Consider the following 141053-nt stretch of genomic DNA (forward strand, 5'->3'; position numbering starts at 1 on the left):
CAATCTATCCCACACACACCATTTGCACACACACACACTCATACAGTCATACCTATGGGAAATTTTAGAGTCTCCAATTAGCCTTCCTGAATGTCTTTGGGCAGAGTTAAGGGCAGCTCCTACAGTGAGGAGGTTTAACAATTTCAAGTTCAGCGTTACACTATTTTGCCCAAAAAAAAAAAAAAAAAGCCTAGTGCACTTATAATAGTTACATTAACTGTATCATAAAGAAAACTGATGGGAGGAGACAATAAAATGTATATTTTTTAATTGCTATATGTTTTTTTAAATAATAATTTTACTTAAGTTGAATCTTAAACTCATGGTAACTGCCTAAAGTCAAATGCATTTCTGTTCTGTGGCGAAAATGAAAAGGAAATACTCTTCACTAATCCATTACCATGAAGAAAAATATATTCAATTGACCTTTCGTGTGAGGTTACAATATCATCTTTCTGATCGTTTGCGGAAATTGATTTATGTGACAAATCTTGGTTCTGATTGCAGTACATTAGCTTGAGTGTCCGGACATGCATACAGGGGAATTTTCGGGTATAGATTTTCCATTGTACGTTTTTTGTAATGTTGCGCTCCTAAATGACAACAGCAGCGACCTCTTCCGTGCGTCTGAAATTCTGACATGCGCAGTACATTGACTGCAATATGTCCAGAGATTAGGACACCGAAAACTGTAGATGCCAAATGGGACTGCCGGCGTTTTTATCTAATTAATCTTAAATCAGTGACAAAATGGCTGCGGTTAACGGACAGATGTCACTGATAGTAACCTCGGTGATTTCTACACTGCAGTGAGTAAATGGGTGGGAAATCTCGGCAGGAGTTTACATTCATGCGACGCGCTTAACTTAGCAAAGTCAAGGAACTTCGGGTTGTGGCGAAGGAAATAACAGGAGAACAGGAACTGCACAGACAGGACGCTAGCCATGGAAGATTTCGGGACCGCGTTAGAGAAGAATGCCTCGGATTTGACGGTAATGGACGTGTACGACATCGCCGCGGTCGTGGGACAAGAGTTCGAGCGTATAATTGACCAGTATGGGTGCGAGGTGTTGTCACGTCTGATGCCTAAAGTGGTGCGGGTACTGGAAATCCTGGAGGTGCTGGTTAGCCGAAATAGCATCAGCCCTGAAACCGAGGAGCTGCGGCTGGAACTGGACAGACTGCGCCTGGAACGAATGGACCGACTGGAAAAAGAAAAGAAACACAAAAAGGTGCGGTATTGTCAGTAAAAGGGAAATTGCGCCGCTCTGTTTAGGCTGTACCATCATGCCAGACATCCCAGCCGTTCCATTCTCCCCCTCCCCTCTCCTAACTGGGCGTTCGATTTCATCCGCCAGACTGAGCCGCGGCGACAAAAGCGCATGAGTTGAGTCATACTATATTTTTAGGACCTACCAGCAGTGGATGCATAAGAAGATTTTGGCGAAATGTATTATTGTCCACGCCTGGCGCGAGCTCTGCAGAGTTCGCTGTTACAAACTACAAACGGATACACTGTAGTCACAGTGGTCATCTAAACTCTGTCTTAACAGAACTTGACACATGACAACAACGCAAAATGTGTGTTAGTTTATAGTTGTTAGTGTTTTGTATCATGTTTTACCGAATTAACCAAACTGTAACTGTTTTTACTGTAATCACAATACGTCGTTAAAACACTGCTATACTGTAGCTACTAAATGTAAAGCTAATTTAAAAAAAAACAAGTTGGTAAAGAAACCTATTCAGGCGCTTGTTCTTGAAACCAGATCCATTTTTGCATCGACATACTTAAAATTGTTTTTAAAGTTGGCCCACGTTATGTACCTGAGAAGGTACTATCGCTCCGGGATATCTTTTCTCATTTTAAATTTTGGAACTAATGTTGAGACTAATTTTGAAAGCCAGAATAAACCGTGGACCCGTTATAACCGCTATATATACGTAGGCCTAGGCTATATTATGTCGATATATAGTATGGTAGGCCTATATTATATTCATATTATATTAAAATGTATATTATATACTTTATATACCTCATTTTGTGAATTTTTACGACATACTCGTCATGTATTTTATTCAAATATATTTTCTAATTTCTTTACGAGTGCAGCCATTACAAAATTATATTTCAAATATATTTTAAAAAGACAGCATTAAAATATTGATGGTGAAATCTATTCGTAATTGAGAGAGCTGACAGGTTTAACTAAGTTTAGATAAACTGCTAACAGGTTTAGCTAAATTCAGATTTACTATCAGTTGCAAGGTGTATTATGGGCACTGTATGTTGATGAGTGTGAGTGTGTGTACACTGTGTGTGATATTGTGTACACTCTATTGTTTTGAACTTTATTCTATTCTGTTCTAGTGTCTCATATTATTTTTTTGCTGAGCTGGGCGTCCTAGTTAAATTAATTCAATGGGAATTAATTGATTTGGCATGCATGTGTCTGTTAGTGCATTGACCCCTTGGTTTGAGCTGCGGTCTATTGGGTCCAGGAGCTGGAGCTGGTGGAGGATGTGTGGAGAGGAGAGGCCCAGGACCTGCTGACGCAGATCGCCCAGCTGCAGGAGGAGAACAAGGCCCTGCTCAGCAACCTGTCCCTCAAAGACTCCCCCATGAGTGAGGAGGACCTGCAGAGACAGGAAGGTACTATGCAAACTCTGCCGCTGTATCAGAGGAGTTGCGAACTCTTCCAACGTGTAAAACTGGGTGGGGAGCGTCCAGGAGAAACTTGAAAACCTGCCTTCTCTCCTCCCCCCAGTTTGCGACACACGTTCCTGAAGGCACCCTGTGCTTGTCATTGTAGCAGCCGTGGCTTAACACCTCATACGCATTTTCTGTTTTCTTTTTGTTCTCCATCGCAAAACAACAAGGCCACGTTTGATAACTGGTGGCGGTGTGGCATAGTGGGTAAGGAGCTGGTCTTGTAACCTAAAGGTCACAGGTTCAGTTCCCAGGTAGGACGCTGCCATTGTACCCTTCAGCAAGGCACTTGCCTGCATTGCCTCAGTATATATCCAGCTAAGGGTGCAGAGAAAAATACAATGTAAAAGTTGTGAAAGTTGCTCTGGATAAGAGCGTCTGCTAAATGCCTGTAAGGTAATATAACGGCAGTGCAAACTGCAGGTTACGTTGGGACTTGGACTCGGACATCATCTTCGCTGTTCTCTCGCTGTCTGTTCCCTTGCTGTGTGTACACCAGACGAGGCGAGTCCTCGGCCTTCACTGTGGTTTTGTTTGCATGCCTCAAGCGAGGAATGCAAATCAGTGCAAAACAGGAGGCGACCGTCAGTCACTCCTGACCAGTGCCTACAGGACCCTGCCTGTTGTCGGCAGACTATTGAGTGTCTGTTGGCTTGATGTATTCCCAGCTTGCTTGTTGTCAGCCATTAATATAATGCATTACTGGATCCTGACACTTTATTACTGTTAACATCTAACACCGGCCCATGTCTGCTTTTAAAGAAGTGCATAATAGAATTAGTTTAGCTGGCCAATGTAAATATATGGACTGTAGATTTCCAGACTTTGTCTTTGGAAATTACACTGTGTGAAAATGATTAGGCCGAATACGTAATGCTAATACGCTCTCAATATTGTGTGTAGTATGACTGCTGTAGTTGGCACTGCGATGAATTACTGACAGAAATGTATGTTTCTATACCATCCAGTCCTGAAAAATGGGAGTGAGATATTCTGCTGGGGGGTGGGGGTTGGGGGTTGGGGGGTGGGGGGGTGGGACTGTCATGTGAATGAATTGAAGGGCTGTGCGCACATTCCTCTGATGTTCTCAGTGTGTACAAACATACCCTTCCTCTGTCTGGGCTGAGGCTAACATGCTGGAAGCTGAGGTCTTGTTTACTCCCTGTGGAATTCCCCTCTCTGTCACTCATCCGGGGGAGCCAATAAAAACGATTGTGGCCCAGGACAGAGTGCAGCTCCCTCCTCCTCCCATCAGCCCAAAGCAAAAAAAAAAAAAAAACAACAACAGCAGCCCACCAACATTCTGGTCATGTGATCTCTTAGTTTAGATCGTCCGGGCCGCAGACCAACTAAACTCACACAAAAGCCGCTTGGAAAGCAGGATAGTTCTGTGATAAAACAGAAATCCAGGGAATTTCTTTTTTTTTCTTTTTTTGTTTTTTTTTGTTTTGGACAGTACCAGAAACGTATAAATGTGTCTTATGAGGACCAATGAGTCGGTACGTGTTCTTTAGGTCCTACCAGGCGTGTTCTGTGGTGTTCATTTTCAGTTGTGTACTGGAAAGTGAAAAATGAATTTCAGTGTTCAGTTGGAAATGAACGTTCTAACTTGTCTGACTGAGCTCCGGACTGGGTCATGTCTGAGGCTGGCTAGCCCACATGGGCAAGCCTTCTCCTGGTTTTGGTCGGTGTGAAGCGGCTCGATGTGCCCGGGCCACCCTCGGGACGGCATGGTGGCCTAGCACGTGCCTGCTTAGCGCCCCTCTGCCTAGTGTGCGGCCACTTAGCCCCACTCCACCTAGCGTGTAGCCTCTGAGCCCCACTCTGCCTAGCATGTGGCCACTTAGCCCAACTCTGCCTAGCATGTGGCCACTTAGTCCAACTCTGCCTCCGCCCCCCCCCCCCCCTCAGAAGGCTGGCGCTGGTCGTTCTTCTTAGAAACAATAACTGTGAGTTGAACCCTGTTGAGAGGGGAAGGGGAGGGGGGAGTTTGGCTGAAATAGTGCTGCAGCAGTGCCTGTGTTTGTGATCACTGTGGGGAGACACACACACACGTGGGGGGTGGTGTTTGTGTGTGGGGGCAGGGCCTAGGGGATGAGACAGGCTGTATTGATCAGCGTTTGTCCTTTGTTTCGGTCCCCGCAGGGGAAGCAGGGATTTGTGGGTAATGTCATTGTCAGTTCATTGTCCTGAATAATAAGAGTGAAGAGAGAGGGCTACTTATGATGGCCGCCCATTCGCACAAACTGTCTCTCTCTCTCAGACATACACGTGCTCACACACACGCACGCAAACACATACACTTGCACGTGCATACACACAGACACATGCATACACACACAGACACACACACATACAGACACACTTACACAGATATACTTACACAGACACACACACATACGCACTCACACGCACACACACACACAGATACACACGCACACACATACACACTCACACTCACAAGCACACACATACACACAGATACACACGCACACACATACGCACTCACTTGCACGCACACACACACACAGATACACACGCACACACATACACACTCACACACACACACACACAGATACACACGCACACACATACGCACTCACTTGCACGCACACACACACACAGATACACACGCACACACACACACACACACACACACACATACACACTCACACACACACACACACACAGATACACACGCACACACATACACACTCTCACACACACACACATACACACTCACACTCACAAGCACACACACACACACAGATACACACACACTCACACTCACAAGCACACACACACACACACACACACACACACACACACATACACACACACACACACAGACACACACAGATACACACGCACACACACACACACACACACAAGCTGCCCTTCTCTGCGAGTGAGGCCTGGCTGGTAAGCGTTAGTGCTGGGGCGGCCGGTTGGCCCTGATAAAGAGCTCCTCTGTCACTCCGCCCCTCGTGCTGCAGCAGTGGGGGCTGAATGGCCTTATTTTCCGGCCCTTTGAACAGGCCCAGCTGCATCTACAAAGACCCCAAAGACCCAGGAATCCCTCACTCACAAATCTGCATCGTCAGGTGATGGGGATTGCGCAGTATCGCAGAGAATCAGGACGCGGCGTGTGAATCGATTCCCCCATGGATTCCCCCATTCCCACAAGGTTTTCAGTCTTGGCACATTTGATTATCTTGATTAACTTGGAACATTGATTTCCTGAGCATTGAGGAGAAAAGCACAGTAGACTGCTTTGTAAATGGAAACGATGCTGTGTGGAATATCAGAGATCTCATATGCAGCCCTGAGGTGCTAGGTGGGGCCAGGTGAGGGGTGGGGATTAAGTGTGTGTGTGTGTGTGTGAGAGAGATAGAGAGAGAGAGTGTGTATGTGTGTATTTCTAAGACAGAGTGTGTGTGTGTGTGTGTGTGAGAGAGAGAGAGAGAGAGAGAGAGAGTGTGTGTGTTTGTAAGTTTGTGTGTATGTGAGTGTGCGTATGTGTATGTTTGGGTAAGCATGTGTGTGTGCTTGTATGTGTGTGTGTGCTGCTCTTCATGGTGAGAGGTTAGGGGCTATTTTAAACCCGGCTGGGCTCCTCTCAGGATCTATATAAACACACAGAGGGCTGGGACTCTAAATCAGGATGTCATACAGCACCCAAATCTGGCTTCGCCATGAGAACATGCCCACTGCCCTGTCTGATTGGCAGAGGACATGTTTTTGACTGGCACTCATACATACCACAGTGCAGCCCAGTACGTTATTCCAAGCACAGTGTCACACAGCACAGTGTCCAGCTGTGCAATGCCATAACTGAAATAATGTAATTAACTGGTCTGTATTGCAGCAGTGTACTGTATGTTACAGTATGTTAGTTGCTGTGGGTAGGAGTGTCTGTAAAATGAATTTAATGGCGGGGAATTTGGCATGGTCATGTGACGCATCCGTCTGGTTGCTGTGGCCGCCAGGTATGTCGGAGAGGGAGAGACAGGTGATGAAGAAGCTGAAGGAGGTCGTGGACAAGCAGCGAGATGAGATCCGTGCGAAGGACCGGGAGCTGACGCTGAAGAACGAGGACGTTGAGGCAGTAAGGCCCCACCCACCAGCCTGTTGCTTTGAAACACATTCACATCAGATCAAATGCGTAAATTACATTATATAAATGTAATTATCATTATGTATCATTATTATTTTATACACTTCATTGCCAAAGGTGTGTGAACACCTGAACATCACACCTGTATGTGCTTTTTGAACGTCTCATTCCAAAACCATGGGCATTAATATGGAGTTGGACCCTTTGCTGCTGTAACGGTCTCCACTCTTCTGGGAAGGCTTTCCACTTGATTTTGGAACGTGGCTGTGGGGATTCATTTCCATTCAGCCGCAAGAGCATGAGTGAGTTTGGGCACTGATGTTGTGGGGCGATAAAGGCCTGGCTTGCAGTCGGCATTCCAATTGATCCCAAAGGTGTTCGATGGGGTTGAGGTCAGGGCTCTGTGCAGGCCAGTCAAGTTTTTTCACACCAAACTTGGCAAACCATATCTTTATGGACCTCACTTTGTGCCAGGGGGCATTATCATGCTGAAATAGGCAAGGCCTTCCCCAAACTGTTGCCATGAAGTTGGAAGCGCAAAATTCTTTAGACTGTCATTGTATGCCATAGCATTAAGGAGCCTAGCCCAAACCATGACAAACAGTCCCATTCCTCCTCCACCAAGCTTTACAGTTGGCACTATGCATTTTGGCAGGTTCTCTTGGCATTCGCTAAGACCCGGATTCATCCGTCAGACTGCCAGATAGTGAAGCATGATTCATCACTCCAGAGAACTCTCCAGAGTCCAGTGGTGGTGTGCTTTACATCACTCCAGCCGACGCTTGGCTTTGCGCATGGTGACCTTAGGCTTGTGTGTGGCAGTTCGGCCATGGAAACCCATTTCATGAAGCTCTTGACGAACAGTTCTTGTGCTTTCGTTGCTCCCAGAGGCAGTCTGGAACTCGGTAGTCAGCTTTTGATGAATTCACTTGCTGGAAAGGTGGCATCCTATGACAGCGCCACGTTGAAAGTCAGTGAGCTCTTCAGCCACACCCATTGCTAACAGGTGCGTAACATCAAACACAGCCGTGCAATCTCCATAGACAAACATTGGCAGTAGAATACGTCGTGCTGAACAGCTCAGTGACTTTCTACGTGGCATTGTCATAGGATGCCACCTTTACCACAAGTCACTTTGTCAGATTTTTGCCGTGCTGGCGCTGCCCCGGGTAATGGTAAGTGCTGTTATTGTGAAGTGGAAACGTCTAGGAGCAGCAGCAGCGCAGCCACGAAGCGGTAGGCCACACTGGCTCACAGAAGAGGACTTCCGAATGCTGAAGCGTGTTGCATGTAAAAATAATCTGTTCTTGGTCTGCCCTAACCTTTACCCCATCAAACACCTTTGGGATTAATTGGAATGCCGACTGTGAGCCAGGCCTTACGCCCAGCATCAGTGCCCAACCTCACTAAATGCTCTTGTGGTGGAATGGAAGCAAATCCCTGCAGCCATTTTCCAAAATCTATTGGAAAGCCTTCCCAGAAGAGTGGAGGCTGTTATAGCAGCAGAGGGGGGCTTCAACTCCATATTTGTTGTACGTCGCTCTGGATAAGAGCGTCTGCCAAATGCCTGTAATGTAATGTAATGTAATATTAATGCCCATAGTTTTGGAATGAGATGTTCAACCAGTACATATGGGTGTGATGTTCAGGTGTCCACATACTTTTGGAAATGTAGCGTATGAATGTGTATCATATATATTTGGCCACTCTGATTGGCCGTTGTGTTTGTGTGCTCTGATTGGGTACTCCGATTAGCCGCTCTGATTAGGTCCTCTGGTTGGCCACTGTGATTGGGTACTCTGATTGGTCACTCTGATTGGGTACTCTGGTTGGCCGCTCTGATTGGGTGCTCTGATTGGATACTCTGGCTCTGATTGGCCGCTCTGATTGGGTGCTCTAATTGGCTGTTCTGATTCGGTGCTTTGCCCCCTCCCCTTCCCCCACAGCTCCAGCAGCAGCAGAGCCGGCTGATGAAGATCAACCAGGACCTGCGGCACAGGATGACAGTGGTGGAGGCGCAGGGCAAGGCGCTGATCGAGCAGAAGGTGGAGCTGGAGGCCTCCGCCCAGGCACAGCAGCAGGAGCTGGCCAGCCTGCGGCAGGAGGTGGGCGAGCTGCGCCAGCACCAGCAGGGGGCGCCCAACTACAACGGCGAGGAGCCGCCCGCTCCAGCTAAGGTAGAGCGACACCAGCGTCTCTCTCTCTCTTTCACTCTTTCTTTTCCTTTCTATTTTTCTCCCTCTTTTTTTCTTTCTCTCTCTTTCTCCCCCCTCTCTGTTTTTCTTTCTCTCTCCCCATTTGATACAGGGATGATATTGTTCCTAATTTTTCTCCCGATTAATATCAGGAAATACCAACTATTCAGACCCTAACTGTCTCTATAGATGTGATGAGATGTTTATAGTACTCTAGGCTCTGACCCCCCCCCCCCCCATTCAGATTCTCTTGGGCAAGTGACTCACCCATCAGCTCATCGCCAGCATGTGGCACCCATCTGGGGGGTACACAGCACTCGCCTGGAAGGTCTATGGCATCCATTTTGTGCCGTAACACTCGTCACACGAGTGAGGAGTTAATTCAGCCGTTTGAAGTGGGAGATGATTGGAGAGACAGGGTGGGAAATGTGGCTGAGGTACTGAGGCTCCGCCCCTGTACTGAGGAGCCCCCTCCACACTGAGCCTCATAAACTATCTATTCACACTTTAAATAAAGGAGAGAAAAGGCAGGCCGGCTGCCACTTTCAGTGTTACCGGGTAGATCTCCGCATGCAAGTTAAAGAAGAGTGATTGGCTGTCAGGAATCTTGGCTTTACACCAGAAGCCAATGGAGGAAAATCTCACTTTGCTTCATTGGATGGGTTTTAGTGCAAGCTACCTGTCATAGAAATTTTTAAATTTGCTGCCACGGACCTCAAAAAAAAAAAAAACAGTCAGTAATTTTATGTAAAAACTTCCACACAATAATAATAGTAATAATAATGAAAATAATAATGATGATCACGACGATGGTGGTGATGATGGTGATGTCATCGTTATTAAAGTCAATAGACAGATGTGTTAAATGCCAGTGCCCGCAGGCTGGGAGAAACGCTTGGCTGTAGTCTGAGCCCAGCGATGAGGATTTTCACAGACAGACCAGTCCAGCGCGTGAGTCATCCAGCGTGTGAGTGGCCGTGTGACAGAACCCTCAGTGAACAGGCCCGACAGCTGGGCACGCGGCCCGTTCAGCGCCCAGCTCTGAGACGGGCCCGCCTTCACTGCAAACGTGTCTGCTGGCCGATAATGATATCAAAGCAGCATGACCCCTGCTTACGCCAATTCTGCCGATTTTGTGTTTGCGGTGCTGCGGTTATTTTGAAGACCAGTGTACCAAATGCACCTCTTCTATGTTTCTCGGTAGCATTTTGGTTTTTGTTTGGGAGGCAAAAATACAAAATGGAAAAAGAAAACTGTTGTCCAACTTTTTTTTCCTGCTTGTATGGGAAGACAGTATATGTGCCAAGCTGTTTCTGAAGGAACCTCATTTATCATTTTGACTTTAATATGTTATTTTGTCAATAATTAAAATGTAATCAAACCAGTCATTTCACATCCACGGTACGAGGGTTGACAAATTACACAAAGGGAATTAATGAATTCTTTTGTATAAAAGAGAGATGGTATAAAAACCCTAGCAGAAATGTTAAAAGTGAATATCATGGTGAAATATGCTAAATAAATCTTCTGTTGCTTTTCCTTTTTAGAAATGTACATTCCCAGCATGGAATATTATATTTAGAATTTCACTGAAGGAATACCGTGCAGCTAGTTTAAGACCTGAAATTCAGTCATCTTTTGTCTGTAACTTTGACTCATGATGAATGCACCTGTTCATAACTATGCGCGAACACGGTGTAGCGAGTTTGATGATGATCACCAAAATAAATTTTCTGAGACAAATTTGCAAAGGGAAAAAGCAACGATTCAAACAATATTGGCCGAGCACTGACCTTTTCTTTAATATGAGGGAGTGACTTTGCGTGACCTTTGTTTTTCAGTGCTATGACTGTTCCACCACATGTCCCTCATTTTTTTTGTTTTGTTTTGTTTGTTTGCCCAGCTCTCAAAAGTAGCAGCTACAGGAAGCCAGAGTCTGCTTATGTCAGACCACAGAGACCCACCCCAAACCCTGATGGAGCATTTTGAACCAGAGGGGCGCCTCTCCCCCTTTCCCCAATTTATGAACAGGGGCTCTGAGGAGCAGGAGGGAGGTGCTGGGGATGATGATGATGAGGAGGTGGAGGAGGAGGCGATGTTGCTATGGGTAAACCCCTCCCTAGCAACAGGTTGATGACAGAGTGGTGTGCTGTGATCCTAACCCTTTGTTGCTCGCTAGTTCATCTCACGTATGAGAAAGTGTTTTGGATCCTTATCGACGCTGTGCCACTCGGACCTTCTTGCTACAAAAGCCGCCATTGCGCTGGTTCGTGTGAAAGGATTTGGGCGAAAACTGGCGATGGGAGAGGGAGGTTTTAAAAAAGCCCTATTTTTTGGATCAGTCGCTGGCCTGTTTGAACCAATCAGAAGGTTTTGCTGTCCACTGCAAAACACAATGATTGGCTCAAATCAGCGAGTCAGTGATAGTACACAGTTGCCCCCACCCATGTATGATTTCATGAAAGCTCCGTCTCCCATGACAACTGACGACCTTATTTTAACCTGCGCTTTGCTTCAGTTGAAAGCATGCCAGTTGAGCCATGAAACAGGAAACTGCTGAAATAAAACAAACCAATGAGAGCGCTAGTTTATCAGCTGCCTGTGTTGTCTGCTTGAGTTACTGTTGCTGTGCCACGTGTAACCACATACAGTGAGCGCCCCCATGTGGAAGCACCAGGAACTGTCTTTGTTGCATCAGAGGATACATGTGTACCAACTTATCACTGTGCCACAGAAGAAATAGATTGCAGTGTCATTACAAAAAAACTTGATGTTATTATTGGAATTTTATTCAGATTAAGTATTGGTGGTGATTTGTATTAACAGCTAACCTGGGGTTTGAATGTGCTTCCCAAATGGTGTTTAGAGATCAGCATGCATGCAGATGCACGATGGGAGATGTAGTAACAGAGTGCGCTTCGGTGGACTCCAAAATGGGTGAAGAGACCATGAACTGTCAATCATAGACTTCTTTAAACCAATCAAAAGATTCAGCAAAAACAGTCATTAGTTAAAATTAGTAACTAATGAAGTGACTGATGGCTTATATAGCTCCGCCCACTTTGGTTTCATGAAACACCTCATTCTTCTTCTGCAAGTCGCAGCGCCATGCATCTCACCTGCAGTTCTGCGTCCTTTCCAACAGGAGGCGCTGTGTGAGGAAGACCAGGCAGGCGAGAGGGGCGCTCTTGACCCAAAAGACCACAACCGGCCCCGCTTCACACTCCAGGAGCTGCGGGACGTCCTGCATGAGAGGAACGAGCTGAAAGCCAAAGTGTTCATGCTGCAGGAGGAGCTTGCGTATTACCGAAGGTAAAGGGCAGGCGTTTCCCCTGCCCCACTGCAGAGCACCTGTCCCCTCACTGCAGTGTTTGTAGTGCCCGATGTCTTTATAGATCTCAAAAGCCATGGCGTTACAGCCCAGCATTGACCCCACAGATAGCATCTATAACTGTGTCACACTCATAAAGCCTCTATAACTGTGTCACACTCATAAAGCCTCTATAACTGTGTCACACTCATAAAGCATCTATAACTATGTCACACTCATAAAGCCTCTATAACTGCCACACTCATAAAGCATCTATAACTGTGTCACACTCATAAAGCCTCTATAACTGTGTCACACTCATAAAGCATCTATAACTGTGCCACACTCAGATAGCATCTATAACTGTGTCACACTCATAAAGCCTCTATAACTGCCACACTCATAAAGCATCTATAACTGTGTCACACTCATAAAGCCTCTATAACTGTGTCACACTCATAAAGCATCTATAACTGTGCCACACTCAGATAGCATCTATAACTGTGTCACACTCATAAAGCCTCTATAACTGCCACACTCATAAAGCATCTATAACTGTGTCACACTCATAAAGCCTCTATAACTGTGTCACACTCATAAAGCCTCTATAACTGTGTCACACTCATAAATCATCTATAACTGTGTCACACTCATAAAGCCTCTATAACTGTGTCACACTCATAAAGCCTCTGTAACTGTGTCACACTTATAAAGCCTCTATAAATGTGTCACACTCATAAAGCATCTATAACTGTGTCACACTCATAAAGCCTCTATAACTGTGTCACACTTATAAAGCCTCTATAACTGTGTCACACTCATAAAGCATCTATAACTGTGTCAAACTCATAAAGCCAACAGCTAGCACCTTCAGTTTGAATTTTATTTATTAAAGGGTAATCCTGATAGCTGGTTGGCCAGGATACGTAGCAGTCCTGTATTTACCATACATTGTGCATCTTCTGAAAACGGGTTCTTCTAACACAAGATTTTAAAGCACAGGTTCTCATAACACAGATCCCTCATCCATAGTCCTTTAAAATACCACAGAGCAGTTAAAACACAGACTGATGTTTCACTGGTCGGGCTGTCATCAGAACAGTTTATCTTTCTCATCAGTGAGGATCCAGAGGAAGAGACCGGACCCTCCACGCCAAATCCCTCCCTCGTGCCACGGGCCCGCCCCCTCCCCAACGCCCAACCAGAGTCAGGGATCAAACGCCTGTGAGTAGAAAAGACTCCTCTGCTGCAGCTTCACCTCACATACTTTGACCTTTGACCTTGCCCAGCCTTGAGTTCTGATTGGCCAACCAACCAAAAACATGGGGTGTTTCCATTGGTAGGTCAGTCTCCAGTGGCGTTACATGTGCACATCAATCTGATTCACTGGCATTTACTGACTGTCATTCTGAGATGATTGTTTGCTGTTTTGTCTGCCTGCTTGCAATCGGTCAAAGATTTTCCTTTGAGGTGAGAAACTCCTCAGCAGTATCTGTGTAAAAGCTTTTAAAATCTAGCAGTGCACGCTTCCTAGAATCCCTTTCCTTTAGTACTCTTTAGTGCAGTTTCCATTAACAGTTGTTTATACTTTTTTATTGACTGTAGTTTATTCAGGGTGGTCCTGATACCAGGTTTCTGTTTCAGAGCAGCCCTGCTTACAAAATATAATTCCAAAGTTTTTTTTTTTTTAATAGAGAAAAATATGTTGTATGTGGGGTACAACAACAGTTGTATGTGGGGTACAATTACAAAATCAATTAAAATAAGCACATGTAAACTCCTCAGTAGTCTTTTCTCTTATTACTGCTTGCAGCAGTGACCCATAGATACCTTCTTAGATTCACTCGCTTTGTGCTGTTTAGAATGCATTCAATCTCCCACTCGCCCTGTCCTGTTGCCTGAATTTGAATACTAGAGTATTAGATTAGAGTTCATGTTATGTAATTGCTTTTGGTATTAAAGTTAAAAACTCAATTATAAGCTGGCCAGAAGTTTTTTAATAGCCATGTGCGATGTACAATTACGACAGTCCCCTGCGATAGATTGGCGGCCTGTCCAGGGTGTATTCCTGCCTCTCACCCAATGCACATTGGGATAGGACCCAGAACCCCCTGCGACCTGCTCAGGATAAGTGGGTATAGACCATGGATGGATGGAGGGAATTACGGCAGTGAAAATTCCAGAGAAATTTTGTTCACCTGTACAGTTCCCTTAATGAGGCCAAGTTAAAGCCTTCCTCCTCCTCTTCCTCCTGCTTTCCAGGTTTAGTTTCTTCTCGCGAGACAAGAGGCGGAGCTCCCAGAGGAACGCCCGATTGGACGACAGTTTGAGCTCGTGGGCGGGGAAGGATGACGTGTACACAGAGCAGGCCCAGGAGGCCTTGCAACACCTGTAGCCACGGAAACCAACAGGACGTGTGGTTCGCTGTGACCTCTGACCCTGCCCCACATTCACATTATTAGGGTCCCCTTCTATACAACCCCCCGCCCCCATCCATATCCTACCCCTCCCCCGCCGTAAACAATAGGAGCCACCACAAGGGGGCAGGGCGTGGAGTGGTGAGTCATCGGGCAGCTTTAATAGCACTATTAGAATTTTAAAAAAACAAAAAATGATCAGCTCTGGTTGGTCTAAAGGTGTGTGAAGATGAGGGTGAACGTGTCCATATGACGCTGGGGCATATGGACCCCTGAAACGTGGCATCAGTGTGCAGCATCGCAGGTGCATTGTGGGTAATATGAGAGCGAGAGAGACACGAGCCGGCGAGCTTCTGTCTGTGAATGAATGCGAGCCCTACAGGAGTCTGGTCGTAAGGCAGTAGCCAGGCCGCAGGTCCAAGGTGCTCCAGAGGGTGGCTCCGCTGCGCGGTGCAGACGGACGGGAAGTGTGAAAAAGCTGCGGCGCTCTGTGTCCTTTAGAAAAGTAGGATGGAATTTGGGAGCGCCACTGGGAAAGAAATGTATTAAGAAAAGTTCTGTCACAAGTTTTATTAAAGGCTTGGGCAAGATTGAGGGAGAGGAGGGTGTGGAGATGAACCAGGAGAGTGCGTAGCGTGAGGAGAGAGACAAAACAGGGCCTGAAGGAGAGCTACTTAACCAAGAAATAAAAGCATAGTCTTGACCTCATCCAAACAAGCTGTGAACAAGGCAATACGCAACAGTCGCCTCACCCTGTACTCATTAATTCTACACCAGGGAGCCCCACAGCCATGGCGTGGGGTTGTATCTTCACTATAACTTCACCCTGATGGGCTTTTCCTTGAAAGGAACTGGACTGATGTGACTTTTATCCAGTGGTGTTTTACATGGTGTATTTAAATGATGTGTACAACAAAGCACACCGTGTCCCATGCATTATCCACACCTCAGAATGAGTGTGAACATGAAATGCTAACTCTGTGAGTGAGTGGGGGTGGTGTGTGTGACAAACACATACCGATTTCATGCATTTTCAGGCAACTTCCGAGGTTTGGAGTAAATATATGTTTGTACCTTACAAAATGGAATGTGATGGCAAAACTATTTTTGAACAACTATATATCCTTTTTTAAAACTTGTGTGCTGATTTCATGAATGGCCGGGCTCGCGTGTACATCCTCTGAAGGCTGTTCTCTTGTCTCCGAGGTTTGAATTGTGGAGGCATTGTGCTGGGGACTACACTTCTGCCATGGCAGGCCTCAGTTCATTTTTCTGTTGAGTCGGTCCAGGAAATTGATTTTGATTCAGTTCATGAATGTAAAATTATATCCATGACAGCAATTTTCTCATGAATTATCCTCAATTTTCATCAGTTATCATCCTCAGTTATCATCGCTGCTGATCTTAAGGTGGAAGAGCCACAGAACCTGCTGGTGTTTGTTTCCACCTTGAGATCAGCAACCGATTCAGACCCAAGACGCCATGTGACCTGAGTCAGCTGTGTAATCATCTGCTTTAACTGATCAATTGCTGTGCTACTCAAGTGCTGAGTTACAACAAAAACAAGCAGACCCCATGGCTGTCCAGGACCAGGACTGAGGACCACTGTTCTATGAGGATTTTTCCAGTTCATGTCATGAATTGACTGAACTTTAATGGAACTGACCCCAGCTCTGTGTCCCGGAGCTGAACCCAGCTCTGTGTCCTGGAGCTGAATCCAGCTCTGTGTCCTGGAGCTGAATCCAGCTCTGTGTCCCGGAGCTGAATCCAGCTGTGTCCTGGGGCTGAATCCAGCTGTGTCCTGGGGCTGAATCCAGCTCTGTCTCCCGGAGCTGAATCCAGCTCTGTCTCCTGGAGCTGAACCCAGCTCTGTGTCCTGGAGCTGAATCCAGCTCTGTGTCCTGGAGCTGAATCCAGCTCTGTGTCCTGGAGCTGAATCCAGCTCTGTGTCCTGGAGCTGAATCCAGCTCTGTCTCCCGGAGCTGAATCCAGCTCTGTCTCCTGGAGCTGAACCCAGCTCTGTGTCCTGGAGCTGAACCCAGCTCTGTGTCCTGGAGCTGAATCCAGCTCTGTGTCCTGGAGCTAAATCCAGCGCTGTGTCCTGGAGCTGAACCCAACTCTGCCTCCTGCTGCTGGGGCAGGCCGGTGGTAGGCACCAGGGTGACCAGTTGTCTCTAATTCAGGGGTGCACAACTTGCAGTCTGCTTCTATAGCTGGTGCTTCTACAAATGTCAGATCAAGATGTGATTGATCTGATTAAATAATTAAGAGCAGAGAAGTTGGCAAAAAAAATTCTGAAACGGATCAGCCCTGGTTGTGCACCCCTGCTGGACTAATGAGGTGGGGGGTTACCTGCTCACGGAACCCCTCCCTCCTTGGCCAGTTATGCATCGCCCCCAAAAAACCGCAGCCCCAAAATGGCACTGGCTGGGACTCGGGTCCGCATCGTGTGCCACACCAAGGACTAGTACTGTAGCAGGAATCTCTCGAAGAATATATGAGTGGAAAAAATGTCCCTTATACAACCAAAGAAGCTCAAAAACTGTTCCCTCTGTTTCTGGCTGTCCGTAAAGACGTATGGACATGTGTTGAGGCCTGAGGTCCTGTCTTATATGCCTGGAATTGACAGACAGATCCTGTGCTGTCTTCATGCATATAACCCTAGCCTGTCCTCTTCTGAGGCTTCTCAGCTCCTGAGCAAAATTACATTTACATTTCAGCATTTAGCTATTTTACTGAAGTCGTTCCTGTTAAGTATCTCCCTGAAGAGTACAATGGCAGTGCCCCCACCTGGGAATTGAACTTGCAACCTTGTAGCTGCAATCCCTGTTTCTAAAACATGCTGTCATGCCACCCAAGCTAATACATGTGCATTGTGTAAAGGGGTGACATTTTTAAAGTGGCTGGTTCCCAAACATATTTTAGCATAGAGAATGACAAGGCAGCCCATTACTGTGAACAGACATGTGAAGGTGAGAGACAGGTTATTGCTTTAAACTTCTGTTACACGCAAATAAGGCAGCATTTTTTTGTGGGAAAGGGATTTTAATGATGGATGACACTGATACTGGAATTCCTATTTAAAGGGAACGCTACTCTCTGATTGCTTGGAATTAAGCTTGCACTTGGCCTGCTTTGATCTCATTTAAGAAAACACTGACGTGTTGTTCCTCTTGCTTTCTATTTTGCTGTGTTTTAAGAAAAAAATAGCTGAGTTTTATTTATGCAATACAGCAGTCTGTGATTTCAGTGCCACTTAAAAATGCTTTGCTTTGACTCTGCGTCACTGTTTTTGTATTCAGGACATTGGTTGATATTTAAGACTGCTGTTCATGAGCCCGCCCCCAGTGCAGTGCAGTATTTGTGTCAGTCATGCCTGCTCAATAAAGCACTTACTGCGTTTACCCCAAATGACTTTTTGTGTGTCATAACCACACTTGTGAAACACAGAGGGGAAAATTCAACCCAACCGATTTACCAGGAGTTTTGCCCTCAGGTTTAAACATCAGGACGAGAAATGGCCACGGAGGGTCCTGCAGACACGATGAGTCCCCAGGGCCACAGAACTGCACGCGACCTGGAACAGCTACTTCTAATGTGTGAGATAAACAGCAGCTGTTCTAGATGTAATTGGTTCTGTGGTCTGGGGGGGGGGGGGGGGGTTAAATTCCTACTATATTAGTTGCAATCACTCCTTGATGTCTACAAGAATGTATGTATGGATCTGTTCAATCATTCAGTGATCCTCATTCATTCTGAATTTCCTCAGGGGATAGTAATGTTATTAGTATAGCTATGTAGTGGTATTTATGTTTACAGTACTAATAGTTGGTTTGATCAGCTGGCTTTATCTTTTTAAAAATGGGCTTTCTGTGCCTTCTCTGTGATGTCACTACTATTCATGACACTAACTGACTCACTTTTGTAAGTCAATCTGCATTAGAGTGTCTGCCAAGGAATCATAATGTAATGGACTGGATCTTTCAATTGTCATCCTTTGGCAGCGTTTCTTACAAAAAGGCTCAAACGTTGGGAATTCACACAATGTTGCTTTATGCCATGCTGACATGGACACTTTTTAAGATGTTTGGTTAGGAAAAGATAAAACTTGGATAGTCCAGTAGACTGGACTACTGTGTTACCCAGGGAAGTTTCAAATGGCTGCCTTGCTGTACAAATTCCATGCAAAGACATCAACAAAAAAACATTTATTGCAAACAATCTTTATTGCTGGGTTTAATTTCCTACTCAACTATTCGTTAAAAACGATTTTACCCAAGTCCTGGTTGAGCACTTGACATCCATTTAAAAGAGGGTGTTAAGTAGTAAATAAGTTAGATACCAAGTCTATTGTCCAATAGCTCACATGCAGGAAATGACATCACAAAGCTCATCTCTTGTCTCTGTGTCTGTCCTTATCTCTGTGCCTACTTTCATCCTTTTCTCTCTTCATATCCCTCTCATTACTTCTGTCTCTTTCTCTTCTTTCTCTGTGTCGGTCTCTGTCGTCCCGTTCTCGCCCTCTATGGCGTTCTTCTCGTCTCTCTCTCACCCGCTCATGGTCTCTTTCCCTGACTGGCGACCTGTCCCGGTCTCTATTTCTGTCCCCCTTTTCTCCACTTCTCTCCCATCGTCGGTCTCCGGACCAATCCTGAGGCTGCCCCCAGTCACCGGACATGGGTGCCAGATTGATAGGCTTCCGGAAAGGTCTGTCTCTCCCGCCGAACCTTAGCTGACCCGACTCCTTCTTCCCTCCCAGCCCCCCGCCCTGACGGCGAGGTATCCACCCCTTCAGGGTCCGCTCCAGCTCGTAATCCACAAACAGTTCGTGCTGGTCCACCACCAATTTATTGGCGTCCCGGCGCGCCTTTGTGACCGCGCGCTCCTCCTTATACTCGACGAAGGCGTACCCTTTGGAGAAGCCGGTAACTATGTCCCTCACCAAGCGCAGCCGGCGAATGTCCCCGTACTTTGAGAAAACCTCGCGAACCTTCTCTTCGGTGGTTTGCGGGTTGAGGCGCGCCACGAACAGCGTAAGTTCGGGGTCTCCGACCACGCCCTTGTTTGGAACGTAGCGGGCGTGCATGGCCCTCCACACTGCGCGGTCGTGCGGCTCCACGTCTGTGCCATCGATGCTCCCCGCTTTCAAAGGGTCGTACACCTTCGCCACGGGATTCCACTCAGTCATGTTCTTCACACAAGACAGAAAGAAAGATGCCGTGAGGAGAATTTAAAAGGCTGTTCACCATCAGCAAAGGTAGTAACGAAACTAACTTCAGAACACTTTCTTGTCACTACTTGGTGGGAAAACAAAATGATGAGCACTTCAACTACTCTACTTCTGCACGACTAGGTTATTGCTTAGATATATGCGACACGGCTAAGAAAATGCACCACGACGAGTGTTTAACTGTAATAGTCTGTTTACTGGTTCATGTGTGAACCCCGTCGAATCTGCTTTGCTTGCGTGCTAGATACAGTCTCCGATACAGGCATTACATTGGCTACCGTAAACGACTTGGCTAAATGATGTGTAATAATGTGTCGATAAGACGTCTGTTGGAACGTAAATACGTACACACAACTTGAATTAATCAAAGCAAAACACTTACAAAGTACTCCAATTACTGAATAAATTCTTGACCAAGGAGCAACCGTTTATTTTGATCCGTGGTTGTAACGAGGGTGCATCTGCTAAATCTTCCGTGTAGAAACGATTTCCACTTTACTTTGCTCCTATGTTGTGATGGTATAGACATGAACAGATTATCTCACTTTATATTAGAATTTTAACAGAAACAAATATAGCACATTTAGATCTAAACAACAACCTCGGGCTCTCAAATGTACTTTTCATTGTATACTGGCTGATTTCAAAATCTCAAACAATAGGATAAAGAATATGCCTACGAAAGAGGCCAAAAACCATGACATTATACGGCTAAAATAAAGTTGCTAAATTCTGTGTTGGTGTATGAAGACACCACAGGCATTGAACTCAGGTTATGTTAGAGTCTAGAGGCCACAACACTTTAATTAGCCCTGGCTTCATGAAACCAAAATGTATGAAGCTACCATTTGCCGTCAGTGACACACTGATTATAGCCAGTCTGTTCTGCTGCATGTTGATTGGTCCAAATAAGTGATTTGCAGCTGACTTTCACTCGTTGCATTTTTGTGTTCCTGAAACCTCATTTATGAAACTACCCCATTCACCACAACCTTCAACAATGCTTGTATTGGAAAAGGCCAGAAAACAGACTCAGTTTTTTTTTCCTGAAATTATATTACGGGCACTTGGCAGAAATTATTTTCCAGAACAACTTGCACTCAAAAAAAAAAAAAGTGAAAAACATCAGTGTCACCAATAATGCTGCAGTGCTGCTTATCATAGCAATGATAAGCATTTTTACCTTTAAAAAGTACATATTACACTATTATTGTAACATAGAAACGCTCCTTTAGGCTTACTTCTTTCTGTAACAGCCTCTGCATTCTCTTCACTGGCCCCAAAACTCCCACTAGAATAGATGGTACAAAAATATTTCTTTGTAATTATGCATTTTCAGTATTTTTATCAGACATCTCCCAGATGAATTTGCACAATCTGAACTGTAAACTTTGCAGATATAACCTTCACCAGTGTCTTCCGATTCCTCCATTCCCAACTGCTGATCCGTTCCTGAGTTTATCACTTTCTCCTCTTTTTCTTCTTTTAGAAACCTGTAATGAATTTGCCTCAGTTCTGTCTTCTGTGGATGTCCTGTTAACAACATCCTCAGCAAATAGGGGATTGTGCTGGTCAGAATGTCCTCTTTGGTCCTCAGTTCTCAGTCTTCATTTTAGGCTGTCTTCTCCCATCTTGGGTTTTTTTTTTTCTTCTGACTGTCCGAACTTGGAAAAGGTTTGCAAACCAACTCGTTTTGCTGCCACCCCAGTTCCCTTTTCCACTGAAGTGATTCCCCTTGGTGGAGAAGGCTTCTCAGAAGACCGCCATGGCCTCAGACTGTGGAAAGGAAATCCACATGAAACAAAATAAAAAATAAAATAAATAAATAATCAGAACCTCTCTGCGGTTACACTGCAGGACAACCCAGGAACGTTTTCTGCTTGGGTCTGCTTTTGACACGTCTGCATTTATTTGTGCTGACTAGGCGTTCTCTAGACTTTGGCAGCTGCGAGTCGGGAGGTCCTTTAAGGGCTGTCTGAGCGATGCTCTGGGTTTGTGCTGACGCCGTCATCCCTTCAGGCAGCATCAGAAAGCCATCCCGACTGATCTACAGGCTAACTGGACCTGCTCTTCCCACCGCAGACTGTCACACACGGCTCCTTCCTTTTTAGCGCATGTAGCGATTTCACTTCCGGCTGAGTGGTTCTGCCTGATCAGAGCAAGGAGGAGATCATTATGTACTGTCCAGGAAAAGCACTTCTTCCCATTTATCTGATAAATGCAACAATCATGGCTAACCGTAATATAAACAGAATATACTGCAATACATTTAAATACAAGTACATACAGGTCAGAATAGTCATTGCAACACTTTAGTTTGGGCAAATATACAATCTACTGCCATTCCAAGATTAAATACATTGCTGTGAAATATTTTCTGACAGTTCTAGATACAATATATTGCAGTATATTTATTACATTTTGGAGCGTACATGTACACAATTGACCATTTATGTATTCCAGTATAAAATAATTGATGTCGACTGTCACAATTAATCTTACTCCAACACTAATGAAAGGATTTCATTTTACAGCCCAAATGAAAGGATATTTAAATATTGAGTTGTCCAACGTAAAAATGTATGAAGCCTGAATAAAACTTGCATAAAACTGTTTTATTCAACAATGCCCCTAACCCAGCATACAGATTTATTTAAATACTTTCACATAAAGCATTTGGTTGTGGACATTTAACAGCGTTGTGTGTTAGAGGTACATATTTGTTCAAGTTCATGAAATAACTACACCCAACATGGCAAAAGGTTACATTAAAAATAAAGTGTAAGTTATTGACAGGAATCACATTCCAGTTTTCAGAACCATTTAAATATAACTCTCCTACAGCATGTCTTAGGGTTCTGCATGGCCCACAAACATTCCGGTACCATAAATAATTATTGCTAAGCATATTTCAACTACCAGACAATAGATTAAGAAAACCAGTATAAAAATGCAGAACTTCTGAACTATACCTGCATGCTCTGGAAGCACTGGTCTATGGGTGTACAAAATATACAAAAAATGCATTTGAAAACTCGCATTAATATATAGATAGGAATTTAAAAAGTATTCTTCTAGGACATTTTAAAGATTGCCTTTATCTGTTAATACAACTCACTGTAGTCTGTCGCCCAACTTCAAACTACCCCAGAACAAAAAAAAAAAAAAAAAAAAATCATTTACACATTCTGTTGCTAAGGCAATTTTCAGTATTTTAAAATGGTCTCTCAACAAAGCTGCATTGCTTGCATTTTGTCCCTTCTTAGAACACGCCAAACTAGGAAAAAACAAAAACAAAACTCAAAACAAAAGAACCCCACACAGGAAGAGTGCAGTACATCAGTGTTTGAGCCAGGGATGCGCCGCTATGGAAGCTTTGCTGCGGTCGCCGTAGTCATACAGAAGCTCCTCCCCTTCCTCGATGTCCCTGGAGGCCACCAGGATCAGGTGAGGCTTTCCCTTGACGTCGTGCAGTTTGGTCTGACAGTTGCCGTTCTTGCTGTGGTTGATCAGCCTCCCCAGGCGTTCGGATTCTCTAGTGGCGTCCACACTGGAAACGGAAGCGAGGGATTTTAAAGGAGGAGGAGCAGCAAGACCCCCAAACCCCCCCCCCCCCCCCCCCCCCCCCAAACATTCACTTTAAACATTTATATGTACCTTTTAGTGCTGGCGAAAATATTCTACATTTATTTGGTTTGAGGATGGTCGATGCCATTTAACAGAATGTGTCCTCCATATATTCCTTAAGCCACGTTAATTAGTAGGTTAATTAGTAGCAGTTTGTTACATCTGAGTAAGACTCGATCGTGTTTGTGCGTAGGCCACTTCACACGTTGTAGCACTAGCTTAGCGCCACATTTTTCTGAGTGACAGGGGGTGCACAACACCATGCAGGTACCACTTTCATATATAATTTAACAAAGAATTACAACCGGTTGTTGTTTAAATGCTCTAAATCAAACCTATAACAGCCTGAGCGCTTTCTCTTTAAGGGAGAGTGTGAACCATAGACTGTAGAAAAATATGGACAAAGTCACTGTGACGTCACCCTTTGACTCTCCATGGGCTTGGTAAAAAGGGTTTTGAAGCACGGGAAGTGTAGTTTGTGGATGCCACCCTGTTGTACAAATTGGAGCGACTGCGTAGTAGGGATCTGAAGTCTGGTCGTCCACTAACCGCGTGTGATACAGTGACTCGGTAGTGATGAAAACTGTCCCTGATTCGTACACAAAATATTGCAGTCCTATCCAAATAGCAGAATAACTTAACAAAGCAGCGACATTAAACAACAACAAAAAAAAAACACACCTATTGCGACTACATTTTCTTGTGGGAAAAAAATTATTGACTTTGTATTTTGACTGTATTGTTACCATTGACTTACATTAAAACGGGTGGCTAAAACACCTATACTGGAGCCAACCGCACTGGTGCTAGTGAGCAACGTCCCTCAACAAGACAAGACAAGTGAGCTTCAGAAACACAGCCTGGTTTTGGCCGTTTGGTGCGAACATGGCGCAGGAGAGCCGGTAAAGGCTGTGTGAGGGTCAGTACGTCTGCACCAGGGTGTCCTCTACAGAGGACAAAAAGGGGCCAGGGTGAAGACTCACCAGTACGTTTTGCTCTGATACTGGAAGTAGTACATATAGCAGCCCGTAGAAGGGTCTTGTGCGTATTTAGCTTCTCTCTTCTTGGCATCTGTGATCTGCAGTAGGTCCCCATGGTATTCCACGACAAACTGCCCTTTCCGGAAACTTCTGGTGGCGAAAACCCCCCTTCCTTTCCCCTCGATGTGCTGCACCTGTTGGGGGTTTCGCGCAGGTGATCATTCGGCCCGTAGACATTCAGCTGGTGTGGCGGCGCAAATTTAAAGACACAATCATTGGTGTTAATCGCCAACATCATACACCCCTAACACAGGCCACCCAGCCAGGGATGGTCAAGTCCAGGTCTTGTGTCCAAGCGGCATGAGACCACAGATCATACACTTCTGATCCACAGTCATACGCCAAACTCCCACTATAACGCTACGAAGAGAATTTACCTTCATTCCTTCTTCAGTCCCACTACTGAGCAGCTCATCGATGTGTCTCTTTTCTTCACACTGTTGACACAAACGGAGTGCGAGTTACGCGTCATCTGGTTTTGAGCTGATGCACTGCTCTTCCATTACACTCTTTATGGCACACACTGCAGCCCAGACTGAATTATAAGCAGTAATTCTAGAGTAAATGAGTCGTATTTGGGTGCTTTTTTCCCCATGTTGACAGTAGTGTGGGTACGATTTCCACACTTAATGTTTATGAATAAAATCTGCATGTAAGTGCTTGTGCTGGATGGTATAATGGTAGAAGACAGTTCAATATTTAGTAGTCTTGGTGCAAAACATCCATCAGTTTATTTTCCCCTCCTTAAGACTTTTTCTAAAATGAGAAGATATTTGGATGAAAGGGATGCTGTCATGGCTCTGTATTCTGTGTGAATTTTACTTTTCAGTGAAATCGCAATGGACTTAAGAGACTGTGGGTTTGTGCTCTGTTAATTGCAGATGGATATCGACTGACGTAGAATAGACAGAATCAGAGCAATCTGATGACCCAGAGAGGCCTTAGTTTGAGTCTTGCGATTAAAATGGCTCCCATTTCATGGTGACAAAAGCACAAACTGGCAGGAGAGTGAGTTCAGTTTACTGGGCATAATGACTAATTTCACTGACAGTGCTTTAAGCCACTGAATCACCTTTCAGCTTTCAGCATATCACCTTATTGCAGCCCAAGACCATCTCTAAACTTGGGCTGTTCTTTGTTTGTTTTTCACTTAATAGACGAGCCCTTGGCAAAACATGCTTTGAGGAAGAAATGAGCAATTGTCTCACTAACAGTCCTGTAAGTGCTCAGAAAGCTAGCCATAACCAGAAGGAATACCTGTTGTTTTTAAGAAGCAAGTTGCCATGTCATAAACAGCCATGTCAAGTTGCCATGTGAACATACAGCTTCACACATGGTTACGGTTTAATGAGGTGAGATTTACAGTATTAATGCATCTGCGATTTATGGACACTGTAAACGTTTTCTGCATCCATGCTGCTGACCTTGAGCTCTGCATTGCACTTCCTGGAGCTCCTCCTTATGGGGTAGAACTCTGTGAGCTTCCTGTTTTGGGAGTTCCTGTATTCTGCTCTGTGAAAACAAAAAAAATGCATTTAAAAATTGTTTTCTGTGGTCAGGCAGCAATGGTCAATTTCCATATTAGAACACTCTTAAAATCTCAGAGAGTGAAGTGTGCTTGAGACATCAAATCACTTTTGGAATTAACTTTTTTAATTTTGCGATCTTGTCATCTTTTGAAGCAGAGCGCAAGTTCTTCAAATGTTTGTAACCATGGACTATATATATACAAATCATATATACACGGTTAATTGCAAAAGTACTGGGACGTTGACACAATCTTTGTATTTTTGGCTCTGTACTCCAGCACATTAGATTTGAAATAAAACAATGAATATGAGGTTGAAGTACAGACTGTCAGTTTTAAGGGTAGTTACATCCATATCCAGCAATCCTTGTGAGAATTACAGCCCTTTTGATACACAGCCCCCCCATTTTTAGGGACTAAAAGTAATCAGACAAAATTAATCTTAAATGAAGTAGTCATATTTAACACTATCTTCCCTGGTGATGCTCTGCCAGGCCTGTACTGCAGCCACCTTCAGTTCCTGTTTCTTTCAGGAGTTTGAAATAAAATAATGGAACCATCCAACACAAGCTGCCCCGCCCACGCTAGACTTGCCGAGGCTCTTACGTTCTCAGGGTGGATTTCGTCACTTTGGCCTTGCGACAGCAGGTCTGCCGTTTGTGGCCACGGACGCGGGAGGTGCCGTTGCTGTCCGCGGTGGGGTCCGCCGGGCCGCGTAAATACGCCTCGGTGCAGCGAGGCTGTCGACCCTGCTCCCCGGTCACGCAGGAGGGGCCCAGTCTACCCTCGGCCCCTCTGGGAAGCCCGCTGTCCGAATTCATGATGTTCAGCCTGACTGCTGTACCACAGAAGAAGAGGAGGACCAATCAGGTGGGTTCACACCCAGCTCACACCCCTGATTCTTTGCAGGCAGGAGGTGGTTGCACACAACTCTGGGTGATTGCTTTTCACTGCGGGGTAGGTGAGTTAGATCTAGGAATACAGTTTTCTTCATATTTATACATTTGAACATTGTCTTTCTCATTTTATTCATGACACCTGCAGAAATGGGTTAAGTTGCTAAAAGTAAGGCAACAGTATTCCGCAGATTGTTCAATGAAAAATGATAGAAGGCATTGTCTCCTTGTGTATCATACACTAGGTGGAAGTTACCAGGTTTTCAAAATCCTACAATATGTGCAGAACTTATGTTAATTACTGACGGCACTCCATATGATGCAATCTTAAAATGATTAGAATTAAAACGAAAATGAATTAAGCTTTTTATAATTTTATAAAAATTAAAAACCTATTTGTTTTGATTTGTGAATGAGTTTGCAATAAAAATCAAAACAAAACAAAAAAGGGCTTGTTTACATTGTTAATCCAGAGCTGGTTTATTATACAAACGGCCTATATGACAGTGGGGGTTAACTTGGTAGCATCAGATGGGGGATCAAGACAGCACGAGAGGCTTAAAGCATACTGTACCTTTTCCGTACATCTTCTTGTCCCCGTGGGCCGTGCGCTTTCCGTGGTTCTCGTCATGGTGAGGGGAGTGCTGCTTGTCGAGGCTCTTAAAATTGGGACTCGCAGGCTGACGACTACATGCGACGTCCTTCAACGCGGAGACATTAAGCGTTAAATATTTGCACTTAAACAACAGAAAGGTGTCGAGCAGCAACCACGGACGACAGAGGGGCGTGATCAGGCATGGTTTCCAAACGATGAATCCGCCCGCTGCTTACTTTCTAGTTGTTTTAACTTCATATAGGGCAAGCTAGGCACAGCATTAAATACAACTGATTTGACCTGTACGTGAAATAAATGTTTAATAGGCACATGTTTTATTTATTTTTTACTATATGGTCAGTGTTGGTCAACATCATCTCCCACCCAACTGGCACAGGTCAAAATGAATCGGCGAAGTGACAAAAATGTATTAAAAACACGAATGATCACAGTGTAGCGTTAAATCAGAAAGTTGGAACCAAGCTAGGCCTATATGACCACACACCGATTTCGTGACGCAACCCGCAAACGCAAAGCGTCAATGCCACAATGAAGAAAACCCACTGTAATGCAGCCGTCCAAGAATGCGGGCTAAATGGGCCTCCTGTCAGCTGGCTATTCGGACAAGTGGCTGCAACACGTCGGAAAAATAATTTGGCGCAGTATTTAAGAATACTTTTTAAACACTTCGCAGGGTAATATCACTGACTGTTCATGAAACACTTTATATTTCTACTTGCAACAAACCAAATGAGACAATAAATTAACCTTCCAACTAGGTCTTCAAACACTAGGTGGCTAAGCTAACTAGCTAACTTTATATTGAAACAATAGCCACCTGGCCGGCTAGATACTATAACGTTAGCTTTGCACAATAATCATACGTAAAATGTTAGCCAGCAAATTTGAATAAAACTTGGCGTGTCTTCTTCTTTGCCTTTTCCCGTTCTCCAAATGCCTGTTCATTTTTCCATATTAATCATGTAGCTAGCAGCCACACCATTAAAGTGGACAGCTATCGACATACCCCGTTCATTTCTGGCTTGTGTTCTTTTATCCCTTTCTCTTCTGTGCAAGTGGCGTCTTCAGGCTTACTTTTAGTTGCGGTCGGCACTGCGTTTTTTCCTTGAGGCATGAAATTTAAGACATTTTATTCAGTAGTTGCGATTTTATTACTTCCACAAGGTTTCCGAGACTGCCACTATTGTTTTGCTTTCATTCTTAAACCAAAGCAGTTTTTACAGTTCCTCCCCTCCGCCATGTCTTTAGCTGAACTCAGAGCAGAAAAGGACCACGTGAACATTTAAAGGGACTGTGCAGCGTGAGCTGTGCATCCTCCGGCAGGGGGCACTCCGAAGTCTTTTATTAACAAACGTAATGAGCTACAGTCTAAATATCATTTTTTGACGGTGAAAAATATGCAACTTGATAGCTTGTGGCAAAGTGATTGGGAAATAGTCTCACACTAGAATTGTCTCAGAATTTCAAAAGCAATTTTTATGTCGTCATTATTGCTTATTTTACCCAGCTTTTGGTATCCACGGTCAGGGGTGCGCAAGTCAATATTTTCATGATCAACAGTTGTTTATCAAAATTTTTCACTTTTCTTTTTCCTCTTTATTTTATATATGCATATATGCAAGTGTACAGTTTCTGTGGAGTGCATTGGATTTCCATGTGTATAGAATGTGCTTTATAAATAAACTTGATATGAGAAAAATATGTGAATCACTTGCCATGGCTTCTGAGTAATTAAATATACCATAACACTTTCTGAAAAATATACATATTTGCTGAATATTAACACATTGGTCATACTCATAATGATTGATACCTGTATGCAACAAATATATTTTAGCTTTTATTGACAATGTGCTGTAATTGATTGAATAATACATTTGAATATATAGAGGCTCTCCAAAAATATTTTCCAACGCATGACATTATATTATCATTTTTGCTTTAAAAAAGCCATCTGTTGGTTATATTCAGTATCTGTGTCTATGCAGCAATATGCAAAAAAATACAAAATATTCGAGTTAATAGTTCATGGGCAATAAAGTGTTATGCTTGTTATGAGGCTATTGATTTCCTATGTTACAGAATTCATAGCAAGATATTCCAAAAGACTATTTAAAACATGATCAAAAAATAAGCATGCATACACACACACACACACACACACATCAATGTTTGATATTTACCCTTAGCATATTCAATTCATGATTCAGTTAAAAGAGATTGGTCTTATTATTGAGACTGACCAATACAAACAGGTATGGCCCACCCAAGTTTCCAAAAAAGCTTTTGTAGGTTTGGGTAAAATGGCAGATTCCAAAAAGATTAAGCCAGTGGAATGCATTCCACTTATGACTGTTGCAGTTATGACCGTTGTCCTTGTACTGGTGCTCCCCCTGTATTGCATTTCTCTTTCCGGAAGCATGTATTGCATGGCAACCAGTGAGACTTATGTGCAATGCCATGGAAACGGCTGACTCATTATTATCCTGTTCAACTGAGTGTGGTCAGACAGGACTGGGCCCATGTATGTTTGACAATGTAGTGATGTCAGAGGTTATCAGAAAGCACAGCATAATCCACAGCATAATATCTGTGCATTGTGCAGTAGTTTCTGTGTAGGCTGTGCTTGTGTGTCTTTATGAAAGAGAGTTTTACCACCATCTATAAAATAACTAACAGTAATAGATAGGTTAGGGATACATAGCTCATATAATTCCCATGTCATATTGAAATCTAAATACAACAAACACTGGTCCACAGAAACCCTTACCAAATAAGATAATACAGTTTTTTGTTTGAATGGGGTTAACTACTGCTGGAAAGCAAAGTTCCTGCACACATACAGAGCCTTCTCTTTACATTTAGGATTTTTAGATCGTTTAAAACAATGTAATGAAGAAGACCTTCTCAAAATGGCACCTCGACCTACTTTGCAGTGGGGTCATATTCGCGGTAAAGGAAATACGTTATCCTACGTCACTTCCTAAATAGAACATCACTTCCTGTGAAAAGACCGTTGGTCACGTGATCCCAGCTTACTTGTCTGCTTCTCCGATCGGTCTAAAATATGAAATATATCATTGAAATGGGCGCTTTTAATGGATCACCGCGTGTAGCTTGTCTGCATCTCCATAAAGATCTGTTTGGAAGCCGTTCATTCGGCTGTAACGGTAGAAATTCGCTACTGGAAATTTCTCCTCTCGGGGGTGGATGTCACGTGACCAGCACGCGGGTCTGGTCGTTGGGTAAAGATGGCGGCGGGTGTGTAGAAAGCAGCGGAGCGAAGCAGCAGCGAGCCCGAGTCGACCGCAGTGCTTGGAAGCGTCGAAAGCCCACAAGTAAGTGCTTCAGCAACACAGGAAAATCCGTAAACAGTCGCCAGATTTCCCAGGACTCCCCTCGTGTGTACATAAATTCTTAAGATAATGTCAATTGATCACAAATGTATTGTTTTATTTTCGTTTTGCCGGAGCATTGTACGGTGACTGAGCATATTAGCTAGCTTGCTCGCTAACAAACAACAAGACGAACTGGCAGTTTACACTGCTACCCAAACTGGCACATGCCGGTGTGTGAATTCTGTCAATCGCGTAGCTTATTCTGTGTTCCTCAGGCAGCTATACATCCCACTCTAGTGTGTCGAAATCAAGAAAACCTCGGGACTGGTAGCTAGCTAGCTTACGTAGCTAACTATTGTGGCAATATGTAATATTTAGCAAATAGATCGAATGCTAGCTGGTAGCCCGATTGTCTTGTTAATGTTTACAGGATTTGAACAGCTACTCACTAACAATATAGTTTTTTTCTTAAGTTGACTACAGTTGTCCAGAATTCATGTATTTAGGAAGCAAAGTAACGCCAAAGCCAGTTTGTTCGCTGCATGATGCATGCTGCAGTTAACGCTGGTGTACTTGTCACATTGAACTGAAGTTGGTGGAGACCTTGCATTGATCGTGTAAAAAAATTGGTTGGCTTATTTCTAGCTTGGTAAGATACCTAGTATCACTTTTACTTGTTTACTTGCTAACAAGCCAGCAGGATGGCTAACCAGCGTATCTAAATAATTATAATGGCAACCTTAGCCGCATAGCAGCTAGTTTATAACTAGTGTCTGTATTAACCAGGTTGCTAACGTTAGCTAGCTAGCGTTACTGGAGACATTAAATTGTATTTCGCTAGCGACCTGTATGTAACTAAGTTACGTCAGACCCGGAAGTGTAGCTTACTATGTTGTGTGAACACGTGTGTGAATCGATAAGGCGATGTGGCTGGTTAGCGAGGTAAATGTGTGATTTCGTACCCATAAATTGAAGATACGTGCTGTGTTTTGAATTCATCAGCTCTTCCTGTTTCTAGATCTGACGGAACAAGACATTTACCTCGGACGAGAATGTAAACCATCTTCATTTAGCTAAAGTCTAGCTAGACGCCTGATTGAGAACTTAATGGTCTTCGTATACTTGATGCTGGTTTCTGTCATGCTTGCTGTGCGTATGAACGATAAGGTGTTTGTTCTACGTATTTTAAATGGGTACAGCTGGTATTTTACGCTGCCCAGTTTCCAGTTGATGAGGGCACGTTGGGTGCAGATTGCACACGTTGTCCTCATACCCAGGGTTATGGCCAGTGGAACTTCTGTCGTTACATAGTAACGTTATTCATCTTCACGTTGTAACTAATTACTGTTTTGTCAAAATGATAGCCAGATAAGTATAGCAGTGCTCAAAATGCTTGCGACCAGGACTCAACGAACTGGCTGGCTTTAGCCAACTTTCTTGCTTAATGTGTCACATTCGGTTTTTTCCTCTGGCCGCGTGCTTTACACCTAAACAGTCGCTATGGCATTGCTATTGTCTGATGCCTGGTGACGTTTACCTTGTTTAGTTCTACTTTAGTTAAAAAGTCAGTGCTATAATTTCCGTTTGCTGTAAAACTAGAGGGCAACTGTCCCCTTCTCAGAAATCACGCAGCGGCCCCACGGGTTAATTCATGCATGGAAAACGAAACCTGTGTTCTGGTAGCTCCTGGCTAGCGTGCTTAAAAGAAAGGGACACTTCGCATAAGGTTTCCGTGCAGCAACAAATGCTCTCGTCAGATGTCCTCGTGTGTGTAAGCAGCTGTAGGTCACATGGAGGTTGAAACTGGAGTAGAGTTTTTCAAGCTAGCATTCTGGGGGAGGCTGTTTACCGCCGTTTCTCTAGGTTATTTTTTAAGGGTAATTGGCCTCTTGACTATTTATGCAAAATGCATTTTAAATACATTTCTCAACATTCTGAAAGCAGTCATTACCTAAAAGTGATTAATATCTGTGTATGCCTTTGTATGTATACATTAAGAATTTGGACTGTAGTCACTGTTAAAGTTTGCAAGTAATATCTAATGGCTATAAGTTATTTGTAATTATTAATATGCAACGTAACGTTTTTAGCTTCATGAAAATTTTGTGCACTGTGGCATTAAGTGATAATGTGCATCACCTTTCCTTTATAACCCCTGCAGTGTGAGAGAGAAACGGGAAAATAAACCTGCATTGTGGCTGAGCGTGCTCCACTCTTCCTCAGGCTAATGTGCTCACGCAGTGGCTCTGCTGATCAATACTAAGAGTGGAGTCACGGGCCGTTAGCAGGCCGGGATGGCGGACTACGCCGCCATTTCCGCCTTTAGCGCAGGTTAACAGTGGAAACGCACTAGCGCTGCCCTCGAGTTGCTAACCTGTACGCCTGCCTGCCTGTCTCTGTTTCGCTATCTGCGCAGATGATGGATCCCGGACAGGATTTGCTTTTGGCTGCGCTGAGTGAGAGCGGGATCAGCGCGAACGACCTTTTCGACACGGAGCCTCCCGACGCAGGGCCGCCGCTACCTGCACAACAGGTAGGGCCGCGGATACGCTCCGCTTAAGGGCTTGAATAAGAGCCTGCCCTATAGCGAGCCATTGACCGTCATATCAGCGTGCTTGAATGAGTTCCATTGTTAGCACCAGACGCTCACCTGCGCTTTGTGATTTGCCCTTTCAGTCAGTTCCCATAAGCACCTTGGATATCGGCCCGGCAACCGATGCAGTCACTGTGAGGCACGAGCAGGTTGCTCCACCTACTCCTACAGTCACCATCAGGGTAAGAGCTACTATTAACCTTTACACTCACCCTCAGTGCAAGAGCTACTATTCACCATTACTCACCCTCAGTGTAAGAGTTCCCAGTCACCATTACACTCACCCTCAGGGTAAGACGTCCTATTCACCATTACACAGTCTCAGTGTAAGAGTTACTATTCACCTATACACTCATCCTCAGTATAAGAGCTACTATTCATCATTACACTCACCCCGAGGGTAAGAGCTACTATTCACCATTAGACTCACCCTCAGTAATCAGTAATTTATCATTTAATCAGGAAAATGAAAAAAGGAAAATTACATTCTGATGTGCAAAGGAAGGCCGCTGGTGGCCTTGTCTGGTGGAAGTGACCAGTAATGAGCTGGGTGTGTTGAACATTGCATTAGAAACTCAAATTAGCTACAGTTTTACTCCCAACAATGTAGAGCCTCCCCCTTGTGTGTGTGTTTGTGTGTGTGTGCGTGCGTGCGTGTGTGTGTGTGTGTGCGTGTCCGTGCGTCCCTCCCTCCCTCATTCCCCGCACCATGTGGATGGGTTGAACCAATGCTTTGCTTATTGGCCATCCACTCATGACATGTTTAGGTGCCGTGAATCGGATCATTTTGGTTACGTCGGGTGGTTTTGTTCATGTGTGTGTCTGCCTGTTTAGAGCTCTTATTGTGTATGCAGAGCGATGCTGTATAGTAAACAGACATGCTTGTTTTACTGCATGTCTGTTATCATTTATACCTTTGTGCCTTTTTCGCAAAGTAACCCTCAGATCCACCATTCTGATTGTACTTAACATCAGCAGATATGGTGAATCAGCAATGCAAGTCCTTTTCACACCAGTGCCAGTGTGGCCCTACCTTGTATAATCTTGACTGATCTTATTTACCACATGTCATTGTCTGCCTTGGAATAGTAATTAAAGTCAGGCAGGTCATGATTGAGCTTCCTGGCTGACTGAAAATGGCTGCTCTAGCAGGTGAAATTATTTAGAATGCTCAGCACAGCATTGCAGGGATTTGACCCCCACCCCCCGATCAATGATAAAATACAGAGCCGGGGGCAAATAAGCGAAGCTATTAAGCGCCTTCCTAGGCTTGGGGGAGGGGAAGCAAAGCACAGGTGGCCCAGAGATGTGAGGTGTCCAAAAGTATTTTGGATGTATTTCTCCATTGATGAGGAGTGGTGGCCTCGTGCTCCTCCAGCTGTGTTCATCTGAGCTGTGGGACGACTCACTGCTCCTCTTCCTCTGTCCTCCCTCTAAAGCAGAAGCCTCAGCCCTCCACCACCACGTTCGTGCTGAACCAGCTCAACCAGCTGCCTTCCCTGGGGACGATCGTGGTGACCAAGCCGTCCGCGGGTGGCACCACCTCCCGGCAGACCATAACCGTGGCCAAGGTGGTGCACTCGGCCCGGGGGCCCGGCACGGCAACCGTGCGGGCGGTGGCCCCCCCCGGCCGCGAGCAGATCCAGCTCAAGGACCTGCTCAAGACCAGCAACATCAAGACCAGCAGCCTGGGCGAACTCATGAAGCTGAAGCCGCCGCCCAACATCGCCCAGCCCGTCGCCACGGCCACCAGTAAGCCCCACCCCCACCCCCACCCCCCGGTCCCGTTGGCTTTTCACGGCTGTTTAGCTCACAGTTGCGGCGGTGAGTTTGGCCTCTGCCTAGGCTCAGCTGCTGGCTCGGTGGCCAATCAAGACGCAGTCACCGGGCCACGATTGGCTCCTGTTGCTGGTCGTCAGTATTTGTGTGTGCTGCCTGCTTTTGTCGTTTTCTATAAGTAAACCTTGTGCTGTCTCAATCTTTCTTTTTTTGGTACATAGTGGATTGTAAACCTGATTCCCCAACCAGTCGTTGCTTGAAGTGTGCCAGTTACTGTGATTGGATGGTGCTGATTAATATGATTGGATGGCGTTTGTAGGGGTTTGTACAATCCCCGCATGTTCAGGTTTACTTGCTGTGAACTGGGACCGTTCTTCCTCTTGCAGAAATAATTCTGGTGTCTACAAAGATGGTGAATAAATCAGGTAGGGAAGATGCGAGTGTTGTAGGGGCTGGTTCCACACTTCACCGGGTGCACTGGGGTGCAGGCGTGTGGGCGTCTGCAGGGTCCTGGGGCACACTACCCTCACGTGCACCTTACAGGGTGATTCCATTCGGCCTCTCTGCCTGCTTCTCTTGTTTTGGGAACTTGCGTCCATAAGCGATTTCTCTCCCCCCTGATTTTTTCTCTCTCCTCCAGCCGAGCTGAACAACGGCGTGAAGAAGGACGTGACCGGCAAGGACGTCGCCAGGTTCTGGGTGAATGACGACCTCAAAATGCGCAGCTTCTCGCCCACGCATGTGAGTCTGAGCACTGCGCAGCCATGCAACCATGCAGCTGCGCAGCCAGCCTGCAGCCCGTGCAGCGCATCTAGCCAGGCCACGCCGCATGCAGTCAGCCCATGTTGCACAGCTGCACAGTTAGCAGGTGCTGCGCAGTTCATGCTGCATCCAAGTAGCTGCATGCTTTATATAAAAACTTTTATATAACAAAGTTTGTAGCCTGTGTGAGATTAGGTTGAATACGTTAGCCTGTGCAGCGCACCCGTGCAGTCAGCCTGCGCAGCGCACCTGTGCAGTTAGGCTGTGCTGCACAGTTCATGCTGCGTTCGAGCAGCTGCATGCCTTATATAAAAACTTTCACGTAGCCAGGATTGTAGCCCTGCGTGAGAATAGGTTGAATACGTTAGCCTGCCTCTTAATTGTTCACCTCACCAGCAGAAGGGCAGCTTTCTTGCTTTAAAAAATGCTTGCTGTTCAGATTCTTGTAAATTCTTTTATTTTATGTTTGGTCTGTAAACATTTGCTTTTAGAAAATACCTGGAATTAAAGAAGAGGAAGAGCCAGAGGAAGAGGAGGAGGAAGAGTTGGGTCACGCCGAAACGTACGCTGAATACATGCCCATGAAATGTAAGAGTTGCGGAAGGGATTGTCTTCCTGACCAGGCCCTGGCTTTTCGCCTGTGTGATCGCTGTGTTACGTTCTTGCTTCTACCCCCTGAGGCTGATCGCCAATTACGGTGTGTCATCTGTTCTGGCCAGCAGCGTATCAGAGATATGTGAGATTTTAAAGTCATTTAAAATCATCCAGTAGCATATGTTAGTGTGAAACATATTTATAGTGCACACTTGCATAGAGTATTCTATTACCTGTGTTCACCTCTGTGAACCAGTGGTCAGTGAAAGTGCCAGATTGTGCTTCCTGTTAGAGGTGCATCAGAGGGAGTCGGCACAGACGTATTAACCCTGAGGGTGCTGAAGGCATTGCTCATTATTGGGGCATAATTACAGATGGGGCTGCCAGTAGAGTGTAGCTACCCCTGGGTTCCTATGCAGATGTAGAGGTTCTTACTACATTGTATTTATTTATTTATTTTCCCTTGATTGTTTTTTTTGGAGGGTTTAAGCTCTGTCTTTCCAATTTAAAGCAAATATATAGCGATTTAAATTCCGGGCGACATAGCTCAGGAGGTAAGACCAATTGTCGGCCAGTCGGAGGGTTGCCGGTTCAAACCCCGCCCTGGGCGTGTCGAAGTGTCCTTGAGCAAGACACCTAACCCCTAACTGCTCTGGCGAATGAGAGGCATCAACTGTAAAGCGCTTTGGATAAAAGTGCTATATAAATGCAGTCCATTTCCAATATATATATTTTTAATACAAATTTCCTGTAAAGTATATTCATGATAGTGTTTGTAATCAGATTATGCATGCAAATTTAATAGAATTGTCCCCCCCCCCCCCTCCCCACAGTGAAAATTGGGCTGCGCCACCCTGACCCCGTGGTGGAGACCAGCTCACTGTCCAGCGTGAACCCCCCCAACGTCTGGTACCGGCTGTGCATCCCGGAGGAGACGATCGACCGGGGCTGGCTGTCTGCCCTGCAGCTGGAGGCCATTACCTACGCTGCTCAGGTATTACAATAACAATGATAATTATAGCAATAATAATAATAACACTTTTGGCAGCTTTCTGTAACACTTTACAAAGAGCAGAAGAAAAAATAAAAATGGGGAAAATGTTTGCGCTCCGTCTGCAGATTTCCAGTGCTTTTTTCCTCATAAGGTTTTCCATTTGTGCAGAAAATCATTTCTGTGTTTGTCATTAGCTTAAGAGTGTTTGACGTTTTGTTTTACGAGGTAAATTACACCCGTTAACTTCGAAATTCACGGTTGAGATATTATGTGCTTCAAAAAAGTTCCTTGTCATGTGCAGGCAGGGTATTGTGAAACTTGACTGGTGGTGATGTGAACATTGGCGGAATGCGACCATTGTTGTAGTTTCGATGCAGCACCTTGTTGGCAACCTATTTTTTTAAAGCATGTAATTTATGCTGTAGAACAAAAAAAGTAACCCTTTTAAGCTTATGTTTAGTCACAGACTAACTGAAATATGAAACCTTATGCGGAGGTGGGGGGCGGGGGCATTGGAAATTTGGCGGGGGGACCCGTAGCTCAACAATGCTAACTCTCTTCCGGGTTCCACTCTATACCTATTGGATAAAGCGGGCCTAACTGTGCCATTTATCTGTTTAATCTCCTGTGAAGCAGCTTCTTTCTGGCACAGGCAGGCCCAAACACGCGGTAATGCTCCTCGTTTATTTTCCTCTTAAAGCAACACGAGACATTCCTCCCCAACGGGGACAGGGCGTCCTACCTGATAGGCGACGGGGCCGGTGTTGGGAAGGGCAGGACCATCGCCGGGATCATTTACGAAAACTATCTCCTGGGCCGGAAACGCTCCCTCTGGTAAGCACCCCCCAGGAATCTGAACTCCTGTTCATGCAGCGTCTGAGCAGGAGGGCTGGCGTAGGATCAGTTTTCCCCGTTTGTCTGCCCTATCTCTAGCCATTGTGGGGGTAAAGAGGTTGGCTGATCCAAGATCTGGGCCCAGTATGAATATAGACCTAGATCTACAATGAGGAGCGGCTGGTGTAGGATCAGTTTTCCCTGTCTGTATTTGTAACGTTTAAGCTCTTGTTATTGTATTGGATTGTATGTTGACACCTTGTACTAAGGCAAATTCCTTGTACATCGTACTTGGCGAATAAATAATTCTGATTCTGTTAACCTTATCCATTATGGGGTGAATGGAAAAACTGACCCTAGATCCGCACTCGTATTGTGAGGCACCTTAAGGACATGGGTGCTGTTTTTAGGTGTTGGAGAAGTAGGCAGACCAAGGTGGCCTCCATTAAAAATGTGACTTTTCTTTCTTCTATCCAGGTTCAGTGTGTCGAATGACTTGAAATACGATGCAGAGAGAGATTTGAGAGACATCGGGGCAAAAAACATTCAGGTCCATTCCTTGAATAAGGTAACGAACGAGGCTGCAGACTTTCAGTTTGTGTGGGTGTTTACCAGAGCAAAGCATCTAAACATCACGGCTGTTCTTTCTGTGTTCAATAGCTGTTGTATTTTGTTTCCCCCCTCCTCAGTTTAAATATGGCAAAATCTCTTCTAAACACAACGGAAGTGTGAAGAAGGGTGTGATTTTCGCCACATACTCCTCGCTGATTGGAGAAAGCCAGTCCGGCGGGAAATACAAGACGAGGTTCAAACAGTTGCTGCACTGGTGCGGGGAAGATTTCGACGGAGTGGTATCCTTCAGACATCAATAAAAACTGTCAAAAAGGACGTTCTAAGAGGCGTAGAAGCCCGAGATGGATTCCTGACCACCACCACCACCTTTACCTAAAATGCTTATTTATTTCTCATGCTGTTGTATTTTCAAAATTGTTGAGGATAACTTGTGATATTGGTCTTCCGTAACGGCCGTAAGATTTGTCTTTGACCAAACCTCCCCCCCTCAGATTGTGTTTGACGAATGTCACAAAGCGAAGAACGTCTGCCCCATCGGCTCGTCCAAGCCCACCAAGACCGGTCTGGCAGTGCTGGAGCTGCAGAACAAGCTGCCCAAAGCCAGGGTGGTCTACGCCAGTGCCACAGGTGGGTCTCTTCAACCGCCAGTCCGACCAATTAGACCAATCCGATGGCTCCTACACTTCCTCTGCCTCCCCCGAGTCCTGCTTCCAGTCCAATGGGGGGGCCTTATGTGTTCTACTGGTGTATATGAATATTTATTAAGAGGCGCGTCCTTACGCAGAAAAATCCACTGCCATGGTGGTGTGATTGGTCATGCTTGGAGTGATTCAGCTGAAGGTAAGGAGGAAGAACTTTGGATGTTGGGAACGGGGAGCGCTCTGTTGGTCTGAAGAAGCTGTGCTTTCATGTCCTGGCTGCTGTTCTGCATTAGTGTGGGTGAAGAGGAGGGTCTGATGAAGGTGCATTCGCTCTTGCTGTTCGCAGGTGCCTCTGAGCCAAGGAACATGGCCTACATGAACCGCCTTGGAATCTGGGGGGAGGGGACCCCCTTTAAGGAGTTCAGCAACTTCATCCAAGCTGTGGAGCGCAGGTCAGTGGGGAAACCTCTAAATCTTCTCTTCCCCAATTCGAAGCTCCATTGAAACCGTCCAGCCTATCAAATAGCTTGGATGGTTTCCATGGTCACAGTTTTGGTCCTTTTCCTCTTGGAAGTTACTGTAATGGAAGGCTTTCTTTCCAAACTGTTTTGTCCATGATGGAAGTACCCCATTATTTTAAGAGTTTATTTGCATAATTCATATTTTAGTGTTTTCCTGCTGATGATTATTTTCACAGCTTATCAGCACAAAGTTAGGATATCCATTTTTTTTGGCATTTTCCGGTTCTCTTGAAGTAGTGGGTGTTTTCATATGCAAGATATCAGTGTGGGGGTGGTGGGGGGGGGGGGGGGGGCAGGAGAAGCTCACATAAATAATTTCACGATGTGTTTAAATTACTTCAGAGGTGTGGGTGCCATGGAGATCGTTGCCATGGATATGAAGCTGAGAGGGATGTACATCGCTCGGCAGTTGAGTTTCACCGGGGTAACTTTCAAGATCGAAGAGGTCCCTCTGACACAGAGCTACATCAAGATGTACAACAAAGCAGTCCGCCTGGTGAGGGATCACTCGCTCCTCACCCACACTGGCAACCGTATCATTTCCCAAACACACGGATTATGAGCAGACTAAGGCCTTGTAACTCATAGAGATGAATCCGCGGTTATGAGCCATAAACATTTTTCTGTTTGTTTAAAAAAAACCTGCCTGAAGCAAACCTGGCAGTGGATACGCTTCCTGCTGCCACAAAATCTGTGAACTGTTGGGGCTTCAAAACATGCTGTTAAAGCTAGGAATAGAACAAAATGATACTCTGTGTAATGATTTCATGCTTAATGTTTCGGTAGATTGGAGCCTAAACATTTGTCACAATGTGGGTTTTTTAGTTTTATTTTTTTTTCATTGTAGTATATAGTTATTTTTCTCACTTTATGCAGCAGGAAAACTTAATCTCTATACAGTTTGTTGCTCAGTGTAGATTGTCAAGATTCTTAAATTGGGCAGATTGTAAAAGCCCAAATTGCCATGGCAACTCTCTTCCTTACATGATGTCTGTGTGGACCACAGCCAGTCCTCAGATCAGAGTAGGGCTAGGCGATATACCGTAACAATAATTATCCAATATAATAACAATCGTCACCTTTGTGTGGTGTATTACCCTTCTTTTTGTCTTCTCTTTAATTGTGATTTGGTAGTGAACAACCACGCTTCAGAGCCTGTGTGAAATGCTTCCAGACAAAAGCGTCACCTTGGTTATCTATTGGGTGACCATAAAACAACCAATCGGCAGCAAGGCCTTGCAGCTTCTTTGTAATTGGTAAAAACATATCACATGATCTCATGGACGCTCGCAGTGATGTTCCTGACAGAGGTAGCTTGGTTTACGTGGCGGGTGATGCTCCTGAGAGAGGTTCCTTGGTTCACATGGCGGGTGATGCTCCTGAGAGAGGTTCTTTGGTTTACATGGCGGGTGATGCTCCTGAGAGAGGTTCCTTGGTTTACATGGTGGGTGATGCTCCTATGGTGGGTTGATGCTCCTGAGAGAGGTAGCTTGGTTTACATGGCGGGTGATGCTCCTGAGAGAGGTTCCTTGGTTTACATGGCGGGTGATGCTCCTGAGAGAGGTTCCTTGGTTTACATGGCGGGTGATGCTCCTGAGAGAGGTTCCTTGGTTTACATGGCGGGTGATGCTCCTGAGAGAGGTTCCTTGGTTTACATGGCGGGTGATGCTCCTGAGAGAGGTTCCTTGGTTTACATGGCGGGTGATGCTCCTGAGAGAGGTTCCTTGGTTTACATGGCGAGTGATGCTCCTGAGAGAGGTTCCTTGGTTTACATGGTGGGTGATGCTCCTATGGTGGGTTGATGCTCCTGAGAGAGGTTCCTTGGTTTACATGGTGGGTGATGCTCCTATGGTGGGTTGATGCTCCTGAGAGAGGTAGCTTGGTTTACATGGCGGGTGATGCTCTTGAGAGGTAGCTTGGTTTACATGGCGGGTGATGCTCCTGAGAGAGGTTCCTTGGTTTACATGGCGGGTGATGCTCCTGAGAGAGGTTCCTTGGTTTACATGGCGGGTGATGCTCTTGAGAGAGGTTCCTTGGTTTACATGGTGGGTGATGCTCTTGAGAGAGGTTCCTTGGTTTACATGGTGGGTGATGCTCCTATGGTGGGTTGATGCTCCTGAGAGAGGTTCCTTGGTTTACATGGCGGGTGATGCTCCTGAGAGAGGTAGCTTGGTTTACATGGTGGGTGATGCTCCTATGGTGGGTTGATGCTCCTGAGAGAGGTTCCTTGGTTTACATGGCGGGTGATGCTCCTGAGAGAGGTAGCTTGGTTTACATGGTGGGTGATGCTCCTATGGTGGGTTGATGCTCCTGAGAGAGGTTCCTTGGTTTACATGGTGGGTGATGCTCCTGAGAGAGGTTCCTTGGTTTACATGGTGGGTGATGCTCTTGAGAGAGGTTCCTTGGTTTACATGGTGGGTGATGCTCCTATGGTGGGTTGATGCTCCTGAGAGAGGTTCCTTGGTTTACATGGCGGGTGATGCTCCTGAGAGAGGTAGCTTGGTTTACATGGTGGGTGATGCTCCTATGGTGGGTTGATGCTCCTGAGAGAGGTTCCTTGGTTTACATGGCGGGTGATGCTCTTCAGAGGTTCCTTGGTTTACATGGCGGGTGATGCTCCTGAGAGAGGTAGCTTGGTTTACGTGGCGGGTGATGCTCCTGAGAGAGGTTCCTTGGTTCACACGCCGGTTCTGTTGCAGTGGGTCAGCGCGCGGGAGAAGTTCCAGCAGGCCGCCAATCTCATGGAGGCCGAGCAGCGCATGAAGAAGTCCATGTGGGGCCAGTTCTGGTCGGCCCACCAGAGGTTTTTCAAGTACCTGTGCATCGCCTCCAAGGTGCGGAGAGTGGTGGAGCTCGCTCGAGAAGAGGTCAAAAACGGAAAGGTTTGTCCTGGTCTTTCTACACCGCCTCCTCCTCTGCCAAACAAAAAAACAAATGGAAAAACAGATATTTTCATGGGAAATTTTCATTTGTTTTTGTTTCTTTATTAATGTTTTTTTATGCATTGTCATTTTTTGTTTTAATTTCACACATACAGGGTTGTGTTTATTTATTTTTGGGAGCAGCTGTAATTAGCTCCAGGCTGCATGCTGTTTTTGGATGTGGGTAATCTAAAGACTCTTGGCTCTGCGCTGAAATGCAGCTGATGAAAGGGCGATTGTGTGGAGTCCCACCTGTGGCCACAAATGATCACACGTGCACACGCGTCGCCTTAATGCGTGAATGGAAGACCTGTGTGTAAACTGAGACTGATGTGGCTCTCTCCTTACGGCTGATTGGCTGGCTGCTCTCCCGCAGTGTGTGGTGATTGGCCTCCAGTCCACAGGAGAAGCCCGAACACTGGAAGCCCTAGAAGAGGGCGGAGGAGAGCTGAACGACTTTGTGTCCACAGCAAAGTAGGTTTCAAATTGCGAACGCACCGTACAGCCAGCACAGAAAGGCTTGGGATTCATTCAGTAACGTAAAACATGCACGAGTTTGCAGTTCTCCTGCACTGTATAGCAATACCACTGTCCACTCCGACTAGCTCAAGTATAGAAACACGATGGTGTTTCTGTTCAGTGTAGTTAAGATTTGTCTGTTTACTTTGTAGCAGTGATAGTGTTCATGTTGAGTGCAGTTTGTATTTGTGTACTGTAGTGTCTGAGTGCAGTTTGTATTTGTGTACTGTAGTGTCTGAGTGCAGTTTGTATTTGTGTACTGTAGTGTCTGAGTGCAGTTTGTATTTGTGTACTGTAGTGTCTGAGTGCAGTTTGTTTTATGCAGTGTAGTGTATGGGTGTAGTTTGTTTTTGTGAGTGCTAGTTTGTTGTGACTGGAACTAGGGTTTAAGTGTGTTGTAGCGTCTGTGCTGAGGGTGCGTGCCCTCGTCTCCAGGGGTGTGCTGCAGTCGCTGGTGGAGAAGCACTTCCCCGCTCCAGACAGACAGAAGCTTTTCAGCTTGCTGGGCATTGACCTGTCAGCGAAGAAAACGCCATCCCCTAACGACAGTGCCTCCACAGACCAGAAGGGCAAGAAGAGGAAAGGTACCCATCCGCCTCTGCTGCTGTGCTGCTACATCCAGCCAACAGGGTTCCCATTCAGAACCCATGGAAATGGTTGGAAAATCAAGATAAATTTAAAAAAATGCAGTTTTCTTTTAAAAATAAAGGAACAAAAAAACAAGTGAAAACACATTGCTCTTTCTCTTAAGCCGGTAGTGCTAATGGATTGTTTAGCTCACTGGTTTATCTTTTGGTCACTGGAAGTGTCAAGTGTCTGTCTATTGTAGACACTGAATATTTTAAAATAATTTATGCTCCAAAATGTCCCAAGACTACAGTAGCCCCCTGACTATTCCAGCGCAAAAATTCTTTTTTATTATATGTCTGTAAAATAATAAAACTGGCAGTCTGTGAAAAAGTTATAAATCGGACTTGAGAGAGAGAATGCTGGGTTGTTGCCATGCCGACCGTTGCGCGCCTCGCCCCCCCCCCCCCGTCCCCAGGTCAGGATATGAAGAAGGAGGCGAAGAAGCCGCGGCGGCGCGGGGGCACCTCGGGCAGCAGCTCGGACGACAGCGGCAGCGACTCGCAGGCCTCGGAGAAGGAGGCGGAGAGCGACGACAGCTTCAAGTCCGTCAGCTCCGGGGAGGAGGACGACTTCAACCCCTTCAGGGAGGAGTCGAGCGCGGACGAAGAGGACGGTGAGCACCGTGGAGATTCAGTTTCGCCCTACTGTGCGCTAACTGAGGGTTTCGCTGTTCCGCGCTACTGTACGCTAACTGAGGGTTTCGATGTTCCGCACTACTGTACGCTAACTGAGGGTTTTGCTGTTCCGCGCTACTGTATGCTAACTAAGGGTTTCGCTGTAACACACTACTATACACTAACTGAGAGTTTCACTGTTCCACATTACTGTGGACTAACTAAGGGTTTCTCTGTTCAATACTGCTGGCAAGGTACTGATAAATACATAAACAATTTGGCTTATTCTGTCCAAAATATTATTTTACACCTGAATGTGTGAAATAACATTTTGGTTTATGTATTGTATTTTGTTTTAAAGAAGGAAGAATACTTGAAACTAGTACTTCAAAACTGTGCTTTGGGGATTGATTACCTTGACCACCCTGCCCCCTGCTCTTGGAATTCGGTGTCAGGCATCCATCTTGTTTTCCAGATCCTTGGCTGTTCAGGAAAGAGCACAAGAAAGGCAAAGAGAAGAAGAGTAAGAAAAAGAAGAAAAGCATCGATCCGGACTCCATTCAGAGTGCCTTACTGGCTTCAGGACTAGGCTCAACGAGGCCTGCCTTCTCAGCCCCTGCCGCCAAAACCCCTCTGAGCACCACTGCACCCACCATAGGTGAGCCTCAAAACCCCTCTGAACCCCAAAACCCCTCTGAGCACCACTGCACCCACCATAGGTGAGCCTCAAAACCCCTCTGAACCCCAAAACCCCTCTGAGCATTGCACCTGCTGTAGGTGAGCCCCAAAACCCCTCTGAGCACCACTGCACCCGCCATAGGTGAGCCTCAAAACCCCTCTGAGCACCACTGCACCCACCATAGGTGAGCCTCAAAACCCCTCTGAGCACTGCACCCACCATAGGTGAGCCCCAAAACTCCTCTGAGCACTGCACCCACCATAGGTGAGCCCCAAAACTCCTCTGAGCACTGCACCCACCATAGGTGAGCCTCAAAACCCCTCTGAGCCCCCAAAACCCCTCTGAGCACTGCACCTGCTGTAGGTGAGCCCCAAAACCCCTCTGAGCACCACTGCACCTGCCATAGGTGAGCCTCAAAACCCCTCTGAACCCCAAAACCCCTCTGGGCACTGCACCTACCATAGGTGAGCCCCAAAACCCCTCTGAGCCTCAAAACCCCTCTGAGCACTGCACCCACCATAGGTGAGCCCCAAAACCCCTCTGAGCACTGCACCTACCATAGGTGAGCCCCAAAACACCTCTGAGCCTCAAAACCCCTCTGAGCACTGCACCCACCATAGGTGAGCCCCAAAACCCCTCTGAGCACTGCACCTACCATAGGTGAGCCCCAAAACACCTCTGAGCCTCAAAACCCCTCTGAGCACTGCACCCACCATAGGTGAGCCCCAAAACCCCTCTGAGCACTGCACACTACAGTGAGCTATTCCTCTTTTTCAGCTGGGTTGCCTGATGGCACTTGATTGGTTGTTAATCAGTACCGATAGAGCTGCCTGATTGGACAGTTGGGCAGCTCACTGCAGCCCTGCATAGCTCTCTTCCTCTGTGGTGGGTGCAGCAGCGGCCGGTTCTGTCACAGAGCTGTGCAGCAGCAGCCCTGCTGGACAGTGTGAGCTGGTTTTGCATGCTACTACCCCCGGGTTTGCTTGGCCTGCGTTCTGCTGAATCTAAAGCAGCGCGGGGCTAACTGAGGTGAAGAGCGTATTAAAGCTGTACTGCTGCACAAGTCGGTTTGCACGAGACATCCCACAGTTAGGTCTTTTGCATACTCTACACAGACTCTTTGCTTGCTTTCCATTAGTGCATTTATTGGCTGCTTTTAGCTCTGTCCTGACGTCATAAACTACTCATCCACACAGTGGCAGCCTAGGCTAACCTAGTAAGAGCGAATAACCTTTAAGAGGGCAATTTAAATACGGCTACTGTCAAGGAATAATTGCTTCTGCACTTGTAGGTGTTGTTCGAACGCCCCTTACCAGAAACCAGGACTTGTTGCTCAAGTAGAGTATGTAGAAGGCTTTACCCAACATGGCTGCTGATGGTGTGGTCCTGCCGTGCGTTTGTTTTTTAATTTCACACCATTTACCTGTTAACCATTAGTCAACCCCTTTCCCTTTACCCTCTACTTTGCCCTCTATCTTCTACTATACCCTTTACCCTCTACTTTACCCTTTACCCTGTACTTTACCTTTTAGGCACCAGTCAGTTTCCTACATGTTTCTGACAAATTTGCAAACTGACAAACCTCAGTTTTCACCTATGATCAGAATGTTTGTGTCACGCGAGTGCGTTTTGGTTTGTGCCGTGTTTGATGGAAGGTTCTCTGGGTCTGTGTGTAAGACATGGGCGGACAGCGGCGGTGGCGGTCTAACGGGGGGGGCCTTCTCTTTCAGCCAAAAAGGAGAGCGAGGACGGGGGGTGCGTGACCAGCCAGGACGCGGTGGAGGACGCCCAGCAGATGAAGAGGCAGCTGCTGGAGGAGCTGGAGAAGCTGGCCGAGGAGCTGCCGCCCAACACGCTGGACGAGCTCATCGACGAACTGGGAGGGCCCGACAGCGTGGCCGAGGTGGGGCCCCTCCCAAAACCTGCACGGGTCCCGGGACGGACATGAGCACAGATATAAAGCATTACTGTTTACCCCCTGTACATTTCAAAATGGCTGTCAGTGTAGAACGCAGTGTGGGTGTAGTGCAGGTGAAATTTCCCTGTCCTGAGCGACGCCTTAGCTATGTGGGGGTGGGGGGGTCTCTGTATTTGTGCTTAAACTTAATCCAGTTCTTTGGTCCTTAATCCTTTCAAGAAAAAAAAATTGTGAACCTTAAAAATTGTTCTTACATTGATCACCCCTAGTAACAATACTTCAAGGGTTTTACTGTGGATTGTGATTGGCTGTCACACCCAAGATATTGATGAAACTATACAGAACAATGCAAGCAGGCCATTCAGCGCATCTAGGCTCTCCATTTCCCTACAGACTGGATTATCCAGCACTGCATCTGTAAATGACTGAACTTTAATAGATCTTTCAGTCCAGTCAATGTGCTAAAGACTGTTAACCCCTCTATTAAATCGGTTTTGAATTATGAATGACTATTGGTTGTAACGGTTGACTATTTGGTTGTAAAGTTTGTAAATTGCCTGCAATAGTTGATGACTATTGTTTGCCCCCCCCCCCCCAGATGACGGGACGCAAAGGGAGGGTGGTGAGCAATGAGGACGGCAGCATTTCGTACGAGTCCCGCTCCGAGCTGGACGTCCCTGTGGAGATCCTCAACCTCACTGAGAAGCAGAGGTTCATGGAGGGGGAGAAGGTTGGTCAGACACTCTGCTCTCACAGTCACATCCACATCCTCTCTGAACTGTCGAACGTACCTTTCTGCTTTTTCCAGGGCAATGTGTGGTTCTATGTATTTCTTGTATGTTTTTTACTGAAACTGTTCAAGTTAAGTACATTGCTCGAGGCTATGCCCTATTTAAATTTTCCATGTTTTCTAGTGTAACTGTGTGTTTGTTTTTATTGCGCTCTGGGAAAAAGTGCTATATAAAGAAAATACTATTGAATTGATTTGCATGTCATTTTTTAACGTTTGTTTTTGCTTTTTTGTCTCCACACATAGAACATTGCCATCATTTCGGAAGCTGCCAGCTCGGGCATTTCGCTGCAGGCGGACCGCCGGGTGAAGAACCAGCGCAGAAGGGTGCACATGACTCTGGAGTTGCCATGGAGCGCTGACAGAGCCATCCAGCAGTTCGGTAGGTGGTATTCTCCCTGATTTATCCCAACTTCCTCCTCCTCCGGCCATTTTGGCTCCAAAGAGCAAGGCCTGTTCTGGAGGCAGGGTTTTCCCCCTGCCTATTTATTTGCTTTAAGCTGATAGTTGCTGCACACAAGCCCTGCTGGCTGAATAGCACTTACTGCAGATGTTGGATCTGAGAGAACGCGTTCTGCTGTTATGTCAGGCCGCGGTGCAGTATAATGGGTAAGGAGCTGGTCTTGTAACCTGAAGGACGCAGGTTCGATTCCCAGGTAGGACACTGCCATTGTACCCTTCAATGCTTACTTAACCTGCATTGCTTCAGTACATATCCAGCTGTATAAATGGATGCAATGTAAGTGCTATGTAAAAGCTGTGTAAGTCGCTCTGGATAAGAGAGTCTGCTAAATGCCTGCAATGTGATATAATGTCACAGAGCCTGTGGTTGGGATTCTGAGTGGCTGATCGGCTCCACTTGCAGTGTAATAGTTTTTTTTGTGTCGCGGTTTGCCCTCATGGAGCCCGTCTGTCTGTCTTACCCCGTTCAGGAAGAACGCACCGGTCCAATCAGGTCACAGCTCCGGAGTACGTGTTCCTCATCTCAGAACTTGCAGGAGAGCAGCGATTCGCCTCCATCGTGGCCAAACGACTTGAAAGCCTGGTGAGTAGCAGCTTCACAGGTTTCTGATTATGACCGTCCCCGTGTGTGTGTCTGACTGTCCCTCTGTGTGTGTTTGTGTGTGTGTGCGTGCCTGCGTGATGGTGTCTGCGTGTGTCTGTCTTGTCCGTCTGTCTGGGTTAATCATGCACTCTCTCTGCCAGGGTGCGCTCACACATGGAGACAGAAGAGCCACAGAGACCAGGGACCTGAGCAGGTTCAACTTCGACAACAAGGTAACCTCGCTCTCGCCACCAGACTCAGCTGTGTCCCATCGAGCCCCTGAGGACTCAGACGTGTCCCACTGAAGCCCTGGGGCTGTTAGAGTTTCACCTGAATGCATTTTGAGAGTTTCACCTAAACGCATTCTGAGAGTTTCACCTAAACGCATTCTGAGAGTTTCACCTGAACGCATTCTGAGAGTTTCACCTAAACGCATTCTGAGAGTTTCACCTAAACGCATTCTGAGAGTTTCACCTAAACGCATTCTGAGAGTTTCACCTAAACGCATTCTGCCTGTTCCTCAGTACGGACGGAACGCCCTGGAAATCGTCATGAAGTCCATCGTCAACCTGGACTCTCCCCTCGTCTCTCCGCCTTCCAACTTTGACGGCGATTTCTTCAAAGGTATTGGGGATTTCTTCAAAGGTATTGGGGTTAAACTTAAACATTTGGAAAAGGTGTTTGGATGGAATTCAAAAACGCTGCTGTGAAAAAAAAGGCTGAAGGACATTTGGATAAATCAGACATTTCTGGTGACCCAAGGCCATATATTATTGAAAAAGCCTTTTGCGCTTAGGGTATGATCTGTGGAATATTAAGTTTGAATGTTCTTCCACGCCCTACCTCAGTTATATGATATTCTTTTTGTTCTGTTATATGGTCTCAGATCGGGTTGTGGAACGACATTTTGGCCCAGGGTCTTTTCTGTAAAGTTGTCATGGTCTTACGACGAGCACCAAGTACTGAGATCCAAGTGTTCTTATGTGCTGTAGTGTTAGGTGTGATGGGGGAAAATTAATCATTTCAAAGTAGAATATTGTTAGGGGAACCTTTTATTTAGCTAGCATAAACCGAGCAATCCTATTTACTAGGATTCAAAATTGAATAAGGTTCTCAGGCAATGCCTGTCTGACGAGCAGAACACAGACTTCTATTGACTTACTTAAATGTGCTTAGTTAAGCAGATATTAACTTTTAGAAAATAACGTCACCCAAGGACAAATGCTGCCGTGTCCCGTGTGCTAATCGCGTTATTTTCTCCCCACAGAAATTCGGCATGGATTGATCGGTGTGGGTCTAATCAATGTGGAAGATCGCTCGGGCATCCTTACTCTGGACAAAGGTCAGACATGTTGTTTTGTGTTATTTTAAGGATATTTGCAGGTGCTTTGACTTGCCTGGGTATGGTGTCTGTGTGCTTTTTATTTGTCAATCTGATCGGTACTGGAGGACGGGAAGTGGCGCAATGGCATTGTGCACCAGCCTGAAGGTTATTCTTGAAGCAGGCCCAATTTTACTGCCGTTTTTAATTTTTTTATTTATTTACGTATACGAGTTCCAGATGCTGCTTGGTGTGGTTTGTATTTTAGGCTCACAGGAAGTACTCATCAGATTTCTAAGATCACAGGAAGTACTCTCTCACCAGAGAGACCAAGAGACCATCTAAATGCCTCGTCATGCTCAAGTTTGGTTGTGATGGAACAGGTCTACAGATCAAATGCAGATTGAGGTTTCTAAATGAGGGGGAAAAAAAATGAGAAATGAAAACATTAGTTTGCAAGCTTCTCTTTTGGCTCCTGGGCAGATTACAACAACATGGGGAAGTTCCTGAACCGGATTCTGGGGATGGAGGTGCAGCAGCAGAACGCCCTGTTCCAGTACTTCTCTGACACGCTGAACGCCGTCATACAGAACGCCAAGAAGAACGGCCGATACGACATGGGAATCCTGGGTAAGAACTGAACCGTTCGCCTTTTATTCCAGCGCCGGGTCAAGAAGAGCTGTCACACACTATACAGGAAACATGGAGAGCAATGCTGTGCTACAACGTACAGTGTATCACGGTTAGCCGTGCTACATAGGGGAGCATATCACTGTTAGCCAGGCTACATAGGGGGGCATATCAAGGTTAGCTATATCAGTTAGCCGTTCTGCATGGAAGGGATGCTGCTTGGCCTGTAAATTAGCATGTTGCCATGGCAGGTTTAATTTCATTGGGCAGAAAGTTTCAGGTGCTGTTTTTCCTCTCTGCAGACCTGGGCTCTGGGGATGAGAAGGTGAAAAAGGTGGAGGTGAAGAAGTTTCTGACCCCAGGCTACTCCACTTCCGGACACGTGGAGCTGTACACGGTAAGTGTGCACCATCAGGGCTACGATTCTTAATATTACTGTGCGAGTGCATGTCCCTGAGGCTGTTGGGTATTCACAAAGAGTTTTTGCAACAAACTGCTCCTGTCTTAACGTACTGTTGAACAATTTCAGATAGATAGCTTGGCCTTGAGGGCTGTAATTAAGGGCTGTAATTTAATCACAAAAAACTTCATTAACTCTTTGAGCCCTTTGACATTTTTTTTTGGCCCTCACTTTAAACAAGCTTCTCTAATGGATAACCCCTCATGCACCCCACATTTTCTTCACAAGACTTGTCCCTATCAGGAAATGTCAAGCTTTTGCCTGTTTATGATATGTATTAGTTGTTAGGCCCTATTATTTGAGGTTGAAAAAAGTGTTCACTTGAGTGAATTTACATAAGTCCCAATGTAACAAACGCAGTTTGAGAATAACTGTAGGTTTTGTAATGTCTGTAAGATGATGGTTATATTTCAATAGTTATAATAGTCAATGTAGTAGTAGAAAATATAAATAGTAACATTCGTATGTTACTACACAAACAGGAGGAACAACACGTAACCTATTAGAGTGGCGCTATTCACGTCAGTTTTGGTTTCACTTCGTCCTCAGCTGCACCTTCTGCATGGAAATCCCAAGTGCACTTTCAGTTTCACCTCCTGAACCTTCACCGCTGCCATTTGAATGAAGTATGACTTGAAGTGGCAGTTATGCTCTTGCATTGTGGGTAATGTAGGCTTGCTCTGCTTCCTGTAGATGAGCGTAGAGAGGGGGATGTCCTGGGAAGATGCCACTTACATTTGGGCCGAGCAGAGCGGACCAGACGATGGATTCTACATTCAGGTGAGGGCGCGTACAGTCGTGCGAGCTGTTTTCTCCAGATAGTTTCTGCACTTTGTTTCCCAGTTCCTCCCGCATTTGGGATGCCCAAAGGTTCACTCCCGAAACCCATGCTTCTGCCCCCCTGCTGGTGGAGGGGAGTGTAGACAGGCACTCGCTCTCCTCTGAAGCATGTGGTATGACCAGCTGCTTCTTTTCACACCGTGGCCCACAACCCAAGCTTTGCACAGACGTGAGTCAGAGGCAGACGCTTCATGTGCAGCTTTTGCAAGCAGACCGTGGGCGCCTGAATGATCAGCACGGGGCGCTCTGATCCCTGCCCACTGAAATGTCCCTATCACCAACCCTGCCGTCAGTTACATTATTATAATCACGTGTGTTGCCCTGCCTACCGTCAGCATTTGACACGGGATTCAGTCCACGCACTAGACTAGACCAACCCGTGGTCGGGATTCAGCCTGTCCACTAGAACCCAACATGAGCCCTAAAGAATCTGTGTTTTACTTGTGTGATACGTCTCCAGGTGAGGAACAATAAGAAGACTGCCATCCTGGTGAAGGAGATCAACACCAAAAAGAGGCTCTTCCTGGTTTACAGACCCAACACAGGGAAGCAGCTCAAGCTGGAGACCTATGCAGACGTCCGCAAGAAGTGCAAAAAGGTAGCGGCAGCCCTGCAGCCTGTTCACACGCAGTCTGATGCTTCCACACCGGCAAGTCGCACAATTCAAACGACCACACGCTCCTGCGCACCGGTCCCGAAAACCCTTGAGCCTTGTGTCTGTCACTGTTGGGTTGTAAGCTAACCTTTCCTGCCGTTTAAAGCGCACCGGACACGCACACACGGGACACGCGTGTGCCTTCTAACATGTGAACCACTGCTGTTTTCTCAGGTGCTTTCGGAGGATGCCAAACAGTGCTGGATAGAGCAGTACCTGTCCTCAGCGGATACCTGCTCTCACGCCTACTGGTGGGTAACCGCACGCGTGTCCGAGGCCCCTAACGCTGTGTAGCACTTGTGCCTGCTAAAGTCTTTATGATCAGTGTATGAGACCTGAATCAGTGTCTGAAACTTGAATCAGTGTCTGAAACCTGAATCAGTGTCTGAAACCTGAATCTGTCTGAAACCTGAATCAGTGTCTGAAATCTGAATCAGTGTATGAGACCTGAATCAGTGTATGAGACCTGAATCAGTGCCTGAAATCTGAATCAGTGTATGAGACCTGAATCAGTGTATGAGACCTGAATCAGTGCATGAGACCTGAATCAGTGTCTGAAATCTGAATCAGTGTCTGAACCCTGAATTAGTGTCTGAAATCTATGTTTCTAGTGTGGCTCATCCAGTAGAACAGGGCTATTCAAACATGGTTCCTGAAGGGTACGGTCTGCCGCCTTTCCCAGCTCTCTGGGACCTCCGGAAATCCTCAGAGCAGTGCAGGTGGACCGAGCGGCTTCAGCTGAGGCGGAAAGGGGATTAGGAGGGAAACGGGTGGTGCAGTGCCTGATGGGAAAAGAACCCTACAGACAGAGTTAAAAATGTTCCTGATTAAATTGCGCACTCGTGTCCCTGGTGGCCTGCTAAATGTGAACACAGTTTAAACTCATTCAGACACAGACGGCCCCCTGCATGGTCCCCGGGAGACGGTGGAGCCCGGAATGTGTGTGTTTGACGGAGTGCAGAATGCGTCTAAAACTGTTGGTGTTGGTGCGTGAACGTGAGGAGTGTCATGGCTGTCCGTGAACGCCGCCGCGGCCGCCGCCGTTAACCTGGCGCTTCTCTCCCTGGCGCCGCCCTGCAGGCGGGGGAACTGTAAGAAGGCGTCGCTGGGGCTGCAGTGCGAGATCGGGCTGCGCTGCCGGACCTACTACGTCCTGTGCGGCTCGGTGCTCAGCGTCTGGACCAAGGTGGAGGGCGTCCTGGCCTCCGTCAGCGGCACCAACGTCAAAATGCAGATCGTCCGTTTGAGGACGGAGGACGGGCAGAGGATCGTGGGTAAGCCAGCGCGCCCGTCCGGTCGAGCACAGCCCAGTCTATTTTATTTACCTTTAATTTACCAGGCAAACCCTGCAATGTAACAATAACAAAGACGTTGGTCAGAATTGTGTGAACAATTTACAGCGGAAATGAAAAACGGCAGTGTACTTCTGTCGCTGTCAACAATGTTTAAAATGATCTGTTGGAAGTAGCGTGCCGGATCAAAGGTCATTTTGTAGATCATTCCAGCTGTATGGTGCAAAGTGGCAAAGGCTGTCTTTCCAAATTCAGCAGCGGGTTGAGGAACTGTGACTGTAGAGGGGAAATAATCCTGATATCGGAGCAGAATTTAGCCCATCCGAGTCTCCACCCATCCCCCCTTCTGCTGACCTGCCCCCCTGAACATTATTTAATACTACCCCGTTTTAATCCCTGTGCCAAAACCCCAGAATTTGTGTTGGCCATTTATCGTGAAATTGTGTATAAGTGGACACAGCAGGTAAATGAAAGAGTTTCTTAATAGTTTTTTTTTTCTTCTCCCTCCTCTCCCAGTAAATCCAGTCTGGGCCTGTAGTTGTAAAGTGGCTCAGCCAGAGTTCTGATCTCAGATCAGTTTGGTCGTTTAGCTTGTTATGGGAAAAGTTAGGGTGTGTTAGACCTGTACTCCTGCTATGTGCGCTTTATGAGTATGGGCTGTGTCATATTAACTGTAAAAGATCTTGTGTTGGATGGATTCTGCTCTGAAAACACTGTCCCTGGATCAGTTTCCTCCCCCTCCTCCCCACATAGGTTAAGGTCAGGATTGTACTCAGATAAGCTGATCCTGGATCATCTGTTGCTAAGGGAGGGCCATGTCTGACCTGCTGTGTGTCTGCATGTCTCTCTCCCTGTCCAGGCCTGATAATTCCAGCCAATTGCGTGGCCCCGCTGACCAACATCCTGTCGTCCTCGGACCAGTCCCAGCAGCTGGCTGTGCAGCAGCAGCAGATGTGGCAGCAGCTGCACCCGCAGAGCATCACCCACTACGCCAACGCGTAGTGCCCTGCGCTGGCCCGCCCTGCGGCCCTGCCACCGACAGGCCCCACCCTGACAGAACCCCGCCCCCCACCCTGACAGGCTGTGCCCATGCCCACTCTGGGCTCTTGTCCAAAGAGGCTCTTAGCAAAGTTGACTTGGAAGGCTTAACGCCACACGACACACTGCACTCCAGGCCTATGCCCCTCCCTGCTTCCCCCCCCCGCCTTTTTTTTTTTTTTTTTTTTTAAACCCCCCCCCTCCCCCTTTGTGTGACCTTTGATTAGCTGTCCTTTGGGCCTCTGTTCATGGCTATGGGTATTTCCTCCCGGGCTAAAGTGCTTGGACTTTGGATTCTTCACACGACACGATTTAACAGCGCTCAGGGGTTCGCTCGACAAAGCAATCGCACTTTCTCAGACCGACGTGCTTGGAGCACGGCCTTCACAAGCACCCCCCCCCCCCCCCCGTCAGCTAGCGCGTACGGAACCCGTCTCCAGCGTGACTGCTGGTGTACCGTTACCCCCGGTAACCCCGGCGTCTCTAGCGTCGGACCCGCGCCGGACCACTCTGGGCGAGCTCGCCTGCTGCAGCGTGCCTGACTGCCTCTGCATGGTCTGAACTCCTTTCTCCCCCTCCTCTGTCTCTCTCTCTCTCTCCTCCCGCTGAAGAGCTCAGCCTCGCTGAAAGGCTGGACTCTGGGGTGCTCACCTTCCGCGTTCGGTATCACAGGAGGGCGTGGAGCGTGGCTTTGAGTTGAGACGTTCGCTCGCGAACTGGAAGCGTCCGCTTGCGGCGGGTCGGCTGATGCGTGGCACGGCTCTCTCGGGTCCTGTGGGCGTGTCTCCTCCCCTCTCACCTGTGCTTTAATACCGGGCGCCCCCCCCCCCCCCCCCACGGCCCCAGCGGGGGCACTTCCAGCCCGTGCTCTACTTTCTAAAGTTCTTTCTTTTTTTCTGGATTAATTTCTGTAAATGTGGCAACAGGATGGATTTACTGCTGGGATTATATTTTGCTGTACAAAATGTGTATAGTCGCATATCTTAAGTATTGGAAATGTTTTTGCTTAAAAGTGAAATCGGTGTTTATAACATTTGAAGGACAGTTTCATTTCATGCTTGCACGAGTTGCACTACTGATTGATTTGTTGTACAAAGAATCTGTTAAGGCAGGATTTCCACATCTTGCTTATGACCAATAAATCTGAAGAACAAAAATTTGTAATTTGAAGTCACTGTGTGTTGTGTAATTGTTGACGGGATCCTGGGTGACTTGGTGTTAGTGGGTAATGTTCAGCCTGGTTGTAATTTTCACCAGAACGCAACCCAAAAACTGATTTCTCTTTTCGGTCGCATTCTGGCCTCTGCACACTGCACGGGACTGCACGAGGACAGCTGGAATGGGGAAGCGGTCGGATCTGCAGTGTAAATCACACGTTGGCACAACATTCCCTTTATTCCTCTATCAAGAACTGAGCCCCCGAAGTGCAGCACTTCCTGTCTTTTGTGAATCTTGGTGCAGCTGCTTGTTCGTGATGCAGTCTATTGACTGCATGACCGAAAATTAATCCACATGATCTGTAAAGCGTGAAAAATACCACGCGCCTTCTTTGCTTTGTCCATCTTGTCAAAAATGCCGTTAGATTTATATTGGGTGCTGTGGGGTTTGAATCTGGGAAGGAGGCTTAAAACGTGCACATTTCATTGCACTCCTCTCCCCCGCGTGCTGATGAAACAAAGCCGTGCGGAACGCGCTCTGCGTATGGTAGCAACAGTAGAGGCCATTCAGTGACTGAGGGGTACACGTCATTGCCGTGAACGGAAGAAAAATGTAGCATTGACGCTGCCCGTCTAATCGGGGCTTTGGGGTGGGGGAGGGGAGAACGTTGGTAGGGCTTTAGAATGGCACGCGTCCCCGGTTTTGTGCAAAGCAAAAGTTCTCCGCGCGGGTGCTACCTCGTGCTCCTCCTGAAGCTTTCTACAACCACAAAATGAGTTTTGCTAATAAAATTACGGATGTGTCCCCCCAGATAAAGTCAGGTACATGTAAATGAATTTAACATTTTTTTTCATTTTGGAATTTTGGTTATGTTGCCTCCTGAACGAACCGCAGCAGAGCAACTGCACAGACACGAGGCTTTTAAAAAATGTTTAATTTTTGTCTAATGCTGCGATGTAATTGCCAACACTGCAACAGTAATTGCGATGGTCTTATTGAAGGCTGTCTAGGTACACGTGCACATTTCTCACGGTTAAGATGCGAAGAGAAAAGTAAACGTTGCAAGTGTACAATATGCATTGTCTGTATTTCATTTCAAGATATAGGAATTGTTTGGTTTACGAACCGGTTACAACGGGGTAGGAGAATTTATGAATTTTATTTTTATTTTTTGCGGAATATCTTGCCTTGGATCTGAACAGAAGTTGCTACAAGTAACACTAGGAGAGTTCCCGCAAAGTTTTCCGTGGGTGATGACTTGTTAAACTGTTGGTTGAAAAGCGTTCTGGATGCTTTTATAAATATATAAAGTAACTATGCGTTGCAACAATGAAATAAAAACAAACAAAACCGACCAAGTCGTGTTTGTGCGCTTACATTACGGAGGCAATTGTGGGGTGAAATTGCCCAAATTTGCCATTGTGATGATAGATTGCATTGTGGGTGTCAATAGAGAGTGACGGCCATATTTGCCGGTGCTGCTCTGCTGTAAACAAAAAGTGTCTGAGGGAGACAGAGACGCTTCGGTGAATTTCAGGACATTTTTATTTCTTTAATTTATAATGTCTCTGGGAATGTCTTACAAACCCAGCCACCACCAGCACATTCCGGGAACTTCCGTGAACCAGGGTAAGGCAAAAATATCGGTTTATCGCCAAAAAAATTTCCGTTTAATCGGATGCAAAATTCGACGTTATTATGAATACCTGGGGAAAGACCGTGTCTGTAGTTTTTGTCCAGTTATATATATAGGGTCAGATCCTGCGAGCTGATTCATATCCGCCATTATTACTAATCAAAAAAAGCTTTATCCTCACCTACATCGAGAGTGCAAATAAACGAAGGCTGGATTCCGGTAAGGTATCGAGTCCCCGCTACCCGATGGTCAGATTCGTTCGGGGGGTAGCGTAACACGGTAATAAAAAAATGTATCACTTCTTAACTCCGCTCGTTCGGTTTCCTCCATGACGGTCTCCCCAGGGCTGATGATTGATCCGGATCAGGAATATTCGTTTTTTGACTCTCTGAGGACACCTAGCGTTGACCAGGACGTGGTGCTCGTGTAATCTCAGTCGTGTACAAGCACAGCGCACAAAGGCTGTACAAATGTAATTAAGAAACATAATGAGCGGCTTCACTGCATGTTTAAATTAAATCTTCTTTGGACAGCGTTTGCGAACAAGCATAGGTTACTGAAAAAAACGTGCACGTTTCAAAATTAAGGTCACTTCACATGCAACAGAGGAATAGCCTAGCTCTCGCATTTCAATATTTTTTATATACTCATGGCATATTGTCCTTTTCGTTCCTTACAGTTGGAAACGTCCATTCTCCCTCAACTAGTTTTGCAACGTTACAGTCTTACAGACCCATTGTAAACGACTACGGACCACCTTCCCTGGGCTTTTCACAGGTAATTTGACAATACTATCTCTGGGTGAACATCTAACCGTGGTAACAAAGCATAATCCCTCTCCACCAAAATAGTTTTGAGATTGTACCGATGGTGTGATGACACGTTAAGTATTGTTAACGTCTTGTATTTCTAGGGGACAAGTGGAACCCAAGTGCCTCAGAGTAAATACGCTGAACTTCTAGCCATCATCGAAGAACTGGGCAAGGAGATCAGACCGACGTACGCCGGGAGCAAAACTGCCATGGAGAGGCTTAAGCGAGGTATTGCAGGGTGTACCAACAGTTCTTACAGGGGGACCATTACAGCATGGGCTAACAAGGTGGCCACGCTTTTATAGAAATATACTAACAGGCCGGGATTAACATATTTGGGCGGCAGTGTAGTATAGTGTAGTAAGGAGCTGGTCTTGTAACCTGAAGGATACGGGTTCCATTCCCAGGTAGGACATTGCCGTTGTACCCTTGAGCAAGGTACTTAACCTGCATTGCTTCAGTGTATATCCTACTGTATAAATGCAATGTAAAAAGTTGTGTAAATTGCTCTGTATAAGAGCGTCTGCTAAATGCATGTAATGTAATGTTTCATTCTCTGAATGAAAGACGTGTGTGTATATGTGACATTTCCAATCATTCCAAGAATATTTTACTACTTTCCATTACATTTTCCCTTAATTTTCCAGAGTAAAAAAAAGAATTCAGTGACCATGGAAGCCCTGTACATATTATAACCATACAGAGAGAAGGAAATGCGTAGTTCTGTGTCTGTGTTTTTAAAGGGATCATTCATGCCAGAGGACTGGTGAGAGAATGCTTAGCAGAAACAGAGAGGAACGCCAGGTCCTAACCACCCAGGAAGCACCTCTCCCAACGGAAGACCCAACAGCTTCAGAAATCTTTCCGTCTCGCCGTTCTTTCACGGGAACGCCAAGCGGCTTTCAGAAAAATCATTACGAAGAAAAACACTTGACAAAAAAAAGAAAATGTTGACATTTGGCTTGGGGAGCGCAAAAAAAAAATGGCAAAGACCAGTCCAGTATATGAAATGTACTTGAGACAAACCTTCAGGGTTCTATTTGTGTTCCCATTTGGGAATTTCTGGATTTCTTGACTGCTTCTATATAGATTACAAAATGGGAATGGGAAAAAATAACTTTGCATGCAAGTTAGTAAATGCTCCCAGTTTACTGTAGAAACTGCATGACTTGTACAGGGTTAGACCGTAGTAAAAAGGGCATTTAGTAATGAACATGACTCTTTAACTTAGACATTTTTTAACAAACTAATATGTAGGTGACTGGAGAAAAGTGTAGTGCCAAATACTGTACTGCATAGCAGGTTTGGATAAACTGTTGTAATAAAGCCATTATTTGCATCTTTGTACGTATTTATTACTCAGTGTAATAAAGCCCTATTTTCATTAAAACACTTGTTGTGATTATGAGTTCCCAAAACAAATTCATGCTGCCTAAATTAATTCCTTTCCGATTATGCTTCAGTGTAAATTTGGTTTGGCATTTCCTCATCCGGGGTTAATGAAACTTCACCTATCAGCAGTTAAAATCTCAGGTTTGAATTGACAGTCTATGTATCAGCATGGCCAGTGGAAAAGCTTCCCCTTATTTTATAGGATTAGCAGGTCCAGCGGGTTTGCAGTTCAGTGGTTTTTGTTCTTTACTGTCCAGTGCCATTTAAATATAAATGACATAATTCAAGGCAGTCTTAGCTGAGAGGTAGCAGCATAATCTTTTGGTTTCGTTGTGAGGTTTAAAGTCCCCCAAGATGCATTGCAGTTTACTGGTTTGTGTCCTGCCCTTGTGTGAGGAAGCTGTTTCTGTGCTCTCAAATGGCTTCTTATCTGCCTCCCTGCCATTGCATTTCCTGCCTAATTCTCCTTTCCTGTGTTCCACAACAAAGCTATCTTTTGTCCGTATTGCTGTGATTTGCAGGGTTTTTCTTTAGCTCAGCACTTTATTTATTTTGCTGCATTGTTAAAGAGAAGCATGCTAATCTTTCTTTTGTCATTCAAGATTTTTTTTACAGCAATCCCGATAAATGCAACTTCTAATTTTTATAGATTTTTAACCTGTAGCATGTCATAAGACTGTTGATTCAAAACCATTCTTTGGTTTGCCTAATTCAAACAGAGTAGAATGGAGGGTAAAATCCTGCCCGATTATCTCAGTTTTGAATATCACAGGCAACACTTCATATTTGTCAGTAAAGTATGCTGACGGTAGGGGAAATACGGATACACACTTCATTGACATCCATCCATTCCATCTGGTTTTGATTACAAGATATTTTGGTGACGCCGTACATCCCTGCGTTAGCGTCATCAATTATCACGTGACAACCGCCAGAGTTGTCCCTGTACTAGTCCCAGAACTGTACACAGTTTTGAATCTGTGACTAGTCCACAGTACTGTAGCCTATTCATAGAGCCTAGCCTAGCCCGCGGAAATTAATGCTGTTTTTGCAGTCGCTCCCGCCCACTGTGGTTTCGTTCACTTCCTTCCTCTCCTGGTGGAAAACAGCCAATCAGAACCAGTGTGATATCTTTACTCGGACAGTTTAAGCACGGCGAGCCAATCCGAAAGCGCAAAAGGAAGACTAAGCGGGTTTGTCGTTGAAGGGTAGTGTCTTTCAGGGTTCAACAACAGGCGTCTCGCGGGCTTACAGGATAAATACAAATATGGGACTTGTACAACTTTGTAGGTAAGTGGAGAGCAAAATCCGTATGACCTTCCTACAGCGAAGGGGGCAGTTTGCATGCTGCCTCGCCACACATACTTTAAAATATAAAGACTGTTGTTTTGATCTTGTTATAGAAAGGCGAATGTTGCTCGGGTGCTGTTATGCGTTAGCTGGTTACGTGTAGATCTAGGTGTTGAAAGTATGCATTGCAGTATTAGCTTGCTAGGCAGCATTTTCCAGCCCGCCTTACCACTAATACATTTGCTGCCCATCCAGCAACTTCAGACTAGCAACACGTTGTGTCTTGCTGGCTAGCTATCTGACAATCTTAAGTTAGCCATTCGCTAGGTTATCGAGCTTCAGCGCAAAGTGCCAGCCATCCATCCAGAGGAAGTGTCAAAAACTTAACATGTCGATTTAGTTTCGAAACTATTGCCGCAGGAGTTCGCTAACTATTATGGCTGACGGCTTCCACTATTCATTAAACTATTACTTTTACATGATGGGTAATCAAGTGGTTTTTTCATTTCTTCAATTAATCTTGACGCATTTTTTAGCAATATTAATACATGGACACTTGTGGCACACTGTTTATCAATAAATGCTGCGCTGCCTCTTCTTTTTTGTGCACTTTTGTTGAGGAAAAATACGCTTTTCCTGTGCAGATATCAAATGCATTTATTCAACGAGGCCACATAAGGATGGCCACAGATGACAGTATCTCTGAGGATGTGTCCGGCTCCGTGGCCCTAAGCCAGGATCATGCGGAAAACAGCGTCGGGAAGGACAGCGAGGGCTCCGTCGACTCCGAGGACGCGCTGTCGGGGCCGACCGCCTCCGAGGAGGGGCGTATCTCTGCGCAGTCGGCGCAGACCCTGGAGGGAATCCTCACCGCCGCCGCCGGGACGGTGACAAACAAAGGCCCAATCACACCCGCGTCTAACAGTGCCCAGAAGAACAGGTGTGTGGGGTGCCCTGGCTCTCCCGTACACGTAATATTCTTTGGTCCCCCTTGCATTACCAGGTTAAAAGGGGAAGCCTGATCAAAAGTGGAGGTCCCAGCATTAAGGAATTGTTGTTTCTTTTTAAAATTCCTTTGACCTATGTTGTAGGAATCTCCATCTGGATGTGAAGGGGTCAGGGAGAAGTCTGACCACCATCATCCCCAGTCCACTGGAGACCCTTACAGCCCTGGTGCAAGAGATCCAGAACAGTGGGGGCACTGACCCTGAGATCTGGAGAGATTGCGAGGTAGGACGGGGTGGGGTGTGGGGGTTCTGTGTTCTTTGGGGTCATGGTGGGATTGTGAGGTAGGACAGGATGGGGGTGTGGGGTTCTGTGTTCTTTGGGGTCATGGTGGGATTGTGAGGTAGGACAGGGTGGGGGTGTGGGGTTCTGTGTTCTGTGTTCTGTGGGACGGCCTGCAGCCTGCTCTTCTATTAGCTAGGTTACGCTGTGGATTACAGCTGACCGCGTGTCGCCACAGAAAAGAGAGATGTATCGCTGAATACTGAGCGTGCTCCGTGTGTGCCATTGGCTGTTTGCTTAAGCTCAGGGTGGGATTACTGTGCCTTAATGTGAAAGCTCGGCCAGTCAGAAGCCCTTGGATTCAAGCCCTTTTCTGGTGTGAAGGAAAAGCATTGAACTCCGCAGGGTGGGTGCAGAGTCTCATGTGAGGTGCACCAACAAAAAAAAAAAAACTTTCGATCAATCAAATTTTTATTTGTATTACACATTTTACAAAGAATTATTTACAAGCAATATGCTACACCAGGGGTGCCCAACCCTGTTCCTGGAGATCTACCATCCTGTAGGTTTTCACTCCAGCCCTAACAAAGCACACCTCATTCAACAGCTAGAAATCTTGTTGAGCTGCTGAATTGGAAGAATCAGGTGTGCCAAATTAGGGTTGAAATGAAAACCTACCGGAGGGTAGATCTGTAGGAACAGGGTTAAGCCAGGGTTAAGCCTCCTCTTGGCCAGAACAGGGCATGGGTTCACAGGAAGAGTTTTAATCTTGACCGTGTATTTTATGTCAATATATTGGCGGTACATTGAGTGGCATATTGCCGCGATGAAAGCCAACTACTTCAAGTCGAGGCGGCACATTGGTAGCACTTTTCTAGAGTGAAACCGCACTCGTTTTTAACGCTTAAGAAGTTGTCGGGCTCGAGTTCGGATGCCGTGTGTGAGGGGGACTTTGACAGAGCGCTGTTTCTCACACCCTGCTGGACCGAAGCAAGGCTCGGTTCAGTAATCACGCGGCTGCTTCTGTCTGTATTGATTACGGTCGCTATGCTCAGATTCTGCCCCATTGTAATGAAGTTGGCTCCGGTGTCATTTAATTAGCGCTCGGCTACAGTTCAGCAATCAGGCATCAGTTTGAAATGGAATTGAATGCGCCCGTTTGAGGAAGTCGATGGGGTGCGCTTTGGCGATTCATTACCTGCTTTGGGCTAATGCTCAGTTCGCTGGCCATGCGAGCGGGTACACTGTGTCTGCTCAGAATTAAGCCAAACTGCCAGACAAACGAGATGCCAAAGAAGGTCTTCTTTTATCGGCACGTGCGTGGGGCAGTTATCCAGGATCGCTTTGCATTCTCAAACAGCCGATGAAACATCGTTCATTACAGTTTGATTTGACCAAACACGGCAATTATATCCAATGCTTTCTTTATTCATTCCCTTTAAAATGGAATTTATCAAGGAAAAGGGGTATAGAATGAATGTAGCTTATTTTATGTGCATTTATAGGAATGATTGTACACGCAGAATTTTTCAGATTTACGGACAGGTGTGCTGAATATTCCTGCTTTCTCATTCTACAGCGTGGTGCATGCTGCTGTAAAGTATATTTGTTACTGTATTTACAAAAATTGCCCAGAAGTTTACAGTATATTGCAGTGTAAAGGGACTATACTGAAGAAACTGCTATCTTCCGTGGGAAGGTTTTCAGGGTGGGGTTTGCAGGATTTGGTGACCGTTAACAGGCTCGGGGCAAGCGTTAGCCATCCGGGGGTTGGGGGGGGGGTGGTGCGGGGGTGTTGGGTTTTGGTTAGGGTAGGGCTTTAGCTGTTGGGTAGGGGCTGTTAGGGTAGGGTCTAACCGGTGGGCGGGTGGGGCTGGTGGGGCAAGGAGGTGTTGTAACTCTGAGGTTCAGTTTAATTCAGTTTGATTTGTGTCACGGTTGGGCAGGGACAGCTGTTGCCATGGCGATTGTAAACAGCCAAATGCTGACTGGTTGCTTATGCAAGCCTGTGCCACTAAACCTGGGCGAGGGGGCGAGGGAGTGGGGGGGCATTGCAGCCTCAGCTGTACCTGGCCCCCCCGGCCCACCCGCAGGAGTCCTTCAGCAGAACCTCTGTGTGTGTGTGACAGCGTAAAATCGCACGCTCCGCTCCTCTGTGTGTCACCGCAGGGCCGATGGCTGCAGCTGTTTGAGCTGGTGGAGAAGCAGTACCGGGACCAGATCCTGGCCCAGCACGAGCAGTACCAGCGCCAGGTCCAGGTCAGCCCTCTCTCACACCCTGCGGCTCTTCCTTTCACTGCACCTGTTTTCTGTTTGGTCCCTGTGTTCTCTGTGTTGGACACAAATGTGTACTTGGAGCTGTTTCGAGATGAAATGAGGCTGGGGGGGGGGTTTCACGTACCTGAGTCGCACACTCTTACAGTACCTCTCTCTGCCTCTCTTTGGGGGGGGGGCATTTGCTGCACTCTGCTTGCCCTCTCTTACAGTACCTCTCTCTGTCTCTGCTCAGCTCATTCAGGATGAGATCAAGGCCCTGGTGCGGCTGCAGAACCGGTCCCGCGCCACGCAGAACCCGGACGGCCCACTGGGCCGCGGCGCCGGGGACTCCCCGCTCGTTCGGCTCCTCGGCGGCGGCCTCGCGGGGCCCCCCCTGGTGCCCCGCCCTCCGAGCGCCACGTCCCCCGTCCGCCCCGTGGCAGGCCAGCCGCGCCCCAAGGCCCGGGACAGCCGGGAGGAAGGCGCCATGACGGTGAACAGCAGCGGCTACGGGACGCTGTCCACCTGGGGGGGGCCCAGCCCGCACTGGGGGGGCGAGGGAGGGGGGCAGAGTTCGGTGCTCGGCCTGCGGCCTGCGGCCACGCCAGACTCTGACCTGATGAGTCGGGAATCTCAGAGAAAGCTGCCCAATCACACGTCTCTGTCTGCTTCGCCGGCCAATCACAGCCCCTCTGCTGCTCAGCACAAAGCCACCAGGCAAGTTACACAAACCTCATTGGCTGCTGTCCAGTACTAATAATCAGCAGATATGTTAAGCTGCGCTTGTAAAACAAGTTGGGTCAGAATTTTTGTTGTATTGTCATAGTGATGACACAAGGGTGAGATGTAGTTATAGCTCTGAAGTGCACACAGGGTGGCAGTGTAGCATTGTGGGTAGGGAACTGGCTGCTGTCCTCCCAGATCAGGGTCAGATTGGGCCGCTGTTTTATTTGGCTCCTTATGATGAACTTAAAGAAACTCAAAATGGCGTCCGATGTCATCTCATGGTGTTCATCGCTCTCGTTTTGACTGGCGGGGCACTTCCTTTTCTCTCTCTCTCTCCCAGTCAGCTGACCTCCTGGGCGCAGAAACGCAGGGTACCCAGGAGCAGGTCGGCACAGTCCCAGCGCCCACGGGCGGAGGAGGAGGAGGGGGAAGAGGAAGAGGAGGAGAGCCGTGGGGGGTCCCTGAGCGCTGATGGTGACCGCCCAGATGAAGTAAGATGGGAGATTCACACACGCTTTACTGATCATTTGCCCTAATAGCTTCAGTTTAAAGAGCTCTCATCCTGGCTAAAGCTAAATCTGTCTGTTCGTCTGTCTGTCTTATCTGTCTATATATTTGTCTGTCTGTCTGTCAGTCTATCTATCTATCTCCCCCTTTCTTGCTTTTTGCTAATACCTTTTAAATGTAATGGTTTTATTGGCATATTGGAATGACATTTTAAAATGCAAAGGCTAATACCTACTTTACATACCAATTATATTGACCGGTTATCTCTCTCTCGCTCTTTCTTTCTCCCCCCCCCCCCCTTTATTCTCTATTGGGTTTTAGTATCGAACAACTTGCTTGAAGCGAACTGACAGCTTGATGTCTGAAGCCTCAGGTGAATGACTCTCTCCGCAGTGAAACCCATATTCACCGGTCCGTGCGTATAGAGGTGGCCACGGGCCTAATGGTGGAAATGCTCTTTACCCCTGTGGTAACTCCACTACCACGGCCAACTTCCTGAGTATCTACTGTGCAGGGCTGGAATGAGTTACGAGCAGAACCAGGGACTGCATTCGAAAGGAAATTGCTCTTTGGAGCCATGTTGTTTAAGTCTTCGGTTAACAAACTGTTAAGCTAAAAATGTACTCGACTATAAACTGAATCGGCTGTAAACCAAATCGATAAGCTGATTTGGCTATGAACATGATTGGCTGCAACCTGAATTGGCTGTGAACTGAATCGCATATAAACTGAATCATTCCCCCGGGTTTAGAGTCAGCAGTAGTTTGATGCTTGTGCTTCTGCTGTCCAGCCCAGTCCTCCAATTTGCTTGTGAGCCAGTGGCTCTGCAGGAGTTGCTCATTGGAGGAGAGGTCAAAGGTGAAACTTTCTACTGAGGAAGATTGGAAACCTGTAGGCACTTGAGGAGTAGCATGTGGTAACCTAGGTAACAGTGAACAGCCCTACTATAGTAGGTGGAAACCATTTGTACTGCCCCACTGTGGATTCTCAGTCAGCACTGTCTAAGGACAAAAATTTCAGTGTCCAGACTTATCTAGCTTAATATAGCGTATCTTAAGCCACATAGTCTAGCTCAATTTGACTTAGTTCAGCTTGGTTTGGCTTCGCTTGACTTCGCTCTCAAACAGCAGTATATTATGTTTTTTAATTGAAGTGGCATTAGCATTAGCGTGTCAGGTCTTAGCCAATGGCTGTGGTCGTGTGGAGGTGGTTGCCTCACGCTGTGATGTTGTGTTTGAACTGGAACCCAGGTCTGACGTACTGGAGGCTGGACGAGGGCGAGCTCTATCGCCCCCTACCGGACAGCTTCGACAGCGGGGCCTACCTCCTCCTGCAGGACATGTCCCTGAACCAGGTATCTGGCCCTAATTCACCCCTCCACTCCCTTCCCTGCCCCCATGTTCCCACGGTAACCAAATGGCCGTCGGCCCAGCGACAGTGTTGCAGGGTGACGATGGAGCTCCACATTCGCCTGTCTGATGAGCCTTGTCCCTCTCACTGTGCCGCTACACTTCTCAGGATGATCCCAAACTGCCGGGGTCCCTCAGGGAGATCTACCAGCGCAGGCAGGGGGGGCGAGCCAAGCAGCAGGAATGGGACTCCTCCCTCACCTCCAACGCCTCTACTCCTCAGGTACGGCCTGGCTGCTGCTACTGTGATCACAGAACAGCTGCGTGAGAGGATCGTTCTCAGGCATACCACGCCCTTTGCGTGAGGTTCTGTTAGTCCATGGGCGTTTAGTTGTATCTCTTTTGGTGGGTGGCAGGGCAGACTAGGGGTTAGGGAACTGGGTTCACAGCTTCAGAGGTTGCAGGTGTGATTCCTAGGTGGGGTCCTGCCATTGTACCTGTGAGCAAGGTCCTTCAGCTTCAGTAAATTTGAAGGTTTCAAATTTTGGCGGTTGTTTTTTTTTTAGCAAATTGCTTGGTGTTGAGTGAATGTTCTTCCCCATTCTGCGGCAGGTGTTGACCCTTGACCCCACGCTGCACATGAAGCAGTCCGACCGGACGTCCGGGTTTACCTCCCCCTCCCACTTCAGCAGCCCGTCCTCCCCCCAGCAGCCCCCGCCCGGCCACGCCCCGGGGGCCCCCGCCCTCAGCCCGGACTCCATGAGCGAGGGGCCCCCAGCCCGGGGCTCCCCCAGACTGTCCCCGGCTGGCACGCCCACAGAGGGGGGGCCCAACGGGACGGCCGCTGCGCCCGCACCCCCCCACGCCCTTTACAACCGCGTCCCCTACGGCGACGACGAGAGCAGCCGCCGAACCGTGCTCACGCCCCACGCCCACACCCGTCCCGACCAATCAGGAGGCAGCCTGGAGAGGACCGCCTCCTCCTCCTCCCTGGAAGACCCGGTGGTCATGTCTCTGTGAGGGCTCCGCCTCTTTCTGTGACATCATTATTTATTCAGTCCAATGAAACTGGTCAGTTATGCTCATCTTGTACCTCCAGTTCTTGGACTTGTAGATTCATACACATGGTCTCTAGTGCTTAATTTAATCTCACTGCTAAGCTCCTGGGATTCATTCTTACATTTACAGTTTTTTAATTATGCTGCTATCAGAATGTGTTCTATTATGAATGCTTTTATGTGAATCCTTTTTCTCTTTTATTACCTTATCCTTATCGCATGATGTTATCTTCTATTATCCCTATTTAATTGCAATGCAGTATCTTTTCTGTTTTATTAATACATGAAGTCTTTTACATATTTATAATGGGAAAGACCACATGGGCTTGAGAAATGTCCTGAACCCCTGCTCTTAGCCCTGAGAACACTGGGGGGGGGAGGGGGAGGGGGAGGAGGAGGAGGAGGTGCTTTATACTGCCCTCATAGCTTCCATGTCTGAACATTTTTCTTCATTTTCTCACTCACTGGCTTTCCTCTTTAGATCTCGGCCAATCACAGCCACTGGCTGTCTCTGATAGATCTCAGCCAATTGTTGCTACGGGCCATCTTTTTAGATCCCAGCCAATCACAGGCTTTTCTTTCCCAGGGTGAGGCAGAGCCTGAAGGAGAAGCACTCTCGGCACGTAGCGGATCTCCGAGCGTACTACGAGTCGGAGATCTCCTCCCTGAAGGAGCAGCTCTCCGCGGAGCTGCGGCGCTCTGACGCTGACCTGCAGACGAGCAACCGGGCCCTCCTCGAGAGGTACCAGAACCGTACGCTCAGAACCGTGCGCTCAGAACCGCGCTCAGAACCGCGCTCAGAACCGTGCGCTCAGAACCACGCTCAGAACCACGTACTCAGAACCGCGCGCTGTCTGAGGAGCTGAGCGTTACGGTGATCCTGCAGAGCTGAACTGGCCTCTCTGTAAAGATGGCCTGCTTCATCCTTTCATTTTTATCACATTTCAGCACTGCTTTAACGACTGAGCATTTCTCCGTTTGCCGTCTGAAGCGCACAAGCGTTGTTTTTTAAAATGTTTTTAACGACATGTTTTGAAGTGTGCTCTGGAGATTGTGAGTGTAACGGTTCAACTCTTCTCACGGCAGGTGTGAACATCTGGACAGAGCGCTAACCGAAGCCAGCGCCTGCATCCGAGACCTGGAGAACAAGAACCGCCGACTGGAGAGCCAGCTGGTAAACCACACTCTCTAAGTAAAAACCAGGGATTAATGTCAGAAATGGCGCAGTGGCGGATTCTGCCCGGTACGCATTCGTTACTGGTTACTCGTTTCCCTGGCAACAGCTGTGCCACGTGCCAGAGCCAGACCGGTTGAGGCAGACCTGGCTCAAGTATATATTTTACATACATTAGGTCTTTAAATAAGAGGAAATTAGCATTAAAACACTCCTGCAGATTCTACACATGTCCCTGTCCCAAAACATAGATTTAGCGTCACCTCAGACCTGGACTGACTGCTCAACTAAATGGGTATGTAGTTGTGTTCTGGAAATCGCTGCGTAGTTCTGTTGACATTCCCCGCAATGTGCAGGAATATAGAATATTTCTTTTGTGTGAAGGGTATTTCGATAGCTGGGTAATCTGGAGCAGGTTTGGATGGGTTTGTGATTGGGGTGGTGGGGGGTGGTCTGGTGTTGCCGGCAGGCAGAGTGTGTGGGGCGTCACACGGCGGCTGGGCCTTACCGCTGGGCTAACACGGCTCTCTTGTCGCCGCAGGCTGAGTGGCCGGGGCGGTACGCGGCGGCTGACGCGGCGGTGCAGGCCCTGCGGGCGCGGCTGGAGGACAGCGACCGCGGCGGGCGGGAGAAGGACGGCGCTCTGGCCCGGCTGCGGTCCCGGCTGCAGGAGCTGCAGAGGGAGCTGGACGGGGCCTCCCGGCTCTCCCACGACCAGGGCGCCCAGATGAGGCAGGAGCACCGCGCGCTACAGGAAGTGAGCGTCCCCCCGCCGCCCCCCGGGCTGTCGCGTGACTGTGTAGCGCAACGCTCAGGGAACCAGGCTTGTAACTAGGGGGTCACAGGTTCAAATCCTAGATGGGGCATTTCTGTCTTGCATTCCTGCATAATGCACACGCTTTAGTAATATCCAGCTGTAGGGAGGGACTGCTTTAGTAATATCCAGCTGTAGAGAGGAACTGCTTTAGTAATATCCAGCTGTAGAGAGGGACTGCTTTAGTAATATCCAGCTGTAGGGAGGGACTGCTTTAGTAATATCCAGCTGTAGGGAGGGACTGCTTTAGTAATATCCAGCTGTAGGGAGGGACTGCTTTAGTAATATCCAGCTGTAGGGAGGGACTGCTTTAGTAATATCCAGCTGTAGGGAGGGACTGCTTTAGTAATATCCAGCTGTAGGGAGGGACTGCTTTAGTAATATCCAGCTGTAGGGAGGGACTGCTTTAGTAATATCCAGCTGTAGGGAGGGACTGCTTTAGTAATATCCAGCTGTAGAGAGGGACTGCTTTAGTAATATCCAGCTGTAGAGAGGGACTGCTTTAGTAATATCCAGCTGTAGAGAGGGACTGCTTTAGTAATATCCAGCTGTAGAGAGGGACTGCTTTAGTAATATCCAGCTGTAGAGAGGGACTGCTTTAGTAATATCCAGCTGTAGGGAGGGACTGCTTTAGTAATATCCAGCTGTAGGGAGGGACTGCTTTAGTAATATCCAGCTGTAGAGAGGGACTGCTTTAGTAATATCCAGCTGTAGAGAGGGACTGCTTTAGTAATATCCAGCTGTAGGGAGGGACTGCTTTAGTAATATCCAGCTGTAGAGAGGGACTGCTTTAGTAGTATCCAGCTGTAGAGAGGGACTGCTTTAGTAATATCCAGCTGTAGAGAGGGACTGCTTTAGTGATATCCAGCTGTAGGGAGGGACTGCTTTAGTGATATCCAGCTGTAGAGAGGGACTGCTTTAGTGATATCCAGCTGTAGGGAGGGACTGCTTTAGTAATATCCAGCTGTAGAGAGGGACTGCTTTAGTGATATCCAGCTGTAGGGAGGGACTGCTTTAGTAATATCCAGCTGTAGGGAGGGACTGCCTGTAAGCAGTAAAGCTGTTAACTAGATCTGGATAGAGCATCTGCTAAATGAGTTCATTATGCATGTGAAAAATTGTCCCTGTTCTCTGCAGCAGGTCAAAGCCTACTGCTGCTTTAACAATAAGGGCTGCGTTCAGGCTGAGTACAACACGATTTTTCGATAGGACTTTCATCACGTGGTAAATGTCAAGAGACGAGCTCAGATGAAGGAAGGCTTCAGCCATTATGGCTTGAGAGAATCTCTTCTTGCTGGGCCTTAAAAATCTTGGTCTGAGGCCTGCAGTTTGTGAGCCAAACTTTCTGAACATCTGAAGCTTGTAAAATTTTGAAGCTAGCCTAGAAAATCACACATTCTCCTTAAAGTACCATAAGTCTGAGCCGAGTGGGAAGACTGAACAATGTGCGGCCTATTTAATGCATGTTTATGTATGCAAACATGTAACAGTAGTTGTTGCTAGGCAGCAACTGTGGCCATGACTACTCTGGGGTTGGCACCACATGGGGTGGCTTCATTTACATTAATCATACCCCCACCCCCCTACAGGGCCGATATAAATCTTTCATATAAAACCAAAGACCGATCCACATCTGCAAGGCTCAGAAACTGGGCCTGTTTTGGTTGCTCGCTCATTTTGAGGCCAGAACTCAGAAGTTGATATCGAGCTCTTCTGAACCGAAACCTCTGTGGGCTCCATGTGTTGGAGAGGGTATCCAGGGGTTTGGTTTGCCCTTAAATATTTCCTGTCAGGCACCTCGTTGAGTATATACACCGTTTATTTTCGATTATATTTAGCATTATATTTAATTTGATTATATTTATATTTATGTCAGAAAATTTGGTATTAAAATTAATAATAATGTTAATCTTAAACATAATAATGTTAACTTTAGTGCACCTTTTACACAAAAACCAATCAGCTTAAAGTGCTTCACAGTGGAATGAAAAGTACATTAAAAGAGTAAAATACATATAAAATCAAATAAGTGAATATAAATAATAAGAATGGGAAGGGAGTGGGAGAATGACTTCCTGTGCCTGCTTTTCTGTATGCGGTGGATGTGTGTCCGCGCACTGCAGCAGGGCGCCACTCCAGGTGGCGCTGTGGAGTTCTTTCTGACTTTGTGCCTTCTGGTGGTGCAGGGGGCGGCGTCTTGGGAACTCGTGCTCGGCTTGTTGTTCCCCTTTCTCACCTGTCTTTTAGTGCCATGCATGCCATTATTCAAATTCAAACAAATTCATACACACAGGTGCACAGTGCTGCCAAAGGAAAAAAACAGTACAACAATAACCGACTACTCATATTTATGTTTCATAATGATTGTTTCAATAAAAAATAATAATTAGCACCAACAACTTTTAACTGTTTAAATCTGGGTGGGCTGCTGATTGCTGTCAGGTTGTGGCAACCCGTAATTTCATCTGGAACATATTTCGTTTTTTTATTATTTAATTGGACATGTAATGTTATGTAATTATTTAGTGCTGATATTTAAAGGTTTATTACTGATGTGGCATGTGTTGGAGTTGTTATTCCCTGTTGTATTTATCTTTTACCTGTTTATTTTGCAGCTCCTAGTGGAGTATGATTCCCTGAGAAAAGACCATGACAGAGTGAAGGTAATGCTCCTCTCCCATCTCCTTCCTCAGAAATTCAGCTTATTTGCATGCGATTTGCATTTAATATTTTATTACCCTTTTTATCAGGATGATCTGGCTTCGGCTGAGAACAAGCTCTTTGATGCCAATTCACAGATATCTGAACTGAAGAGGTAGCGTTTGGACCTTCTAAAACATTTATTTTTTTAAATGTAATTATTAAAGTTCAAAATGACCCATGAATTCTTGATAAATCTCTAGCATCTCACACTCCATTAGGGATCATTTGTACAGTTAATGTGATTATACCTGATGTGTTGTAGTGATGTTTATTCAGAAGTTGATTATCTCTTATGTGTTTTGTAGTGATGTTTATTCAGGGTTAAGGTGGTTATCTCTGTATTGTAGTGTGGGGTTTATTCAGGGTTAATGTGATTATACCTGATGTGTTGTAGTGATGATTATTCGGGGTTAAAGTGGTTATCTCTGTGTTGTGATGTTTATTCAGGGTTGAGATGGTTATCTCTGTGTTGTGATGTTTATTCAGGGTTAAGGTGGTTATCTCTGTGTTGTGATGTTTATTCAGGGTTAAGGTGGTTATCCCTGATGTGTTGTAGTGATATTTATTCAGGGTTAAGGTCTTTATCTCTGTGTTGTGATGTTTATTCGGGGTTAAAGTGGTTATCTCTGTGTTGTGATGTTTATTCAGGGTTAAGGTGGTTATCTCTGTGTTGTGATGTTTATTCAGGGTTAAGGTGGTTATCCCTGATGTGTTGTAGTGATATTTATTCAGGGTTAAGGTCTTTATCTTTGTGTTGTGATGTTTATTCAGGGTTAATGTGGTTGTCTCTTTGTTGTGATGTTTATTCAGGGTTAAGGTGGTTATCCCTGATGTGTTGTAGTGATGTTTATTCAGGGTTGAGGTGGTTATCTCTGTGTTGTGATGTTTATTCAGGGTTGAGGTGGTTATCTCTGTGTTGTGATGTTTATTCAGGGTTAAGGTGGTTATCTCTGTGTTGTGATGTTTATTCAGGGTTAATGTGGTTGTCTCTTTGTTGTAGTGATGTTTATTCAGGGTTAAGGTGGTTATCCCTGATGTGTTGTAGTGATGTTTTTTCAGGGTTGAGGTGGTTATCTCTGTGTTGTGATGTTTATTCAGGGTTCATGTGGTTATCTCTGTGTTGTGATGTTTATTCAGGGTTAAGGTGGTTATCTCTGTGTTGTGATGTTTATTCAGGGTTGAGGTGGTTATCTCTGTGTTGTGATGTTTATTCAGTGTTAAGGTGGTTATCTCTGTGTTGTGATGTTTATTCAGTGTTAAGGTGGTTATCTTTGTGTTGTGATGTTTATTCAGGGTTAATGTGGTTATCTCTGTGTTGTGATGTTTATTCAGGGTTAATGTGGTTATCTCTGTGTAGTGATGTGTATTCGGGGTTAAGCTGTGAATCTGAGCTCCTAGCAGTTTTGTTCTTTGTCTCTCAGGTTCGTATCCAAACTGGAGTCTCAGGTCAAACAGCTGGAGCACGAGAACCTGGCGAAGACGCGTCACATGATCCAGGCCCGGTCACAGGCTGGGTACGAGCCGTCAGACTTCCCACATTCCCAAATTTAAAACGGATATGTCCCACAGACATCCCTTCAGCATGGTGTTTAACTCCAGCAGAATGGTCCGTCTGTCGGAGTAAAAGCAGACTTCGGATAATTCCCAAGAGTCAGTGGAGGCAACCACAACAGACTCAATGTGTGCATTGATATTATTGATTTATTTTATATTTTTAACATGTCAGCTTGATATTTATCTGTTCGAACTAGTTGTGAGTGGTTATGGATGAACAACATCATGTGAAGCACAATAGCTATTTAATTTTAAGTTAAATTACTTTTTTTTAAAATAGCGGATATGCATCCTTTCCAAGACATTAATTCATTCCTTTTATGGAGCTAACTCCAGTCTTCCTCTTCCTCTCCCTCTCTCCAGACTCTCCCAGCAGCCAGACCTGCTCCTCTCTCCTTGTAAGAGCCGGGCTCTCCTGAACAGTGACAGGAAGTGGCCGAGCCCTGAACCCGACCCCTCTGCCCACTCAGGGCCGGCCTCTGATAGAACAGCCACGCACACCAGCAGGTACCTGACCAATCAGATTTTTGAATGCATTGATGTGAACTTCCTGGTTTCCTCAGGAGTAACAATGTGGGGCCAGGATTTGAGCACTAAAACCACCAGTTGTGTCAGTCGCTCTGGATAAGAGCGTCTGCTAAATGCCTGTGATGTAGTGTAATGGAATTAAAGAGCATTTATGAAGCCAGATGAACTGAGTTCTGCCCCCATACTACAGCTCGATAGCGGGTGGGTAAGATTGGAGCACTGCTCCTATACTACAGCCCGATAGCGGGTGGGTAAGATTGTAGCACTGCTCCTATACTACAGCCCTGGATTAAACCTTTGGCTGGAAGTGATAAGTAATTACAGCAATATGTGCACAAGTTCACTCAGTGGAGCAGACTGAAAATAATAATGGCGTGTTTAGTTACAAAACAGACAGTACAGTTCAGCATTTGTCCATCGGGGGGAAAAAAAGATCATTAATGATGCATTTCCCTATGAGCACGTCATAGCTTTGACTTTGTCAAACGCATGCTCGGCTTTTCCGGAGAGTTCCCCATGACCAGCTGCTGTTCCTCCTCCCCCAGGTGCTACTCCCCCCCTCCGGAGACCCCCACCCCGCTGATGAAGGCGCTGCTCCGCATGGAGGAGGCCCGAGGCAGCCGTGGCCACGCCCCCCCCGGGGCCGGTGTGTACCTTAGTGAATTCGGGGTGCCTTTGAAGGCGTGGCTGTCTGGATATGTGCAGAGTGTGCCAGTTACGCTGGGGGCTCAGAGATGAATACAAGAGCCCAGCTCCCCCTGGACAAACTCACAATATCTGTAATTGTGTTTCTTTGCATGTTTGTGTGTGTGTGTCTGTGCGTATGTATTTTGTGCATGTGTGTTTTGTGCTTGTGTGTGTGCTTGGGCGTGCGTGTGCGTGCATGCTTTTGTGTGTGTGCATCAATGCGTGTGCATGTGTATGTGTGTCTGTGTGCATGTTGCATGTGTGGTTATATGTACATGGCAGGTTCGGGAAGCCCCAGGCCCACAGTGAGTTTTGTGGAGGGCAGCAGGGGGGCCTCTCTCCAGAGGAGCCTCTCTCCAGAGGGGCCCAGATCCTCCTCCCTCCCCCCCGGCACCCGGAGGAGCGCCCCGACCTCCACGCCCAGTACGAGTCCTGACCACGCCTGTTCCCCTCGCTGAGCGTGCCCACAAATGGCCCTTCTGCCAGAGCCTGATGCAGCGCAACACTGATAGAGCTCCCATAAGCTCCTGTTGCTTTGTAAAGGGAGCCATCGTTTGAGCATTACTAATCTTGGCTTAAAAAGTGTTTTATTATCACTGAGCCAGCAGGCTTATATAGGGCCATCACCCCTGTTTTAGGCTTGTGCGGGACTGGGAGTTCAGCCAAAATGTGTTATTATGTAGCTTACGTTAAGGTGAATTTAGGGGTGGATGTTATGGCCGGAATATTAAAAGTTAGATTCAATAAAGTCTTTATGTTCAATTTAAGTTCCGTCAGCTCTCATTGTCCTGCTTTAGTTTTCCCAGTGTTGTAATATTGCATTGAAAAACCTTATAGTTTGCAAGTAAGATCCGAGAAATGTCTATGGTCGCTTGGGAGTTTTAGTCCTTTAACCATCTTGGAATGTAGTCCACGTGCATACCCACATCCTGGGTAGGTAAGTGCCATCAAACAGGCAGCCTATGATGGCAGAAACACTCATAAATATAGTGAATCTGTATTTCTTTCTGTTTATTTATTTTTCGATGTTTGTGTTTCACACAGCGAAGAGGGAGACGCTCATCACCCCGCTGCCAGCCAAGTCCAGCCCCAAACGCTGTCCCACGGAGAACTACTCCACCGCGTTCGGACGCTCGCCCGTCCAGCAGCTGTACAGCAACGGCCGGTAAGCGCAGCTTCACCCCCCCGGCTGCCGCCAGTCCTCCCCAAAACTCCAAAGACATCCTCCACTGCAGTGTAGTAATGGGGAACAACAGGCCTGTTTGTTCATCATATTGTCGTCTCTCCCGGGAATTTTTTTATGAATATATCAGCTATTGTATCAATCACTCATTTAATCAGTAAGTCATTACGGCTTTATTTACCACAGTGGACTTTATGGCAGTAATATTAGAAAGTACAAAGAAATTACATTTATAAACAAATACGTTGTTCTTTTTCATATTCCTCTACAGTGTAGTAATGGGGTACAGGCCTGTTTATTCATCATTTTGTCATTTATATTCTGTTATTTAGTCACCCCTGGGATTTCATTTATCAATCATTTAATCAGCAAGTCATTATGGCTTTACTATATGGGCTTCACAGTGGGAAAATTACAATGAAAATGCATATATAGACAAACACATAATTCCTTTGTATTTGTGCATCTAATGTAATGGTAATCGTGCCTTCAGGTCATGAAACATTATTACACTCAGGCGGTAATGTACACTCCCTGGCTGTGTGTGTATGAGGATCACCAGGCTGTTTATAGTGTTTATAGTGTACGCTGTAGATCACCCCTGTGTGGGGAGATGCGCAGTCTCCGTTTGTTTAGCTCCCGCCCCCGAGCCGGTGTGCGGTCACGACTGTGTCACATAGCGGGATGAGAGAGTGCCTCTGTGCCACCCGTCAAATTTACCGCCGTCGCTCATCCCCCCCCCCCCCCCCCCACCCCCAGGGTGATGAGAATTTGGCAGCTGGCTGCTCCTGAAGCTCATCCCATAACCTGGCATATGCCTGACGTGCCTTTCTTCCGTGTCAGAACTGTCGCCTGTGGCTTTTTCCTTTTGTTCCAATTTTCCAATGGAAAAGTTGAGAAATTTTCAATTGTTTTTTATTTTTCCTCCATTCTCAAAGGGTCTGAAAGGTCTAGAGGGAAGGTTGGTGGAGTCTCAGGAGGACTGTGAAAGAGGCTTCTGAAGGAGCTCTGAAATATTCCTGACTTTAGAAGAGACAGCAAAATGCACCAGTTTTAATTAAAGACATTCAGTCTGTTATTGACTGAAATCGCTACTTGCATTCCAGGAGCCTTATTTGTTTAATTGCAGTATGCAATGTCCTTACTAAGCTACTAATGGGTCCTTGAGTTACTAACGTGCTTTGCTTCACGTCTGTTCTAGGCTTCATGTGAACTCTGATCAAACGGACCCGTCCTCAACCTCGCTGTCTCGCACCTCCAGTCTCAGAAAGAGGCTCCAGTTCTCGTCAGAAGGACCGGAAGGTTCTTCAGTCGTCCCCTGCCAGCCCAGCAGCGGGGGGCCTGTGCTCTCAAACGGGGCGGGGCCAGGGGAACAGACCGCGGGGTTGGGCCGGGAGGAGCAGGGGGCGGAGCTGCCTGACGCCTCCGACAGCGACGTGCCCTCGTCCTACCAGCCCCAGGTGCAGTCACTGGCCGACACGGAGCGGCTGTTCGACGAGCTCACGCAGGAGAAGCAGCAGGTGAGGAAGCTGGCCCCGCCCCCTCTCACCCTGCCCCTGTGTGACCCCACCCCCATGTGACCCTGCCCTGTGTGACCCCACCCCCATGTGACCCTGCCCCGTGTGACCCCACCCCCATGTGACCCTGCCCTGTGTGACCCCACCCCATGTGACCCCGCCCTGTGTGGCCCCACCCCCATGTGACCCTGCCCTGTGTGACCCCACCCCATGTGACCCTGCCCTGTGTGACCCCACCCCCATGTGACCCCGCCCTGTGTGACCCCACCCCCATGTGACCCTGCCCTGTGTGACCCCACCCCCATGTGACCCCGCCCTGTGTGACCCCGCCCTGTGTGACCCCACCTCTGTGTAGCCCCGCCCCTGTGTGGTTCCTTCCCATGTGTGGCCCTGCCCTGTGTGACCCCACGCCTGTGTGGCCCCGCCCTCTTTTGGCCCCACCCAGCTTCACACCCTGACCTTATTTCCCCAGTTTAAGACCTGACTGCATTGTCTGCCTCCATTTAAATTCAATCGATTCGGGAAATTAATGGAAATTCAGTCCATGAATCTGCTAATTCCGCATAAGAACATTCCGGGCCATGTTTCCAGTTAATGAATTGAATTTCTCTTCGCTTCGTGCTGATTGAATTGGAGGGGAATTGACTCCAGTCCTGCCTGCAGTCAGAGAGACATTTCAACTCCAAACTTTCCCTTCCGCTCGTGATGGAAGAGCAAGGTTTCATTAACCCCACAATGAGCTGTCAATCACTGTCCAGGGTGAACCAATCAAAAGAGTTTGCTCTGTGCTGAAAACGCAACGATTGTTTCAAATCTAAGTCGCTGATGTCATATAGGAGCTCCAGTCCCTTTTTAGTTTTCACAAATGCTCATTCTTCTATCCCAAATAAGTGCCTTTTGCGTTTAAATATAAACGTACGGGCGCTCCGCTGAGATTGTTTGCATCTTTTTCTCTCCGTGGTTTGTGGGTAGAAAAAGCTGATCTGAAAAAGCTTGTACCTCCTGATGGAGAACAAACATTTCCCACAAATCATCATGGAAAAGCTTTTTTTTCCCCTTCTCCTTACATTGCCATGAAATTGTCTTGCGTCTCATGAATATAAACATTTTTCTTGTGGGAGGGCAGTTTGTGAAAATATGATGGGAGTCATTTTGTTCACAATATTGAAATGGCGAGCTTTTATGGACATAAGCTTAATCTTGAAAGAAGCAATGAACGGGGTGGATTAAAGTGGATCCCTCAGTGAAGCTCTTAAAATGAGAAACTGTTCGGCACAGCATGAATCCCATGACGTAGCTGTTTATGACTAATCTTCTTATGACAAAATATTACAGTAATGATGAAAAAACATTTTTTATGAAAACGTATTATAAAGTCACTTAAGGACATTAATTGTATGATATGTGTTATTGCAAGATGAGCTATCGAAATGAAAAAATAGAAAATTTAATGAGAAAGTGCTCCCCCCCCCACCCCCACCCCCACCCAGTGCACATCATGTCTCTAGCAACAGTGTGTCCTGATACCTAACACTGGTTTTGTGCTTTTCATCACAGTGCAGTACTGCTGTGTATGTTTATTGGTGGCTGTGCCCCCCCCCCCCCCCCATTCCGTCCCGTCCTGTTGGAAAGCAGGCGTGTAGAGTGTGCTCCCCCTCCCATCCTGTCCCGTTGGGCTGTGTTTTTCGGGCGGTCCTGTGGCTGCTGTGAAACGGTCTGTTTGGTTCTGATTGACAGATCGAGGCGGAGCTCAGCCGGATCCCTGGGGGTGGAGCCAGAGTCACCATGCAGAGCAGACTGGACGAGGTACGGCTACACACACATGCGTCATACATACACACCTATACACGCACACACGCACACACGCACACGCATGCACGCATACATACACACACACACACACACATTCTTCATACATACACACATATACCCACATGCATACGCACGCATACACACATACATGCCGGCACACACACAGGCATACATACACGCACACTCATCATACACACACACGCTGTACTTAAACACATATACACACACACACACACACACACATGCGCACACACGCATCATACATATACGCACACACATACACGCACATGCATCATACATACACTCATACATGCACACACTGACACACACACACTCACCCAAGGACAAACACACGCACGCACACATACACACATACCCACACAGAAGTGCATGCACGCGCAGATCTCTCAGTTTTTTAGTTGAGACCACAGTAACAGAGGGCCCCAGATATTTAAATCTCAGAGATATCTTAGACCAGGGGTCCCCAGCCATGTTCCTGGAGATTTACCGTCCTGTAGGTTTTCACTTCAACCTTGATTTGTGTGTGTGTGTGTGTGTGTGTGTGTGTGTGTGTGTGTATGTATGTGTGTTTGCGTTTGTATATATTTATAAAAATAAATATATTTCCCCAGGTGGCCCTTGAAAGGCGACTAGAAAAGGTCAACCGTGACTTGGGGTCCATCCGTATGACGCTGAAGAGATTTCATGTACTAAGGTCTTCTGCCAATATATAAAATATATAAAAAGGTTTATGAAACCCAACCTTTGTGGATTGGTGGTCATAAAGAGCACCGTTGTTTATGGAATTATTTTAAAATCTTTTTTGTTTTTTGCTTAACGTATTTCCTGTATAGAACATTTTGTGTACATGTCCAAAGGATATTTTATATTTTCTATTTTGTTACTGTGATATCTATTTGGTATGTTTTATTACACAAAGAAGCTGAAGGATATTGCAAAACCTTTTAAAGAGTATATTTTATTAATGGTGAGATTTTATAAAATCTTTAATTTTCTAGAGATGAAGATTCATATTCATTGTGTTTCTTATCCTGTATCTTTGGCCATATTCAGGTAGATTGTGTGTTTTTATCTGCTTATCAATGTAAATGAGGCCAAAATTGAGAATGTTCCAGCAGTCATTTTTTGTTATAATGCCCAGTTTTTGCAGAAATATCATAGATTTTTGTATTTCATATGAAAGTCTAAATTTAATAGCCTTCCAAATGTTTCAAGTAATTTAACGCAACTTATTTGTTTGTTAAATTGTGTACAGTATAGTTTATTTTTGGGTTTTTAAAAAAGTGTTCATTAAAAATGCCTTGTGTTTGTTAGAAAATCATAAAAGAAGATTGCATGGAAGATCAGGATTTTAATTGAAAGCTGGTCTGAATAGTTGGCATCTCTGAATAGTTTTGTTCTTAAGGTTGTCTGTGAAAGAAATGTGTAGCTGGATGGGCATATGCTAGCAAAGTGAAAAATGGTATTGTAAAAATACTGAAGGGTTGTCCTCAGTCCATTTTATTATTATATATTAGTGTCACTATAAATTTGTGACAGTTTAGCTTAATGAAATTGTATAGCATATACTAACAAGGTGTCCAAGATTAATAATTTATTTTTAGCAGCACAAACGCTTCTTCCAGTAAAAATATTTTTGACAAAAGACTCGAAACGACTGTCCAGAGATGTTAAACTCAGATTAGTATTAGAACACAGATTAGTGTTGTTTGACCTTCCAAGTTGAACAGAAATGATTAAGGTCAGATGGAATGAATGCCAGCAGACACAAGTAGATGACTGAATGATTGACAGGCAGATTGTTTGTCATTGGTTTTGGATCATAAAAGTTTGTAAACACATCATTGAAAATCGTAGTTTTTTTTAAATAATTGAATTGTCAAGAAATTGAATGCTGATCATTTTTGCCATTTCACATTTTTTGTTTATCGTTTTGTTTAGGGCATGATGCTTATATATATATATAGCATCATGCCCTAGAAATATACAGTTTTAAAACATTCCATTTATTTTAAATCTGTCCAGTCCTTGTTAAGGTGAATTAACAAAATGACACTTGTGATTCTACCCCTGTGTTAATTTCTACATGATTTTGTGCAAAAACCAAACCAGCACATACCGTTTACACGTGTGATCTCCTGTGGGTGGGAGAGAAACATCACCATGCAGGGACAGCCTTAGTGTAATGTATGGGGAAAATGTCACTTACCTTTTATTTATTTTATATTTTTTTAGTAAAGTTGGCGATTGCACTGAATCAGACCTGGTTATGTTTGATGTGTTACTTTTAAGTACTTTTTCACATTAAATTTGCCAACTGAAAATAAAAGCCTTGCACATTTTTCCATTTATGTCTTCCGGATTAATCCCGGCATTATAAACTGCTGTAAACGTTCTTAACTTATTCGACTTTATTTAGCAAATTGCTATGTTGTTCACATCTTTCAATAAAACTACCTATCAGGTTTGACAAGTTGTAACATTAACTACTCGGAGGTTCTTCATTATGCCAATAATTTGCATTATTTTAGATTCTACCTGCGTGGAAAGATAGCTTCATTTGTCCTGCTAGTACTTTGGCCAACTGGAAAGAGACTTATTGTTGACTTTTTTCCACTTTGGCGATTTAGACTTGCAAGATATCTGTATTAAATAAATTGTAATTGGTATATAATTATGTTTGTTTGTGAAAAGCGATTAGCTGGGTCATAACATTACTTAATAACAGCTGTTTTATTCAATATAAAAATCGTTAGGCTACACGTCAACGTTCTCCAATTTTCCAACATAAGGCTACTCTTACAAATAGGTATGACTAAAGAGGTCTGTTTTTATAGCGTGTGGTTGTGTCTGGTAATAGCAAATGCACCTCTAATTTTAAAAGCTATTGTGACATTTCACTGGACGAAGGACGTCTATTTTATTTGCCATTTTGCGATTTTAGACATTTCTGTGCGAGCCAAGGGCGACCGCAAATAGGAAACCCTCGCATGAAAACATCCGTGACGTACAATGCTGTTCAGGATTAAGGAATGCTTCCGCACAGTGCCCGGAGCGGAAATCATACGGCGCGGGTCTGGTTTTTTTAGTACCAGGTTTGAGCGATAGACGGCGTGTTCCGTCCGGCCCTGAGCTCCTGGGAGGGGGGAATGAGCCGGGGCGAAAGACCTTGTCAGGGAAGAGTCCTGAATTCACGGCGGCTGGGGAGACATCTGTAATACCGCCAAGACGCTCACTCGTGTCTTAGAACAGAAACAACCCCGCTTTTAGCCGTGCACTTTCCAGACGGAGGAAATAACCACACCGAGACTGGGACAAAGCGACTGTCTCTCTCCCGGAAAATTCGGTTGTTTTTGTTTTATTTATATCTGTTCTATTTTCAAGAGGAGCTGTAGACCGACAAATCCGAACCTGACAGGTCGAAGATATTCTCTAATCCGAGGACGTAACCACCAGTTAGCTTGCTAACTAGCTCAGCGTTTTTTCACCTAAATGGGAAGCTAAAGGCAGACCATTTATCTTCGCAGCGTGACATCCAGCTGGTCGTTCTCTGATGCTCTGTCTGAAGCCGAGGCATCTCTCTTTCCCCGGTGCATATTTCGGCGGAAGGGGAACCCGCACTGGACGGGGTCTGCGTGGCGCGCTACAGTAAGGTTAGCTATGCTTTTTCCGCGCTAGACATTGTGATATTTGCACACCACGGTGCGCCAGGATTATAGACGGCTGGGCAAGACACCAACATCATAGGCTGAGGACAACTTCAACTTTCGGTGAGTGCCTTCAAAAGCTCAGTCTTGCTCGCTCCTTAGCCGAAGCTGGTAATGATGATGATGTCCTGAATATGAACATGCCTCGGATGTTGCTAGGGAACGGGCTTGCATGGTGCAGAGGCGGTGGGAAAGATACTGTAGTCTTGGGTTATTGCACATTTTCCTAGCCAGTAAACGTGTCTCAGTTTTTAAGGCAGTTAAACTGGTAGGCTGTAGACACAGTTTTTCTCACCCATCGCTGTTTTCATCCAGCATCACTAGTGGCGGTTCACGACTCGGATAGCGGAGATAGCTACGGTTACTAATATTAGCCGGCTAATCTGACGTTTGATTAAATTGTTGATGTGTCAAACGTATGCATCACGGCATTTCCTCCATTCTCTGGAGACAGCTGCTTGTTTCGGCGATATCCTGCCAGCCTAATGCACTAACATGTTATGGTACGCAGCTCTGGTTTTATAACGTGTGGCATAGACTACGGTTAGGAAGATGTCTGTGTTTAGGTTGCTGTTATAACCACATTAGTCTAGCTAAATTTTGTGGGAACAAATTGTCTTCCTCTCTAGCTTATGAAACTGCCGTTAGCGCAGTAAAATCTGAGGTGGCTAGGTGCATGCCAATATGGTTGCATTTTGCAAGGCTGAATTAATATTTGACGTAGTAAAATATTAAACATAGCTAGCAACAAGTACGAAGGTAGTCTTTGAACTCATTTACGTTGATGATGCGTTTTTCAGTGCTGTAAGCAGCTATCGTTGGCTACATAACTGCAATGCCAACACTGATGATGGTTAATGCATAATAGACTTTACTCAAGCGAGTAACGTTAACGCTTCCCGGTTTGGCTCTAGAGTCCAAGTACTAAATCTCTGTACTCTGTGTAGACTAGCCTACTTTATTTTGCAGTACATTATTACACTATCTAAAATAAATATTGTCCCAGAACAAACGTTGTTTTATTGTTATAACCAATGTTTTTAATTATGAATCAAAGCAAGAACATTGTGTTTCTTTCAAGTTGGGTGCACTGGAAGTATCTGGCTGCGATCTATTGTCCTCCCTTGTGTTAAACAAGACAAACATAATCAATATTTCATTGCTTTATTGTCATTCATATGTGGACCTGAAGCTTCCTGTTTCTCTGCTACAGTGTTTTTCGAGGGGAACCACGCCTGCGTCTTACAAAGACGTATCTGTGCACCAGCAAAACAGATTACCCAGAACACTAGTACATCACTGATTCTGTGGAGGGTAGGCTTACGTTTTGATGGTCTGCAACATAATACATCTCTTGCTCCTCGTTTTCCACAAGCAATTAGTTCCTCGCACACACACACACACTCACTCACACACATACACACACACACACACGCACCCATCTTTGTGAGAATTTTCATGTCGGAAGGTCTGTGATTTTGCTGCCACTGCCATCTGTTGTGGTTCTGCAGAGAGCAGTCGCCCTTTGCAGTTTGAACCGAATGAGGGCTAGGCTTCTGCTTCTGCTACATGGCGTTCTCCTCTCCCCCCGTGGGGACCAAAAACGTTTGCAGAGGTAGCCGTGCTGTCCGATCACGCCTGGACCGGCTCCTTTGGCCTACTTGGCCACCAAGTAAGGCAGTGCCCCCCCATCTGGAAGAGACAACAAAATAACTGCTGGGCATGACTTCTGAGGCTCATAATCGTACCTCTGAACCCGGACAGGTTCACACTGATGTGAGATGAGACGGTCCCACGTCCGGAGATGAGCCTCTGCTGGTAACCACTGGCCAGTTGCCTCTTCTGACCTAGCGGGATATTATGCTAGTGGGGCTCCATTTGGCAGCTGGCCATTCAAGCCACCTCACTCATTGGGCCATAGCAGGGCTGCCCAGGGCCCTGTTCCTGGAGATCTGCCATCCTGTGGCCTTCATTTCAACCCTAATTTGGCACGCCTGACTCTACTAATTAGCAGCTCAACGAGAACTCTAGCTGCTGAACGAGGTGTGCTTTGTTAGGATTGGTGTGAAAACCTGCAAGTCGATAGAGCTGGGTACCAGCCCAGGGTTATAACATCATGCTGACCAAAACTGGGTGGAGCCAATCAGATTGTTTGGAAACCTGGCATACCCCGCAGTCGAAACTTCCTTTCCCTGCGGTTCTGGGGTGTCAGCAGGGCTGTCAGCGCGGGTCAGGGGGTCAGCTTCCCGGGTAACAGGGATAACGTAGAGGCCCTTCACACACAGTCCCTGTATCAGAGCTTATGATGGTGATATCAGCAGGACTGACATTGTGACTGTTACTGGTGTATGCAAACCCATGTATCACCCGGAGAGCTTAATTCAGGTAGTTTAAGCCCAGTCAGGTGAACCAACACACAGCCAATGTTGTGTGATTGAGGCCTGCAGTAGTAAAATAGGTGTAAGACCTGGTATAATGCAGAGAGAAGCTCCACCAATCATGGAGTATGTTCAGAACAGTGCTGAAGGAGATTGGCGGATACTGCTTCCTGCTCATATTCATAGTATTAGTATCTGACGGACACTATTCGTGTTGTTCTCTTGGTTATTAATAGTGTGCCCTGTGATTGGTGGAGCTCCTGTCTTGTTTTCTGCCAGTTACTTGATGTCACAGGCGCAGGTGTGTTGCTGCTATTTTAAAAATCCCTGACGGAGGTGGATTTTGGGTGTGGAGGGGGAGGGGCTGCAGGTTAGCCTGGGTGGAAAAGTCGGTGCAGAGAAATATTTGTCTACCTCTGCCTCATCGAGTCAGAGTGCTCTTTCCGCCTGTGTGCCCTGGCCTAAGAAACCGGTAAATGTGCCTGAAGCACTGAACCCGTGTCAGGCTGCGTGTGGGGCTTGTTCCTGCGTGTGGGGCTTGCTCCTGTCCCAGAAGGGGTTAAGCTGGAGGTGCGGCGTGGCGTTTGAACGCTCTTTCTTTGCAGAGATGCGTATCGATCCGCGTCATGCGAGCGCACCGCGCTGTTCGATCCTAATCTCGTCTGCGGATGTACTGGGATAGGAGCGCGGCCCGCCCCGGCGGTATCGGGTGCCTCCCCCTCCCCGACCCACACCCCCACCCCCACCCCCACCCCCAGGCTGACTGGCGCCACATCCATCGCTCCGGTCGGGCGCAGTGAACGGGTGCGTCCGGCGCTCCGTGTGCTCATCGCGGATGGTGGACTCGCCCCACGGGCGTGGCCTGCGCTGGGGTTCAGAGGTCACCGGGGCCTGTAGTCATACAGAATGGAGCGCTCATCTAGGGTCAGGGGTTTCTGCGTTTTAAACCCAAGACACTCTGAGAGTCCTGACCCTGATCCAGGGTCTGTTTTGCCTTTGGCTCAGAATGCGCGATGCTAGCAGGGGGACCGGGGGACACACTGATCCTGGATCAGTGCTCTGACTCTGCGGCGCTTTTTGAACACGGGGCTCAGATTCCTCCTCGCCACGCTATCTTCCCGCTGAGAAGATAAGTTTTGGTAAACGATCCTGGCGACGGTCCCGCCCTTCCCCACACCGGCTCCATCATCCATCAGGTAGGATGCCCCATCCCCACTGGGGGGGGTGTCTCCTGTTCCCTTACACTGGGACATTAACGCATGTTCGATCTTTCATTATATTCAGAGTTCACTTATTCAATAAGGGCTCTGGTCTAGGATCAGTTCTGCCTTTTTGCCCATTATGGAAAAGATTTGGCTACAGACAGGAGAACCCTGGTCCTATGTGGATACGATGCTGAAAGAAGAGATTGTGTGTGTGTGTGTGTGTGTATGTGTGTGTGCGCGCTGTATTGATTGTGTTCGTGTGTGTGCGCACTGTATTTGTGTGTGTGTGTATGTGCTGTATTGAGTGTGTGTTTCTTGTGTGCACGCGTGCTGCCTGTGTGTGTGTAAGAGGAACAGAATGTGAAATGTTTCCTGGGACTCTCACACTGTGCAGAGGAGCTCAGGTGTGTGACTCCGCCCCTCGGCTCGTCAGCCCGTCGGCGGCCCGCGGGGATGCTCACCTGTGGATGGTGGCGGTGTGTGGGGAGAGCTGGCGCACCTGTTCCCTTCTCCTGCGCAGACGCTCCTGCTGTTGTCGAAGAAGAACCCTGTGCAGCTCTGCTCACTTGTGCTCTAGTCACCTGCTCACCTGTGCAGCTCTGCTCACCTGTGCTCTATTCACCTGCTCACCTGTGCAGCTCACCTGCACAGCTCTGCTTACCTGTGCTCTGCTCACCTGATAGTTTCTCCCGCTCCTTTAACTGCTCCTCTGACTGTAACCTGCCCAGCTCTGTTTATCCTTTGCTCTGATAGGTCAATCCCTCATTTCTCAGTTTTGGTAACAGGTGCATTTCCTCAGAGTGCCTACTAGCTGGATGCTCCTCCCCTCTGTGGCCAGGTTCCTCCTGGGTTTTCCTCCCGTCGGCATCTCGTAAGCCTGGTCTGGCCCCGCCTCCTGCGTTTTGGCCTCCTCTGTCCGCCGGGGCTGCCTGCTGTGGTGCCTGAGGAAAAATGCCAGGACCGCGGCTTCTAGTGCGTGCGTGCTTTCATCAGGATGTCGTGTACGTCTGTGGCTTCTGCCCTCCCGCCCCCACCGCACAGAATAAACGCCCCGCCCTCCCCGCACCAAATTACCATCCTAAAATGATCCTGTGTGTAATTAGTTTCACTATGAAGCAGCGATGGCAGAAGGTATGAGTCATAATATTGATTGACTCACCACCCCCCCCTCTCCGTTCACCTAATGCATGGCGGCCCCACGCCTGTGACATCAGCGGGGGGGGGGCAGGGAGGGGCAGGTTTATTTTTATTGTGTAGTAAACACCGCCGTTCCTGTGATTCTGTCCACGACGGCTCAGCGTAGAGGGAGCACGTCAGTGGCCCGCCCTTCCGCAGTCAAACGGAAGTTTCCGGAAGGATTATCTGTGTCCTTAAGCAAACGCAGAAGTGAGCACCTGCCCGGCCTGCTTACGTTATGCCAGACGGGCTTCCTCCTCCTCCTCCTCCTCCTCCTCCTCCGCGCGTCCTGGTTAACAGGAGGAAAATGTCCCGCTTTGGGCGCGATCGCGTCTCACGCCGCGCCTGCCAGATGCCCCCGGGGCAGAACGAGCGCCTGCCAGATGCCCCCGGGGCAGAACTGCCAGATACCCCCAGGGCAGAACGAGCGCCTGCCAGATGCCCCCGGGGCAGAACGAGCGCTGGGCATCTTACGGAGGGTAAGTTCCGCTTCAGATCCACCCCCCATGGAGTCACATGCCCCATGAACGCGGAGCATTTCGCAGGGTTGTGACCCCCGACCCCCCCGTCGCTAACCCTGGAGGACTGAGGCGAGGAGGCTCGGCGCGTGCGCAGACTTGCGCTGGTGCGCGTTTCCCGCCAAAAACTCAAGGCCCGCCTGTGTGGGGCTGCCCTGCCGGAAAACCCCAGGGGAGATTTCAGTTCCGTGGGGAAACTGTTTTTTTTTAATCAAAATAGTTAAGTGTTTCCTTCGTGTTTCAGCAAATGTGCAGAACGCAGGCTGTTAAGGGCGTGGTTCTGGAGTTTATGATAATACTGGGTCTAGGGGTGTAGTGGAGTTCAGGGCCCTGTGCATATGGAGTCTCTGTGGACCCCCTTACAAATGGTAGACTAAAGCAAACTTTTTAGTCCAAACTTCCCCCCCCCCTCCTGCCTTGGGGCCCTGGGTATAGTCAGTCCCCCCGCCCCGCCCCAGGACGCCCCTGACCGGGTGCACAGCGCAGCGTAAACCAGCTGCTCGGGCCTGGAGCTGGAAGCACTCGTGCGCGCTGGAAGAGTGCGCTGATGACACTTGAGGAGGACTCTGACTGAACGATCAGGGGCGTCCAGATCTGCGCCAGCGGCAGCTGACCCCCGGAAAGCCCACTCGTGTGGTGATTAGCTAATAACAGCAGCCCGCTTCAGGAGCACCGCGGAGACGGCCCCTGTGATGGACACTCCGGGCCTGCTAATGGGCGATTACCAGCCTGTGTGTGTGTGCGTGTGTGTGTGTGTGTGTGTGTGTGTGTGTGTGTGTGTGTGTGTGTGTGTGTGTGTGTGTGTGTGTGTGTGTGTGTGTGTGTGTGTGTGTGTGCGCATGTGTGTGCGTGTGTGCGTGTGTGTGTGTGCGTGTGTGTGTGCGTGTGTGTGTGCGTGTGTGTGTGTGCGTGCGTGTGTGTGTGTGTGTGTGTGTGTGTGCGCATGTGTGTGCGTGTGTGCGTGTGTGTGTGTGTGTGTGTGTGTGTGTGTGTGTGTGTGTGTGTGCGTGTGTGTGTGTGTGTGTGTGTGTGTGTGTGTGCGTGTGTGTGTGTGTGTGTGTGTGTGTGTGTGTGTGTGTGTGCGTGTGTGTGTGTGTGTGTGTGTGTGTGCGTGTGTGTGTGTGTGTGTGTGTGTGCGCATGTGTGTGCGTGTGTGCGTGTGTGTGTGTGCGTGTGTGTGTGCGTGTGTGTGTGCGTGTGTGTGTGTGCGTGCGTGTGTGTGTGTGTGTGTGTGTGTGTGCGCATGTGTGTGTGTGTGTGTGCGCATGTGTGTGTGCGTTCGTGCGTTCATGCGTGTGCATGTGTGCGTTTCCATGTGTGTGTTTGTGTGCGTGTCTGAGTTTGTGTGCGTGTGTGTGCGCGCGTGTGTTTGAGGTACAGATGTGCCTGTATCACAGCATTAGATAGTATTACAGGGCTTGTTTCACTCAGACTCAACACTCAAATTCAATGTTCAGACTGGACACTCCTTTCACATTTAAACACCTGAGCAGTCAGCCCCAGCCTTCTGCACAAACCCCCCACCGTCCCCACCTTCCCCCCACCCCAGATTTAAATATTCCTGGCAGCTTTTAAATGCTCTGCTGGGGGCGTTATGTCTGTTATGCTTGGGAGGGGGGGGGGGGGTCCCAGGTTGCTCTGGTTAACAGATAAGAGAGCCTGGATTAAATCAGGGTTTGTTCTTTGGTGTTGACATAATCAGCCGAACCGGTTTCCGTGAGGGAGGCGGCCGATGGCTGCATGTGACCACGCGGGCGCGCTTAGGGACGGGATCCTGATCGAGTCCGGGCCCTTTGTCCCGGCGGCCCGGGGCGCGCCTCGGCTCCGCGGCGTCTCCGCGTCGTCACGGCGACTCGCGCGGCGGAGGCCGTTCGGCGCTGTCGGAGCCGGCAGAGAGGTTGCGCAACGCTGTCCGTCACGGTGTGTGTGCTGTGTTGACAGACGGCACCTGTACAGAAGACCCTTCAGGGACAGATAACGATCTAAGCCTGGGGGGGGAGGGAAGGGGGGGGCGGTTCTGACCTGCTGCAATCTGAATACCTCAGATTCTCCCACCATAATGTGACTGGAATGTGCAGCTGACAAAAAGAAAACATGATAATACAAGTGTTTTTGTTTTTGTAAAATGTATTGGTGGAGCGTTAGACGTTCCAGCAGGCTGTGGGCGGGGCCTTATCTCTTTCGACTTATCATGCCGACATTATTTAATTTTTCATTTTATCAATGAAATCACGTTCATGACCTGACATGTTATGGGCCTTCTCAGGAAGTACAGCTAAGACCTGCTCTTTTGTCCTTGTGTGAAGTGTGGTTCATGGGTCTACTCCTTGTGTGAAGTGTGGTTCATGGGTCTACTCCTTGTGTGAAGTGTGATGCCACAACCACCAACCCATGCACTGACCGCCCCACAGCACCCACCAACACCGCCACCGCCACCATCACCTCAGAGACTCCGCCCCCCACAACGAGGCTCCTCCCTCTGTTCACTCCCGGTTAAGGCGCTGGACTGTTAGGACGCAGCCTCTGTCTTGTGTTTTTGCTTCGGCTCGGGGAACCCGCTAACCGTTCGGCTGCGATGTTGCTAGCGGTCACGCGCAGCTGGACGGTCGGCCTGATCGGCAGCGTCCGCGCAGGTTAGGGACGGTTCTGTGGGCGAGCAGCGAGCGGCGGAACATTAGACGAGCGCTCCTCTCCACGCTCGAGAAGCGCTCAGCAAACGGGCCTGAGAACCGATGGTTTGATTTGTCTGAACGATGCGTCAGGTTAAACGAACGCTCGCGCTTCAGGAAACAAGACGGAGCAGCGCAGGTGACCTTGTTCACAGCTAAAATTCATTATTATTTATTTATTTATTTATTTGTTTGTTTATTTATTTATTACCAGTAATGAATTTATTCATGAATGTAAAGTGGGCAGGTTTGGCACTTTTGAAAGGTCTGGGGTGTGAAACCATGGCAACCCTGGTTTCATTCACCGTTTTGTGAGCGCTGAATCTGCTGTGAGGAGTTCAGAGTGACGCTGTGGCAGGAACAGCATTTACAATGCAAAGCTGGCAGGAAACCAGCGGCTGGGTGTTTCACCACGCACACACACACACACACACACACGCACATACACATATACACACGCACATGCACACACACACACACACTCTCACAGGCACCCACACACACTTACACGCACTTACACACGTATACACACACACATATACACACGCACGCACATGTACACACACACACTCACACACACACACACACACACTTACATGCACTTACACACACACACACACACACATGCATGCACACACACACACACTAACGTGCACACACACACACACACACACACACACACACACTCAGAAAAATACAGGGCAGCAGTGCACAGTGCATGCAGGCTGTTCTCCAGCCTGGGCACATACCCATGAGGCCTGTAGGAAACTCACAAAGCTCATCGCCCCAAATCTTTGCCTGTGCAGAATCCCCTGCGGGCTTCACCACCTCCTCACTCCTGCCTGCACATCTTCTGTTCTACGTACTGACACTGCATTTTATCTGAGCCTGTAAATTACGTAGAGCTGACCATCCAGGCCAAGGGCACACAATTTAGTATTGACATTTATATGTGTCCTCCTATCTGTGGTTTAAAATAAATAAGTAAAGATGAAGAAACAGACCTGTTCTAAAAAGCTTGAGAAAGCCGTCAAGGAATTCTCATTTTAAACCCCTTCACCTGGCTGTCTGGGATTTCTGTAGGCCGTACCTGTGCACCTGCTTTAATTATATCAGTCATGTGATGCAATAAAGCACTGTGTTAAGATGACTTTACTGTACTTTGGTTAAGTCAAGTCCTTTCATGCGGAACTTTCTAGTGGAGGAAGTCACAGTGCACCATGGGCAAATGTGGGTCAGAGTTCAGCTGATGGTGGAAAGTTAAAGTTCTTCAGTGAGTTTTTATAGCGCGCCGCTGTTCTCCTTTTAAAGCCTTTTAGCTGCTCCGAGGCGCATCTCTGCCGAGGGGGGGAGAGGGAACTCGGACTGCGCGGGCACTTCTGGGGAATTTCCAGTGTCTCTTACCACCGGGGCCAAACGTTTGGCAAGCCTTGCTCTACCCCCCTGTGCTGTACAGCCGGGGGGGGGGGGGGGGGCCCTCCTGACAAAATGGCAGCCTAGCTTTTGTACTCCGTTCCTCTGATTCCTGAAATTAGTGCTTTCACACTCACAAACGGGTGCTGCGTGTAATGTCACCTTTCCGTGCTGTGAGCTCACTAGTGCCCCCCTGCTGTGGGCGTTGGAGTTGCTTGTGTTGGTTATGTGTGATTGGCTGTGAACTGGCGACTCAGAATTCTTCTTGCTAGCATGTGGCTTTGCTTGTAGACATAAGGATACTTTCGTACGAGCTGGCATTAGTAGGCCTATTTGACACATCTCACACGCAACTTCCCCACAGCACAAATTCCTACCACACCCCTGTCCCATAATCCATCACTTTAACAAAAGCAGATTTGCGTGACAAACTGGGTTGTGCCGCTCAAAGCCTGTAAAATAAGATACCGCATTCATTTTTTTCCATTCATTTCCATTTTTTGTGCCTGAAGACTTGCAGCTAAATGCGGTTTCTTTCAGTGAATACGACTTCATTCGTCAGGACAGGGGAATTCTAATAAACAGCAGCCAATGTGTTTTTAAAAGGAAACCGGTTTAGGATGCTGTCTGCGCACCCCTGCCGCCACCCATTCCTCCTCAGTCCCTCTTCATGGCTGTCAGGCGAAGCTCAGGAGAAGCACAGTGCTGCTGAATCTCACCTGCATTTATAACAAGCAGCAGCAGCAGCAGCAGCAGAGCTCAGCTGTGACATCAGCATGGCCCAGAGCCCAGCTCTCTCTCCGGCCGCGGTGGAGCCGCTCCCACAATGGAGGGGGACAATTTAGGGCCCCCCCACGCACCTCTGCGCCCCCGCGCAATCTACTGATGGATCACCAGCAGGTGTGGCCAGGACTTCACACCCCCTCAGACTCAGGAGTACGTGCAACACCAGCTCAGTTCAGGGCCTTAAATGTCAGTGCTTTATGATGAATTTCAGGTCTTAATGCTAAATTTCATGCCAGGGCTTTATACTGAATTTCAGTGCTTTACGATGAATTTCATTTCAGGGCTTTATGCTGAATTCCATGTCTTTATACTGAATTTCAGTGGTTTACGCTGAATTTCAGGGCTGTATGCTGAATTTTAGTGCTTCGTGCTGAAGTTCAGGTCTTTATGCAGAATTTCAGGGCTTTATGATGAATTTCAGGGCTTTATGATGAATGTCAGGTCTTTATGCAGAATTTCAGGGCTGTATGCAGAATTTCAGGGCTTTATGATGAATTTCAGGGCTTTATGAAGAATTTCAGGGCTGTATGAAGAATGTCAGGGCTTTATGATGAATTTCAGGGCTTTATGATGAATTTCAGGGCTGTGTGCTGCATTTCAGGGCTTTATGATGAATTTCAGGGCTTTATGCTGAATTTCAGGGCTTTATGCTGAATGTCAGGGCTTTATGATGAATATCAGGGCTGTATGCTGAATTTCAGGGCTGTATGCTGAATTTCAGGGCTTTATGATGAATTTCAGGGCTGTATGCTGAATTTCAGGGCTTTATGATGAATTTCAGGGCTTTATGATGAATTTCAGGGCTGTATGCTGAATTTCAGGGCTGTATGCTGAATTTCAGGGCTTTATGATGAATTTCAGGGCTGTATGCTGAATTTCAGGGCTTTATGATGAATTTCAGGGCTTTATGATGAATTTCAGGGCTGTATGCTGAATTTCAGGGCTGTATGCTGAATTTCAGGGCTTTATGATGAATTGCAGGGCTGTATGCTGAATTTCAGGGCTTTATGATGAATTTCAGGGCTTTATGCTGAATTTCAGGGCTGTATGCTGCATTTCAGGGCTTTATGCTCGTGGGGCCGGTCGGCGCTAAACGGTGCCGGATGGAATTCCTTCTGACAAGTCAGCACGGGAATGCGGCCTCAGCTGTTACTCATCGGAGTAAATAATCGGCAGAACCGGTTCCTCGGCCTCCCGAGGCCTGGTGTTTACCGACAGAACCGCAGCAAGCCTGGACCTGAGCGGGGCTGCAGCCACACGCGACCGCCCGCCAGCGCACGCTAGCACCCGTCGCCTCCCTACTGCTTCTTCCAGCCCGCTTTCTCCATTCTGCTATCGTGGGTTTAAAAAAACAACAAGCCACACCGTTCTGCACCGCTTAGACAACGACCGCCCCTTAGAAAACGACTGCTTTGTCGCTGACGCAAGCGGACGGTGGTACAGGAAACGGCTGACACGGCTGCTTCCTGTCACACGCAAGGCAGCGCTACTCTTCTGACAGCTGCGGTGGGAGTGCTAAACCGCACCGACGCCACGTGCGCTACTGCTACACGCGCTACTGCTACATCCGCCACTCGTACATGTGCTGCTCCTACATATACACTACTGCTACATACGCTACTGCTACATGCACCGGGTCCCGCGCATGCAGTTAGCCAGTTAGCCCACATCCCAACAGGTGGCTTAAGCTACTGGGGAAATTTTTATTTATTATTGTATGGTGCCCCCCCGCCCCTTCTCTGTTTCTTGTCTAAGCGAAACAGTGCCTTAACAGATACCCGACTATGAGGTCTTAACAGGATGAGCCACCCAGCAACCCCAGGAATATAGCCCAAAATGCAAATGGATGGTAAAGAATAGATAGCCATTAGAGACAGAGACACACACACCTACAGACAGACACGCATGCACACACACATCCGTACACACAGACATGTGTGCAAGCTCCCACAGACATGCACGCGTGCAGACACACACACACACACACACACACACACACACACACTGAGACACATATACAGACACATCCACACACACAGACGTACAGACGTGTGCCAACTCACACAGACAATCAGTCATGGAGAAATGGACAGGGGGGTATGCGCTGCCTGTGCTGTCCCTCGGTGGCTGGAGGCCGTATTGCGGGCTGTCTAGGCATGGTGGGGTCTTTGGTAGCAGGTGTTCCCCTGTTGGGGGGGCAGGGTTGCCAGGTAACCGGGCCAGTCAGGTACGCGGGTCGAGAGGCCGCTGTGGGAAACAGGCACTGCCGGCGGGAAGCGTGCAGGTCTGAGGGGTGTAATTACAACCGTGCCACTGCAGCTCTCCAGTGTCAGAGCTGATAAACACATACTCACACACTCACACACGTGCACTCATATGCACACACGCACGCTCACACACTCACACACGTGCACTCATATGCACACACGCACGCTCACATACTCACACACGTGCGCTCATATGCACACACGCACGCTCACATACTCACACACGTGCGCTCATATGCACACACGCATGCTCACATACTCACACGTGCACTCATATGCACACACGCACGCTCACATACTCACACACGTGCACTCATATGCATGCACACACGCATGCTCACATACACACACACGTACACTCATATGCATGCACACATGCTCACATACTCACACACGTGCACTCATATGCATGCACACACGCATGCTCACATACTCACACACGTGCACTCATATGCATGCACACACGCTCACATACTCACACACGTGCACTCATATGCACACACGCATGTTCACATACTCACACACGTGCGCTCATATGCACACACGCACGCTCACATACTCACACACGTGCGCTCATATGCACACACGCATGCTCACATACTCACACGTGCACTCATATGCACACACGCACGCTCACATACTCACACACGTGCACTCATATGCATGCACACACGCATGCTCACATACACACACACGTACACTCATATGCATGCACACATGCTCACATACTCACACACGTGCACTCATATGCATGCACACACGCATGCTCACATACTCACACACGTGCACTCATATGCATGCACACACGCTCACATACTCACACACGTGCACTCATATGCACACACGCATGTTCACATACTCACACACGTGCACTCATATGCATGCACACACGCATGCTCACATACTCACACACGTGCACTCATATGCACACACGCATGCTCACATACTCACACACTCACACATGTGCACTCATATGCATGCACACACGCATGCTCCCATACTCACACACGTGCACTCATATGCATGCACACACGCTCACATACTCACACACGTGCACTCATATGCACACACGCATGTTCACATACTCACACACGTGCACTCATATGCATGCACACACGCATGCTCACATACTCACACACGTGCACTCATATGCACACACGCATGCTCACATACTCACACACTCACACATGTGCACTCATATGCATGCACACACGCATGCTCCCATACTCACACACGTGCACTCATATGCATGCACACACGCTCACATACTCACACACGTGCACTCATGCATGCACACACGCTCACATACTCACATGTGCACTCATATGCATGCACACACGCATACTTACATACTCACACACGTGCACGCACGCATGCTCACATACTCACACACGTGCTCACATACACACTCACACACGTGCACTCATATGCACACACACATGCTCACGTACTCACATGTGCACTCACATACTTACACACGTGTACTCATACTCACACACGTGCACTCACACACTCACACGCATGCACTCATATGCACACACGCAGGCTCAAATATTCTCACACTCACACACATGCAATCATATGCACACACGCAAACTCACATACTCACACACTTATACAAACACTCACACACGTGCATTCATATGCACACATGCATGCTAACATACACACGTGCATGCACATACTCACACACGTGCATTCACACACATGCACACACACATGTGCACTCACACACTCAAACACACACTCTCATACACACATACTCACACACTCACACACGCACGCACACACACATACACACTCACGCACACACCCTCACACGTGCACACACTCACACGCACACCGCACACTCACACACCACATACACACACGCATACATACGTACACACACGCACGCACACACACATACTCACTCACTCTCCACTCACGCACACACCACATACACACACATGCACACACACACACACACACACACACACACACACACACTTCCATCTTGTACCCATTCCCATAGAACTAAACAAATGCACTTTCTGGAAATGATTGTATGCTGCCAGAAAAATCAATCAGATTTAAAATGAACCATGGTTGCCTTTAATTGAACTTGGTTTTTAATGCAAAGTAACAGAGGGAGGCCTTTGAGGGCTGCTTTTATGGCCTCTATGAAGCCGTATGGGGCCTGTAGCAGGAAGCCCAGCCTTGTTGTCCAAAGCCAGGTCAGAATGCATAGAGCGCTAAATCAAAATGATCTCTTTGCATTTTTAAAAGGGTGACGGCTTTGTCGTGAAACACAATAGACCGTGCTCTCAGCCCTTTAAAATGCCGATGGCAAGACCAGTAAGCAATTTCGAAATGGGACCCAAACTGCAAATATTTTTAATTAACCAAACAAGCATGTTGAATAATTATTTTTATGTATATGGAGGGGCTGGGTCGGGTGCAGTTTTCTGGTTTGCGTTCCTTCAGTCCGCCTTTTATCGCCTGTGAGCCGAGAACACGGCACGATGCGAAACGAACGTGAGCTTCTGTCCGCTTTCCGTGTAAGGGCGGCAGTGTAGTATACCTACAAGTCACAGGTTCTATTCCTGGGTAGGATACTGCTGTTGTTCCCTTGAGCAAGGTACTCAACCTGTATTGCTTCAGTATATATCCAGCTGTATAAATTGATGCAGTGTCAATGCCAAGTAAAAAGTTGCGTAAGTCGCTCTGGAAAAGAGCATCTGCTAAATGCCTGTAATGTAAGGAAAGAACGTAAGCTGCACGAGTGCGGTGTTTCTGCACGCGGCCGCCTCCGCATTCGCCGGGTTTTTGAGTCGCAAACCAAACGGCGGCGCTCCACTCCTCAGCGGTGTCACGCTGGCGGTTAGCTGCTGAGGATCCGTCATTGGTTACTACTCTCTTATACGGCTCTAATGATTCATTTTAATAATTAATAAACATCAGATTCACGCCGACTATTGACTGAGATCTCGCACAATTTATTTCCCGGTGGAATACTGAAGATGGCAATGACTCAATCAGCTGTAATTATTTTATAATTATTTTATTCCCTAATTTAAGGGAATAAACCTCGGAAGTTTCAAAAGTCCAAATACATTGGGACAAATTTGGGGCTCTTTTTGGAAATATAACAATTTTATCTACTCTAGCTTTAAAATTACGCTAAATTTGCTGTCTGAGCCTAGCGCTTTGTGTGCGTATCACAAACAAAAGCAAAAAGCGGTTTATTGCCACTAGCTGTCTGAACCCATCCTTGAGTGGACTGAGAAGTTAACTCCCAAGGTTGTTTTTTTCCACTTAAGTCTGGTTCCAAGCAACGCCTCGTTATGTGAGTATGTAAATAATAACACAATATCATATTACCCGTGATAAGCATGGAATCGTTAACATTCCAACTCCAAAAAGAAAAACAACCTTCAGGCCCAAACGTAACAATGACAACGGCAGACAATTGCAGTGACAATAGTCCGTCGCTCAGACATTTACTGTAAGCTGCTTCTGTTTACGAAAACCCCCACACACCAGTGTGGACATACCGGTTTACTCAAAACGTCTTGAATGCCCGAAATGTCCAGGTGTACAAACTTGTCTTTTCTTATGCTTATTTTATAGTGTATTCTCTTGTTTTCACCTGGATGGAACTTGGGGCTTCTCTCTATTGTTTGGAATATGAGAAATGTGCCTTTGTGTGCGTGTTGTTTTGAGCACACACCTGTGGTGTTTCAGGCACACCTGCATTCATCAGGTTCTCTGTGTGGGATAAGACCGCATAATTGAGAGGCTCATAGAAAACCGATGTCCTCCCTTCCTTTGTGTATGTACATGTATGTGCGTATGTGTTTGAGGTGTGTGTGAGGCGTGCGTGTGCGTGTGTATGTGTGTGTGTGTGCGTGTGTACGTGTATGCGTGTGTGTTAGGCGTGTGTATGTGTCTGAGGAGTGTGTGTGTGTGTGTGTGTGTGTGTGTATATGTGTATGTGAGTGTGTGTGTGTGTGAGGCATGTGTCTGAGGAGCGTGTGTGTGAGGCCTGTGTATGTGTCTGAGGAGCGTGTGTGTGTGTGTGTGTGAGGCGTGTGTATGTGTCTGAGGAGCGTGTGTGTGTGTGTGTTTGTGTGTGTGTGAGGCGTGTGTATGTGTCTGAGGAGTGTGTGTGTGAGGCGTGTGTATGTGTCTGAGGAGTGTGTGTGTGTGTGTGTGTGTGTGTGTGTGAGGCGTGTGTATGTGTCTGAGGAGCGTGTGTGTGTGTGTGTGAGGCGTGTGTATGTGTCTGAGGAGTGTGTGTGTGTGTGTTTGTGTGTGTGAGGCGTGTGTATGTGTCTGAGGAGTGTGTGTGTGTGTGTTTGTGTGTGTGAGGTGTGTGTATGTGTCTGAGGAGTGTGTGTGTGTGTGTGTGTTTGTGCGTGTGAGGCGTGTGTATGTGTCTGAGGAGTGTGTGTGTGAGGCCTGTGTATGTGTCTGAGGAGTGTGTGTGTGTGCAGACTCTCTCTCCTCCTCTATCCCAGCTGTCTGAGAGTGGCTGCTCCCTTGCTGGTCTCTGACTCATCAGCGCTGTGTAAAATAAGCGCTGCTCTCGCCGCCGTGCCTGTTTCCCTCCACACGCCGCGCGGCTCAGGCGCTAAAAATAGCGCTTTCCCTTTCCCCTCCAACGCGGCTGTCAAAAATCCCCCACAATCCTCCTGTGACTGGAGAGCGTCGTGTCACTCGCGTAACCACCCTGTTCGGAAATCGCAGCCGCGTTTTCCGATCCTTCCAGAACCAGCGGCGTGATGTCACTGCGCGCAGCTGATCTGTCCAATGACACGCTTCCAGCTGGTCCGTGGGCCACGCCCCCCTCGCTGTGATGCGGGGACGGAAATTCACGGATCTCATTTCTCAGCCTGCCTCTCGGGGTCATCCATCATCCTGCTCCCATTACCCATCAGCCACCTGGGCGCGGCCGCTGCAAATCTGCAATAGGCACAAACCCCCCACCCAAAAAAAAACAGGAAGCGGGTGGGCAAGTAGCGTCCCTGGTGATTTCCGTTGGACCTCTTTGGGCCATCAGGGACAGAGGGGGCGGGACAGGGCGGGGCAGGATGGGGAGGGGCACAGTCTGTTTGACAGGATTCTTCCCCTCACTGGCTGAAGGTGGAGCAGATGACGTCATTATCGCTTCCTTTTCCAAAAGTAGATTTTCTGTGGGGCGCTGGTGCTCTCGTCCGTGCCTGGTCGTGACCCCGTCGCTTTTGTAAAACAAGCGAAGGTTTGCACACGCATGAAACATTGATGACTGTTAGGTGGGCTGCTGCTCAAAATAGCCCCCCCCATCCCGGACACCAAACACCGGGGCAGTGCGTGTGGTTTTACTGAAGGGCCTGAGCTGGTCCTGTGGTAGTGGAGCTGCTCACGCACATGCCTGTGTGCTGTGTGTGTGATCGTGTGCTCGTGTGTGCTGTGTGTGTGACTGTGTGCTTGTGTGTGCTGTGTGTGACTGTGTGCTTGTGTGTGCTGTGTGTGCTCTATGTGCTTGTGTGGCTGTGTGCTGCGTGTGCTCACTTTGGGCTCTGGGGTGTGGACTGGCGTTCCCGTGGCGCAGTGGGTAGGGGGTGTGTGATTAATGAATGCAATCAGGAAATGGCCTGTTGTTCCTAATAGATGCTTAATCTTTGTAGCGAATTGGCCCGGGGGGACGGAGTGGAGGGGGGGGGGGCGGTATGTTTGGGCTCCTGGGCATCGCAGGTCCTGCATAGGGGAACTGGTCTGGGCTCTAACGGCATCCGTGTTCATCTTCTCTACCCTGCCTTGTGCCGCACCCCGCTCTTTCTACAGCACCTCACTTCATACAGCACGCCCACCTCTTTCTATAGCGCCCCCCTTTCCTTTCTTAGGATCTTATCTGTCTGAGGGTTTGGCTGTGCGTGTGTGAAATGGACACACTAGGTCCCCTGCCTTTGGATAGCTTGGGGCCATGGTGCTGCCCCCACCAGACCGCTGAGAGATCAGTCAGCGGGCTGTGCCATTCTGGGGAGAGATCAGTCAGCGGGCTGTGCCATTCTGGGGAGAGATCAGTCAGCGGGCTGTGCCATTCTGGGGAGAGATCAGTCAGTGGGCTGTGCCATTCTGGGGAGAGATCAGTCAGTGGGCTGTGCCATTCTGGGGAGAGATCAGTCAGCGGGCTGTGCCATTCTGGGGAGAGATCAGTCAGTGGGCTGTGCCATTCTGGGGAGAGATCAGTCAGCGGGCTGTGCCATTCTGGGGAGAGATCAGTCAGTGGGCTGTGCCATTCTGGGGAGAGATCAGTCAGCGGGCTGTGCCGTTCTGGGGAGAGATCAGTCAGCGGGCTGTGCCATTCTGGGGAGAGATCAGTCAGTGGGCTGTGCCATTCTGGGGAGAGATCAGTCAGCGGGCTGTGCCATTCTGGGGAGAGATCAGTCAGCGGGCTGTGCCATTCTGGGGAGAGATCAGTCAGCGGGCTGTGCCATTCTGGGGAGAGATCAGTCAGTGGGCTGTGCCATTCTGGGGAGAGATCAGTCAGCGGGCTGTGCCATTCTGGGGAGAGATCAGTCAGCGGGCTGTGCCATTCTGGGGAGAGATCAGTCAGCGGGCTGTGCCATGACTGGCTGGCAGCAGTATTGGCCCTGGAGAGCAACCCCGCCCTTGTTGATGTGGACGATTTGTTTACTGAGCATTAACTTTGGGTGTTTTGGGTGGATGGGCTGGTTGAGCAGAATAACCTTCCTGAGGCAGGGCTGTGCTTCTCAAAGTGGAGTTCCTGTCTGGTTCGAGATAAATTTCACTGAGAATTATTTTTAAAAAGACATGATACAAAACTATACAGCGACTAATAAGAGTAAGTGCTAAGAAATTTTGTTCATTCTGTGTTTTGTTAAAGTAGGTTGAAATTAAAATATTTATGCAACTTATGTTTCCTTAGTTTAGATAAATACCACCCTGTCTTAGACTGGATATGTTCTCAGTAGGCTATAATTGTAATAGACTAATGCAAAGATTAGATTCAGGGTTGAAAGCAAGATGCAGATACTAACGTAAAGCACTATTTCTCCGAAAATGACCGTAGAGACCATGCACTTTCACAGATTTTGACAGATTCTGACAGATTTTTACCTTCTCTAAAAATAATGAACATAAATTTTAGTAATGTGGGAATCATCCCAACTAATAGTTTACAATATGCTATTCAGTGAAATTATAGCACAGGCAGTCATTAAAACTAACAGTTTGGCATCGTCGTAGACATGTGCATCAAGTACCTCTAAATGAAATAATGATTCTACACAATCAGTACTGGACCAGGTACTGGTTCCTTTTGCAAATGGGGTGCTGCTGCATCTGTGACCACACACATAACAGGGAATGTCATCACCATAGCTGTCCCCTGACACACACACACACACACACGCACGCACGCACACACACACACGCGTCCACACACAGACGCACGCACGCATGCACACACACAGACGCACACACAGGCACACACGCACACAGAGACACACATGCGCACACACACACACACGCACGTGCACACACACAGAAGCACGCACGCACGCGTGCACACACACAGACGCACACACATGTGCACACACAAGCATCCACACTCAAACACCATCACAGACTGCAGCCCATATGCTATTCTGTGTCAGAGGGTCAGCAGGTCAGCAGACGCAAAGCAGACTATGAACTTTGACCTTTGAGTGACCTAGGATGGAGAGGTTTCTCTCCCTCTCCCTCTCTCTCTCTCACCTGCCCAGTCTCTCCCTCTCTCTTCCTCTCTCTCTCTCTCCCTCTCACCTGCCCTGTCTCTCCCTCTCTCTCTCTCTCTCCCTCTCTCTCACCTGCCCTCTCTCCCTCTCTCTCTCTCTCTCCCTCTCTCTCACCTGCCCTCTCTCCCTCTCTCCCTCTCTCTCTCTCTTTCTCTCTCTCCCTCTCTCTCACCTGCCCTCTCTCCCTCTCTCTCTCTCTCTCTCGGGAATGGTTGCCGGTACCAGCCGTTGCTCTCTCCCCATTCCCTGTCTCTACCCTGGAAGGTGGGAGAGTTTTGGGAATTTGGGATTTTTCCTCATCCTTTCCCCATCCCCTCCCTCTCCACCTCAGCTCATGTGCGCTGATGGTTCTGCTGCAAAATGGCTGCCGTGCATCACCCACATGGCGGCTTCTTGCTGGCGGTGAGTCACCCACTCGCTCATTACAGAATAAAGGGCTTCGAGATGCACAAAGGGGTCTCACTATTATTATTATCATTATTATTTTTACCAATAGGAGTAGTGGTAGTGGTGGTAGTTGTAGTTCTAGTAGTTGTAGTACCATTAGTATTAGTACTACTAGTAGTAGTGGTAGTTGTAGATTTACAGAGACCTGGTGAATGAACACTATCTGATGCTGTGAACCTTTATTTGATTTGTGTCACAGTGTCTGTTTCTCCACTGCACTCCAGCAGATTCTGTGTTCCTGCAGCAGGTGCTGTACAGCGTATATACACAGGGCACCACACATACACAGGGCACTGCACAGGGCACTGCACATACACAGAGCACTGCACAGGGCATTGCACATACACAGGGCACCGTACATACACAGGGCACTGCACAGGGCATTGCACATACACAGGGCATATTACACCACACTGCTGTTGACATTTCACACGGGACTGTTCTGCAAATGATGCTTTTCTTCAAGCGATTGGAGGGGTGGATTTTTGACATTTTTTAAATGTGGCCTTGGTGACCGCCCTGCAGATGGAAATAATCACTGTGAGAGCCTTTGAGACCGCGTTTGGGCGGCACCTGAATTTGTTTAACTCGGAGCTGATGTCACTGGCCAGAACCAGCGGAGTTGTGGATTAGAGGCAATTACATGCCAATCAGAGGGCCTCTGTGGGCAGCCTGTCAGTGGAGCATTCGCTCGCTGGCTCGCTCACATACGACGGGTCTAGGACATGTCTAGGTGTCCGATGACAGCTCGCAACGGGGATCTCCGCGGAGGAGGGCCACAGTGTCTGCTGGTTTTGGAAGTGTGTCCTTGATTCAAGACATTGATTGGCTGAAGAGTTTCCTCAATTCAAGTCATTGATTGGTTGAAGAGTCCATCTACGCATGGTTTCCAGGGTCTGAACTGGTGTGGTGTAAAGAGAAAAATTGTTTGGAATGTCAATGGTAGTCATGTGATAAGTAATTACAGAGGTCAGGGGTCATAGGATAAGTGCCCTCAAGGTACTTCTGACAATCAACATCGCAAATGTGCAGATGTTTACCTGTGAGAAAGATTTTTTTGTCTTGCTAAATCTTGAAAATTTCAAGCATTTTTTTAGACCCCCAGATTTAATAGAATTTGTGTGTAATGAAGGCTGGACTATTCTCTCTGAGTATATTAAGCACATAAAAAACCCTTCACCTGTTGTGTGCATTCTGAAAAACTTATGCTTTATTTCTGTTGTTTTGCTCTAAGCTATAAAAAAAAAAACCCTGTTGTTGTTGGGTGTGCCTTTTGCCTGATAGTGTAAGGACAGCCTTGTGTTCCATTGCTGTCAGGCGGTGTGTGAGGTAGAGGAAGGACAGCCGCTATGAATCCAGATAACCGTTTCATTGGCTGGTGTATAAAACGGAAAGCTCAGGACTTTAAATTAGCTGAAGTAAAAACTTCAGTTCCTCACTCAGCCCAAACATAGCCCTCAGTAACGAGAACCTGCAGAGGTTTTGGCGTTGTGTTTGCGCGTGGAAAGAAGGGGTCAGCCTGCGTTTGCTTATCAGAAAGAGAAGTGCACTTAGACGTTGTGTTCGGTCTCAGCAGCCGAGGTCTGTTTGATTCTGCTCTCTCCGTGTCCTACGCCTGACTTCCCTTCTGTTTTTGGTGTGAGAAAAGCAAACATTGACTGGTACGCTCTGCAAAGTGAGTATTTCCACCAAAATTTTCACAAACTGGTTTTAATATAAGAAAAAATATTAGGTATAATTAGGTATAGGCCTATAGCATAAGTAAAAGAAGTTACATTGTAACTTTGTTCGATGTTAACTTTCTTTTGAATAAAAAACAGTTGATCACAAAAAAATAAACAATGATGTGTAACTGCTTTGATGTCAGGCATTGATTCCAGCAGTGTTTTCTTTTGATATTTTAAGCGTACTGTAGTTAGTCACCTGGATCGAGGAAATGGTTCCTAGTTTTTTTGGCAAACTACTACGGTGATGATAGCTCTTTCATGCTTGAGATTTTATTTCTTCCCTTGTTATGCATAAACTGCACTATAAATCTAAATAATCCGTTTGATTTTGTTTGGTCGCTGCGGACATAAATGGAGGAACAGGTGTGCTTTTGGAGACAAGACGGGCAAATTCTCTCTGATGGCTCGCGGGATTGTAATTTTCTTTTTTTTGAAGCATGATTTGTGAAAACCATTTCGCACCCGGCCGGACGGAAGCGTGTTTTACTATGCTGATTGCGCAGCCATGCATATTTTTGCACATCCGCATAGTGAAAGCGAGGGTTGGTGTCCTTCAGAAAACCGCTAGACCATCAGCTATTTTTTGATTTTAGGCTTATTTTCGCAGATGGCTTTTTTTGCCAATTCAGTGTTTCTAGTAAGACTGTCTCTCGCTCTGTCTGGCTGCTTGTCTCGAGTCAGAGGAAAGCTAGTGTTTGTCCTTCTGTCTGTCTGTCTGTCATTTGGTTCCAGTCTGGCTGCTTGTCTAGAGTCAGAGAAAGCTAATGTCTCTGTCCTTCTGTCTGTCTGGTACTTGGTTCCAGTCTGGCTGCTTGTCTAGAGTCAGAGGAAACCTAGTGTGTCCATCCTTCTGTCTCTCTGCGACACGGTTCCAGCCGTACAGTACAGTTAGCACTGATTTAGTGACTAGGGAAAAGCGTGTTTTTTTACAGGGAGGTGATTAAAGTGTGTACTTTACAGGGAGGTGATTAAAGTGTGTACTTTACAGGGAGGTGATTAAAGTGTTCTTTACAGGGAGGTGATTAAAGTGTGTGCTTTACAGGGAGGTGATTAAAGTGTTCTTTACAGGGAGGTGATTAAAGTGTGTACTTTACAGGGAGGTGATTAAAGTGTTCTTTACAGGGAGGTGATTAAAGTGTGTACTTTACAGGGAGGTGATTAAAGTGTGCTTTACAGGGAGGTGATTAAAGTGTGTACTTTACAGGGAGGTGATTAAAGTGTGTACTTTACAGGGAGGTGATTAAAGTGTGCTTTACAGGGAGGTGATTAAAGTGTTCTTTACAGGGAGGTGATTAAAGTGTGTACTTTACAGGGAGGTGATTAAAGTGTACTTTACAGGGAGGTGATTAAAGTGTGTACTTTACAGGGAGGTGATTAAAGTGTTCTTTACAGGGAGGTGATTAAAGTGTGTGCTTTACAGGGAGGTGATTAAAGTGTGTGCTTTACAGGGAGGTGATTAAAGTGTTCTTTACAGGGAGGTGATTAAAGTGTGTGCTTTACAGGGAGGTGATTAAAGTGTTCTTTACAGGGAGGTGATTAAAGTGTGTGCTTTACAGGGAGGTGATTAAAGTGTTCTTTACAGGGAGGTGATTAAAGTGTGTGCTTTACAGGGAGGTGATTAAAGTGTTCTTTACAGGGAGGTGATTAAAGTTAATGTTTCACCTCCTGTTATCACCACCTCTGTGTTTTAACAAGTCTGAGGTCACTTCCCTTTAAGCTGTGGGAGATGTGTGCGGTAAGACTGCATCTGCAACCGGCCAGCCCTGCCCCCTCTCACTGCAGTCAGGCCTATTGCTCAATTCTGCTTTCTGCTTTCTCCACAACACAACCCCCATCAGATCTGGGCGTCCTGGGCCAGCAAGTCTCCAGCAGACCCACAGCTTCACTTTTACCACCAGCCCATATGTCAGATCAGCGCATGTGCGTTTGCTACCTTTCAGCAGATGTTGCTGTATCACCATCGATGTTGCTGCAGAATCATAGACGTTGCTACCTTTCAGCAGATGTTGCTGCATCACCATAGATGCTGCTATCTTACTGTAGATGTTGCTGCATCACCGTAGATTTTGCTACTGTAACGTAGATGTTACTGCATCACCATAGATGTTGCTAATTTATCGTAAATGTTGCTGCATCACCACAAATGTTTCTGCATCCCCATAGATGTTGCTAACTTACTGTAGATGTTTCTGCATCCCCATAGGTGTTGCTGTTGTCATTCCAGGCTTTTTTACTTTGTACTTATGTTTTTTCACAGGGCACTGAAATGAGATTTTCAGTAGGGTTAAGCAGTTACACTTGCATAGGTATATGTCTGATGATCTGAGCTCAAGTTCCTTGGGCGTGTGTGTGTGTTTTTGTGTGTGTGCGTTTGTGTGTGATTGTGTTTGTTTGTGTGTGTGTGTGTGTGCGCGCACGCATTTGTGTGTAATTGTGTGCGTGTGTGCAAGTAATTGTGTGTGTGTGTGTATTTGTGTATGTGTTTGTTATTATGTGTGTATGTGTGCATGTATCAGTGCGTGTGTCTGTGTGTGGCGGGTGTATGTGTGTGTGCGTGTGTGTGTGCGGGTGTGCGTGTGTGTGTGCGGGTGTATGTATGTGTGCATGTATCAGTGCGTGTGTCTGTGTGTGTGCGCGGGTGTGTGTGTGTGTGTGACTGATTTATTACTGTAATTTAAAAATGAAAGTACGGAGTCGCTGCCATCAGCCCGGCGCTCTATAAATAGCCGCCTGCGCGTCACTGCTCGGCCCCCCCTCCCCCTGCCCCCCCCCCTCCCCCCGCTCACGCGCCCCGTTTGTTTGTCTTCTCTGGGATCAGCTGATGGATTCAGAGGCAGTGTGAAAGAGACGCCGCTATTCGCAGCTGCTGAATTAAGCTCAGGCGTCATTTCCAGGGTTATTGAGAGGAACTGAAATGGCTGATATCCATTGGTCTGTATCGTCCACGTTCGGCCGTTAGGAGAAGCCTGTTTAACAGGAGGAGTCGTTCTTTTATTTGGAGTGATGGTGTCTTATTTTTGTAATGGCGAAACATACCGTGGTCTACTCACTCACTCACTAACTCATTCACTCATTCAGTGATCCATTCACTCACTCACTCACTCACTCACTCACTCACTGATGTACTCAGTGACTCACTCACTCACTGATTTACTCACTCATTCAGTGATCCATTCACTCACTCACTCACTCACTCACTGATGTACTCAGTGACTCACTCACTCACTGATTTACTCAGTGATTCACTGTCTCACTCACTCATTCAGTGACCCACTCGCTCATTCAGTCACTCGCTCACTGATTTACTCACTGATTCACTCACTCACTCACTCACTCAGGGTGGGTAACTGGATCCTCTCGCTTATCCCCCTTTTGCATTGGCCCGTTCGAGCCGAGCCGGTCCTGTGCTGGACCCCCATTGGAGCTTTTTTCCACTTGTTCAGATGCAATCCAAGCTGGCGAGACCTGATCCACAAACAGCCTGGGTTCATTTTGGGCCCTGGCAGGATTATAATGGAGCCCTGAGCTCCAGCAGGTACCTCAGCAGTGGTCACTTCAGAGCTTTGCCATGACGATGTGGCAGTAAACTGTGGATCGGATTAATGCAGGCTCCACTGTCAACGGAAAAAAACACATAAAACCACACTGTTCAGCTAATGGTACCGGGACAAAGAGAAGACATTGAAAAACATAGTCTCTGCTCAATTATTAAAATCTGGCTTTTAAAAAAAAACCATAATATTAATCCTTGAACGATAATTCATGTTGCCAGGTTAGGCTATATTTTTACGTGTGTTAAAATACTCATTGGCAGTATTGCCTAACAGTGAGCCTGGTATAATGGCGTCGTGGTAACACCCATGGCATAATGCCTTAGTTGCACAATCTGCGGTTTATTTTGTCTGGTAATCTTTCAGCACCTACGTCCATCAGTGCTGCATGTTTGTGTGGCCGAATGTATTTTTATATTCAGCCTATTCCTCATGTGTTTTTTGTTTTATTCTGATGGTCGGAAAGTGGCGGGGCAGGGGCGGGCGGGTGGTTTGGTGCATAGAGAAGAGACTACAGCCGAGAGAGCGCCATGGCGGGGGTGGTGGGGGGGGAAGGGGGGATCGCATATGAGCCCCGCCTGTGTGTGTGTGTTTTGGGGGGGGGGGGGGGGGTGGGGATACAGTCTGTTGCGTTGGTGTTATCTGCTAATGGATGCCATCTCATGCAAATACGCTGGCGGCTGGTACGCAAAGGGAGACTCAGACCGCGCCCTCCGTCCCTCATTAACCGCCCCTTAGCCATTATCAGCAAAACGACCTGTCAGCCGCAGCCGTGGTGATGTGATGGAAACGGGAGGAAGTGGAGCTCCGCACCAGAATTCAAATCGACCCGAGGATTTGCATTTGAGCGTGCGGGGGGGGGGGTGTGGCGGGGGGAGGGTTTGGTGCGCACAGTACCGGGTCCTCTCTCAGTCTCTCAGTCCTAACAGCCCGCTGTTCCCTTGCAGGTCCTGGGAACGCCGTGGAATACCTGCTCTCCGGCGGATTCTGGCAACGCTGTGGAATACGTGGGCGCTGGCACTATGATGTAAGTAAGCCCCCCCCCTCCCTCACCTGCCGAAATCCACCGGCACTCCACCTGTTGCTCCTGACAGAACTGCAGTGAAATAACATGGGGGGGGGGGGTAACAAACTGACAGGGAGAGCCTCACAGCGTTCGCGTGCTCTCTTACAGCCGGGGCCCCTGAAAGTGTGGGGACACACTGTGGGGATGTTTTATGGGTCTGTTTATTTGCGTGTCGGCGGCTCTGTCTGCGCAGGCCTGTGAGCCGGCAGAAGGCCTGTGTGGAATTTCTCACGGTGCAGCGGGAAGTGGGGAGGGAGGCGGGGTTAGAGGGCCGAACCGCTCAGCAGGCGCACACGTCAAACAGTGCGCACCACTTCCTGTTTCCCTTTGCATCTGCTAAATGGGGAAATAGAAGTAAATAAGTGGGTGACAGGAATTATGGGAAAGGAGGGGTGGGTGTGGGGAGGAGCAGAGTGGGGGTGATGTAAAACCATCCTGCATCTGACTCTGGATCAGTGCCCCAGGAACCATACAGCTGAGGGACGGAGGGGAGGTAGGACCGGTTTTAAAAGCGCACAGATGGGGCTCTGGGCCCCACGGAGCCATACAGACAGTGGCGGTAATGGAAAGTGAGGCACCTGTGACCTTTGACCTTGCTCCTTGGCGTGGGGGGGGTGGGGGCAGTTTGGGTGTTTAACTGCTATCTATAGGTGGGGGAGGGGGTATCACAAACAGCCAGAGGTGCTGAAAATCAATCCGGTTGCCAGGTCTGTTTAGCGCTCCGCGGCGACGCTGTCACGGGACCCTGCTGATGACCCGATAAGGACCTGGCGGCTGGCCGCCAACGACCCGCTGACAGCTCTTTCAGTTTGACGCTACGCATCGACACGGTCTGGGCCCAGCGAGAGAGAGAGGGAGAGGGAGAGAGGGGGAGAGAGAGAGAGAGAGAGAGGGATAGAGAGAGAGAGAGAGAGAGGGGGAGAGAGAGAGAGAGAGAGAGAGAGGGGCCGAAAGAGAGAGAGAAAGAGAAAGAGGCACAGAAAGAGTCGGAGAGGGAGAGGTGTCCTGGCTGAGTCTGAATACAGTCCCCCCCTCTCCCTCTCCGTATTCTACAGTGTCTCTGTGGGGCATTCAGCTTCTTCAGGATTTTAACCCCCCCTCCCCCAAGCCCTCATACCTCTTTGGGAGGGTTATGAAGCAGCGTTCAGTAGGAGAGCCTGAATGGGATTGAATGCCCTCTTACCAAACGCCCTCTTACCAAATGTCCTCTTACCGAATATCCTGTTGTCAAGCGCTTGTGTGTTCTCTTCTCCTTGCCTGTGGGTAGCAGGTCTGGTTTGGTGTCTGCTGGGTTAGAGAGAGTCCAGTGTCAGAATGCAGTGTCAGAATGCAGTGAGAGTGCAGTGTCAGAATACAGTGCCAGAATGCAGTGGGAGTGCAGTTCCAGAATGCAGTGTCAGAATGCAGTGAGTGTGTTGCGGATCAAACAGACCTCCACACAGAGAGAAATGGCTGCTGCTTTCTTTTGTCACAGTAAGTGGAGCTGTTTAGAGCCACACAAAACACCTGGGATCTGAAACTCAGTTCACACACCCAAAATGCTAACCCTACCCCTGACCCTAAATGATTATTCATTTCCTGTTTTTCTACCACTTCTTCATGCTCTTATTCATATCCCACTTACATGTGTCTTCTCTTGTATTCTCTTGTAAGAATGAATGATGTTACATTATTGTGGAAAATGCAGTTCAACATTGTTACAGGTTAAGCTAACCAACAGCTAAGAAACATCAGTTCAGGGGCCACTGTAAATTGTGTTGTGACAAATTTTTGTAAAATGCAGTATGCAAATAAATTTGCTTTGAATTGATTTCATTTGCCGCCTCTGGGGTTAAAAGAAAAGGCAACCCTTTTGCCCAGTTTTAGAATCGAGGGGGGAACATTCCTCCCTGAGAACGTTGAGACCTGGCGGGACACCAAACTGCGTACTGCTGCAGCCCAGTGGTGTTTAACAGCCTCTTATCACGCTGCAGTTCACAAGTCCGGCTCCCACAGACACGAGTCAGAGGAAGACTCTTCATCTGTTGCTCAACAAGCAGACTTGTCTGATCGGCCAGTGGGGGGCGCTGGTGTGCGTGCACTGCTGCAGTGCGCCACTCATCAGCCCTGCTCGTCTACGCGTACGCCCTCTTGCTGAGGTGTGAGCTGAGGACTGTGGTTAGCGCTTTGTGTGGTTAGCACTTTCTAGGTTTGCAACTGTGGTGTTTTCATTCCTTTTCAAGCGCATGTGATGGACGACTTTGGGGAAAAATCACAGAATAAATGAGAGAAAGAGAGAGAGAAGAATAGAGAGCTGAGAGAGGGAGAGGAGGAGGAGAATAAGGGAGCATTCTCTCTGATTACGTAGTGGGCCGGCCCCTGTTCTAAGCGCGTCACGCTGCCAATGGCCCAATCGAAGCGCAGCCTCTTGCATCTCCATGGCAACTGCACTGCACAGCTCCAGGGGAGGTGGAGACAAAGAGAAGAAGAAGAAAGAAAGAAAGCAAAAAAAAATGTGGCTGAAAAAAGAGGAACAATAATTTCTTATGTCCCTCTCTCCCTCTCTCAACCTCTCTCCCGCTCTCTCTTTCCCTCCCTCCCTCTCTCCCTCTTCCACTCTCTCTCCCTCCCTCTCTCGTTCTCACTCTCTCTGCCTCTCTCCCTCTCTCCCCTCTCTCCCACTCTCCCTCCCTCTCTCCCCCTTTCTGTTCCTCGTGTGTGCACCTTAACCTTGCCCCCCCATGACCATACAGCAGTGCACAACCACAGCAGGGAATCACATACAGGAGTGCAGTTACCGGGCGCCAGCCTCCTTGACATTTACTGGGTGTTGTGGGTTGAGATTGGGAATGGGGGTGGGGGTGGGGGGGGGGGCACAGTGGGCTAATGGAGCTTTGCTGAGGTCCACTCACTGAAGGAACATCCGCCCCCCTGTTTTCCACCTTGTTTGATTGATTGACAGCGCTGGGAGATGCGGTGGCGATCTGGTTTGTTTGTGCTGAGGCAGGTTTGAAAATTGCAATGTGATGAAATGCAGCTGACGTTGCTACGAGTTGGGCTGGGGTGGCGGTATTGTGGCATTGACCGAACGGTGACACGTGGTCCATTTCACTTGATAGATCATAAGGGACTACGCTGTCTGTGTGTGTGTGTGTGTGTGTGTGTGAGAGAGAGAGAAAGAGAGAGAGAGAGAGAGAGGTAGCCACAGTTAGCCAGTAGCATGATGCTATGAGCAGAGCTCAGTCTTTTTTCTGCAGCGTTCCTGCAGCGTTCCCCCTTTCCCAGTCCTTCTGAGTCCTGTTTCTGATCACGTTCCCCGGGCCGGTTCGACCCCAGGGATCCCTGCATGTGGCGGGCCGTACGGAGCAGGGGAGGGGCGGGACAGGGATTTGGGACGTTGTCCGTTTTGGCTTTCGCAGGGTCCTTAACCCCGATGTGCAGCCAGCAGCACAGCTGTGTAAACAGTGACACATATCGGCACTTCCTCCTGCTCATGCGCTGTGGCTTTCTGCTTCCTGGTGTTATATAGCATATATTGTATACATCTATTATGTTATATATTGCATCCATTTTGTATTATATATTTTGTATATTATAGCTTACATACATTTTGTTGCATATATGTTATATGTTATTTTGTGTTCTATATTATATATATTTTATGTATTGGTATTATATATTGTATGTAATTTATATATTTTTTATATATTTCGTTTATATTTTGCGTTATATATTGGTGCACTGTGTACCACAGAAGAAGAATCTTTAACAGGAAACTGAAGTCATTGGGAGAGGGAGAACAGTTAGTGGCCTGGTGTGCTGAATTTGTAGTGTCCAGGTAGGTGTTGTGTGTAGTCTATGACCTTTCTTTTTGATTGAAATTAAATGTAAAACTAGACCATTCCTGCAGAAATTGTGAAGTGTGGTTGCCACCAATGCAAAGTCGACTTTGTGCTGAACAGAGTGAACAGTGTCTGTAGTATGAGCAGAGACAGAGTATTGTGTATGTGCTATAACATCATGTCAACGAGTTGATTTGCGACACATATATACAGACCAAAATTAACTCTTCATCAAAACTTGATATCTCTGTGTTTTACTCATGGTATGCAGTTTCTAGGGTGTTCTAGGTGGTTGCTAGGGTGTTGCCAGGTGGTTGCTATGGAGTTCTAGGCGGTTGCTAAGGTGTTCGAGGTGGTTGCTAGGGTGTTGTTAGGTGGTTTCTAGGGTATTCTAGGTGGTTATTAGGGTGTTGCTAGGTGATTGCTAGGGAGTTGGGTTGCTAGGGTGTTAATAGGTGGTTGCTATGGTGTTCTATGAGGTTGCTATGTATTCTAGGTGGTTGCTACAGCTAGGGTTAGAGTTAGGGTTACAGCTAGGGTTTAGGTTAAAGCTAGGGTTAGGGTTACAACTAGGGTTAGGGTTACAGCTGGAGTTAGGGTTAGGGTTACAGCTAGGGTTAGGGTTACAGCTGGAGTTAGGGTTAGGGTTACAGCTAGGGTTAGGGTTAGGGTGTGAGTTCCAGCTCAGGTTTGGGTTAGGGTTAGAGTTACAGCTAGAGTTAGGGTTATGGTTACTGCAAGGGTTAGGGTTAGGTTTCAAGCTATGCTTAGGGTTAGGGTTAGGGTTACAGCTAGGGTGAGAGTTAGGGTTCTTCACCAATGAACAAGGGACTCTCTACCATGTCCGATGAGGCATCCCACAACGCTCTATAACAAGCAGTTCAACAGCTATGAATTAATAAACATTGGCAATTTTAATGAATGGCGGAATGTTCACCCTCATGATGTCGCAATGCTCTGTCTTCAGTTGCTAGAGGGCATTGTGATGTCACGAGGGTCAACATTCAACCATTTATTCTCTATGGGGCAAAATTGCCCACAAAAAGTTGAATTTTTCAGAAACTGTGCACCAAAACTTTCCACAAAGTAATAGCACACCATTCCCAATGAAGCCGCTCGATTTGACATATTGCATGTGTATGTGGCGAAAGGCAACCACACTAATAAGGTGACCTCAATGGGTCACTCATACCTCACCTTAAAAAATGAAGTGAGAGGCAAGGATGTGGCTGGTCCGCCCCTCTGTTCCCACACAAAGTAGGCTTGCGCTTGCATTCTTAGCACTCCATTGCGTGTGTAGCGTGATGACACACCTGACATTCGCTGACTGCGGTACACAAAACCGGCTTGAGCGCATTTCTGAAAAGCGCGCTTTGCTGTCTTAATTTGCTTCCACGTTGAAACTGACAAAGGACCAATCCCTTTCTCATATGGGTGCCACCCCTTTCTCACAGTGGCCCTGCCCATTTCTCATATGGGCAGCACCTCTTTCTCGTACAAGGCTTGCCCCTTTCTTATATGGGCCCCACCCCTTCCTCACAGTGGCCCAGGCCCTTTTCCCATACAGGCCAGTGTTTACACAAAACATAACCCTCCTGCTGGCTGGTGTAATCCAAACAAAGTGCATGGCTTATGCCATGGCTGAATCCTCTCTGGCTAAAGCTACAGATGCCTCGTAATAACATTGTCTTTTTTTTCTTTTTTTACCAATGAGGAAGGGCGGCGCGTCCCCCCTACCCCCAGGTGAATTCATGTAAACACACCTGGTTCACTTTGTAAAAGAGAGCTGCTCCTTGTTTCCCACATTCTGTGACAGGCTTATGTTCCTGTAGGCAGCTGTATAATACATTCTACACAGCCAGGCTTCAATTTTCTTTTTTTTTTTGAACAGCATTTTTGAACAGAACTTTTTGAACAGGATTTATTGAATTAAATTCATATTAGAGACAAACTTTAAAGCACAACAAAACAATTTAAAGAAGTTATATTACCGGACAGAAATAATCAGAAGAAAAACAGTGAAAGAAAAGAAAGAAAGAAAAACATAGGACAAAATGCAAAACTGGAAAATAAATAAACAGAATAAACTACAGCAAATTATTAAGTAGTTAATGGCACTAGACAGTCTATGGTGCTGCTATGAGCATTGTTAACTTTAGCAGTGGGCCGCTTAAATTGCAATGTGTCAATATTAACTGTTGTCCAGGTTTTACGTAGTGGATGATTTGTCTAAAACCAGCTTTGAATTATTGTTTTCTCAGCGGCCTTTGAGGCTGCCGATAATGTTCTTCTTTCCTGATGAGTTAAAGCTGCATTGGGATTAAAACCAAACTATAACAGTTAGACAGAATGGTGAAGATTTAGATTTAGAGAGAAATATCTTCAACAGTTCAGCCTCAAACGTCCATAGATGTTTAGCTGTATCACAGACGTGAAACATACCAGAGATATTTCCTACAGCTGAGGCACTACACTTATCACACATATCACTGCGGTCTGGAATATGTTCTATGATCAAATTTGAAATGAATACCTTGGTGTGCAAGATTATTGGAAGATGAAAATATGTTTATTACAGTTTATTACACTCCAATCCCATTCAGACACTTACCTCTGAAAGTCACACTTCCATTTATTCATTATAGTAAGAGGCTTGCTATTGTGAGGGGACAGTGTGTTATACAGTAAGCTTTGGGCACTTGCCTATTTAATCTGGTTTGGATGAGCATATGAGCCAATGGATGAGAGTGAAGTTGAGAGGCACAAGGAACTCCGTTTTGTTTTTAATGCTGTACATAACTGAAGATATAGGAACCAAGAAGAGCCAGGAAGAGAGTGTGTGTCCTTCAGAGCTTAACCATTAAGGTCATAGATATCCCTGAGGGTATTTACACCCTGATTGGACCATGATGGAAAAACAAAAGGCTTGTTCCCTGTTAATAAGAGATTGTTAGGTTGCAGAGAGGAGACAGATGATGAAGATTGTATGCAATTGACAAATATTTGTTGATATGACGGCATACATCTACACTGTTTCGGATAATAGACCCCACCTAGGACAGAGTAGTTTTTTCTTTAGTGTATTAGTGAAAATGAAATCTTGAATTCTTGTTTGGTATGCAAGATTGTTGGGCATGCTAGAGCATTTTCTGAAGTTCTCCTAGATACATCAGTTTTGATTAAGCCAAATCTTAAGTGATATTACTTGCCCCATAGTAGAACTGAAAATTATGTACGGCAAGACCACCATTGTTTTTAGGACGTTGTTGTGCTGCCGTACTGATTCTGAGGGGTTTGCCCTTCCATAGAAAACTCCTGCAAGCCAAATAAAGTTCTTTATTGAAGAAGAGAGAGGACGGAGAGAGTGGCGTATCATTGAGAATAAGAAGTTCATAAGTGGTAAAACGATCACGTTGATCCTTCCAAAAAGACTAGCGTGAAGAGAAGACCGTTTTGCTAAATCATTTCTAATTTAGAGTAAGGATGAATTTAAATGTATTTTTATAATAAAGGGTGAGATTAGGTCAGATTTGATAGGTGAATCCATTAGGATCAAAGGAGAGTGGGGATGTAAGGCCTCTATTCTGACCATAAAGCTTGTCTCTTCATCAATGCAGATGTTATTTTTACCTCAGAATTTAGTCTGACCAACAGGGTCAATGGCAGGTTAGATTCAGTCTCTGTGTGTGTGAGAGTTAGCACTTCTGTTTCCTGTGTGCGAGTGTTAGCGCTTCTGTTTCCTGTGTGAGCGTTAGCACTTCTGTTTCCTGTGTGCGAGTGTTAGCGCTTCTGTTTCCTGTGTGAGCGTTAGCACTTCTGTTTCCTGTGTGCGAGTGTTAGCGCTTCTGTTTCCTGTGTGCGAGTGTTAGTGCTGCTGTTTCCTGTGTGCGAGTGTTAGTGCTGCTGTTTCCTGTGTGTGAGTGTTAGCGCTTCTGTTTCCTGTGTGCGAGTGTTAGTGCTGCTGTTTCCTGTGTGCGAGTGTTAGCGCTTCTGTTTCCTGTGTGCGAGTGTTAGTGCTGCTGTTTCCTGTGTGCGAGTGTTAGTGCTGCTGTTTCCTGTGTGTGAGTGTTAGCGCTTCTGTTTCCTGTGTGCGAGTGTTAGTGCTGCTGTTTCCTGTGTGCGAGTGTTAGTGCTGCTGTTTCCTGTGTGCCACGCTCTAGATGCTCAACTTCATGTTCTTAACATCAGAAGTTCTGTCTCACCCCCCCCCCCCCCCCCCCCCCCCCCCCCACCTCCTTGGAGAAGAAAAAACTATTTTGATGTATCGTTCTTTGATGTATCTTTTGAAAATCCATCAAGGGGCATGCCCAAGTACAGTGGCAGAACCGTCACTCCTGCATTTAAGAGGCAGAAAGGCTGGATGGAACTCAGGAGCTGGGTATCTAGTGAGCCTGTAGAATCTGTGGTGTCCAGTACCTTTGGCTCCTCCCTCAGAACAGAAAGGAATCTGATTGGTTGGCATGTTGGCATGCTGGGAGACCTAGCTTGCTGTTGTGCTGGTCCTCAGTGAAGATGCAGGTACCCAGGTGGGTACTGAGAGGACCAGAGCTGGGATGGGACGTGTCGCATTACCCTCCGGGGGGGCACGCCCCAAAACCGCAAACCTGACCACAGGCTTATCTCCAGATGAGGATGGACTGCATTTAAAATATATGTTAATGAAATTTTGTATTTGCATGTACAGTATCTGTTTCATACGCAATGCTGGTTGCTCACCTTTGAAATGCTTTATACCACCTGCACAGCAGCCCACACCTCCACCATTTTGTTTCAGGTCAGATTTGTAGAGCATTTCCCCTCTCCTGAGCCATGGACTGGGCCGGCGGCCATGATGGAATTCCGCATCAGGTTTCACGCTGTTGCATTCGGTTCTGCTGTCAGGACCGCAGACTGGAAGAGAAGCCAGAGCTGAGGTTGTGGAAAACAGTCAGAAGCAGTATTTTTTAAAATCATGTTCTGAAGGGGCGGGGGGAGGGCTTAATGAGGGCCTGCTGCCTACGCCCTGCATGCGTAATGCTATCAGCCGCCTCCCCTGGGAGCTCAGCTTGCGTCTCGCGCTGAAAGCAGGGCGGAGGAGAGCCGCCATGACTGTTCTCCTGTTACACGCGTTAATAACGTGCATTTTCATTGGCTCTCGCCGCCCTAAACCCAAAACTTGGTCACGTTACACGGTAGTAACGGTCCTTTCCTCACACACGGGCACTCGGGACCGTTGATGCCGTTGACTGGAAGGAGAGGGCTGTTGGTGCGATGGCTGGGCTGGCAGGAAGAGGAAGTGTAATCTAGACCGCGCGTGTAGCGTTACTGGACGGGACATCGGAGAAGTCCTCTGCTCTGTCGCGGCTCGTTTTCGGAGGAGAGCTACAGTGACCCCGTGCCCTGTTTTGACCTCGTTGACAAACGTCCTTAGCCACCTCTGACCCCAACTGAGAAGAGTCCTGTTTGGGATCATGTGTCTGGGTGACACTCATTTACCCAGGCCTACGTCTCTTTTATAGAGGAAGACACTAATGCATGTGTACACACACACACACACACGCACACACACACACACACACACACACGCACACATGCACACACACACACACACACACACACACACGCACACATGCACACACACACCACATGCATTAATGTCTGGTTCAAATGTGAGGGAGGGTATTGTTGCTGCAGTTGTGTATTACATGTGTCTGCCAATCGAACTTTCTGGAAAACGAAGTCAAATATCAAATCCACTGCTTTGAAGCTGGTTAACTGTCCGGCAGCTTATTAATCCAATCAGTGGAAAGTGAGACGTGATTGAAGAAAATGGGAAAGCTCTGCGTTTTCCAGCAAAGGCCACTGCTATCTCAAGCATAAGCTTTCTATGTTCTTTCTATGTCTTAGATTGGGCATATTGATGCATATTTATGTGCTCAACGGTGTCTTTGTTTTAATTTGATTTAAAAGCGTGTCTGTTTAGAGGTAGAGTGCATAGTACAATAACAAATGGCTAATAATGTGAAATCCTATTATCTGGCTAACATGGTACTAAACGGCTAGCTGGAAAAACATTCATACGTCACTGCAGAACAGTGCCTCTGTTTGCTGAGGGAGATGGGAGCTGGTTCATTCTGGGAGCTCATGTGCTGAGGTTGCCAGTGGGCGCGTCCTGCGGGGGAATGGTGTGGCTCGTACGCGTTCGTGCTCCCTTTGGCTCTGGGACGGGTACAGGGATGGGAGCACATATCTGTCCCACTGCAGCCCTGCATCAGTCCTACCTCATCTATACTCTCTTTGTGTTTTTTTTTTTTTTGGGGAGAGTTACTGTATGCTGCATGCTGCAGTAATATGAGCTGCTTATGGTGGAAATGGAGGCGATTGCACAACCCTCTGGTCAGGACGTCCGCTGACCAACAATCCAGCACCCCCACCCCCCCATTCCAAATTTGCCATGAGGAGTTGTCAGACCTACCACCACACACACACCATACAGCTCCACCAGCCTGTCACGTGCATGCGTACACACATGCACACGCGTACACACACACAACTCTCCTCGCCGCTTAAGAAACAGTTGTGTAATGTCCTACAGGATAATCCGTCTTACGCTAAGCATACCCCCCCCCCCCCCCCCCACACACGTCCCCCCCTCCCCCCAATCATGTGATGCTGTTTATGACCTGGGACGCGGTGCGGCAGGGGCGCCGGCATTGTGAGTGGCGGCCATCGGCGGTGGCGAGTCTCCCCTCCCCGGTGCGTGTACAAAACCCCGAAGCCCGACCGCCAAACCGCGAACGTGCGCTCAGCAGAGCCGCCAACCGCGCGGAGCATCATGGGTCTGTCCTCCGGAATGTTCCGCCGTCTGGGATTAGGAGACCGGCAGTGAGGGCATCAACTCGGTGACCCTTCTCACTCAAATTCCTGAAGAGACAGATCCTGCGCTTCAGTCTTTGAGAACAGTCTGTAAAACTTTGCGGAGAAGGAGGGGTTCATTTCACTGGACTTGCCAGGTGGGGGGAGATCAGGCTGTTCTTCTACGAGAGGTACTGTGGTTGTGGTTCTGGAGAAGGTTGCATGTGTACTGTGATTGTGGTTTGAGGTGTGGTTTTTTGGTAGTTTCCAAAGCTGTTGGGTGTTGTTACGGTGTGTCTGTTTCATTCATTGTGCTGTGGGACCTCGATGTAGCAGCCCAGCGGGGGCGTTATGTTTGCAGGACGGGTCCAGCGGGCAGACTGGAGGTTAGCGCGGAAGTGAGCGGCTATAGGATGCAGTGCAGGATCTCACAGCTCAGCATTCCTGTAGCGTTGTTGTAGCGTTGCTGTACCGTTGCTGTACCGTTGTCGTAAGGCGGTGGCGGCTGACGCTGTCTGCGGTGACAGGGAAGGGTAGACGCGTTTCGGACACTGATCGAATCCTGTTTGTCTCCCCTGGCAGGTTTGGTCGATGAGATCACCAACAGCGGCTTGAGGCGCCTGGGCTCGAACCCTCCCGCTGGATTTCTTCTGAAGCCGGCCGACTGCGCCCCCCCAGCCCCCCTCACCCCCCACCCCCCACCCCCTCAGCTCAACATGCTGATCAAGGAGTACCGCATCCCCATGCCCATGAGCGTGGAGGAGTACCGCATCGCCCAGCTCTACATGATACAGGTGAGAAGCATTAGCACGTTAGCGCATCGCCCTGCACTACATTATATAGGTGAGTAACATTAGCATGTTACCGCATCGCCCAGCTCTACATGATACAGGTGAGAAGCATTAGCACGTTAGCGCATTGCCCAGTTCTATATTATACAGCTGGGTAACATTAGCTCGTTAGCGTATCGACAAGCTCTACATGATACAGGTGAGAAGCATTAGCACGTTAGCGCATCGCCCTGCACTACATTATACAGGTGAGTAACATTAGCATGTTAGCGTATCGACAAACTCTACATGATACAGGTGAGAAGCATTAGCACGTTAGCGCATTGCCCAGTTCTATATTATACAGCTGGGTAACATTAGCTCGTTAGCGTATCGACAAGCTCTACATGATACAGGTGAGAAGCATTAGCATGTTAGCACATCGCCCAGCTGTACATGATACAGGTGAGTAACATTAGCACGTTAGCATATCGCCCAGCTGTATATGATACAGACGAGTAACATTAGCACGTTAGCGCATCGTCCAGCTGCACATGATACAGGTGAGTATCATTAGCACGTTAGCATATCATCCAGCGCCATATAATACAGGACAGTAATATTAGCACATTAGCGCATTGCCCAGCTCTACATGATATTCCACACACATACAGAGACAGAGACAAAGATTCATACACACAGACACTCCCCCCCACACACACGCACACACACACACGCAAGCAAATATATAAGTACGCATGCACACATATATGTACATACACACACACACACACAGATGGAGTGTGTACACAAACACACACTACATCTGTAAACCGAGTTTTGGAAGTGGGAGTGGAACCATCTGTCTCTTTGGAGGCGTGATGGCCGTCCCTTGGCTTACCTGGGCCCCTCATAAGGGTACCTGGGCGAGATGAGCATTTGAAGCTGCTGCAGGTTACTGACCAATTCAGAAGGAAACACCTGTTTCCATTTTGGTTGGTAATACGTTTCGTTGAAAGTTCTCAGGAATAATTTAAATGTTTTACCGGCATAAAAAAATCAAACGGGTGTAACCCAGGACTGGCACAGACAGACAGACAGACAGACAGGACACACGGCAGTGTGTACGTTAGCAGATCAGTGTGTTTTGCAGAAAGAGTTTGTGGTAGACAGGGAGCAAGCTCCCCCCTGTAAACGGTATGTAAAGACCTGGTTTATGACAGATTACTTTGAACTGTGTTGCCACATAATAAAGCTCATTTCTAAGGGACAGCGTGATTAAAAAAACCAGGAGTAATCCTGGAGATTACTGCCGATTAAGCTCCTGGCAAATGTTTACTGCAGAACAAAACCGCCCAGTGTTGCAGACTTGGTCGTGTTTACTGTTTCTCCTCCAGATGCCGGCGTGTGTGTGTGTGTGTCTGTGCCTTAGTGTACAGTGTGTGTGTGTATGTGTGTGTGTGTGTGTGTGTCTATGACTGTGTGTGTGTGTGTGTGTGTCTATGACTGTGTGTGTGTGTGCCTTCAAGCTTGTGTGTGTGTCTATGCCTTAGTGTACAGTGTGTGTGTCTGTATATGTGTGTGTCTATGACTGTGTGTGTGTGTGTGTCTATGACTGTGTGTGTGTGTGCCTTCAAGCTTGTGTGTGTGTCTATGACTGTGTGTGTGTGTGTGTGTGTGCCTTCAAGCTTGTGTGTGTGTCTGTGCCTTAGTGTACAGTGTGTGTGTCTGTATGTGTGTGTGTCTATGACTGTGTGTGTGTGTGCCTTCAAGCTTGTGTGTGTGTCTATGCTTTAGTGTACAGTGAGTGTGTGTATGTGTGTCTGACTGTGTGCGTGTTTGCCTTCAAGCTTGTGTGTGTGTGTGTCTATGCCTTAGTGTACAGTGAGTGTGTGTGTGTTTGTTTGCGTCTCTGTCTGTCTGTGTGTGTGTGTGTGTGTGTGTGTGTGACTTCAAGCTTGTGTGTGTGTGTCTATGCCTTAGTGAGTACAGTGCCTTAGTGTACAGTGAGTGTGTGTGTGTGTTTATGTGTGTGTGTGTGTGTGTGTGCATGCTTGCAAGCTTGTATGTGTGTCTATACGTTTGTGTACAGTGAGTGTGTGTGTGTATATAGTGTGCTTGTTTGTGTATGTATTGTGTGCTTGTGTGTGCGTGTGCCTGTGTGTGTACAGTGCGTGTGTGTGTGTATGCATACAGTGTGTGTATGTGTGTGTGTGCGTGTGTATAGTGTTCATGTTTGTGTGTGTGTGGAACAGGTGCTGTGGTGTGTGTGTGTATGCATACAGTGTGTGTATGTGTGTGTGTGCGTGTGTTAGTGTTCATGTTTGTGTGTGTGTGGAACAGGTGCTGTGGTGCTTGTGGACCTTGCTTGTGGGGACGGTTGAGTTGCAGTTGTGGGCGGAGCCTCCTCCTCCGGCTCGCTGAGGGCGGGGCTATGTTAGCGCTCTGATCCTCTCTAATGACATTAAGGCCGTTTCCCACGGGCCTGCACAGCCATCTGGGAGAGCAGGAGGGTGGAGGCGGGGGGGGGAACTCAGCGCCCCTCTGAACCCCCCCCCCCCCAACCTTTCAAACAATAATCACAACCGCTGCTAAAACTGCATCTGCTATCCCACCTTACAGAAATAATGATGTTACAGGATACAGTATATGTAACGCTGTGCAGTCACGTAGTGTGTGTAACACCACCTGTCCCATTGGCTGGGTCAGTGCTAAGTAGCGCAACATAAGGTGGATGGGGGGGGTTTATGTGGATGTCGGGGGGGGGTTAATGTGGATATTGGGGAAATTGAATGTGGATGTGGGGGGTAGGGGGTTACTGTGGATATGAGGGGGGTTTAAGGTGGATGTCGGGCGGGGGGGTAGGGGGGTTAATATGGATATTGGGGCGATAAGAGCAGTGCTCACCAGTGCGCCCGTGCATGTTGTGATTGGGCGGGGGGGTGCTGGTGCGTGTGGGCCGAACAGTGGGACTGCCCCGTGAGAGAGCCTGAGCTGTCAGCCGGGACCAGGACCTCCGCTTTGGATTCCCCCCCAGATCGGCAGCTGAAAGATGCCACTTCAGCGTCTTTGTGGGCGCCACGGCTACCAGTGACATCATTGGTGCGTGCTGTACCGCACGAGAGACGAGATGAGACTGACAGGGAGGCTGACGTGGCAGCGTTGCCTCGGCAACCCCACGGCACTCCCCGTCCCTGATCTGAGGCGGGGGGGGGGGGGGGGGGGGGAGGGGGGCGGAGCACGGAGGACCGTGCGGGAAACCTAGGCGTAGCGAAACGTACGCGCTCATTTCCTGTCCTGCTTCAGGAGCGCGCTCAGTGCACACGTCTCCATCGGAGCGTCCGGGCGGGGCTCCTCAGGGGCTGTGACCTTTCGGCCGTGCTGCTGATGAGGGCCGCGGGGTGGGGGTGGGGGTGGGGGTGGGGGGGGGGGGGGGGGGGTTCCCGAGGGAGCGATGAGTCACGGCGGGCAGGGAAGGAGGGAGTGCTGGGAGAGCAGACGCCATGGCGGAGTGCCATGTCCTCCGGCTCTCTGTTCTTGTATTCGGGATTTCTCTTCTCTGGCTCTCCTCACTGCAGAGAGTATCTCTCTTTCAGGTGGTGGGGGCCAAGTATCCCCCCCCCACCCCCGCCCCAGGACCCCGCACACGTCTCCTAATGTCCGCCAGGCGAGTCGGTGCCCGTTAATACTTAATTACAGATTCATCGTTGTGATTGGCTGATTTGCAGAGATGACCGTAAGCGAGGGCAGCGGTGTTTACACCCTGGCGGAAAGTGCCTCCACTTTGTGGTGTATAGTCAAAACAGAAACTTTGACCCACAAGCTTCTTTTTTCCAAACAAATGTTCTCCCCTCTTCAGAATTGAACATGAGTATCCCAGCATTGTGGTGGTGAGACCATTCCTGGGGTCAGATGACTTAATGACAGTTAAAAATCAGATTTTGCAGAAACACAGAACAGAATTATTCTTTCATATGACTACATTCTGGGCTCTTGACGTTTTGTGAAAAATTCTCAGGGAGGAGCAGGAGCATTTGAACAGTGAAGAAAATACATGTCCGACTCGGGTCTGGATAAGACGTTTGACAAAGCCTGCAAAATACAGAATGTGCGTAATAGAACACGTTCAATAAACCCATTAATAAAAAGGTGGTGGAGGGGGAGTAGGGTGAAAAAAGAAGTAAGTTTCTTTTTTTCTTTCCTCCCCTAATTTCATCATTTCGTCTGGCTCGTTTGTTTTTTTTTTGCTCTCCCGAGTGTAAATCTTCCGGCAGGAGGAGCAGGATTGATGCAGGCCAGCACCCCGCCCTGCGTGGGCTGTCAGCGGGGTAATGAAGTGGCGTGTGCTGGAGCTGCTGCTGGTGCTGCTGCAGGAGCAGCTGAAGGCAGGGGGGGCTGGGAGAGGAGGGGGGGGGGTAGTGGCCTGCTCTGGTGGTGGTGGTGATGGAGCTCTGCCGGCCTGCAGGGGGGGTGGGGGGGGGCACTTTGGCGGCCTTCGGGGGAGGTGGGCGGTTGTGGGGGGGGCACTTTGACGGCCTGCAGGGGAGGGGGGGGCTTCAGAGGCCTGCGGTGTGTCCGCGCTGCAGACCCGCTCAGTGCTGAGGGGCGCTCTGTGGCTAATGAATAGCCTGTCGTGTGTAATGGCGGCTGGGAGGGGCCGTCGCGGCTAATTCGCCGCCTGCCGGAAAGCCTCAGCCGAAACCCTGCCTTCCAGTCGTGGGAGCCGTCCCAATGCATGCTGGGAAGATGGCGCCCGAGGCAGGAAGACTGCGTGGGGGCGCCCTTGCAGAGTTGTCGAACCTGTTTGTGCGGTTTCTGAGAAACCGTCCCCGTTCTCTCAGACAAGACGCCCCAGGGCCGGGTTCAAGTCTGAGGACGGGGAGAGACAGCCGTGATTGGCTATCGAGTGAGAGCCGCCGTGATTGCCTGTTGAGCGAGACAAGCCAACGGTTTTTGCCGTTCGCGACTTTCCTCAGGCGGGGGGGGGGGGGGACTGACTGTTCCCGCCATCACACCGCTGTGAAAATTCCTCTCTTTCACATGGCTTCTGCAAGGAGCCTGGGGGGGCGGCAGTCCGCTGCTGATGGAACAGAGTTTATTGTTAACAGCTCTATGGCATTTATGAGCTCAGCTTGGCCATGACACATATTTATGCACGTGTGGACAGCACATTACACCATGTTCTCTAGGCAGGCACTGTGCAGAGTAACGTACAACAAGCACGAAACCGTCCAGACCCACGACGCACCTGTACTAAGTGTCATGAGTAAAACTTGGCTAACTATATAGTTAGCTAGCTGTGGCATGTCCTCACCTAACAATGTTATTTGTTGTCCCCCGTGTGTCCATACATCTGTATCGGTGGTACGCGCTAAGTAGGTTAACTAAAGTAGGCGAAACACTAACATGTTAGGGTTAGCTAAAGGAACGTTAGGCGATAAAGCTGTGCTTAAAAATCTCGTGCCGTTCAAAGTGGTGATTTTGGGAGATGCACCTGTGCATGCGTCCCACAGGTCGTCCGTGAGTGAATGAGTGAGTGAGTGACCACAATTTGCCATGCATTAAAATATTTATTATGTAAACCAGGGGTCCCCAATCCTGTACCTGGAGATCTACCGTCCTGTAGGTTTTCACTTCGACCCTAACAAAATACACTTCATTCAACAGGTAGAGATATTTTTCACCTGCTAATTAGTAGAATCAGGTGTGCCAAATCAGGGTTGAAATGAAACCCTACAGGAGGGTAGATCTGCAGGAACAGGGCTGGGCAGGCCTGATGTAAGCCCTTTTATGAATACCATGGCGGATTCCCTTAGAGGTGGGCCTGGGCGGGTGTGCAGTGTGGGGCGGTGTGCTGCCTATGACCCGTGAGGCTCTTTTGGGTCTTCAGCTCACCCAGTACCAGGCCGCAGGTTTACCGCTCGCTGAGCGGGGCTCAGGATGGCGGTATGAATTGATGATGAGGAGCGTTTGTCTGAGTTTGGGGGTTGGTGGTTGGGGGGTGGGGGGTAGGACTGGAAATGAATGACAAACAAGCTCCATTGATTTACTGCCTCAGTGAAGTTAAACAGCATACTTAAACCCTTTTTTTCTCCTCGCCTGTGCTGTCCTTCTCTCTCTCTTCGTCTCTTTCTCTCCCTCCCTCTTTCTGTCTGTCTCCTCTCTTCATGTCGTCTCTCAATCTCTCTCTCTCTCTTGCTGTCTCTCCATCTTTCTCTCGCCCTGTCTGTATGTCTCCATCTCTCTCTCACTCTGTCTCTATCTCTCCATTTTTTCACTCCCGGGCTCTGCTGTGCAGTTGTTTCTTTCTTTTGGGGGGGGGGGGGGCAGACGCTCCCACTCTGGGCCTTTCGTGACACCCCTTTCCTCTGAGCGCGAGGCTCTCTTCACCTTTCTGCGGCCCCCCCTCCCCCACACACTGCAGGCATGCTGCGGCCAATCCTGAGGGACGGCCATGCGCAGGGCAGGTGTTCAGGTGGTGTCTGTGTTAGGGGCAGGTGTGCAGGTGTCTGTGTTAGGGGCACTTAATGTGATGGTGTGTACATCCCCTTCTCCCTGTTATGAGACTATGTGTGGCTGCTTGCCAGCTCGCCCGTTCTGCTAATTCAATGCTGTTCCTGTAAGGCTCTACTAAGTGTGACCGTCTGTTTGCTGAACCCCGTCCGGGACGGGTCGGCCCGCGAGGTGGGGGGCTGGGCTCCCCGCTTTTAGGGCTGGCTGCTGATCTGGGGTACGCCCATCAGATACCCCTCCTCCGAGTTCCCCCTCTGCACCCTCTCTGCATCCTCGGCTGGATGTTCTGTGGTTCCCTGTCTTTAGAACCGCCTCGAGGCATCCTGGGTAAGGAACCTGCTCTTCTAAGACGAGGGAGCCGCAGACACAGAGCCTTGGACTCGGCTGAGTGGTCCTCCCTCACCTGGCCCTGAGCGTTTAGTCTCCCTGCGGTGTAAGCTGATCCTTTAGGCCCGTGTAATTAGCACCGGAGCTTCCTGTGGCTGAGAAGCAGAGCGGACGGGAGGAACACTGGGGCTCTGTATCTGGTGAAGGTCCTTCGGCCGACCCACTGCTGACGGGAGCCGGCGGGGTACCCTGAGGTCCCGTGGGCGGAGTTTGCGGCGTTTTGTGCTCACGGGCACGCTGAGAAACGCTTGCTGGGTGTTCAGCCCTCCGACAGTCCCGGTGAAAGGCAATCGATCACCCCTGCTGGGGCAAATGAGCAGGCGGGGGCAGGGGGGGATTTTCGGAAATAGCACAAGCTGTCCTCCCCCCTCCCCACACCCGCGTCGAGTTTGACTTTCCGTCCGGACGACTTTGCCTTCGCTCTCTCTGGCTGCGGGGGTGTTTGCTGACCTCGGCGTTTTCTCGTCCCGGCCGGGGGGGGGGGGGGGAATGAGCGATCACGAAAGCTCTCCCCCGCCAGAGAACCGCGCAGTCATCGCGTCCCGCCAACGTGACGCCGCGAGAGAGGGGCGGTGCGCGGCCCGCTCGGGCTCGCTGGCTGTGGAGCAGGGTTCCGCAGCGTCGCAGCGCTAACGGAACGCTAGCGGTCATGTTCCGCGTTCGCCGGGTCCCCCCCGACCGGCGGGAAACAGCCGGAGCGCTCTGGCGCTGTCTCTACGACGGCTCCTTCCTTTTGTCTGACTTCTGAGGAGCCGGTACGTGTTATAATGCCCTGGGTGCAGGGAGCTGCCTCCTCTTCAGGATGTGAAAGCAAATTATCGACAGATTTCGCTCGTGAGGTAATTCGCCGAGTGATAAGCAGTATAATCCACTCCGAGGTGGTATGCTATCAAAACATATAGCAGACCACCTCGGAGGCAACCGCGCCGGTTATTATCTTTTGATAGCAGGCCACCCTCGTGGTGGATTGTCCCTTACATACTATATAAATGTATTTAGCCCAGGAGCATTCGAACAAAGGCACAGAATGCAGGCATCCTGGCCATGTAATTTTATCCATTTGGGTGATGTTAACTCCTCTAACTCCTCTGCGCTCTGTTTCCCCCCCCCCCCTTGCAGAAGAAGAGCCGGGAGGAGACGTGCGGGGAGGGCAGCGGGGTGGAGATCCTGGAGAACCGGCCGTACACGGACGGGCCGGGCGGCTCGGGCCAGTACACGCACAAGGTGTACCACATCGGCATGCACATCCCCAGCTGGTTCCGCTCCATCCTGCCCAAGGCCGCCCTGCGCGTGGAGGAGGAGTCCTGGAACGCCTACCCGTACACCCGCACGCGGTGAGACACCCACACACGTCGCCCCCCGGAGGCCCGGAGGCCCCGCTGCGCCTGTGGGAGATTGTTTTCCTGGCCCTCCAGGCCAGTAGTACTGCTGGTTTTAATTGATTGATTGTTGTCAGTGATTGGCCGGAGGTTACACTCACCTGGTGCGTCAGGTTTAAATGAGCCCCTGATTAGAGGGGAGGAATGTACACTAACAGTACTTCTGGCCCCGAGGGTCAGATTTGAGTACCACTGTTTCAGTGACTGCACTGTGAGTGCTGGGTGGGGGGTGCATTCCTGACCTCTGGAGGAGGGGAGGGGGGGACATGCTTCTGAGGTGGAGCACTGTGCTCTTATACCTCATCAGAGTAGCGTGCTGTTCCACCGCTGGAAAGCCCAATATGGCCGTCTGCCAGGCTGCTAGGGTGAGGACAAATGGCTTTCTCTGCTATTTCTGTCCGCGACTGTATTGCTCTCCAATCTCACCACAGTCAGAGAATGCATTCCACTCAAATCTCACCGGAGTCAGAGAATGCATTCCACTCCAATCTCACCACAGTCAGAGACTGTATTCCTCTGCAATCTCATCAGAGTCAGAGACTGTATTTCTCTCCAATCTCATCAGAGTCAGAGACTGTATTCCTCTGCAATCTCATCAGAGTCAGAGACTGTATTTCTCTCCAATCTCATCAGAGTCAGAGACTGTATTCCTCTGCAATCTCATCAGAGTCAGAGACTGTATTTCTCTCCAATCTCATCAGAGTCAGAGACTGTATTCCTCTGCAATCTCACCACAGTCAGAGACTGTATTCCTCTGCAATCTCACCAGAGTCAGAGACTGTATTCCTCTGCAATCTCATCAGAGTCAGAGACTGTATTTCTCTCCAATCTCATCAGAGTCAGAGACTGTATTCCTCTGCAATCTCACCACAGTCAGAGACTGTATTCCTCTGCAATCTCACCAGAGTCAGAGACTGTATTCCTCTGCAATCTCATCAGAGTCAGGGACTGTATTTCTCTCCAATCTCACCAGAATTAGGGACTGACTGAATTCACTCAGACCAGGAAATGGATAGAAAGTTAATTTCCTGAAGAATGGCCATAAAATGTTAGATGAGAATTGTTTTCCGTTCCCAAAACAAATTTCTGTTAATTTCCTGAACTGTCTCATGACAATGAGAATTGGTTGAAATTGGTTGGCAGCACACCCACACACACACACAAACGTCTCCCAATGAATCCGGTGTGTAGGGGAAATCACATGCTTAGTGCCGAGCCAGCTGCTTTACACGGACAGTGTTTATGGAAATATGAAAGCTGTCATGTGACAGAGCTGACTCAGCACAAAGCCGGACCTTCAGGCCGAGCCTCTGTCAGCACTGTGCTCAGACAGCAGCGTTACGGCTGCTAGCCAATCGCGTTCCACTACGCTCCCTCCCCGCTTATTTTAATACATAAATACGATATGTATGAATTTACTGTACTAATATCAACAGACTGCCAGCACTGGTAATGATCACAGTCATAATGAACGTGCCGATAAATATGATGAAATATGGATGAGTGCTGGCAGCGGGTGGTAAAACCACCGACGCCGTGCGGCGGTAGTGGGGGCGGCTGATTGGTTGCAGCTGCCCAATGGCATCGGGTCACAGTCCAGCTGACCAATCACATGAACTGTGTCTGCACCATCATGTCTCGCTCACCAATCATGTCTACCGTGTCTGTGTCAGGCCTGGGGTCAATGTGTACGAATATACAACACGAGAATCTTTCTTTCCCCACTGTTTAAACTGCAGGCATGTACAGTATGTGTGTTTGTTTCTCTTTCACTCTCTTTCCCTCCCTCTCTTTTATCTCTTTTTGTACGATTGTTTGAAACAAGTTTTGCTTGAATATTTGTGGACAGAGATGTTTCTTTAAAATTATCAGTAAACTGTAAAACATAAAAGCCCATATTCATGATGAAGTATTTCAGGACTCTTCACAATTCGTGATTGGTTCAAGTCAACCCATCACTGATGTACTGCATTGGCCTCGCCTGTTTCTGTAGTCATGAGACCTCGCTCTCAGGTGCTAAATGAACGTGGTGAATACAGGCCTCCTTGCCCTCCTCACATTCCGTGACACGCTGACCCTGCTCTGGTCCTTGCAGGTACACCTGCCCCTTTGTGGAGAAGTTCTCCATCGACATCGAGACCTACTACAAGCCCGACACGGGGAACCAGGTGGACGTCTTCAACCTGTCGCCTGCCGAGCGGAGGCAGCGCACGCTAGGTGAGCTCACAGCCGCCGCCTTCTCTGAGGCTTCCTGTGCGGGTGACGCCCAGGTGCATGCTGGGAGATCTGCGGCTCTGGCTGCAGACCCGGACCAGGGGAGCTGTGGGGTCTGCTGGGTCCCCTGTTTAATCAGCAGTGGAGATGATTGATTAAAGCAGCTGATTACAGAGTTGACTCCTCTCACCTGCGTTCTTCAGCTGTCACCAGCTGCTGATATTAAGGTGAAAACAGAAACCCTTCAGCCATCCAGGGTCAAGGCTGCTGACCCCTGACCCCTGTCTAAAATGGGGACGTCACATCCATCCCTGCTGTTTGTGACTGACAGAATAAAAACAGTTAAAGGAGTAACGATGAACAGACCGGCCGCCCTGATAAATGATGAGTGACAGGTGTTCCAGGTCGGGGTGAGGGTGATGTTAATAGGATAGGTGCTGCAGATTGGGGTGGGGGTGATGTGCTCTGCTCTGTAATTTACTTCTCTATACGATGGGCCGGTCCCAGCTGAGGAGCACAGGTGCACCCTGGGACAGGTACGCTGGCGAGACTGAAACATCCACAGCAGAGGAAGTGCCGCACTCGCCCTGTTACATAATTACCCCCCCCCCCCCCCGCCCGTCCTCTGGCCCTCTCAGACACACAGCACTCTTACAACAGGGCCCTCTACTGGCCACCAGATGACACAACACCCCAATGTCCCCTCTGTGTGGACTGTGTGTGTGCTTGCCAGTGTGTTTGTGACTGACAGTGTCTGTGCCTTATGGTGTGTGTGTGGCTGACAGTGTGTGTAGCTAATGGTGTGTGTGTGGTTTATAGTGTGTTTGTGGCTTATGGTGTTATCCAGTTTATAGTGTATTTGTGGCTGACGGTGTGTGTGTGTGTGTGTGGTTTATAGTGTGTTTGTGGCTGACTGTGTGTGTGTGTGTGTGGTTTATAGTGTGTTTGTGGCTGACTGTGTGTGGGTGCGTGTGTGGTTTATAGTGTGTTTGTGGCTGACTGTGTGTGTGTGTGTGTGGTTTATAGTGTGTTTGTGGCTGACTGTGTGTGTGTGTGTGTGGTTTATAGTGTGTTTGTGGCTGACGGTGTGTGTGTGCATGTGTGGTTTATAGTGTGTTTGTGGCTGACGGTGTGTGTGTGCATGTGTGGTTTATAGTGTGTTTGTGGCTGACTGTGTGTGTGTGCGTGTGTGGTTTATAGTGTGTGTGTGGCTGACTGTGTGTGTGTGCGTGTGTGGTTTATAGTGTGTTTGTGGCTGACTGTGTGTGTGCGTGTGTGGTTTATAGTGTGTTTGTGGCTGACTGTGTGTGGGTGCGTGTGTGGTTTATAGTGTGTTTGTGGCTGACTGTGTGTGGGTGCGTGTGTGGTTTATAGTGTGTTTGTGGCTGACGGTGTGTGTGTGCATGTGTGGTTTATAGTGTGTTTGTGGCTGACTGTGTGTGTGTGCGTGTGTGGTTTATAGTGTGTGTGTGGCTGACTGTGTGTGTGTGCGTGTGTGGTTTATAGTGTGTTTGTGGCTGACTGTGTGTGTGCGTGTGTGGTTTATAGTGTGTGTTTGTGGCTGACTGTGTGTGGGTGCGTGTGTGGTTTATAGTGTGTTTGTGGCTGACTGTGTGTGGGTGCGTGTGTGGTTTATAGTGTGTTTGTGGCTGACTGTGTGTGTGTGCGTGTGTGGTTTATAGTGTGTTTGTGGCTGACTGTGTGTGTGTGCGTGTGTGGTTTATAGTGTGTGTGTGGCTGACTGTGTGTGTGTGCGTGTGTGGTTTATAGTGTGTTTGTGGCTGACTGTGTGTGTGTGCGTGTGTGGTTTATAGTGTGTGTGTGGCTTTCGGTGCGTGTTTGGCTTACAGTGTGTGTAGCTGATGGTGTATGTGTGGCTGATAGTGTGTGTTTTGCTGACTGTGTGTGTGGTTTATAGTGTGTTTGTGGCTGACTGTGTGTGTGTGTGTGTGGCTTATGGTGCGTGTGTGGCTGACTGTGTGTGTGTGTATGTAGCTGATGGAGTGTGTGTGGCTGACTGTGTGTGTGTGGTATGTAGTGTATTTGTGGCTGACTGTGTGTGTGGTTTATAGTGTGTTTGTGGCTGACTGTATGTGTGTGTGTGTGTGTGTAGCTGATGGTGTGCGTGTAGATGACTGTGTGTGTGTGTGTGTAGCTGATGGTGTGTGTGTGGCTGACTGTGTGTGTGTGTGTGTGTGTGTGTGTGTGTGTGGCTTATGGTGCGTGTGTGGCTGACTGTGTGTGTGTGTATGTAGCTGATGGAGTGTGTGTGTGTGTAGCTGATGGTGTGTGTGTGGCTGACTGTGTGTGTGTGTGTGTGTGTGTGTGTGTGTTTGTGGCTGACTGTGTGACCCCATTCTTGTCTGTGTTTTCTCGAATCAGTAGTGGAGGTTGCACCAATTAAAAAATGCATTAAAAAGTGTGTTTCTGTGTGTGTGTGTGTGTGTCACCCTGGCTGGCCCAGACCCCATCGACATCGTGAAGGACCCCATCGCCCCCCACGAGTACCTGGCGGAGGAAGATCCCCGGCTCTACCGGTCACTGAAGACCAAGCGGGGGCCGCTGACGGACGACTGGATCCAGGACTATGACAACGACCCCGGGAAGATACCCATAATGTGCGCCTACAAGCTGTGCAAGGTGGAGTTCCGCTACTGGGGCATGCAGTCCAAGATCGAGCGCTTCATCCACGACGTCGGTGCGTATACGGGGGGGGAGGGGGGGGGGTCGTGCATATCTGTGTGTGCGTGTGTGTTTGTGTGCGTGTGCGTGTGAGAGAGTGTATGTGTGTGTGTGCGTGTAAGCAGTCTGAAAAGACACAATTCTTTTCACTTTAAATATTGTCAACATTTAGCAGGAAATTGTTCTTTTGTACTGTGGTATGCTTTGTGGTTCTTTAAGCAGTTAGGGAAATTCCATCGAAGCGTTGTCGTCTAATTCTAAAGAGTTAACACATTTCAAATACGTGTTCAATTCAGGTGAAGAATGGGCGAAGGGGTGGAGCTTCCAGTGACTCAGTGTTTTCAACCAGCTGTATTCTAATTTAGATGGAAAAACCTTTTGACTGGTTCAACTAGTTTTTGACAGCCCAGTGATTGACAGCTCATTGTTCCTCCAGCCATTATGGGGTTCATGGAGACTCGCTGTCCCAGTACTGCTCTGTGTGTATGTGTGTGTGTGTGTGTGTGTGTGTGTGTGTGTGTGTGCATGTGTGTGTATGTGTGTGTTTAGGGGCTAGTTTGTCGTCTGAAGTGATGAACACAGTCCACAGTCCGTACACATGATGAGTGACTTTAGAGGGAATAGTTAAGGGGGTCCCAGTCAGCTGAGGGCTGCATATCTGGGCGCTCAGGCCCACGTACTCTAGTATCAGATGTAGAAACTTGTTTGCAGTGCTGAGGTAGGTTTGTGCTCTTTGTCTGTCTTTTCTAAACACCGATGAGCCACCGGAGCCTCGATTTGTCCTTAACCTCACACAGTAATACGGCCAATGTTAGTTCAGCTCATACTGGAGTTTATCTGAGTCCAGAATGGGTGAAATGTACTAAGAGTTGGTTGCATGTCTTCCTGCAGCGCTGTGAATTGTGGGTAGTCCTGTGGAACCCTGTTACATCCTAACCCTAAACTCGCACAGTAATACAGCCAATGTTAGTTCAGCTCATACTGGAGTTTATCTGAGTCCGGAATGGGTGAAACGCACTCAGAGTCGGTTGCGCATCCTCCTGCAGTGCTGTGAATGGTGGGTGCTCCTGCGGAACCCTGTCACATCCTGGGCCCCGTGTTTGCTCAGGCTGCAGCGGAGCTCGGTCCTCGGTGCTTATCTCTGCCCGGCGTAGGTGTGCTGACAGGTGGACAGGTGGCCGTGCGGAGGCCGGGGGATATCTCTCTAATCATTAACCAGCTCTTAATGAGAGCCTCTTAATGGCGGCAGAACTCCGGGCGATTCCGGGCAGCGAGGGGGACCGGCAGGCACCGGGGGCGCGTGGCGGGGCGGATTCATTTCCTGGCCGTGGCGTTCCGCGTCCTCGGGGCGGCGGCGGCGTTTGTTTGCTCTCCGATGGAGGCGCAGAGAGCCGCTCGACCGCCTCCCTCGTTCAATCTGAGCGTAATTAGCGCTTCGCCAGCCGCCGCCCCTGCCCTCCTCCGGTCAGACTGCCGATGTGGAGCCGGACCGGCCTGCTTTGTGCTCCAATCACAGCCCTCCTGGCCGTGTTACAGTGCGTTACTGAAGGTGTTGGTGTTGCCTGTAGGGGGCGCTCTTCCCTCTGGTCCATGTAGAAACCCAACGCCCCAGCACAGTGGTGTAGGAGATGCCGTCCTTGGGATGAGACCTTAAAACTAAGTCCTGACTCAATGCAGTCATTAACGATCCTGTGGCACTTTTACAAAGTGTGGGGGTGCTAACCCTGGTGTCTGGCCCCCTAATCATCTTCTGTATCTGGTTGGCTGCGCAGTACCTTGTGTGTGTACATGACCCCCCCCACACACACACACACACTCAGTGAGTTTCCGACCAGTGAGTTTTAGCCAAAAAATATGGGACGACAATCGTGCAGGCAGAACACCCCTGCATCTGTTTCTTTTCTCCGCTGGACCCGTTTATACGTTCCCTCCGTTCCTCCATTCGTCCCAGGACGGAGGGATCCGTTTGGGTCTGTGAATGGACTTCCCTGAGCTCGTCGGCTCTCTCTCTCTCTCTCTCTCTCTCTCTCTCTCTCCACACTCAAACACCATCACAGACTGCAGCCCATATGCTATTCTGTGTCAGAGGGTCAGCAGGTCAGCAGACGCAAAGCAGCCTATGAACTTTGACCTTTGAGTGACCTAGGATGGAGAGGTTTCTCTCCCTCTCCCTCTCTCTCTCACCTGCCCAGTCTCTCCCTCTCTCTCTCTCTCTCTCTCTCTCTCTCTCTTGCAGCGCATTACAGCACATTAGATCACTGCCACTTAGCGAACGCTCTCTTATCTCCCGTCCAGGAGCCACTTAACAGAGTACACAAGTGCTTTCAGGAACTTAAGAGCAGCTCAACACGGCAGATTCCTTAGACCCGGCAGGTAATCAGCTCCTGCTTCTCCTTCGTCCGCTCCGCTTCGTGGATGCGGAAGGTTCTGGGGCCGCGTCGTATCGCAGTTCAGAACGTCCGCAGGAGTCTTGTCCTCGGTATTGACCCTTAGTGACCTTTCGGAAGGCTCGGTGGCGGGCAGACGGCACTTTCAGGGCTGAGAACACGGAGCTGGTTATCTGGTGGGGTTAGTGGATCTGTGGCCTTGGGCAGTATGACCCCGGAACAGTGGGGTGACCCAGGAGCAGGGGTTCCTCCTGCAGTTTGGATGGTTCTGTGCGGTTCCTCTGTGTTTGTGTGAAGCTGGGGGAACAGGTGGTATGTTTGGTTTGAGGGTGGGTGTTTAACGGCCCCCCCTGCCCCCCCCCCGTCCCCCCCCAGGACTGCGGAAGGTGATGGTTCGGGCGCACCGGCAGGCCTGGTGCTGGCAGGATGAGTGGTACGGCCTGACCATGGAGGACATCCGGCAGCTGGAGCTGGAGACGCAGCTGATGCTGGCTCAAAAGATGGCGCAGTTCAGCTGCCCCGAGGAGGGGGGCGAGCCCAACGGCGGTGCCCCCGCCTCCCCCGACAAGGAGCAGGACGCCAAGGAGGCGCCCGGCTCCAAGGAGGCGCCAGAGACCCCCGCCAACCCGCTGCAGAACCGCGGCGAGCTCACCAAGCAGTGGTCCACCTCCTCCCGGTCCTCCCGCTCTTCCAAGAGAGGAGGTGAGTGTGCGTGTGTGTGTGTGTGTGTGTGTGTGTGAGAGTGTGTGTGCGTGTGTGTGAGTGTGTGTGTGTGTGTGTGTGCGTGTGTGTGTGTGTGTGTGTGTGTGTGTGAGAGAGTGTATGTGTGTGTTCGTAGGAGAGTGTGTGTATGTGTGCATATCTTTGTGTGCCTGTGTGCCTGTGTGTGTGTGTGTGTGTGTGTGTGTGTGTGTGTGAGTGCGCGTGTGTATGTGTGTGCGCGTGTTTGATGGGTGTGACTGCTAACACATTGCTAATAAATGAAGCAGCTCTGGACTATGAGGAATTAATTTAAATAAATGAATATGAATAGACTGCCACTGGAGAGCTCATTACATGATTTAAATAGATTTGTGTTTTATATGAGAATGGTCCCGCTCTGCGGGGCGAGCGGATGACCCGTACATGGGAACGTGGCACACCAGTTCTGATCTAGAACGTTCTTACACCCTCTTCTGTGGAGGGGATAATGTTCACTGTGCTAGTTAGACTGGGTACGAAGGACACCCCCCGTCTCCTCACCCTGCTCCTGTACCTCATCACTCTGCACCTCCACCTTCTCACTCTGCACCTCCTCACCCTGCTCCTGTACCTCATCACTCTGCACCTCCTCACCCTGCACCTCCACCTTCTCACTCTGCACCTCCACCTCCTCACCCTGCACCCCCACTTCCCACCCTTCAGCTGGGTGGAGACTTTTGGAGTGTTTTGGGCGTGGCTCTGACGCTGTCTGTGTTTCTGTCCTGTGTGCCGTCTGTCCGTCCAGGGAGCCCGTCCCGCCACAGCATGTCGGAGTGGAGGATGCAGAGCATCGCGCGCGACTCTGACGACAGCACGGACGACGAGTTCTTCGACGCACACGGTAATTCTACCCCGCCCACTGTCCTGATGTGCTAGTGTAGAGCACAGCGACACGGCATGTGTGTGTGGGTGTGCGTTTGAGAGTGTGAGTGTGTGTGTGTGTGTGTGTGTGTGTGAAAGAGAGTGTGTGTGTGTGAGAGAGAGAGAGAAAGAGTGTGTGTGTGTGTGTGTGCGCATGTGTGTGTGAGAGAGAGAGTGTGTGTGTGAGAGAGAGAGAAAGAGAGAGAGAGAGAGAGAGTGTGAGAGAGTGTGTGTGTGTGCGTGTGTGAGAGAGAGAGAGAGAGTGAGAGAGAGAGTGTGTGTGTGTGTGTGCGCATGTGTGTGAGAGAGAGAGTGTGTATGTGTGCGTGTGTGTGAGAGAGAGAGATAGAGAGAGAGAGAGTGTGTGAGAGAGTGTGTGTGTGTGTGTGTGTGTGTGTGCGTGTGTGAGAGAGAGAGAGAGTGAGAGAGAGAGTGTGTGTGTGTGTGATTTTGTGGGCGTGTGTGTGTGTGTTTGAGCGAGTGTATGTGCATATGTATGTGTGCACAGTCCTGCGTGATGCTGACTCTAAGTGCCTTTCTTTGACACACAGATAATTTTTTAAGTCCCGATAACCAGCAAGCGTTGGGCCTGCAGATGCAGTAGGTTGGTATGGCGGTAGCCGTGGTTACCGCTGGGTTGGCTCCGCCCCTGAACTCAGTGACGGGGGGTTGTGGGTGACTCAGCACTACGACAGGCGCACTCCTCCGCTGGCCTCCCTG

General features: G+C 47.9%; 7 protein-coding genes across 17 annotated transcripts in view; 5 read left to right on the forward strand and 2 right to left on the reverse strand.

The window, feature by feature from the left end:
- The first annotated feature begins 628 nt into the window (after positions 1-628).
- rilpl1 (Rab interacting lysosomal protein-like 1) lies at positions 629-16520 on the forward strand. 2 transcript variants are annotated; one of them, XM_035389921.1, is made up of 7 exons: positions 631-1232; positions 2503-2653; positions 6700-6818; positions 8774-9004; positions 12168-12334; positions 13452-13556; positions 14595-16520. In XM_035389921.1, the coding sequence occupies exons 1-7, from the start codon at positions 945-947 to the stop codon at positions 14725-14727; spliced, it is 1194 nt and encodes a 397-aa protein (XP_035245812.1). In that variant the 5' UTR covers positions 631-944; the 3' UTR covers positions 14728-16520. The 2 variants fall into 2 exon arrangements, with proteins under 2 accessions (XP_035245813.1, XP_035245812.1); XM_035389922.1 differs by lacking the exons at positions 12168-12334; positions 13452-13556; positions 14595-16520 and adding an exon at positions 10926-11171 and having other exon boundaries at positions 629-1232.
- Positions 16521-18942: 2422 nt separating this feature from the next.
- Positions 18943-21744, reverse strand: snrnp35 (small nuclear ribonucleoprotein 35 (U11/U12)). 2 transcript variants are annotated; one of them, XM_035391972.1, is made up of 3 exons: positions 21221-21744; positions 20362-20485; positions 18943-19940 (listed from the first exon to the last, which is right to left on the reverse strand). In XM_035391972.1, exon 3 carries the CDS (start codon positions 19935-19937, stop codon positions 19140-19142), a length of 798 nt encoding a protein of 265 aa, XP_035247863.1. In that variant the 5' UTR covers positions 19938-19940; positions 20362-20485; positions 21221-21744; the 3' UTR covers positions 18943-19139. The 2 variants fall into 2 exon arrangements, with proteins under 2 accessions (XP_035247863.1, XP_035247864.1); XM_035391973.1 differs by lacking the exon at positions 21221-21744 and having other exon boundaries at positions 20362-20786.
- An 829-nt stretch (positions 21745-22573) lies between these two features.
- Positions 22574-28959, reverse strand: kmt5aa (lysine methyltransferase 5Aa). Of its 2 annotated transcripts, none has more exons than XM_035391971.1 (7): positions 28761-28959; positions 27645-27771; positions 26781-27012; positions 26071-26158; positions 25024-25083; positions 24590-24780; positions 22574-23529 (listed from the first exon to the last, which is right to left on the reverse strand). In XM_035391971.1, the coding sequence occupies exons 2-7, from the start codon at positions 27655-27657 to the stop codon at positions 23319-23321; spliced, it is 795 nt and encodes a 264-aa protein (XP_035247862.1). In that variant the 5' UTR covers positions 27658-27771; positions 28761-28959; the 3' UTR covers positions 22574-23318. The 2 variants fall into 2 exon arrangements, with proteins under 2 accessions (XP_035247862.1, XP_035247861.1); XM_035391970.1 differs by having other exon boundaries at positions 28693-28959.
- Positions 28960-30696: 1737 nt separating this feature from the next.
- On the forward strand, positions 30697-56837 carry sbno1 (strawberry notch homolog 1 (Drosophila)). 3 transcript variants are annotated; one of them, XM_035391222.1, is made up of 33 exons: positions 30697-31024; positions 33441-33557; positions 33701-33799; positions 35057-35369; positions 35783-35821; positions 36037-36137; positions 36650-36746; positions 37586-37746; positions 38447-38580; positions 39058-39148; positions 39270-39431; positions 39645-39780; positions 40141-40246; positions 40658-40811; positions 43015-43197; positions 43613-43710; positions 44191-44339; positions 44801-44998; positions 45475-45657; positions 47409-47581; positions 48195-48326; positions 48633-48768; positions 49319-49431; positions 49593-49664; positions 49956-50055; positions 50699-50773; positions 51236-51382; positions 51685-51779; positions 52536-52622; positions 53143-53280; positions 53512-53588; positions 54418-54611; positions 55489-56837. In XM_035391222.1, exons 2-33 carry the CDS (start codon positions 33441-33443, stop codon positions 55629-55631), a joined length of 4203 nt encoding a protein of 1400 aa, XP_035247113.1. In that variant the 5' UTR covers positions 30697-31024; the 3' UTR covers positions 55632-56837. The 3 variants fall into 3 exon arrangements, with proteins under 3 accessions (XP_035247113.1, XP_035247114.1, XP_035247115.1); XM_035391223.1 differs by having other exon boundaries at positions 35060-35369; XM_035391224.1 differs by lacking the exon at positions 35783-35821.
- Positions 56838-57467: 630 nt separating this feature from the next.
- Positions 57468-60663, forward strand: LOC118212837 (cyclin-dependent kinase 2-associated protein 1). 2 transcript variants are annotated; one of them, XM_035391226.1, is made up of 4 exons: positions 57468-57646; positions 59141-59238; positions 59375-59501; positions 60017-60663. In XM_035391226.1, exons 1-4 carry the CDS (start codon positions 57598-57600, stop codon positions 60082-60084), a joined length of 342 nt encoding a protein of 113 aa, XP_035247117.1. In that variant the 5' UTR covers positions 57468-57597; the 3' UTR covers positions 60085-60663. The 2 variants fall into 2 exon arrangements, with proteins under 2 accessions (XP_035247117.1, XP_035247116.1); XM_035391225.1 differs by lacking the exon at positions 57468-57646 and adding an exon at positions 58241-58454.
- Positions 60664-61687: 1024 nt separating this feature from the next.
- On the forward strand, positions 61688-81784 carry LOC118213350 (M-phase phosphoprotein 9). Its single transcript, XM_035392260.1, has 23 exons — positions 61688-61955; positions 62600-62895; positions 63047-63185; positions 65352-65441; positions 65692-66155; positions 66505-66655; positions 66993-67044; positions 67922-68025; positions 68190-68303; positions 68633-69036; positions 69665-69820; positions 70165-70252; positions 70794-71009; positions 73682-73729; positions 73817-73881; positions 75191-75283; positions 75687-75830; positions 76397-76497; positions 76821-76961; positions 77583-77703; positions 78923-79241; positions 80976-81044; positions 81683-81784. Exons 2-23 carry the CDS (start codon positions 62636-62638, stop codon positions 81782-81784), a joined length of 3441 nt encoding a protein of 1146 aa, XP_035248151.1. The 5' UTR covers positions 61688-61955; positions 62600-62635.
- Positions 81785-122987: 41203 nt separating this feature from the next.
- Positions 122988-141053, forward strand: part of LOC118213076 (membrane-associated phosphatidylinositol transfer protein 2-like) — a 45493-nt gene continuing 27427 nt past the window's right edge. For 3 of the 5 annotated variants that reach the window (XM_035391728.1, XM_035391727.1, XM_035391729.1), the window contains exons 1-6: positions 123088-123193; positions 131189-131403; positions 133544-133665; positions 136127-136360; positions 139107-139433; positions 140218-140313. In XM_035391728.1, coding sequence (XP_035247619.1) covers positions 123116-123193; positions 131189-131403; positions 133544-133665; positions 136127-136360; positions 139107-139433; positions 140218-140313 — 1072 coding nt within the window. In that variant the 5' untranslated portion in view covers positions 123088-123115. Of the gene's footprint in view, positions 123194-123267; positions 123292-131188; positions 131404-133543; positions 133666-136126; positions 136361-139106; positions 139434-140217; positions 140314-141053 lie in introns of those variants that run through there. The other 2 variants (XM_035391730.1, XM_035391726.1) reach the window with 2 other exon arrangements.

This window comes from Anguilla anguilla, chromosome 14 (genome assembly GCF_013347855.1).
Source record: "Anguilla anguilla isolate fAngAng1 chromosome 14, fAngAng1.pri, whole genome shotgun sequence".
Taxonomy (NCBI): Eukaryota; Metazoa; Chordata; class Actinopteri; order Anguilliformes; family Anguillidae; genus Anguilla; species Anguilla anguilla.

Coding starts and splice junctions, on each gene's coding strand:
- rilpl1 (XM_035389921.1), top strand. CDS start 945: ATGGAAGATTTCGGGACCGCGTTAGAGAAGAATGCCTCGGATTTGACG. Junction 1,233..2,502: donor AAGAAAAGAAACACAAAAAG/GTGCGGTATTGT, acceptor TATTGGGTCCAG/GAGCTGGAGCTGGTGGAGGA. Junction 9,005..12,167: donor AGCCGCCCGCTCCAGCTAAG/GTAGAGCGACAC, acceptor CCTTTCCAACAG/GAGGCGCTGTGTGAGGAAGA.
- snrnp35 (XM_035391972.1), bottom strand. CDS start 19,937: ATGACTGAGTGGAATCCCGTGGCGAAGGTGTACGACCCTTTGAAAGCG.
- kmt5aa (XM_035391970.1), bottom strand. CDS start 28,800: ATGCCTCAAGGAAAAAACGCAGTGCCGACCGCAACTAAAAGTAAGCCT. Junction 27,772..28,692: donor ACAAGCCAGAAATGAACGGG/GTATGTCGATAG, acceptor TCCGCGTTGAAG/GACGTCGCATGTAGTCGTCA. Junction 25,084..26,070: donor AGTGCAATGCAGAGCTCAAG/GTCAGCAGCATG, acceptor TTGTGTCAACAG/TGTGAAGAAAAGAGACACAT.
- sbno1 (XM_035391222.1), top strand. CDS start 33,441: ATGATGGATCCCGGACAGGATTTGCTTTTGGCTGCGCTGAGTGAGAGC. Junction 39,149..39,269: donor AGGTCCATTCCTTGAATAAG/GTAACGAACGAG, acceptor CCCCCTCCTCAG/TTTAAATATGGCAAAATCTC. Junction 53,281..53,511: donor TCCGCAAGAAGTGCAAAAAG/GTAGCGGCAGCC, acceptor CTGTTTTCTCAG/GTGCTTTCGGAGGATGCCAA.
- LOC118212837 (XM_035391225.1), top strand. CDS start 58,388: ATGTCTCTGGGAATGTCTTACAAACCCAGCCACCACCAGCACATTCCG. Junction 59,239..59,374: donor CTTCCCTGGGCTTTTCACAG/GTAATTTGACAA, acceptor TTGTATTTCTAG/GGGACAAGTGGAACCCAAGT. Junction 59,502..60,016: donor CATGGAGAGGCTTAAGCGAG/GTATTGCAGGGT, acceptor GTGTTTTTAAAG/GGATCATTCATGCCAGAGGA.
- LOC118213350 (XM_035392260.1), top strand. CDS start 62,636: ATGGCCACAGATGACAGTATCTCTGAGGATGTGTCCGGCTCCGTGGCC. Junction 73,882..75,190: donor CAGATATCTGAACTGAAGAG/GTAGCGTTTGGA, acceptor TTTGTCTCTCAG/GTTCGTATCCAAACTGGAGT. Junction 75,831..76,396: donor ACAGCCACGCACACCAGCAG/GTACCTGACCAA, acceptor CTCCTCCCCCAG/GTGCTACTCCCCCCCTCCGG.